The 144,179-nt window shown below is 37.7% G+C and overlaps 2 protein-coding genes and 1 long non-coding RNA gene across 8 annotated transcripts; 2 read left to right on the forward strand and 1 right to left on the reverse strand.

The window, feature by feature from the left end:
- The first annotated feature begins 2,477 nt into the window (after positions 1–2,477).
- On the forward strand, positions 2,478–10,591 carry RBM12B (RNA binding motif protein 12B). 4 transcript variants are annotated; one of them, XM_043977266.1, is made up of 3 exons: positions 2,478–2,563; positions 6,927–6,982; positions 7,642–10,591. In XM_043977266.1, the coding sequence occupies exon 3, from the start codon at positions 7,670–7,672 to the stop codon at positions 9,905–9,907; it is 2,238 nt and encodes a 745-aa protein (XP_043833201.1). In that variant the 5' UTR covers positions 2,478–2,563; positions 6,927–6,982; positions 7,642–7,669; the 3' UTR covers positions 9,908–10,591. The 4 variants fall into 4 exon arrangements, with proteins under 4 accessions (XP_043833201.1, XP_043833198.1, XP_043833202.1 ...); XM_043977263.1 differs by lacking the exon at positions 2,478–2,563 and adding an exon at positions 3,018–3,216; XM_043977267.1 differs by lacking the exon at positions 2,478–2,563 and adding an exon at positions 3,397–3,703.
- A 1,312-nt stretch (positions 10,592–11,903) lies between these two features.
- Positions 11,904–53,268, reverse strand: CIBAR1 (CBY1 interacting BAR domain containing 1). Of its 3 annotated transcripts, none has more exons than XM_043976797.1 (9): positions 52,563–53,266; positions 51,899–52,133; positions 49,071–49,139; positions 47,970–48,071; positions 40,008–40,013; positions 33,326–33,430; positions 22,834–22,947; positions 20,333–20,452; positions 11,905–14,462 (listed from the first exon to the last, which is right to left on the reverse strand). In XM_043976797.1, exons 1-9 carry the CDS (start codon positions 52,586–52,588, stop codon positions 14,376–14,378), a joined length of 864 nt encoding a protein of 287 aa, XP_043832732.1. In that variant the 5' UTR covers positions 52,589–53,266; the 3' UTR covers positions 11,905–14,375. The 3 variants fall into 3 exon arrangements, with proteins under 3 accessions (XP_043832733.1, XP_043832732.1, XP_043832731.1); XM_043976796.1 differs by having other exon boundaries at positions 11,908–14,465; positions 52,563–52,816; XM_043976798.1 differs by lacking the exons at positions 40,008–40,013; positions 47,970–48,071 and having other exon boundaries at positions 11,904–14,465; positions 52,563–53,268.
- On the forward strand, positions 52,384–63,718 carry LOC122735342. The gene is made up of 3 exons (XR_006354124.1): positions 52,384–52,541; positions 58,072–58,216; positions 63,149–63,718. It is a non-coding gene; the product is annotated as an uncharacterized LOC122735342 (long non-coding RNA).
- Positions 63,719–144,179: the final 80,461 nt, after the last annotated feature.

Here is a 144,179-nt window from a genome sequence, read left to right on the forward strand (position 1 = left end):
AGAGAAATGCCTGGAGTAGAGAGAGATGGAATGTTTTGTTTGTGGCAAGGAGGTCAGTGTCACTAGATCAGAATACATGGTTGGGTAGTAATATGTAAGAAGACTGGAAAGTTAGAGAGGTTTAAGTTATGAAGGGCTTTGAAAGTCAAATAGAACATTTTTATTTAATCCTGGAGGCCACAGGGAACCACTGCAATTGTTGCAGGTGGGAGAGGGTGACGTGGTCAGACTTGAGCTATTGCAATGTTCCAGGCATGTGATGATGAGGGTCTGTGCCACAGTGGTGGCAAGGTTAGAGGAGAGAAGAAGGTGGATTTGAGAGATGTTTCAAAGGGGAAATTGACAGGTCTTAGCAATAGATTGGATAATGGGAGAGTAAGAGATAATGAGAAACTGAGGATGGCACTTAGGTGATGGGCCTGAGGGACTGAGAGGATGTTGTTACACTTTATAGCAATGGGGAATGTAGGAGGTGGGAAGGATTTAGGGAGAAAGATTATTATTGTTCATTATGGGTGAATTGGATTGAAGTGAGGAAGAGTCACACAAAGCAGTCAGCCTCACTCTTTCCTCCTGAATCAGGGAAGTACAGTGGGAGGACAAAATTCAAGATGACTGGCCATGGCCAGGATGCAGTGAATGACCCTGGCTTCTTTGATGTCTGACCAATCCCTAAGCACTCCACAGAGCCTGCTTCAGCTACTTCCTTGCCACTGGAACAAATTGTTCTCATTTGATAATTCTGACAGGGAAAGTCTTTACATACAGGGGGTAGACATGCCCATAACCTACCAATAGGTTTGAGGCCTGTTGGTTACCTTCAACTTGGTTTAGTCCTTCTGCTGAGATGGTTTGAACAGTGTGGTTGCTGCTCAAGCTGCAGATTCTTGGAGCTACAGGTGAGAATTGGGTGAACCAGGTAGATACCAAAGGTGGATGAGTAGCCCTGAGGTGCTAGTCCTCCTTGAACACTCCATATACCTCAGGGGAAAAGATAATGTTGAGTTTAAGATTTCTTCTGGACATCCAGTTTGAGATGTCTGAAAGGCAGTTGGAGATATAAGATTGGAGGTCACCAGAGGTCACCTGTCCCAACAGGATAGGTAGATTTGAGAATTAATTTGCATAGAGATGTTCATTTAATCCATGGGAGCTAATGAGATCACCAATTGACAGAGTACAGAAGGAGGGTTGGTCAGAGGATGTAGTCTGGATAAGGATCCAGCATAAGATTCTTGTTAAGTATGGGTAGCCAAGGAACAAGAGGATTCACAGGAATATTGATTTGATCAGATCATCCAAATGACAAAACTTTCCAGGAATAATGGTAGTATAGGAGTATTAATATTTGATCAAGGTTCCCAGAGCAAGGAATTCCATAAAATATCTCATCAGAAAAGGGCAACCAGGCACTTTAAGATAGTAAAGAGAGCTAAGGCATGGACTGCTCCATCTTGGAGTGGAATGTCTAAAGACAGACTTTAGTTCTAGAGCAAGATTTCTCGCTCACTGGTCCCTTTTAGAGAATTTACAGAAAGCCAAGCTACTAGAGTCACATTGGATACAACTCTGTGCACTGGTTTGATCTGTACCAATTCAAGAAGTGACCAGAAAGTTAACAGCCCAACTCCATTTAAGGAAGCCTGGAAGCATATCTTATTTGTTTATTCACGTTTGTATCCTGGAAATGTCTAGCACAGTGTAATGTACACAGTTGCATTTTTATAAATATTTGTTGAATGAATGAATGTGCATTGGAGATCTCCCCGATCCTTTTTTTTTTTTAAAGGGGGGTGGGGAATCCAGGAAGACACCATATCATTTCATTCCAGGCTGAGTGAGTCAATAAACATTTATGAAGTGCCTATTATGTGTTAGGCACTGGAGGATACAAAGAAAGCCACGACGGGCTCTAACCTGAGGGACCTCATGTTCTAAGGCAGGAAGAAAACACATAAAAATAAGCTGAAAGGACGGGTAGGAGGGAAAAGGACAAGCACCCAACTCTTAGGCACGGGCATGATACAGTTGGGTGTGGGGAACGATCTAAGGAGGTCTGAGTTACAAAGTTGAATTTATTTGAGCAGAATGATCAGTTTCTGGAAACATCCTGGAGATCAGTAAGAGATGAGGTGAATTCCCTGTGTGCCCTCCTTAAATGGTGGAGGATCTGGGAGGAACTCTTCACTGTCCAACCTTCACCCTCTCCAATCAGGGGGAGGAAGAGCCTCAGGTGCAGGCGGGGGTACTGAGGAGGTGTGAGTTAGAGAGTTGAATTCCTCTCACCAAACGATCAGTTTCTGGAGACACTGAGAAAGTCCAGGGGAGCTGTCAGTTGAAAAATGATTAAAGTGTCTGACTTCCCTTGGTCCTGTTAAATAGAGGATCTGGGAGGAGCTCTCAAACGTCCAACTTCCACTTCTTCCAATCAAAGGGAGGGAGGGGCCGAACTCCTATGGAGGAGGTGTGAATTACCGGGCTGAATTTATCAGTTTCTGGAGACAATGACGAAGCCCAGAGCGAAAGGGAGGAAGGGTTAAGACATAGAGAGTACGGAGGAGATGTGAGTTCTAAAGCTGATGCTGTCCTGGACTTCAGCATTCCTCTCTTCTTATACCCTCCCTCTCTTGCCTCCTCCCCCACCCTGCTTTCTAGGTGGTTTTTAGGTGTTGTCTTTCTCCCCTACTAGATTGTAAATACCTTGAAGGCACTGTCTTATGCCTTTGTATCCCCTGCGTTTAGCACAGTGCCTGGCACGTGGTTGGCATTTTGGAAATGTTTACGGATTAACTGACATCTACCCTTTTGCTCCTCACTAAATTTCCGGGAGACCAAAACGCAGACACAGACGTAGCGCCTGCGCAGGAATCACAAAGTAGAGGGAAGGGGCAGATTTCCTTGAGGAAAAAAAGACTTTAACGAGTTCGGAGACCGAATGCGCATGCGCCATGAGTTGCCTGGCGAAGAGGGGCGGGAGGAAGGGGAGAGCGCGAGCTCTGAGAAGGGAAGGCGCATGAGCGGACCAACTGCAAGTCGGTTTGTCTGGAGACCCCGGGGGGAGGGGTAGAAATCGCCGCCATTTTGTTATAGGCTTGCTCTGAGTTGGAGCTTTTTTTTTTTTGTCCCCCCTCCCCCCCTTTTTTTTCTCGGGAAGCGGTTGTGCTGCAGAAGGAGACCTCCCAGACTCGGCTGGGGGCTTGGGACTCGGGAGCCGCGGTGTGTGTTTATAACCGGGTTGTGGAAGAACTACGCTGCAGGCTCCAGGAATAGTGGGAGGGGTCCGGGCAAGTTGGGGGGGGGAGAATGGGGGGGGTAGGGGGGGAGGAAGCGAGCCGAGGCCGAGGCCGAGGCGGGGCCCCTCTGCGCCGGAGGAGGAAGCGGCGGAAACGGCGGCGGCGGCGGCGGCGGCGGCCGCGCAGGGAAGTAACCGCCGCCACTGCTGCGGGCAGCGTCCCCGACAAGAGCGCCGTGCCGTAGCTCCCGCGGCGCGGTCCTCCAGATCGCGGGCGGTCGCTGCCCGTCTCCCTCTCTCTGCATCCCTCTCTCCGCATCCCTCTCTCCGTGTTAACACCCTCCTCTGTGCTCTGGGACCAGGGCTCCGGCCCCCCGGCGCCGTGTCGGTCGGGGGAGGCCCAGGCCCACCTCGATTTCGGGGAGGGAGGAGGCGGCGGCCGCGCGCCTCCCCTCGGCTCCCCCGAGTTAGGTAGGAAGGAGGTAGCGGGCGACCTTGCCTGAGCCGCTGGGTAGGGGTGCTAGCTTCCCTGGGGGGAGCGAGTGACTTGAGTGCCCGCGGCCCTGGCCGGGGAGACGGACGGAGGCGCCTGCGAGGTCGGGCTTGAGTGACCCTGGGGGCTGGCCCCGGGCCTGGGGGACGGCGTCGGATCCCATCTGGCGACCTTGGCCTGGCGGGAACGAAGGAGCCGCTTGACTCTCTTGGGAATGTGGACGGACTCTAACGGCATTTGGCTCTAGAACCCGTGGTAATGGAGGCCCCTGGAGGACCCCCCCTTTGAGGAGGATGGAGGATGTTGAGGGGAATCCCGTGCACCCCGTGGAAACCATCGTCTCCATTATTTTCTTGTGTCTATCGGAGACTAAGGCTCTGGGCAGTCAGTGGCTTTGGCGCTCAATTGAGGGAACCGTTCCCAGACACCCAGATAGGCAGTCCACCGATGCTAGAAACTAATTGAGAATGGCAAAGGAAGAGAGAGACCCGTAGAGTTGTTGGGGGATCAGTCACGTTTGGTCCGAGTCTGAGAGCAAAATCACGGTTTTTGTCGTCATATCTGGAAGTCAACTTCAGGTGTATTAGTTAAAAGAATGTAGAGCGGATCTGATGCCAGAATTGAAGGGTGGTGCTTTGTTTTTGTGTGTGTGTCTTTTTTTGGGTCAAATTAGAGGAAGACTTTAATTTGTTGATCTTGTAGGAAGAACTGGTGAAAACAATTTTGCATTTAGTGGTTGTGTAAACTCGATGTCTTCGTTGCAGTTGAGTTCGCTTTTAAATTAACTTGTTTGTAAACTGCCTCCCTGCTTCAAGATTTCATTTAGCCTCGAAGGTTTTTGTTGTGGCTGACCATCTATGTGTAACTCAACAAAAGTAGGCAAACTTTCTCTACTTAGTTTTCAGAGTACAGTTGAATGTGTCTTGTGTTACTGTCATTTTGTCTTTTTTTTTTTTTTGGTATGAGGGTAGAAAAAAACATGGAAACAGTTTAAAGATTAAACTTGGTGGTTTGGCAAACTTTTGAAAGTTTGTATTTGGATGTGCTTGGTTAGTTTGCCAGACGAGTTTCACTGAAGAGTGAAAAACTTGCCCTTTCCCCAGTACCCTGTCAAGACCAAAATGTTTTCATGAAACACATTGGAATGTTTGGTGTAGCTATGGTGCTTCATTAGAATACCATATTGCCACCACCTTTAAAAAAATCTAGTATAATTCTGAAGTGGAATCATTAAGTGTTCACTGAACTACTTCATTAAAATGACTTACTTTTTTTAATATCAGTGTCATTAGAGATGGTTTTAAACCTCACACTTTTGGCCCTAGTACCATATCCCTCCAAAAGCCTTTAATTTAATTTTATATCTGCAAGGAATATAAATTGCTTCAGGAAACCAATTTACTTTATAGTAGGCATATTTTTACCTTACCTTAGGAGTAAAGGTGTAACTATATGTTCTATAGTTAATACTGTTTTCATCTGTTTTAACCATATATAAAAAAGTTTTCTGGACATTGTTTAGATCAGGGAATTCTGTAGTTATGCATAGACCCAGTGCTAGAGAAGTTTGCTTAGAGTGATCATAGCTACTTTCAGAGTGTTATAGATATTCCTTTATAAAAAGAAAAGATTAGGAGTATTCCTGGCAGTTTTTTCTTGGTGAGTAGTATAGTTACAGTAAATTTCATTAATTTGAAATTAATCCTAATTCAAGACAGTTAAAGATTTCTGTTTTGAAAATATTAAGGGGTCAGGATGTGTTTAATCTCCCTCAACAGTTTTCAAGTTTCTCTTTTTTAAAATATAAAATTAACTACAGAAGAAGCCTGTTTGTTTATAAATAAGGCTCCATAAGACACTTAATTGGACATGCTTTTAGTTCTGCATGGCTCAGAAAGTAGTTACTCTTTTTAAAAAATACTCCATAATATGAACTTTTGACTAATTCAGACTACCCTTCCTTTAAACTCCCTTCATTGAGAGTAAGTTTGGTGTAGTATAAAGTGTTCTGGCCTTGGAATAGAAGGCCTGGTTTCAGTTCTGGCCTTGGCACTTATTTGTGTGACTATGGGAAAGTCACTTCAACCTGCTTGAGCCTTACTTTTCTGTAACATTTCATCTCAGTCTATGATGGGATAAAAATACTTGTACAACCTTTCTTACAGAATTATTGTGAGGAATATTCTATGTAAAGTTGAAGGGATATGTAAATGAAATATTCCAAATTAATGTGATGTTACTGTTTCACTTGATTTTTCTATAGTTTATTTAGAACGTTTTGTAAATAAGTGCAATTTGGTTGCTTTGAAATGAATTAAGATCTTACTGTACAGATCTTGCTGCTTTGTCTGATTTGGTGGGTAACTGGTATGTAGTATTTTTTTAGTTAATTACATTTTTCTGTGTAACAGTAATTATCTGTAGGATTTCTAGTCTATATTATGTTGCTGTTCAGTAAAAGCTCATTTAATTTTAGCGACGATGTAGGGATTGTTGCAAGGTTTTAATGAAGACTAGTTTCTTTTTTTAAAGGAGATTGGGTACATGAAAGTTTGGTTCTGTCTGAAAGTTTGGCACTGTGTATCCAGTATCTACAAGTGTCACAGGTGACGAGACTTGGGTTGGATTGGATGTGTGGTTTACTTATGACAGAAGGCTTTCAGGCATTGTCTTTTATGGTTTCCTTTCCTTAGTACTTTGAATGGTTGGGCTGTTGCTTTATTTTGGTTAGTTTCAAAAAGGAGGAAGGAAGAGAATTATAATCATATCATGAGCTAGATTTTTGTTCCTTTCCTGGATGGAAGTAATGGAGGGTTTTCCTCCTAACAGTCTTGGAGCTCTTGAGTTTCAGCTATTCATTGTGGAACAGTTGATGATCAATTAATTTCAAGCATGTTTTCACCATTTGCTGACCTCAATTCTCATTTTATATTTTCTTTTCTACTTCTAAAATGGAATCAATCAGATTACTTAAAAAAAAATTTAAGCAAAGGCACAGTATGTGGCTTTTTGCTGAAGGAGACCTGATTTGCCCTTGGAACAAAGAAGAATATTTCAAAATGTGCCCATAATTCTGGTTCCTTACAGTGCTTCACTATTGTGTTATAGCCACTGAAATGGACATTCTACAGTAATCTGGCATTGTTTAAGACAAAATACAGATGGAACAGGCATTAATTATGTTTCATTTTCTTTCCACAGTTAAGTTGGTTTTACAGAATTATCAGGTCTTCGAGAAAAAAAAAATAAACAAACAGGTAAGCTGTCTAGAGCGTAATGCTTTTCACTGAGCCTTGTCAAAGATCATGGCTTTTCTCACAGAACTCTACCCGGAAAAATAGAATTGTACACCTGGGTACTTATGGCTTCTGCTCTTTATGTCTGATCTACAGTGCGCCATTGCTAGGTAGTTTTACATTGGTGAGCAGAAATCATCTACTGATAGAACTTGTTTGAGAACAAAATTCATCATGGTTGGTGAATAATTTTAATTCTAAAGTTTTTATTTTTGTCTTTTAATATTATATCAGTTAAGACTTTTCAGTGCAAGAGAGATTTCTAAGTCAAACCAAAAAGAGTTTGGTCTTGGTATGAAGCAGCAATTGGCAGGCTGTAGCCATGCCATGGAAGATTTGCTTTTTTTTTCTTTTTTTCTTTTTTGGCATTTGGATTGTGCAGGGCAGGTGATATGGGATGTTTCTTTGAGGAAGAAGTTGTTTTTACTTTTTTTTAAGTTAGGATAAAGTTCTTCCCATGATTTCTTTAGAATAAGATAGGATCAATATGTTTTGTGAACTTGAGTCTCGCTTTCATTCACAAATCTTGAATGAGACAGAAACTAGTAATTAAAGGTTTAGTTTGTGCTAAGATATTATAAAAGTAAGACTTGCTATTATGTGTACCTTTTTGTCTGCAGGTCATTATTGCTGTGGTTTGAGCTCAGCATGGCTGTAGTCATCCGTTTACAGGGGCTTCCTGTTATTGCGGGGCCTGTGGATATTCGTCACTTCTTCTCGGGATTGAATATTCCTGATGGAGGAGTGCATATAATTGGAGGAGAAATTGGGGAGGCTTTTATTATTTTTGCAACAGATGAAGATGCACGACGTGCCATGAGTCGGTCAGGAGGGTTTATCAAGGACTCCCCTGTAGAGCTTTTTCTTAGCAGCAAGACAGAAATGCAGAATACCATAGAAATGAAAAGAAAAAGATTTGATCGTGGAGGAAGAGAACTGATATCAGGCTCCAAAAGACCAGGATCTAGTAGTTCTGGTGCATCAGGGGTTGGCAGCCTATCTAATTTAGTTGAGGCTATTAAGAAAGGAATAAATAAACCTGGTTATGATCCTTCGGATGATCCAGAGGCTGGTTTTCATACCAATGGTACAAGACATGGTATTACGGGGCCAAGAAAAGAAACACGTACATTCAAATCAGATAACCGTTACTTATTTTTACGTGGTTTACCATACTCAGCAACTGAAGATGAAGTACGTGCTTTCTTTCCTGGATTATGTGTGGATGGAATCATTTTACTAAAACATCCAACTGGCAGAAATAATGGTGATTGCTTGGTAAAATTTGCTACATCTCATGATGCTTTAGGAGGGCTTCAACGCCATAGACATTACATGGGCTCAAGATTTGTTGAAGTTAGTCCAGCTTCAGAGCAACAATGGATTGACTGTGGTGGTAGTATAGATATAAAGGATGAAGTTCATTTCCGAAGTGAAGAGCGTTCTCCACAAAGAGGAATAAATGATGCACATTCAAAAAAAAGATCACGATCAAAATCTCCAAGAAGAGTGAAAAGACGCTCTCGTTCTCCTCACAAATATGGATTTTATGTTCACTTAAAAAATCTGTCACTAAGTGTCGAGAAGAGAGATATAAAAAATTTCTTTAGAGATACAGATCTGGCCAGTGACCAGATTAAATTTTTGTATAAGGATCAGAAAAGAACAGGATCTGCCTTTGTGATGTTCAAGACATTGAGAGACTATAATTCTGCTCTCGCTTTGCACAAATTTATATTATTTCATCGTCAAGTTCTTATTGATCCTATATCTAAAAAAACAATGCTGAAATTCATTGAATCTTATGAAAAGAAAAGATCAGGATCAGTGGGGAGAGAACGACCTGGGCATATTCCAGAAAAAAACTACCGGGAAGGACATTCTGGCCCCAAACTGTGCATATATATAAGAAATTTTCCATTTGATGTCACTAAAGTTGAGGTGCAGAAGTTCTTTGCCGGATTTTCTATTGATGAGGAGGATGTTTACTTGCTTTATGATGACAAAGGAGTTGGTTTGGGAGAGGCATTGGTGAAATTTAAATCAGAAGAACAGGCAATGAAAGCTGAAAGTTTAAACCGACGAAGGTTCTTGGGAACAGAGGTATTATTAAGGCTAATATCTGAGGAACAAATGCAGGAGTTTGGAGTGAATATTTCATCAATCCCAGGTGAGAAAATGCAAGATCATTCACAGACACGAGATAGAGATGAACATTCCCATTCAATTGATACACAAGGACCGTCTATGCATTCATTTGGCCCTCCTGGAAAATTCCGGCATCCCCCAGAGGATTTTCGTCAACAACCTGACAATTTCCGGCATCCTTCAGATGATTTCAGGCATCCCCCAGACAGACACCCACCAGATGATTTCAGGCATCCCCCAGACAGACACCCTCCAGATGATTTCAGGCACCCTCCAGACAGACACCCTCCAGATGATTTCAGGCAACCGGATAATTTTAGACCACCGCCTGATGATTTCATGTGCCCACCTGATGATTTCAGAGGTCCTCGTCCTTTCATGAATTTTGGTCCCCCAGAAAGTGAACCTTTTGGCAGGTTTGATTTTGGAAATAATAACATGGGAGGCTTTCCAGAGGGCAGATTTATGCCTGATCCAAATTTCAATTGTGGCTCAGGTAGAGTAACTCCTATTAAAATAATGAATCTTCCATTTAAAGCAAATGTCAATGAAATCTTGGACTTTTTCCATGGTTATGGAGTAATACCAGAATCAGTTTCAATACAGTATAATGAACAAGGATTACCATTAGGGGAGGCCATTGTTGCAATGGTAAACTATGATGAGGCTATGGCTGCTATTAATGACCTGAATGACAGACCAGTTGGCCCACGTAAAGTTAAACTAATTTTGCTCTAGAGGCTACTTATAAATTGAAATTTCCCCCCACAGTATTGGTGCAGCAAAATGCATTTGTATAAAAAAAAGTGTTTATTTTTAATTACCAAAAAACCCCCCAAACCTTTAATTTTGACAATTTCTGTGAACAGAGCAAGTTGTAAATAGTGGAATGTTTAGATCTTTTTTCATAAGTTTTTTTTTGTGTGTGTGCAAATTGCCATCTAACTTTTTTAAATTTTCAATTTCATTATGCTTTTATTCTTTGACTGAGGAAGACAGCACTAATCCTTTAAATGATTTATGTAAATTACATAGTTTAACTTCAAGAATTGAAAAGTAGAGTTGTAATGTATTTGGGAAATTCCTCTTTTCCATAGTCCATAGTATCTTTATATGAATGTTTAAGGAAATGTTACATGATTGTTCAGGTATGACATTTTCAGTGCTTACCTGACTGTACAAATACAATTCCCTAACCCCCCACCTTGGATAATACTGTATTTAGTCCCATGTTAAATACTCCAAAATGGACAGAATGTAAACTTGAAAATTTCTTCTGTGAAAATCTTACTAGATTTGTTAAATTGTTTCATATGTTCACAGGGATTCCTAAAGTTTCCATGTTCATTACTTTACAGAATTAAAAAAAAAAATAAAGATACAGCTGAACGGACCAACTTATTCAATGTTTACTTGTGTTTGTATAAAAATGAAGGTAAAAAACCCCAAATATACCAGATTGGTATTTTGGGGAATTTTTAATGAAAATGTTAAAACTGGGGGGTGGGGCAGCTAGGTGGCACAATGGATAAAGCACCAGCCCTGTATTCAGGAGGACCTGAGTTCAAATCCAGCCTCAGCCACTTGACACTTACTAGCTGTGTGACCTTGGGCAAGTTACTTAACCTTCATTGCCCAGCCAAAAAAAATTTTTTTAACTGTTTACAATTAGGTAGGGCTAGATACTTTTAACTTATAACACTATTATTCCTCTCAATAATATCTGACAAAGTTTGTGAGGTAGCTTGATTTATTAACTGCAGGCATTAGTCTGATATATAAAAGTAATAGGAACTTTCTAGGTTCCTTTGTGAGGAAGAATAGACAGATCCAGAGTGGTTTCAGGGCTAAACAGCAGTTTATCTAAGTTCACATTGTTAATATTTGTCATTTATAGTATACCTGGTAGGTACCTGAGAGATTATGGAATAATTTTTTATGGATGTGAAATTAATACCCAAAGAGGTAAAATAATTTGTATAAACTCATACAACTAGAAAGTGGTAGGTTCGGGACTTATTCAGGCATTCATGACCCTACTCTACTACAACATACTGCTTCTTCTCAAAGACTTAGTTTACCAAAGGTAAACACTAATATACTCTAAAATCGAATTTTATAAGTTTTTTGAATATTGTATTGCATAGTTTTGAAAGTATTTCAAGTTTCTGCCACTTTTGTGAATTGGATTGATTGCTGCATTTAATTTCAAAAGATATTTAAAATTTTGGGGAATTCTAGCATAGCAAATACATTATAGTATGTAATTCTAAAATACATATAATTTTAAGTTTACTTTTATATTAGGCCTAGCAATTTCTAAAAGACTCAGGTATCCCTTGATTTTAGTAAACAAAGAAAATGTCATAAAATTTCTGTATCAGTATTTGAGCTGGTCGCTTATAAAAAAATTTACTAGTAGGTTTCCAACCTACAAACATAATTGCTTTTCTTTTAGACTGTAATTTTTAATGGCGCCTACAAAATACTTAGAAAAAAAATTACTTAAGTTTTCGACCTTTGTTTAGATAAGATTTCCAATTTCAAATTTTTCTCCCTCCCTCCCCCCCTCCCCTAGACAGCAGGTAATCTGATATATAACATTAAACATATTTCTGCATTAGTCATGTTATACAAGAAGAATCAGAGCAAGAAGGAAAAACTTCAAAAAAGAAAAACAACAGCACCAAAAACAAAAGAAATAGTATGGTCCGATCAGCATCCATATTCCACAGTTCCTTTTTTTTTCTTTTCTGGATTTGGAGAGCCTTTTCGCAATATACTTCTACAGCTTATTTCTTTATGAAGATTGTTTTAACCATTTTAAGGTTTTCTTAAATCCCAGCTCTTTAAGTGTGATAAGTTGAGTCACTTAACCTTTCTGGGCCTCATTTTCTTATTTGGATAATAAGGGTGTTGGACTAAATTACTGTTTTCATTTTTAAAGTTCTGTAATTGAAGTTTTCCTGTGGTTTTATGTCCCTTCCCACTATACTTAATAAACAAGAAAATAAAATTCAGTTCAGCTCTTAGAAATATTGAAAATCGTTGTATTCAGACCCAGCCAACTTATATCTTGATATCGTTTCTGAGAAGCCTAATCTGTGAAGTGTACTTTGAAAAAAAAGTCTATTGCAAGTGACATACAGGTATACTAGTACACTAATGAACTAAGGAGTCATGTCCAATTTTTTTTTTCCAGCATTCTATTAAGTTTCAGAGACAATGGTATAAACTTGTGACTGAAGATTTAAAATAGGTAGTGATCAGTAGAAGGCAATATACTCCTTGAAGTGGATGTCAGGATTATTAAAAGTACAATTTACTAGGCTTTTTTTTAATCACTTGTTTTATTGGCATTTGGTCTGTATAATACAAGGGCTTGGTAAACTCATTTACACCAACTTGGCATCCTTGGGGGAAAAACTGCTTTGAAATGTTATTATTTAACTGCTTAATTTCAGTAGTTAGGTAAATAATACCAGGAATCTGAGTGTAACCATTATCTTGTTAGAAATGTTGAGTGCTGGGGGCAGCTAGGTGGCCCAGTGGATAAAGCACCAGCCCTGAATTCAAGAGGACCTGAGTTCAAATCCAGGCCTCAGACACTTGATACTTACTTGCTGTGTGACCCTGGGCAAGTCACTTAACCCCCAATGCCCCAGAAAAAAAAATGTTGAGTGCTGAAAAAGACCACCCAGAACTAATTTTTTGAGGTAACCCTTTATTCTCCAGTGAAGCAGAATAAACCAATTAGAAAAATGGATTAATCAACTGTCAACATTAGGAATTTTGAAAATAATGGGAGCAGCTTGAAAAAGCCCCAGGAATGTAAAGTAATAAGCTTGTTCAAAAAAAAGTTTTAGGTGTTTTGATATTTCTGAAATAATTTTTTTTTTAATGGAAGGTCACATGGGGCAGAGAGAACTTACTCCCCTGTTTAGATATGTAGAAAAAATGTTATTTACTAGAGTCCTAATAGTAAGAACCTTCCATATGTATAACTGGCTAACTTTAGTAATACACATCAGATTGTGGTAACTTTTTAAACATTTTTATGGTGGTATATGAAAAACATGTGAATGATTATATACTAATTGTAATATTTCAGAAGCATTACCTTTATTAAAAATCAAATCACAAAACCAACATAGTTTTTGTAAAGCCTTTATTTTATGTGTTGTGAATAGTTGGTTTTCTAGTATTCCAAAGGAAATAAATTTCACAATTAGTAAAATATGCTTGTCTGAATCAATGCAATAATATTACAAATGTTTTCCCAGAAGGAAATCCTGGAAATGAAAACGTGTCACATACCAAAATCCTATGATTCAAATGTTGCCAACCTGATATTTCTGGGTACAAGAATCAGTAATAATAAATTTTAGTATTTAGAAATCCTAATACAATTTCAGACCTTCTTTACTTTTACTAGTGGTTTGTGTCTCCCTATATGGGGAATAATAAGTTCTTTAAAGTCAGGATCACATTATAATAATTGCCTTTTGAAATTCATGAAGGCTGCCCCATATTTTTTTTCCTTTTATCAACCTACTCCCTTTATATTTTATGTAATATATAAAAAGACAACCTATTTCCTTAGACTTTAATTCTTTTGCTTTTTATTCCTTGTTGACTATTTAAGGTATTAAACTAGGTAATCTAGCCTGGAAAGTAATGAAGACTCCTCACCTTTTGTAATTGGTAACAAGTAAAACTGCATTTAAGTACTTTATGGAATGTTATTAGTTTGTCAGAATGATTCTGAAGGAATTTTAACTGGTAGGTTTTTTTTTTTTTTAAATGAATGCATGGAAACTGTTAGCTATATAGAAAACCAAGAGAAAGTGATACAGCTCTTTTGGCAATTGTCATATTTATCTGTGATATGACATCTGAAAGATAGTTTTCAAGATAATCATTTAACTTTGGGTAAAAGAATGGAACTAACAGTATGTTTTAAATTTTATTTTAGCAACTTAATTTTAGGGCCTCAGAAATTTCCTTTAATCACATTCCATTCTGAGGATAATTCCTCAAAAGCCATTAACTTTTAAAAACTTTAGGTTCTTGGAAATATTTGTTAATGGTGTGTGTATATATGTATATACATATGTGTTTAGTTTTAAAATTTTAACAATTTATCTAAATTGAACAATTTAATAGAAGCCTTGATTTTGAGGGAAACTTAAAAGCACATATAAAATTAATTTTCTTCCTCTGTAACTTCTAATTCATCATCATCCTCTTCGTCGTCATCTTGCTGATCTTTTCTTATCCGACTGGTGGGAATCTGCTAAAAATGAAATTTAACAAAAATCATTTTTTTATCTGAATACTGACCACTCTTTATTTTCAGGATCCTTTTATTTTTACTTTAACAGGGGTGCACTGGCCTACAATAAAATTATGCTTTGTGATTAAAAGGGCTATGATACTCAAACTATGAAGCATGAAAAAATAAGATGAAGTTATATGACATAGGTCTTAGCAATGATGGCCTTTGGGGCAAAATCATTAAGGTTCTGCCTTGACCAGGAGGATACATGAAACTTAAGATAATAAGGGGGCAATAAGATAACACATTCTAAAAAGATGATAATTTTAAAAAAAATCACAGCATTAAAGTTTTTAGGCTGTTAACTTAGCTTTTTTCTAATCCCATAATTAAGGACTGAAGATTTGAAAACAGCATTTTCATATGCCACCAGAAGCAAATAAAACATTAGCTATTTACATATAAAAAGCTTAGTTTTTTTTTTTTAGTGAGGCAATTGGGGTTAAGTGACTTGCCCAGGGTCACACAGCTAGTAAATGTCAAGTGTCTGAGGCCAGATTTGAACTCAGGTCCTCCTGAATCCAGGGCTGGTGCTCTATCCACTGTGCCACTTAGCTGCCCCAAAAGTTTAGTATTTTCAAAAAGAATCTCTAACTAGAATCTAACCTTTACAAAATTAATCTTATAGCATGTCATTATGTCAGCCAAAAGTTACATTGGGATGAGTATTTTTAAAAATTTAAGTGCATCAGTATACCACGATAACCTAAAAAAAGCACAGGGATTAAAATGGGTGTGAATACTGACTTTGAAATTTAATATCAAGGTAAACGGATCACGTGTAATTAATATTAAATGTTGAAGCCTTTTGTGGTATTTTTAATATAAAAATAACCATCAGCAAATATAAACCTTTAAATACATAAAGAAAAAGTCTATATAGTCATCTTTTATCAATTTTTTTTTTTACCCCAAAATACAAATTAACAAAGTTAACTGCAATATTAAACTTTATATTCTTTTACACTTAAGAGCATTTGTTTTGGGACAGGACTTGTGATTTTATCGGTATGGTTAACTCCCATGGAAACTTACACAGCTATAGTTTGGCATATGCTGCCTTCTAAAATTAAAATGCCCATCATTATATCTTATATATATATATCTTATTTACATATTGGCTCTTCTATTAGATTGGTAGCTCCTTGAGAGCAAGGAACATATTTTGCTTTTCTTTGTAGCTCTATCAATTGGCACATAGGAAGCATTTTGAAAAAAGTTTGTTGACTCTGACACCATTTTAGAGGGTTGTCTGGAGTTATTAAGAGTTTTAAGAGGCTTAGTATCCAGTGCCCATGAGGGAAGACTTTATCCTACTTTCTGTCTTTGAGGCTGTCCCTCTATCTACTATGTCCCACTGGCTCTCAAAGCAATGTTTTAAAAGAAAAATTAATATTTATTAACATGTAAGACATTCTAGAATAGAAAGCTCAGAATGGCTCCCATCTGAACAGCCAGCCGCCAACTATCTTCAGCTCTCCTCCATAGAGATCCAAATTTTAACAGACATTAATGTCTATCATGTGCTTGGGCAGTATGCTTTGCATTGGGGATGAAGACATAAATGAGAGTAATTAAACCATGAGCTTTTTTTTTATTCTACCATGTTAGCTATAAAAGAGAACTGGCAATGAAACAGGGGGACTCCAAATTCTACTTCAAATTTTGGGGATGATTAACTCATGTCATACCACTTTATTTTCCACTGTACTGAAATTATGATAGTCTTTTTTTACAACCCCTAATCTGCCCTAGACCCAGTTTTCCTTGGCCCAGGAGTTATTAATCTGTGTCTGTTTTTTTTGCATTTGGTAATTTTCAATATAATTGGTTTTCTCTGTAATCCCATGCCTTTTGTTGTATATCAAAACTACACACACGTGTATAAAAATACAAAAAACATTTATTATATATGTAGATAATTTACATACAAAATAGAATTTTATATTAAAAACGTCATTCTGAGAAGGGATCCCTAAGTTTCACCGACTTCCTAAGGAGTCCATGACACACAAAAAGGTTAAGAACCACCGTTAACAATCCATTTCACTGGAATATGTAAAACCTCTTTCCCACCTCTATTCTATGTCCCTACATCCTCAAACTTTTTAATGAACATTGTTTCTACTTCTTTAACTGAAACTTAGCCTTTTCCTGTCCTTTGAAATAGATCAAGGGTGGGAACTCTGCTCCCTAATGTAATTTCAGACCATACCTTTGGTTTTAATTTGGGAAAATATCGATGCTTTAAAAAACATCACTGCTGCTTCTCAAGTGAACCACAACCACAAAGAAGTTAAGTAAAACAAGCCAACTCTTGACAATATATTCTTACACCTACAGATTCGCCATACGTTTGAGTACTTTTTCATTGTTATTCCTCTGAAGTCAAAATTCATCTAATGTTTTCTAGTGTTTTCCTTTATGTTACTGGGTACACTGAGCAAACAATTCTCTTGGCTCTGGTTACTTAGCTTTGAATTTATTCAAGTAGTCAGTACTTCACAAACTTTTGAAGTTCTTCATGGCCATCGTTTCTTTGGAACATCAATACCGTTACATTCATATTCCAATATTTGTTCAGTGGTATCATGAACCATTGATAAATACCCACTTTTTTTTTTCCAACTACAAAAGTGCTGCTATACTCTAAATTTTTTTTTAAAAAGCATGGCCTTTTCATCTAAATCCAGTCCTTTTAAAACATATTCCTTAACTTTAAATCTTTTGATATGCAGTTTGTGTTTACTATTTTCCTCATTGCTGTGGCTGTCATTGGCTGACTTTCAGGTGACTCAACTTTTTTGCTGAATTTGGTAGATGGCTCACTGTCATCCTCTTTCCTTTCCATCATCCTTGGAGACTTTACTATTGTTCTGAATGACTTAGCTCAAAACCTCATCTCCTTTTCCATCTCACCCACAGCAAGGTTCAGGATCTCTTGGAATTGTACTGTTTTCAACAGCTTTGAAAATACATTTTGTTCACAACAACTCATTCCCTGTACTCTTCACCTCTTAATTTTTAATCTTAATAGCTTCATTTTCTATTTTCTCATCTGTTTTTCAGTCTTCCTACTTCACTTGCCTATATAGCTAGCCTGGTCTGCCATTTCAAACTTTCACCAACACAACTATGCTAAACTGCACCCAACAAGCCCAAAAAAGGGGAAGAGACCTCTTTCAAGTATTGCATATTTCTGTCCCTGGTAACCCTAATGTCATTCTCTCTGTTGAAAAACTAAAGTGACTGTCAATTGCAAATTTATGTCATATAATTTCAAAATCCGGCCCTAACTTTTTAGTTTACCCTTCATGCCTTGCTATTATCTACTAAGTGTTCTACCATCCCCACAAAACCCCCAAATCACCAAGAAGTAAAAATAGCTGCAACCACAAAGACTGGCTATCTAATGCCTTCCTATGCCTGACTGTGGTTTTCCTCAAACTAAGCATTTTCATCTCTCAACACAGAAGAGGTATGTCTTTACTACTTAGCTAAGGCAAATCACTTGATCCTATTCATTAGTATCTCTCTCCAGAACTTTCCTCTAGCAGTGATAATCTCTCATCATCTGCATTTCACTGGCCTCTTCATATATGCTTATAAACTTGTTGAGATCTCCCAATCCTAAAACAACTTTTTCATTAGATTTACATTTAGCTACTGTCCTATTTCTCTCTTTCCCATTACTGCTAAATTTGTCAAAAACACTTCCTGGGGCAGCTAGGTGACACAGTAGATAAAGCACCAGCCCTGGATTCAGGAGGACCTGAGTTCAAATCCAGCCTCAGACACTTGACACTTACTAGCTGTGTGATCCTGGGCAAGTCACTTGACCCCCACCCCACAAAAAAAACCCAAAACACACTTCCTGTGCTCAATGCTTCTACTTCCTTACTAGTCACTGTCTTCTAATAAGTCCTACTCCCATTATTCTACTGAAACTGTTCTCTCGGAGGTCAATAATCTTTTAGTTACCAAAACAGAATTATCTTTTCCCATTTCTCAACCCTTGACCTATGTTATTTTTGACTAAATTGACATGGATTTGTCAAACTTGACATGTCCAAAACAACTCATTATCTTTTCCCAAAAACCCTGCCATTTAACAGACTTATTTCTATCAATGGAACTTGGAATAATCTCATTTACTCCACCTGTTTTTTTGGTGTAAACCCCTCAAATTCCCTTTACAGATGAGAAAATGGACTTGGAGATAAAGTGGCTTGTCCACAATCATAAAAATAAATGGCAGAGCTAAGATTTGAATGCAAGTTCTGACTCCAAATCCAGCATTTTTCTATTCTATATATAGAGCTGTCTCAAGCAACACTACTTGGGTGTCAACTGTCACTTCAAACTCTTCATATGCCAAACTGAGATATTCTTTCTGCACATGTTTCTTCTTCACTATTTCTTTCTATAGTACCACTGTGTTCATCCAATCTTCCAAAGTTAAAACCTTGGCATTACCTTTTCCTATTCTATATCTAATCAATTAGCACGTCTTGTTGATTCCACCACAATATTGTTTTACATTGTTGACTTCTTTATTTCCACTATTTCTACTTTAGTATTATCCCCATCAACTTGGTCCTAGAACTATCCTTCATACTCCTGCTAGAGTATGTCTTGTCCTTTCAAAGATATGGCCATTCAGAAATTTTCAGTAGCTCTCTATCATCTCTTATGTAAAGTTCAAAGTCCTTTACTTAACACTCGAGGCTCTCCTTAATTTAGAGGACCAATCTATAATCAAATTCTTATATTACTATTCTTCATGTACTCTAAGGTTTGATCAGATTGGTTTACTCCATGCCTAAAACATCACAGGTCCTGCACCTTGTCATTGCTTTTATTATTCTGTATGCCTAGAAATTCCTCCTACTCACCTCTTTAATGGCTGAATTTCTAACTATTCTTCAAAGCCTGATTCAAATATGTCTTCTATGTAGCCACCTTTAATCACAGTAGCTATTACCAACAGGTAACAATCTTCCTCTTCCAATCTTATGTAGCACTTCTCAAGTATTACACTTGTCATTTCATGTGTATTGCAGTTATCTATATTCATATCTTGCTACCATGAGGGCAGGGACTATTATCTAACCTTTATAATAATGTTTACTGATTGCATAAACACATGTAGTATGCACAACAAGCTGAAATCTAGCTGGAGAGAGACAAAATTAATACAAAGCATTTAGAGGTGAAATAAAGAAAAGCAGGAAAAATAAACTTGTTGGGTAAGACTAATTATATAATTTTGTTTAGTTATTTTTAAATGTACCCTTTAAAGTTCTGACACTTAAATAGGTTGGAGTCTCTTCAGATTTTCTAGGTATGGTAGGAAGAGGAATGAACCCCAATGGAATAATAACAGGCCATTTTTCTATAGATTAACGTTCCTAGATTTGGTGGCTTGGTAGTCAACTTTTCCTATGTAGGGGGGAAAGGTCCAATATGGAGTAATAAATTCTAGTTGGGCACCTAATCCAATTCTATGTGTACAGTATAACTATGTGGTATGGACATAACAATATTAGCACATGCAAAAGAGGATTCACAATTCTACAAGCAACCAGACAGAATAGTGAAATACCAGCTCTCATAATGATGTTTTAATCTAGATGAAGAAATGGAGGCTCTGAGAGGTTAAATGATTTGTCCAAGGTCATGTTGGTCATTTAACAGATATACTTTAAAAAGGATTTTGAATCAAGTTTAAAATAATAATGTTAATATTTTAAGACTGGCAAAGTCCTTAAAATACCTCAATTTTAGTATCTAAAAAGTTTACTGATTTTTTGGTTTTAACTTACCTGTCCTGTTCCAGATATACACTTGGCAGAAATAGATCTCTGAAGAGGGGATTTTGAGTTTGCACGAACAATATCTAAACGAGTTGAATAGTCAGGTGGATAAAGAGAGCTCCGAAAAATCTATTATAATGACAAAAAATATTATACATGGAGGTGAAAACAAAATATCATATAATATTCTCCTTAGTTAAGGAGATTCCTTAACAAACAGTCTATTACTTTAGTTAAAGGCATGAATACTGTATATTTTTAAAGCTATCAATGCACTGGATTAAGACTTCACTTTAGAAAGATTACGGTTGAGAGGTTATGCTTGAAGATTAGAATTATAAAAGGTATAAACATTTGTAAATTCACTTAATGTTTACTGAGCACCTACTATGTGTTAGAATCAGGCCCCTTTAAGGGATACAAATTTGAGCAGCATGGAGCTTTTAGCTGGGGAAATAAGTATACAACTTACAGGACTTTTCCTACAAATAATTAAATTTCACACTTAAAAGGCATCCCTTTAAGCTTTAAGGAGCAGGAAAATAACTCATTACTCTAAAAGAGAATCACCTGGAAATAAAGCAGGTTTATTCATAATTAGCCCCCCAACAGTCAATTAAGGGAGGTTTGTGATGTCTGAAGGTACATTTTAAACAATGAATGGCCAGTGGCACAGGACAACTCTGCTTTTTAACAGTGTCACTTAGTGCAAGTGTCAGTTGGGCTGGTCTTTTGCTAATTTCATCAAATGACACTGGAAATGTAGGAACTTCACACTTTTTGGCACAAATCCTATTCTAGCTGAGTATATGAAGAAATAATTGATGGAGAGCTGTGATTCAAAATTACAAATACATTTCCACTAAAGTCTTACTGTATATACTAAGTTCTCTCATAATTAATTAAAATATTTACAGGAATTTTAACTTAAAAGCAACAGAGACTAATTTTCCCCCCCAAAACAAAAAAACCCCAAACCCCAACTTTGTAATGTAGTCATACACAAATAATCAAACGTATCTTTGTATAAGTTTCTTCTAGCCTTCTCTTGATTTTACTTTCTTGTTCAGTTAGCTGGGACCCAACACAGTGGAGGAAAGGGAAATCTTGGATAATTTATGAAAAATTTTAGTGCTATCCTTAAAGTTGTCAGGTGTTCAAAGGTGTTTATCTCTCCTTCCCCCAAACTGTACCTGTAAATTTAATAAATCTAGAACTTTTAGTGGGGATGCTCCCTCTATCAACGCAGATCAGCAAGTGCTCTGCAGTTAGTTTTAAGATGAGAGTTTACCTGGGGTACTGAGAGGTTATATAACCCTGGATAAGTCTGCCATTATATATTAGAGGTAAGAGTTAGACCCAGGTGCTGTGTCTAAAATCTATGCTCTATATATTATACCATGACTTTTAAAGCAAAAAATTTTAAGCACAAAATTTTAAGCACAAATGTAACCCAACAAAAGGTTGGGCTACAAGAGAAACATTAAAGCAGGTCTATGAGAAACTTAAAAAAAAACTAATTTATTTTATTATCCAGGATAACGGTTATATATTGAGTCTAGTTTATTTGAAACAGGCACAGTATGGCTAAAAGGACACTCATCTGTATCTTTGGAGAAAGAACTTTTTTCCTTATCTTAGTTCAGCCACTGGATTTTGGGCAAGTCACTGTACCTCTCAGTGCTTCAGTTTCCTCACCTGTAAAATGAGGGGTTTGGGCTAGAAGACCTCCAACGTCCCCTGCAGTTCGATCTGTGACAAACAATTCCACTAATGTATGGAATTACTTTCTCCTTACTTTAGTAGGATGGCAATTACCACACTGCCTGGCTGACAGCTTTTTATAATTAATCCCTTTGAAATTTACCTAGGCTGACACTGAAATGGGCATATCTATCATTAGACCTGTGAGAACTCACTTCCATGCCAAAATGGGGAACAGGAGTAGAGGATTTTCACATTTATTTTCCTATAAAATAATACTTCCTTATTTATAAGTTTTATTTAGTAATTAATAATTACTAACCTAACCACCTACAATTTGAAAAGCAAAAGTGATAAGGCATTTACCTTGCTCTTTATCCTATAAACAAGACCTATACTTAAAAAAAAAAACCAAGACCTATACGGCTAGATTCACCTGTAGAGTTCAGATCTCAGATTATGCTTTAAGTAAGTTGAACATCAATTTAACAAAATTTTCAGAGCCTGTGTTTGAGGCACGAAGCTAGGTGCTAAGGGAGATGCAGATGAACATCTGACACTAAAGAAGTTTCAATGTAGTGGGAGAAGCCATCTAAAATGAATATACTATACAAGGTGTGTGGTTCATAAGAGGTACATAATTTAATAATACAAAGGAAGAAGGGATATGGGGTAGTGATGTTATGATATGCAAATTACTATCACTGTCACCATGTTCTGGTTTAAGACACTATAATCATGAAAATTTATACAGTATTCCTTCAGTTTAATGAGAAATGGGCTTATGGATTAATAAACAGTCTTACCTCCAGATCTTCATCTTCATCAATTTTCTGTATATTTTGGTAGGCAGCAGTGTAGACTTCTAAAGCTTTGCCATGGAATAGCATTTCAATTGTTATAAATTCTGAAAATATATTCTAAAAAGAGAAATGGAATTTTATTCAGTTATGGTAATCCACAATAATTAAAAGACAAATTTTTGTTTCTCAAACCTTCTATGAAATGTTGAGATGTCTGCTTGGAACATGTTAGAGAACTGGGAGGATTTAAACGTTAACTTTTAAAGAAGTATAGTATGGGGACTTTCCACTTGCCATTCATTTTTTATTTTGGTTTTGGTCAAGAACTTCTACCCATTCCTGACAAAATATTTTCCCTTGGCAATGAGAACACAAGTCAAATAAGGTACACTACACTTATCTATATATTCTGTCCTATCCCATATTTGTAGAACAGGAATTGCTTTATTTGTTGCATTTGTATCTATCACTTAGAACAGTGACTGATATATAATAGTAGGCATTTAAAAAATGCTTGCTGACTGTGTAACCTTAGGCAATTGATATAATCTCTTATCTTTTCTAAAATGATGGGAAATAATTGTGAAGTTCAAATGAGAGTCTAAATTCCTAAATATAGCATTTAAAGCCCTTCACGATTTAAGCCTCAATCTTAACTTTCCAGGCTTTATGAACATTACTCTCCTTCATACAATTCAAACTGGTCTACCTGCTTTTCATGAAATGCAGCATTCCATCTCTTGCCTCTAACTGTCATTGTACAGACTTGTACCCCATGCCTGGATAGCACTTAGGTAGCTAGGTGGTGTAATAAATAAAGCACTGTGCTGGATTCAGGACAACCTGAGTTCAAATCCAGCCTCAAATATTTACTAACTGTGTGAACCTGGGCAAATCACTTAAAGTCTGTTTCAGTTTTCCCAACTGTAAAATGGGGATATTAGTATCTGCCCCCCAGGGTTGTTGTGCGGATCAAATGAGGTAATATCTGTAAAGCACCTGGCATGGTGCCTGGCACACAACAGGCATTTAATAATGCTTGTTCCCTTTGCTTCCCCTCCCTGAAAAGCACTCTTCTCCATCTCTGCCTCTTAAGGCTCTCTAGCTTCCTCCTTTAAGGCCCAGGTCATGTACTATCTTCCATAAGGAAGCCTTTCCTGATTCCCCTAGTTGTTAGTGCCCCCTCTCTCATACATTTACATTTTTATATGCTAGATTCCCTGGTAGAATGTAAGCTCCTTAAGTGCAGGATTTGTTTGTCTTTGTATCTCCAGAGCTTGGCTTTGTGCTTAGTAAATGCTCGTGGATTGGATCAAGGAAGCCACAAAGCTTAGATGAGATACAGTTCCAATCTCTAAGGAGCTTAAAACCTGGTAGAAGGATTTAAAACCTATATAGATAAATATGATGTAAAATAATGCATAAATACATAAATGAAATATAAAGAAAGTGTTAGATGAGGGTTTAGGAGGGGAAAGTCATTACAGACAAGGGTGATCAGGCAGATGGAATCTGAGTTGGAATTTAAAGAATATTTCTGACAGAAAATAAGTAGTCTTGTTAGCAGGAGGATAGAGCACACAAATGGGAGCAGTAAGCTGAAAAGTCAGGATGGCCAGATTATGAAGGGTCTTGAATGACTATCAATCAAGTAAAGAAGTTTGAACTTGGTAGGCAATAAAGCACCACTCAAGATTTTTGAGCAAAGGAATGATTTGACTCAATCTGTGCATGAAGGCTGTGGGTTCAGTAAAATAGGGTCCCCTGAACTTGAAAAACATTGCCTTTTCATTCCAGGACATTTTCACTTTGCATCAAGGCAGACTTTAATGAACAAGATGAGAATATAAATAGGGTAGGAGACACTACATGCCTGGGGAGAACACACAATTATGATGAGGTAGTATTCTCCAGATATGTAATCTGGAAATCCTCAAGATGTCAAAGTACTGGTTTATTGACCTACTGGAAGAGTAAGGAAGTTGGAAGGATTTTAGAAAAAGGAAACCATTTTTACTACAATGATGGGCTTTAGCTTATAAGCAGTTCATAAAGTAGCACACAGTACTCTATTTGGGGGGCTGTGTAGTTCAGATTTGATTTTTTCCTCTTTATCTCTGGTTGCTCAGTTTCAACATTGAATAATTGTCTTAAGGAAAGTCTGTTTCAAATCATTAAGAGATAATTACATCATCACCTTTAGCTACAGAGAGTGAAAAAACTAAAGAGAGAAAACCGTTGGTCTAGCCTATTTTAGCAGATAATTTAAATGCTTAACTAGAATAGGGATTATCTAATCATTTATTGATGAGGAAATTAATTCTGATTTGAAGTCTTTGGATCTACAATGTGTATTAAAATGTTTAACATAAATATTTCATTAATTAAAAATCTCCCAGTTTGTTAAAGTTTGTTGTGTCATTTGTAAAAATGTCAGGCAGTCCTTCAGATAAATATTGGATACTGTTTTATATTATGATTTAACTTTTTATGCTTAAAATGTAAGGTGTGGTTTAATACAGCTTACCTATTGCTTATATTTTGATACTTTAACACATTAGAAAAACTGCTAATTGTAAATAATTACAAGAGCTAAGAATACTATGGGGTGCAGTTGTATGACAGTATCATGATAAATATGCTCTCTTGATAACATCATACACTGGTGGTAGTCATATATTACCATGAATACTGACTGTAGTGATCTAAAATTCTGCTCTTATCAGCAAGCACTGGATGGTCAGCAAAAATCCAAGACAACTGCCCTACTATAGTATTTTACCTAATATGAGCCAATTAATGACTTCAGACAGTGCATATGTTTTCACTGAAAAATCCCACAAATGAGTACTTGTAGCTAGGAGTTTCAGTTGTATGCCATTTAAACTAGCTTCATTTTAAAGATGTGTCTTGTCAAGATTAAATACTGATGCCATTTTTCTGCAATCTACCATTATCAACAGTGATGAATGTAAAGGGTATGAAGCTGCTTAACTGGCTCTAACACTTCAATGCCTAAGTTTGAAATCTATTATAGCAGTCTCCCCTACCACACTAACCTATCTTTCTCCATTCAATATCACCTAGTAAGTCAAATGGCAATCAGAAACAAAACCTGGGAGTCCTATTATCGAATCAAAGAATCCCACCTTTCCAGTATTCATATATTTTGACCCCTTCATGCACTAAATAATCCAGTGACACTGACCTCCTTGCTGTTCCTCACATATGACATAACATGCCTGAGTTCTCTTCCTCTTTGCTTCCTGGATTCCCTTCCCACCTTCAAGTCTCAGCTAAAAGTTCACCTGCTAGTGGCTTCCCTTTGTAATTACCTTCAGTTTTCCTGTATATACCTTGTTTGTACATAGTTGTTTGAATGTATTCTCCATTAGATTGAATTCCTTTAAGGCAGGGACTATCTTGCCTTTCTTTGTATCCCTATTGCTTAATATGATGTGATGTCTGGAACTTAGGAGGCATTTGATAAATGTTTGTTGACTTGACTTGGAAGGGCTTTAGAGATCATCTAGTTCCAACTCTATCCATTCACTGCTTCAAAACTCCCTTAAAACATAACTGCCAAATGGTTGGCCTGCCTTTACTTGAATATGTGTAGGAACGAGGACTCATTAATATTAAAAAAAAACAAAACCCTATTCCATGATGGTTTAAAAATTTGTCCTTATAATGAGCTGAAATCTGCCTCCCTGTTAGCTTTTATCCCTTGGTCCTAGTTTTGCCCTCCTGCTCAACAGAATGTTTATCCCATCTTCCATAAGGTGACTCCTCATATATTTGAAGAAAGCTATTACATATCTCTTTCTTCTCTCTCTTCCCCATCCACAAGAAATTCTCTCCAGGCTAAGTAGGTCCTTTAATCAATCTTCAAATAACATGATTTTGAACCCCCTCACTATCCTGATTGTCTTCTTTTGGATGCACTCTAGCTTACTGTCAATGTTCCTTACCAAGTATGGCCTCCAAAACCAAACACGACAATCTAGACGGAGCCCAGCTAACAGAGAGTATGATTCTCCTAGTTCTGAACACTAAATTTCTATTAACACATCCAAAGACTGGAACATATTAGGTCAGAGTAGCTTACCTCACAAGTTGCCTCTTCCTCAAACTGTTTTCTGTGGCCCCAGTGAGAAGCTTATTTTCCCATGCTCACCTCAAGGGCACAGACAGAACTCCTAAGGACCAGGGTGAAGATGTCAGATAGAGAGGAAATAACTAACATTTCAGAACACTTTTTGCCTTAGGAAGCCACCAAGCCCCACCCAGCTGAGTCTTTGCCCTCACACCCTTCCTTTAATGCCTCAAACACCTGCTCCTACCAACATAGCTGTTCTTTCTTCTACCTCACTAAATAAGTATCTCCTGTTACTCCCTCAAACATGACATATTACTTACCCCTTCTTATCCCAAATTTATGTGACTCTAATACTCAGTTTCTGTAATACTTATACTTGGGCAGTTTCTTGGAGCACTTACCATCTCCCCATGTGTAGCGTGGGGAGATCCATAGGAAGTATCTATATAGTTAGTCTTGGAGATTACTCAAAAGGTCTCAAATGACAGGCTGGAGACCCCAGACCTTGGATACTGTCACTGTTTAAAGTTTAAATAATTTTAACATTATATTTTACAGTTAATATTTGAAATTGTATACACTTGTATACACCTAAATTTTATATACACTTCTGTCTTTCTATGTATAGGTGACATAGGCCCCGAAATGAAAACATTTTACTATTGCATAAAATAACTCATCTGACTTAGAGGCAGAGGAGGATGATCTATTTTCTTTAATCTCTAAGATAGAATAAAAAGTAAGCAACTATTCTATTAAATGATAAAGTCCTCAACAACACTGCACACCTTTAAGACATAAAAAAAGACTTATATGAAGCAAGATGTACAACCAAGTAGGGCAAAAACATTTTCTAAAATATACTACCACTTAGTTTTATTCTTGGAAATGCCTCCCTTTTCCCTGTGATGTCACTTGTGTTTACAACTAAAATTTAGAAGTAAGATAGTTTTAGGTGAAGATTTATTTAAAAAGTGTCAAGGAACATTGTAGGTTTATATTTCTGGCTCTATATTTTGAGTAGGTGTAGAAATAAAAGTAATTATTTAATCGAACATTTCGGTATATTTTAACACAGAAGGTACATAATTTGAGTTATATATGAGTTATTTTAACAAAGAAAAACTAGTCTCATTTTTATGGTCATACTCATATATACTTTGACACTGCTGAATCAATGGATAATGTAAAATGTAATCTGTAGTTATAAACATCACCTAGAGGTCTGCTTAATTATACTTCAGTTGTTAAATGTTGGAAGTGACCTACATTGCCAAAAAAAAACCCCATACAAAGTCAAGCCATTTTATTCAGCATGAGGTACAAAGTTTTGGCTTGTACCGTCTGCATAGTAGGCAACTCATTATATTTCTATAATCACTAATTAAAACACTACATTAAAACTTTAATTCATTTGTTTAAAACATCATAGAATCAATGAGTCTGAGTCTGATAATCTTTTCATAGAGGGCACAGACAGAAATGTCTTCTTATTAATTTATTCTTATTCTCAAGGGGATAAACAGTGGCTACATTACTAGTTATGTAAGAGTGGCCAGTAGGACAACTCTCCCCCATGAGTAACATGTTTTCTAAATATGGGCTGCATCTCTTTATAAAATGAGATCTCTTTGAAAGTTTTAAAAAATGTATACTGAAAAACTGCATAGTTACAATATTAAAATGTTTACTTAAACAAGTCATCAAATAAAGATATTTAGTTTGTTTTTATTACTACTGTTATCTTAATCTTTGTCATTTTGATTACTGTCTCTTTGTTTCCAATTCTTCCTAAAATGACAACCATGTAAAAGGTAGTAAAGGGAACAATGATAGGTTACACTTAGGTTGTGTACAACCCAGATTTTAAGGAAAAAAAATACAATCCTATATTCAGACTGGTACATAACAATAACAATTTTTCCTCTTTGTAAGGAGAGTCTTGCAAAAAAAAAAAAAAAGCCCAAAACACAAGGATATGATTAATTTGCCTTAGAAAATCCAAGGTAAGGACATTCCTGTACCTTGGCTGTTCTTATTTTAAGCTATGAATGAGATTCTGCATAGATAACAGAGCCATCTGGAGCAACAATGTGAAGAAGTAAAGGAAATAATTTACCTAGAAGGGAAATTCAAGATGTTGCCTACTATAGTCTCTAGTGTAATTAAGATTACACTACTCGGGGGTAGCTAGGTGGCGTAGTGGATAAAGCACTGGCCCTGGATTCAGGAGTTCATGAGTTCAAATCTGGCCTCAGACACTTGACACTTACTAGCTGTGTGACCCTGGGCAAGTCACTTAACCCCCATTGCCCCGCCCCCCCCCAAATTAAACTACTCAAGAGAACTGATCGTTCAACTCTTAAATATGTCTAGAGATGGAGATCTTAAGCCTTCCTTGATAGCCAATCTCTTTCTAAATTATTTTACAAGTTGGTAATCTTATCTTACCTAAATTTCAAGTTAGAATTTAAGCCTATTTCTTCTTCTTAGAGAGGGAAAAACTCTCCTTATGTTAGCTTTTCAAATATTTTAAAACCATTATTAAAATTTTACTTCAGCATTTTTTTACCCAATTCTCTCTAATCACTTGATTATCCATCTTTATAGGAGACATTCTGTTTTTTTCTATTTCCCAAGCAAGTCCTTGGAAAAAATGCAGATCTATCATTGCTATAATCTTATAATCTAGCAGAAAATGTTTTTGTTCAGTTTTTAAATAAAATATACCTTCATACAATGGAAGATCTTTGATTTCATCTAGGTATCCTTTCAAAGACAGCTCCCAGCTTCTCTATATTTCACAAGTTGCAATGGTTGAAAAGACTCCTTACCTTGTGGTCATCTTTCTGGTGATAGCCTCTCAGAATTTTGCTAGGTCAGTCCTTGAAAGTTAGTCCCCATTTGACCTGTACTTAGGACTATAGGACCACAGATTTAGAGATGGAAGGGACCCTAAAGAGCATTCCAGTCTACTATATGACTTGCCAGAGGGTCTGTAAAGGCTATGCAGGCACATAGGCTTTTCAAATCCAGAGCTATTTATATGCCAGTTACGAATTGGACTAAGTCTGTGGAAGCTACAGAAAGCTAAATTTATTAAATCTAGATTACAGCAGAGTGAAAAAAAACAATAGTATTCCCCTACCCCCAATATCACCAAGAATGTGTAAATCAACTTTAACATAATGTAGACAAGTGGAAGATTGTCGAGGTTTTATACTAATAGTGATTCCCCAAATTTCACTTGCCTGAAGCCTTGAGAACATTTTGGTTATGTTCTGAATCCTCAGTGGAACAAGATAGGAGCTCTTTCCTACCCCTCAACTGGGAATCCTTGCACATCTTAGGCGGGTGCCCTTATAGCAGCAACCATTGTAAAAGATCCGCTAGGCTAGGCCAAAGCCAATCAGTTGATAGGTTCCTAATTCACTGACTAGGGAACTCTAATTTAAGGAGTAACAAAATAAGAATCATGCAAGTTCTAATCTCTTTTAAAGGAAGGGAAGTTATTTTTTGTGTTTTCTAACCATCTGATCGTTCACAAATATAGAGTGTCCTGAAAGCCTTAGTGCAGTTTTAAGCTTCAATAACTTAAGAAGTGTAAATGCTATAAACTTACAAAAACCATCTAGAAGGTTATATTTGAAAAATATTGATTTTTAAAATTAAAATTCAACATAATCATCCTTTGGTTACCACTCTTGTTGATCTTTGAACTTTATAAAAACTTTTATTAGCTACTGCTTCTCAGTAACTGAAAGGACTGCATTTGTAATCCTAACTTTGAAATTATCCAAGAATGAAGTTTTGATGCATATGTAAAAATTCTAATATAACTCCACAAAAAGAAGTCTAATGGAAATAGATGAGATAACTGAGTGGCCAAGCAGGAGATCCTCATCTACCAATCTATCTATCAGTCTGAAAAAATGGCATCCAAAAGCTTTTCCACATGGCAAGGCATAATGATAGGGTGCTCTATCTTGTCAAAATTATAACTAAACATTTAGTATTTAAAATTTTAAGAAGTTAAATAAGTTTAAAATAAAACAAAATTAACTTTCAACATATTTTTGTAATTTTGTAGCATTTATGTCTCTGAAGCTATTAAAGCTTAAAAGTGCCAAGATTAAAAAAAAGTGCACTAAGACTTGTTAAGTTTGAAAACTTTGTCATGTTCAACTGACATTTAATTATTTCTACTAATGGAGGTAGGGAAGAGAAAGGAATTATGCACATGGAGTTGAAAGAAAAAATAGTGTTGCAATTAAAGGTACAATTGGTTTTTTACAACGTTGGAAGTCATACAAAGGAGCAAATTTGCTAAAAGTGTATAACTATATTCAACTCAGACATAAAATAATGGGGATATTCCTAGGCCCTTTACTGGAGGAGTAAGCAAACTTTAATATTTGTACTTAAAGCTCCTCTGCACCACCTATTAATTAGTACTCCTTACAACAATGAAAAACCTTATGAATGGTTGGTTAGCAGCTGAAGGGAGGAAGCTTCTAAACTTAGTTCATGTTATGCAATTACTAGACTCCCACTTCTTAACTTAGGTGTCTGTTCCCAGTTCTTCCTTCAAGTAAAAGATAATAATTTTAGGATTAATCTTCCATGTTCTCTGCTCCTGGTCTAATAGCAGAAGCCAGCCCCTACAAAATTATTCTGCCTTGCCTTTCTTGTGGGTTTTACCACTGTTGAGAGCTAACCTTAGATAGCTACATAGGAGTTGGGCTGGCTTTATAGTGGTTTCTAAATAATTTCGCAAAACTGATTATCCAATAACAGATAAAGAGGTTCCATTCAAATTGTTAATTTATGGTACTTAAAGCAGTTAGGCAAGCAGGACACATCAACTTGTTTTAGTCTACTTTATGGGACAGACTCTCTTTGTGTCTCAGGACCTTATATCTCTACCTCTCCTGCCTATTCCAACAAGAGAGGGGAGGAGGAAGACAAAGATAGGGTATATAAAGGAAATATAATGGGGGGAGCGATAGGGGAGAGGAGAGAAGGGAAAAGAGGGAGAGAAAGAGAAGAGCAGGAGAAAAGAGACTAAGACAGAGGAAAGAAGAAGTATTTGGGTATAAAGTAATAAGACTGATTTTCCTGTGTGCTATCAGTTCCAAAATAGAATTGCCAAAATATTTGGAGCAAAAGAATTTTCATTTGAATTAAGCATATGGCCATCCAAAGGGGCTGCTGTAAAAGGACAACCATCATACCTAATGCATATATTTTTATTAGCCTCATTACTTCATACATCTTTTTCGATTCTTAAAGATGATAAAAAGGGGGAGGGGGATGGTGTACTAGACACCATGGTAATCTGCCTTTATAAGAGAAAACATAGGACTTGTAGATGAAATGGAAAGGCTCTTAGCCATAAATCTTCTGTCTGACAAGGTAAGCTACATCATAATGGGAGATTAAAATGTTTAAATTTCAGTGCAAAATTAAGAGTTGCTTCATTCATTTTGAAGGCAGATAAACTTTAGATAATGTCAGATTTGGTTAAACATTAATGCTAATCAATCAACAAGCAACTCAAGAAAGAAAATGACTGTGCTTGTTCCAAAGAAACAATGAGAAAATGAAGCAAGAAAAGTCATTCCTGGATCAGTTTCTCAAAAGACCATATATGAAAAAAAAAGACCATATGTGCCTGTATGACTCCTTCCAAATTATCTCAAACCTCCCTGTAAAAATCTCTCCTAAGAGGCCCTTCTAAATTCTATGCTTTTGATTTGTTATATGGTATATCAGATATACTATATATAGTAATTATGAAGGCTTACTAGAGCTAAGTATAGTATCATATCATAATACATGCAATTTTATATGTATGGCTATTGTGTCCAGTTTAATTGATTTAGCCATACTTGAAAAAGATTTGTTATATAAGGACAATTTAGAGTTGATTTGTGGTTATTTCTATAAAAAACTGGCCATCAGGATCTTTGTCAGTAACATAATACTTTATTATAATTTCTATGGAAAAGCAGATTACACATACTGGTTTGACTCACAATTCCTTTTCCAGGAATAAATCTTATAAGCATAAAGACTGCATATATTTTAAATTAATACCATTATAACTTCATAGCCTAAGATCCCAAGAAAGTAGAAATAAGACTTCTGAAAAGTCAAATCTTAAGATCACCAGGTCACAGGAAGGGTTAGAAGAGACCTTAAATCCTCTAGTCCAACTCCTCATTTTACAAATGATTAAACTAAGGCACAAAGACATGAAGTAACTTACAAAGGTAGCAATTAGCACCAAGATAATAAGGGGTAAAACCAGGATTAGAACCCAAGATAGCTGACTACAAACTTGCATCCTTTCCACTACACAGTGGTGCCTCATCAGCATGATTTTTTTTTTACCTTTATGTCCTTTATTTTTTGCTTTTCAAAATTGTCAATAGTTTCTTCTAGATGCCGACTCGTTCTGGTGGCATCCATTGTAGCTCTCTGTAGTTCGGTTTCTGCCTATAAAAATATAAAAAAAAAGACATAAAACAAAAGAATGTCAGAATTAATTTTCTAAGCCTACTAGGAAGGATATATTGGGATAGTAATATACTGCCACTGCAGAATTTATTTTTAATTATTGAACTGTAGGTAAAACAAATCCCAATATTAAGGCTGATCAAGTCAATAGCATGAGTACCACTCATCTCCTCTCCTCACCTGGGAAAGTGAATATGCATCCTATGGGGTTCAGTATAGATGAAATCATGAGTGAAAAATGGCTGGCAAAAAGAAAAGAAAGAAAGAAAAAGAAATAATCCCAGAGCTGGAGGGGACTAGAACTCCTACAAGATTTCCAACAAGAATGTCAGCTAGCCTTGGCTTGATGGCCTTGATAGGGGTATCTACTGCTTCCCAAAGCAGCTCAAAAAGAATTTCAGGATATTCTTTGTCAAGTTCTAAATGTTTTGTAAAAAAGTCTTTCTTTCTATCAAGGCTAAATCTGACTTTTTTGCAACTTCTACCAATTGCTTTTAATTCTTTCCTTGGGGTCTGAGCAGAACTAATCTAATCTTCTACTTGAGTGTCTTTTAAATAGCCGAAGACACCTCGCATGTCCCCCTTGTCTTCTCCAAGCTGTGTTTCCAATTACAGCATGACCTTGAAGCACTTTACCATCCCAACTATTCCCTTTTAAATGCTCTGCAACTTGTCAATGCTTCTTAAAATATGGGGCCCAGAATTGAATAAAATATCCAAATGAATACTGAGCAGAGAATCACACAGTGGTGGCATCTTCCTAGTCCTGAGGCAGTCTGCTTTTCTTAATGCACCTTGAGACGTCATTAACTTTTTTTTTTTTGGGGGGGGGGGCAATGCAGGTTAAATGAATTGCCCAGGGTCACACAGCTAGTAAGTGCCAAGTGTCTGAGGCCGGATTTGAATTCAGGTCTTCTTGAATCCAGGGCCAATGCTTTATCCACTGCACCACCTAGCTGCCCCCTCCTATGGCTTTTATTTGTGAAATCTGATTTTTTAAAATAAAATTTTAAGACTTTATATTTATCCCTATGAAGTTTTGTCTTACTAGACTCATCTCAATGTTTTGATCTGGCATGACAAGATCTTTTGGGATCCTGACTGTTATTTAACAGCTATCTTTCCTATCTTTGATACTTCATTATTTGATAATCATATTAAGTCATTAATAAAACTATTAAATAGAATAGGGCCAAGCAAAGACCCCTGAAAACTATTTTCAAGATAATACTGAACCATCAATTTCTACTTGTTTAGTGTCAGCATTGTTCTGATTCTACCTAACCAAAATAATATAATCCGTATCTTTCTACCTTTTCCCACAATAGCATGAGATTTTACCAACTATTTTTCTAAAATCCAAGAAAACAGAATTACATCATACCTTTCTCGAACAGTCTAGTAATGTAAATAAAATTAAAAAGGCAAGGTTTAGAGAAACATGTCTTGCTATTTCTGATCACTGCTTTCTTTTAATGCTCACTAATCAAAGTTTAGAATTTTTAAGAGTTCCTTTTTGTTGTTTTTCCTAGAATCAAAGTCAAGGTCACTGAATTAGAGGCTCCATACTTCTGTTTTTGAAAACTGGAATAGCATTTCCCTTTTTTGAGTCCTGCAGCACCTCTATTCTCCAGTGATAGCAACTCTGATCACAACTGCCAGTTCTTTCTTTCGTTTGTTTTGTTTTATTTTTACTGAGGCAATTGGGGTTAAGTGACTTGCCCAGGGTCACATAGCTAGTAAGTGTTAAGTGTCTGAGGCCACATTTGAACTCAGGTACTCCTGACTCCAGGGCCCGTGCTCTATCCACTTCACCATCTAGTTTCCCCCAGTTCTTTCAATACAATGGGATGCAGTTCATCTGACCTGGTGACTCAAACTCATAGAGCACAATGAAGTGCTTTCACTATCCCCCCCCCCCAACTTATCCTGTTGAGTATGTAGTTCTAGAGCAATTTCTTTTAATTTTTGGACAGTATAGCAATCATTCTTCTTGGTTGAGGGGAAAGAAACAAGAATTTAACAACTTTTTATCATCCATTAATATTGTCCCATCTACCTCAGCAATAGCCCCATCCCAGCTTTGATCTTCCACTTTTCTGTAGTGTAGCTTAAAAAACAAATCAAAGACCTTTTGTCTTTGCCAGTCTCAGCTCAGGATTCTGACATACTATTTTATCCATCTTAGGTTGACTGTCCTTGCTTTCATATTCCATGTCAAATTCCATGTCATTTAAAAATTATTCTGAATTTAACACCAAAAGGGAGACCATTTCTTTTGACAAAAATAGAACAAAAAGATATAAAAACAGACAAAATAGAAAAAGATATATAAGCGATCTTCTATTATGTATAGCTTGATTTGCACACACATAAAATAAATTCAATGTTACTTTCAAAGTTGTCCTACCTGTCCGAGTTTCTTGCCGAACTTCCTTCTGTTCCCTTATGTGCATTTTAAAGTATACTTCGATGATGCTCTTTTATTTTTTGGGCAGCTTTATCAACAGCTTCCCCCTTTTTTCACCTCTTCACCCCCGTAAAGAGGAAAAACACAATGCTTATAGCAAATGAGAAGTCAAGCAAAAACAAATCCACACATTTGCCAACAATATGGCTCATTTTGCACCTTGGCTCCATCATCCATCAGGAAGTTGGGTAGCACTCTTCATCACTGGTCCTACGGAATCATGGTTGACTTTTGCATTAATTAGAGTTCTCATGTCTTTCAAAGTTGTTTTTTAAAAAAGACATTGGGGCAGCTAGGTGGCGCAGTGGATAGGGCACCGGCCTTGGAGTCAGGAGTACCTGAGTTCAAATCCAGCCTCAGACACTTAACACTTACTAGCTGTGTGACCTTGGGCAAGTCACTTAACCCCAACTGCCTCACTAAAATAAACAAACAAACAAACAAATAAATAAATAAATGAGACATTATAGACCTGGTAGAAATTGTTTTCAAGGTTCTATTTACTTTACTCTTCATGAGTTCACATTGCCCAGGACTCCTAAAATGTGGAGGAACTAGTGAGCAGAACTGTTATTTTGTACCCAATTCTCACCAGCAAGAAAAAAACTAGTTGGAAGTGAAAATGGGGCTTTTGAGAGGTTATTGGTCGAAGTGGAAATGTCTCTCTTATAAAGATCTTTTATAAGAATTTTTGTACATAGAGATCCTTTCCTTCTTTCTTTGATCTCTTTGGGGTATATCTGGGTCAAAGTTAAAGTACAGTGACTTTTGGGGCATAGTTCAAAAAACTGCTTTTCAGAATGACTGGACCAATTCCTAATTCTACCAATGGGGTACCTGTGTGCCTATGTTCTCTCACACTTTCCAGCAATGGTTAATTTGGTGTTTTTTGGGTCATCTTTAGCAATCTGATAAGTGTGAAGCAGAACTTTTAGTTGGTACTTCTCTAATAGTGATTTGGAGCTTTTTTTTTTATTATTATCATTGATCACTTGGATTTCTTTTGAAAACTGCTTGTTCACATCCTTTAACCTGCATAGCTTTTTAAAATCCAAGGTTCATCAATAAGTTTCCTGTATACTCACGTAGGTCTCTTTTTAGTCACCAGCATTTTCCCCCTTTATGTCTTTAGAATTTGATTTTGAGAACTTCCCATATTTCTGGGGTTGGCTTCCCCTATGGGATTTTAGTCTATGGTCCCAACCATTCTCTAACTTTTCCAAAATGCTTTCTAAAAAACTAAGAATGCAAGTCTTAGAGTGATCATCTTTTGCTCTTCCTCCCCATGAGCCCCATTAGTTCCACTCCAGCAACTAGTTTTTCCTTGTTGGTGAGAAATGAATTACGGTAACAGTTTCCCCCTTAGTTTCTCCCCATTTTGAAGTATGAAATAAATTTCCCTTAAGGTTAGTTGATCAATTATTACCTGCTTTGCTTTTGGCATAGAGAGCACTCAAGCAGATAACTGGACAAATGAAAAATCTTTCAGCATTGCTCTATTACGTCTCCAAGCTGCAAGGCTTATTCATCCTGAATTTATCATCCACTTCCCTTTTCTGCCCAGTTATATTCTGCTGACAATAATGCTTCTATTTCTATGGTAATCTTCATCCGGTTCTCCACACCTACTGTCCACCTCAGGGAACACATGGGGTTCCTGATTAGTGTATATTCTTTATGTGACATAACCTTTCTGAGTAAGTTACTTGTATTTCCAGTAAGTTTCAAAGACATCTATGATGTCAAGTAAAGTTCCTTGTATTTGGCTCTTTAGTTCACTCCATGCCTTGTGCATTTTTGTACAGACAGCTGAGGCCATAGATTCTCATTACTGACTTCTTCCTCAGCTTTTGGCTTTCCGTATAATTCTAGGCATCTCTATTACTACTCTTCTTAGTATATATTCTTTATATATGACATAACCTTCTTGAGTCACTGAGGGAAAAGCCAGGCATCATAATATGAGTTGAGTTCCAGATTTCGGAAAACATATTTCAGAGATTTTAGAAAGAGTATTAGTAGTATAATTAATACAGTAGAGACAGAATTCAAAAAAATAGGCTAGAACATTGGGCCAAATATACAAAGATGAAGTTTCACACCTATAAAATGTAGAGTTAGGTTAAAAAAACCCCAAACTTTATGCAAGATGGAAGAGCATTGCAATGCTAGATAGCAGTTTGTTTGGAAAAGAGTGGTGTTTTAATGAGATTGAAAATTGAATAGAAGTGTTATATGGCAGGCAAGAAAGCTAATGAAATCTCAGGAAGGGTTAAGAAAGGTAGAGGAACAAGGAAGTCGTGATAGGAATAGCCCACTTGGTCCCTAACATGGAGACCAACCTAGTTATTTTTTAAAAGGCAAGGAAACCAAGAGTAAACCTTGACTGGCCTCAACGGGTGGTCCCTAAGAGCATAAAATGGACCAACTTTAAAAGAGGCAGTGTCTTGGGGGCAGCTAGGTGGCGCAGTGGATAAAGTACCAGCTCTGGATTCAGGAGGACCTGAGTTCAAATCCAGCCTCAGACACTTGACACTTACTAGCTGTGTGACCCTGGGCAAGTTACTTAACCCTCATTGCCCTATAAGAAACAAACAAACAAAAAAAGGGGCAGTGTCCTTTATATCTGGAAGATGTACCATAACCATGTGAGTCACCCTGTTCACCAGATAGGTTGTTGTATGGAGGGAAGCTGTACCTACCATTGAGCCAATGCTGTATTCTTGCAGATTATTTTTTTCATGCTCTACTTAAGATCTCCTTTTGTCAACTCTTAAATGGCCCACAGATGTCTAAATTCAGTAGCCCCACTGCATTCTGCCCCATTCAGACATTTTCTGTGGTACCACATTCAGTTCTGGGTGCTACATTTTAGAAAACACATTTACAAATTAGAGAACATCAAGAGCCAAAACAGTATAGTGAAGGACCTCGTTACCATGAGGACGGATTTAAGAAAATAGAAATGTTTCGTGTGGAGAAAAGAAGACTTAGGAGAGACATATCTTATGGGCCTTTAAGTAGAAGAGATATTAGATCTGTTTTGTTTAGCCTAAAAATAGAGAGTCAGGAACTATGGGTAGAAGGATTATCATGTGGAACTGCCATTTCATTTTTTCTGACTGGTACTAGAATAAGGAATTAGAAGGAATAGGTGGAAGTGTTGAGGCAAATTAAAACATGAAATTTTTAAGAAATTAGATAATTAGATTTGTACAAAAATTGATTGGGCTCCCTTTAATGGTAGTGGTAAGGTCTTCAGGATAAGGTTGAATACTACCACTTATCAGGGATACTGTAGAGGAGACAGATACCTGTTCAGGTCGGGTTGGAGTAGATGTCTCTGAGTTCCCATCCGACTCAGATTTTGTGATAATGCTGAGGACAGAGACTGGACCAGTGATTTCATTAGTATAGGAAATTCCTATTATTAATGCTGGTTGGTATCTTCTCTATAACTCAGTTTAAGAGAGATGCCTAAAGAATCGATAATTTAAGTGACTTGACAATGTTCACTAAGTCAGTTTGTGTCAAAGGTAGGACTTGGAGACTGACTATCTGTTACATCACAATAACTTTTTTGGGGGGGGGCAGAGCAATGGGGGTTAAGTGACTTGCCCAGGGTCATACAGCTAGTAAGTGTCACGTGTCTGAGGCTGGATTTGAACTCAGGTAGTCCTGAATCCAGGGCCGGTGCTTTATCCACTGCGCCACCTAGCCGTCCCCCCTCACAATAACTTTTATAAAGCACTTTAAAATTTGCAAACAACTACAAATATATCATTTCATTTGATCCTCCTAACAACAATGTGAAGCAAATGCTATTGGCAGCATCATCTTATAGATGAGGAAACTGAGGCTGGGAGGAGTTAAGTTATTTGCCCAGAGTCACAGTGTTAGTAAATGACTGAGGTACGATTTGAACTGACTTTTTTGACTCCAAGTCCAGCAGGCTATCTATCCACTATTCCACTTCTGCCTCAGATAGTGATTTCTATAGTGATTTTAGAAATAAATGTTTGTGATAAAACTCAAAAAGGATTTACTCTAATGATCCATCTTGAGAAACACCATGTAATTACCCACCTGTGACTGAAATTGTCTATAAAGGAAAAAAAAAGATTCTCAAAGGGAACATCATAATATTTTCAATTTTCAAATTAAAGTTATATAAGCTTAATGATGGATAGTTCAGAAACATTGTGACAATTTAGAAATAGTGATCATTTAAAAATTAGGTGACATATATACTAGCCCCTTCCCCTATAAAAACATATTTTTATTAGAATCAATTAATAAAAACATTATAAAAGACTGAGTTCCTTCTAAATATAATCCCCATGCAGAGAACATTCCAAACACAAGGCAGCAAATTTGATGTCATGAGTGTCACTGAGACTTGAGGGGAAATGAAAACATAGGTAGGAGATGATAAGGTGAAATAGTAGCTTCTACTAAGTATAAACACTTGTGATAAAAATCTAGCTACTAGAGTAGAAAGCATAATGTAGAGTATTTGTGTAAAGATGAACAGAAGCAACATTACTGTAAGAGGATACTATGGACAATTTGGACAGGACGTAGAAACAGAAATTCCAATATGGAAACATGATGGGAAATTTTAATTACTCAGTTAACTACTAAAAGCTCTCACTGCCCAAAACAGAAGAAATAATACATTTTTGTACTACTTTAAAAATGTTTAATTTTTAAAAACTAGAAGAATCAAAGAGAGGTACTTCTTTTTAGGTCCTGATTCTCAACAAATACAGAGCAGTTAGTTACTGGGTTGAAAAAAAATGGGAATGTTGGCATGGGGGAAATAATCATACCACCTTTGAATTTGTTAGAGACAAGAGAGAATCCAGGTATATCTGATATTTACCCCAGATTCAAAAATAGAAGATTTGTAAAGGATTCACTGAGAAAGGATAGATAGGATCCTGTGGCTTAAAAGTCTATAGGCGGGGCAGCTAGGATGGCGCAGTGGATAAAGCACCGGCCCTGGATTCAGGAGGACCTGAGTTCAAATCCAGCCTTAGACACTTGACACTTACCAGCTGGGTGACCCTGGGCAAGTCACTTAAGCCCCATTGCCCTGCAAAAACAAAACAAACAAACAAAAGTCTATAGGGAAAGAATAGGAATTTAAAAAAAAACAACCCAACCAATTATTAAACAGAAAAAATTCCAATGAGAAAGAAAAGGAAGAACTGTCCAAAGAAACCAATGTGTATATACAGGGAACTTAATGAGAAATTTAAGATTAAAATAGAAATCTAAAATATAGAAGCCACAACAGGTAATGAAGGATGAAACAGAAACCTGGTACAGCCTTGTACCTCCTGGTAAAAATGGTGCTAGAAGTGCTAAAGTTCAGAAAGAGGTAAGGCTGGTGAAGAATGCTAAGGAATATTTTTTTCCCTGCTCTTTTCGGGGGAAAAAAAGGAGTATCTATGAAGGGATGAATCTAGGGGTGTTTTGGGGCCAGCATGAACCCACTTGTTAAACAATTACTAAATTTTCAGTGCATGCAGTCATACCTTGGAAACTGGTAAGCACTACAAGTCAGGTCTTGATTTATTGTTTTGTTGTTTAAATTCAAATAATGGAAAAAATAATAATAATGTACATTAAACTTATGAGTGTGTTGTGTACTTTTTTTTCTGGAGAGCTAGTTGTTCAACATTTACCAACTTACCATGAGCTCCCTCTTCTTCATCTCCTCTCCCTTTGATGCCTTCTGCCATGTTCTCCTCCTTTACTCTATCTCACATGATCAAGTGGCCTTGCTTCTTTTGAAGAATAACCCTTCAACTTGTTCAAGAGATCCCATCCTATTCTGTTTCCTCCAACAGATTGCCCCCTCTGTCAATTCCCACTCTACTGCTTATTTTTTACCCTCCCTCTTTACTGGCTCATTTCTTACTGCTTACAAACATGTCCATGTCTCCCTCATCTTGAAAAAATCCTCACTCGATCCTTCCATCCCCAATAACTATTGTCCTGTATCTCTTTTGTCCTTTATGGCTAAACTCCTCTGAAAGGCTGTCTGTAACATGGCTTCTTAAACTTTTTCCACTCGAGACCCCTTTATTTAGTTATGTGGCCCCATATGGGGTGGAGACCCACAGTTTAAGAAGCTCTGGTACCTCTATCACTTCCTCTTCTCTTACTTTCTTGTTAACCCTTTATAATCTAGCTTCTGACATCATTACACTAAATTGCTTTCTCCAAAGTTACCAATCATCTCTGAGTTGCCAAATCTAAGGGGATTTTCTCAGTCCTTATTCTTCTTGACCACTCTGCAGCTTCTCACACTCCATTACCCTCTCCTCCCTGATACTCTCTTCTAGGTTTTTGGGAGACCCTATGCTTTTGGTTCTTCTCCTACTTATTCACACACTCTCTTCACTAGGTCCTCATCCAAGTTATATCCTGTAATAGGAGGTGTCCTTCAAGGTTCTGTCCTCAAAACCTTTCTCTTCTCCCTCAGCATTATTTCACTTGGTGATGTCATCACTCCCATGGATGGAATTACCATCTTTGTGCTGATGACTTTCAAATCTACCTATCTAACCCCCAACTCCCTCTCTGTTGACCTCCCATCTCCTATTTCCAACTGTCTTTTTTTTTTTTTTTTTTTTGGTGAGGCAATTGGGGTTAAGTGACTTGCCCAGGGTCACACAGCTAGTTAAGTGTTAAGTGTCTGAGGCTGGCTTTGAACTCAGGTCCTCCTGAATCCAGGGCCAGTGCTCTATCCACTGCGCCACCTAGCTGCCCCTCCAACTGTCTTTTATACATCTTGAGCTGGATGTCCAGTAGACTCTTAAACTCGACAAATTCAAAACAAAACTTTCATCTCTTTAAAATCTTTTCTGCCTCACCATTCTCTCAAGCTCACAACCTAGGTGTTATCCTTTACTCTTTAATATCTCCCTCCCCATAGCCATTCAATCTTTTGCCAAGGCCTGTCAATTTCACATTTTGCATCTCTTGAATATGCCATCTTCTCTCCTCTGACACTGCCATTACTGTGGTACTGGCCCCTATCATTTCACCCCTGGTCTACTGCAATAAGCAGCTGGTGGGTCAGCCTGCCTCAAGTCTCTTTCCACTTCATCCTCCATTTAGCTATTAAACTAATAAACATAGCCCCAGCATGATACCCACCTACTCAGTAACTCCAGTGGCTCCCTATCACTTTCAGGATCAAATGACATTCTTTGACATTCAAAGCCCTCTTCTACCTTTCTAATCTTCTTCTACCTTACTCCCTGCCACATACTCTTCAATCCATGGCACTAATCTCCTTGCTGTTCTTTGAATAAGACATGCCATCTCTCAGTTCTGGGCATTTTCTCTGGTTGTTCCCTATGCCTGAGATACTTTTTTTTTTTTTAAACTAATCTGTGCCTCCTGGGTTCCCTGGATTCTTTTAAATCCCAACTAAAATCCTACCTTCTAAAGGAAGTCTTCTCCAACCTCTCTTAATTCTAGTGCCTTCCCCCTCTTAATTATTCCTTATATATTCTTTTTTTTTTTTTTTTGGCAGGGCAATGGGGGTTAAGTGACTTGCTCAGGGTCACACAGCTAGTAATAAGTGTCAAGTGTCTGAGGCTGGATTTGAACTCAGGTACTCCTGAATCCAGGGCCAGTGCTTTATCCACTGCGCCACCTAGCCGCCCCCCCCCCTTATATATTCTTTATATAGCTTGTTTACATATATTTGTTTGCTTGTTGTCTCTCCCCCATTAGATCATGAACTTCTTAAGGGCGGGGACTACCTTCTACCTCTTGTTTGTATCCACAATGGTTAGCATAATACCTGGCACATAGTAGGCACTTAATTCAGTACTGACACCCCTGGATTAGATCCCTGGATTGCCAAAGGCAGGAAATGATAAAGTGAGGGTGAAGCAACTCGAATCTTATTTTGCTTTCATTTTCTCTGCCAAAGAAAAGGATCTTTTTACTGGAAAGCACACAATGCAAACGATACCATTCAGTGCAGGCAGGGAGACTATAAGAACACATGCAGGTGCTTTTGATAAAGTTACTAGGACTAGATGAACCACATCTCAATATGCTAAACTAGCAGATATGACTGATAAACCCATCCTCAATAATTTTCAAAAACTGTGAAAAAAACAGGAGAGATAGTCCTGATTTAAAAAAAAAGAAAGAGAATATAGATTCTAAATCATATAGAGTGGATTCTTAATATAAGTTGGACTTAACTTCTGAGTTATTTTCTGACTGAAATTCTGTGAATTCGTTTTGGATATGTTGAGTTTGAGCAGCTGGCAGAACATTTAGGTGGAGGTATCAAAAAGGGAATTGGAAATTTATGATTGGAATTTAGGGGAGAAATCTATATAGAAAATATAGATATAGGGATCACCTAAAGAGAGAAATTGAAAAGTATAGTCCACAAATTATAAACCAATGGGCTTGATTTAGATGCCTACCACAATTCTAGAATGTATTACACTACATGACTGATTAAGTGAATAATTAGAAAAGGAAGCAACGATTACAGCAGACCTTCATGAATAGTTCATACCACACAAAATTAATGTCCTTTTCTGATAGATTGCTTTTTACTTCATTTGTACCATCATCACCACCACCAGCATTTATATAATGCTTTAAAATTTGCAAAGCACTGCTTAAATTTTACCCTTACAACCACCTTCGGAAGTAAGTGTTATTATTATCCCCATTTTATAGATGAGGAAACTGAAGCAGACAGAACTTAAGTGACCAGGGTCACAAAGCTAGTAAGTATCTGAGGCTAAATTTGAATTCAGGTCTTTCAGTTTGTGTATACAGATATACATACTGACACATCAGTTCCACAGATTTTCCTTCAAACTGCATACTATAATCTGGGTAACAAGTAACTAGGCAGCACAGTGGATAAAGCACCAGACCTGGACTTATACCCAACTTCAAATCCAGTCTCAGACACTTAGAAGTTTCTTCATCTGTTAAATGAGGACATACTAATACCTATTCCTATGATTGTTGTGAGGATCAAATGAGAATTGCAGAGTGCTTAGCACAATGCCTGGCATATAGTAAGTGCTACCTAAATGTTAGCTATTATTATTATATGTATTCTTCTTTCACTTGCTTTTTTCCCTATGTGGATGATTAGGCCGTATGTTTGGTGGTTACAAATCTCTTCCAGGAAATTCTGCAATGTTCTGTGGCTTGATTCAACAAGCTTATAACATCTGCAAACTGGAGTCTTTGGAGGACCTTACCACCTATACATAATCTCATTTCATCTTGGATTCTGCTCATTATAGTAGCAAATGCCTTGGTGAATTTAAATCTTGTTTTATCCTCCACCAGATTTTTGTAATCAGAGTGGGTCAATGAACAAGGCTGTCTCTGTTGCATAATTTTGATATGTGGACAGGAGTGTTTCCTATTGGAAGACAGACTTTAAGGTATCATTTTAAAAAAATATAAAATCACATGCTTTTTATAATGAAAAGCAATAAGCACATTGGGATCTTGTATTTGCTACATCTTTTAGTCGATTGTGTGAGAGAGGTACTATGAAATATTGCTTGTGAAAGCCTCTTAATGTCCTATTGATACCTTCATTGAAGATTTCATTGATGCAGAATCAGACCATATCAATATTGCATTCATTCTACAGATGATTTTTTGGGAAGACTGTAGGTATCCTAGAAAATATCCAGGGCAGTGTAACCAAGATGGTGAAAGGCTTTAAGAACATGTCATTTAAGGATTAGTTAAATGTACTAAAGATATTTAGTCTGAAGACTTAAGAGGGAAAATGAAAGGTGTTTTAAATATCTGAATTGCTGTCTGATGGAAGAAGAATTAGGCTTGTCCTAATAAACTCCAGTGGTTAGAACTTAGAAAAGACAGAGGTTTATGTTTCAAGTCAGGAAAAACTTCCAAAAAATCTGAATGATCACAAAATAGAACCTGCTCCTTCAGGAGGTAATGAGCTTCTCCACACTAGAGGTGTCAAGTAAATGGTGGATAATAATTTTTGTTGTATACAGAAGTTTTATTCAGTTTATATGTTGGATTAGAGGACTCTTATTCAGGTATAAGTTTAATCAGAAGACCTCTGACGTCCCTTCCAACTGTGATTTTGCAAGATTATATGTGAGGTAATATAAAAACAGATAAGAGTATGAAGATAAATAGAGTCTTAGATGCCATGTGTACATTTAAGGGTGAGGAGAAAAAAAAGAGGAACCAATGAAAGACACAGGAAGGTATGATCAAAGAGATATAAGAATAAGGAAGAAGTGGTATCAGTATACTTTTTGTAGAAGGTTGTCAGTGAAGGAAGGAGACTGTACTTTAACTTGATGGGTAGCATGCTTGTGGGAAGCTTTTTTTTTCCTATAAGAGAAAACTAAAAACATACTATGTATATGGAGGAATAACCAGTACAGGAGAAATTTAAGATGAAAAGTGAAAATAGGATTGATGAGTAGAGTATGGTCAAAGCAATAGAAGATGGCAAGATTGGGATAAAGGTTGTAGATGACAGTATTAACTTGAGGAAGAATGGATGAAGGCATAGTGGGATTTGGAGTATTTGAGGAGGATAGGTGGACCCAATATTTTTAGTAAAGTAGTAGATGAGATAATGGGGTGGAGAGGTAAAAGAAGGACTGAATGCTTAAAGAATATGATAGAGATATGACAAAGATCATATGTGAAGAACTGTTGCTAAGTGAAATAAGAAGAATTAGGAAAGCATATGATAATTACTGTCATGTAAACAGAACAACAAAATCAATCCAAACAGAATGCTTTAAAATTATAATGACTAAATCAGGCCCCAAAAAGGAGAAATTAGAAGATACCTTTCCCTATTCTTTGCAGAGATAGGGAATTATGGATGTGAAAAAATGCACATAATGTTAAGATTTTTAAAAATGTGTTTTTTAGCTTTTCTGAACTGTTTTTCCTCCTCTTTATTATTTGTTATAAGGGATGACTATGGGAGGGGAAGGATAGAGTGTCATAGTGAGAAATATAGGTGATGTAAAAAAAGTATAAAAATTTTTAAAAAACTTTTTAAAAAGGAGATAAAAACTACAAGGGGAAAGAAGACAGGTACAGTGTTGATAACTATGGTGCTATTTTTTTTCTTCTCTACAGGTAAGCAGAAAGTAGCCAGAGGCTATTTATTTTCTGTTCAATGTAAAATCATCAATAATAAAGCACATTCAAGAGGAAGGCACGTAAATGGGAAAACTTTCAGTTTTATTCTAGAATTCCCATCTTGAACATTTTATTTTTCACTATGGGAGTCTTTATTCTTTCTTTCTTTCTTTTTTTTTGCGGGGCAATTGGGGTTAAGTGACTTGCGCAGGGTCACACAGCTAGTAAGTATTAAGTGTCTGAGGTCGCATTTGAACTCAGATCCTCCTGAATCCAGGGCTGGTGCTCTATCTGCTGTGCCACCTAGCTGCCCCAGGGAATCTTTATTCTTAAATTTCTCAAGGAACCTGTTAGTCGCAGAACAGATGATTGTTTTGAAGCTAATTATTTTAAAAAGTATGTATGGGACTGAGGGTTATGTTAGGAAAACTTTTATTTTTTCCCCCAAAAATAAGCATAAGGAAAAATTATGAGAAAGGTTGTAAAAGTAAGATAATGTGCTTTAATTGATTTTAGCCAATTCATATAAAATTAAGAATTCTACAAGCCAATTTTATATTTCTGGACATCAAATTTCCTTGGGTTATGGAAATCCTGTTGTTTTTTAAACTGTCACCATACAAAAAAGATACACAATAGCAGATTTTCTAGAAATGCTGTAGAGAATTGTTATGGGGAATCAATTAAAGTGTTCTTTTAACAATTAATAATTTCTAAAGTAGGAAAACAAAACCTAAAATCCTTTAAAAGTAGGAACTCTAAATTCTCTAACCAAACTAGAAATGTAAAAACTAAAATGTCAATTTTAAAGATGATTACTATTTTTATCAAGTAGATTACAAAATAATTTTTTTTTCTTCAAAATAGAAAGGATACTATAACATGCCGATCTGATGGATTCCGCTGACGTGTCCTTTCTAGTTGAGTTAGCTGCTTAGCTTCTCGATTCTTTGCTGTTAGGGTTGCTTTGAGATCCTCCTGTAGACATATTTACTTTCTGGTAAGTTACTGCTTTATTTACCCATTAACTCGGAGCTACAATAATAGGAAAAAGTCCCTTGCTTAATATGAATACTTTTACTAAAAGAATTCAGACTTGCATACTTTGCACATGTACAGATGTATAAGGCTCTTCTTAATTTTACAAAACTAATGCTATTTCTGTAATATTTTAAGAATCTTGCTATCATCCACTCAGAAAGATCTTGCTTCTAAAGATTTAGATGACAACTCTGTCCTGCCTTAGAAGATGGCTTAATGAGTTGCTTCAAAGGTGATTATGACCTGGATACGAATTCTCTGGTGGTGACCCTTTTCATCCTTAGCTCTGCTTCTGCAATGAAGTTAGAATTCTGGGTTTGCCATTTATGTGACCTTGGAAGTCACTCAACACTTCCTGGGTTTCAGTCACCTCACTGATAAAATATGAAGATTTATCCTGAAGATCTCAGACAAAAGATACAAAGTCCACTGCTGAGGCCAAACAAAGACTTTTCAGGTTGGTAGGACCTATCAGAACCTATGATCCATTGGGATTGTTTTCAAGAACGTGGAGTCATTTCAGCATAGCAGGTAGGGCTTTAGTGGAGGGAGATGAAATTATATAGTTAAAAATAACTTCATTCCCTATATTTTTATGACTAACTTGTACATAAAAGGTGTTCCCAAAATGTGGTTTTACTAGCTTAAATTGCTTAAAACTGTACTAAGACTTTTGGAATACCCTTCATAGAATATAAGTAAAATTCGAATGTCTTACATTTGTATAGTTTTGTAAATTTGAAAAATTTTTCAAAAACAATCCTTTCATCTAATTCCATTTTGTTACAGGCAATCATCTTCCAAAATCTATAAAAAAATATAACCTGACCCCTCACTCCACTCCATGTACTCTTTATAAAATGATCATTGGTATATGTTTATGATTAATCTTTGCCAGACTAGTTAGTAACAGAGGGTGGAAATCCACGTACTTACCCGTTTCATTTTCACAATAGTTCCATAAGTTTTCAAAGGTTCAACTACTTTGGCTTCAAGTCTTTCAACCTATCGGCAAAGATTATAAAGTATAACTGAAACAAGATATAGGAATAAAACACTTTAAAGTAAACATTAAATCTAGTGCTAATTTTATTTCAGCATAATCACTAGATAAGTCAGTTTTTAAGAAAAGAATCATGCCTGCTTGTTTAACATATGTTTTTCTAGACAAATCCCAAGACCAATCACCAGAAATACTTTTAAGTCTTTTATGTTATATGTACAATTCAAATAAATTCAGTGGTCTTCGAGATACTCCATCCCCTGGGTTTCAAGCATTTTCACTGGCTCTCTGTTCTCTATACATGGAATGCTGTTTCTTCACATTTGTTTCCTAGCTTCCCTAGCCTCCTTCAAATATCAGCTAAAATCCACCTTCATAAGAAGCATTTGTGGTCTCTCTTGATAATAGTGCCTTTCCTCTGTTGATTATTACCAATTTTTCCTGTATAAAGCTTATTTGTATATATTTATTTACAAGTTGTCCCCCTCATTAGATTGTAAGCTTTTTAAGGGCTAGGACTATCTTCTACTTTTCTCTTTATCCCCAGAACTTAGCACAGTGCCTAACACATAGTAGGTGCTTAAAAAAAGTTAACTGACATCCCAAATAAGATAATTCATCAATCAATAAACCTTTATTTAGTTCTTACTATGTGCTAGGCCCTGTGATTAGTGAGACAAGAAAAAGCAAAAAAAAAAAAAAAGGTTCCTGCTCTTAAGAAATTAGAGGAGACAACCTATATAAACCAGGTAACCTTACTTGCCACTTGTTCAGTTATGTCAGCCTCTTTATGATCCCATTTGGGGTTTTCTTGGCAAAGATACTAGAGTGGTTTGCCATTTCCTTTTCCAGCTCATTTTACAGGTGAAGAAACTGAGGCAAACATGGTTAAGTGACTTGCCCACACAGCTAGTGTCTGAAGCCACATTTGAACTCAGATCTTCTTGACTCCAGGCTGAGCACTCTATCCACTGAGCTATCCTACCTGCCCTTAGGTGTTACTCAAACTGAGTCTTAAAGGATACCAGGAATGCTATGAATTGGGAGTTTGGGGGAAAAAGGCTGCAGGCACAGGGACCAGGCAATACAAAGGCACAGAGATGGGATTTGAGGAGCAGTGTGCAGGCCAGTATGTCTGGATCTTAAGATATGTGATAGACAGTAGAATGTAATATGGTTGGAAACGGATGATGATACCAGGTTGTGAGGTGCTTTAAATGTGAAACAAGAGACTCTATTACTTAATCATGGAGGTAACAGGGAATTATTGGAGGTTAGTGATTAGAGAGGTGATATAATCAGACCTATGATTTAAGAAAATCAATTTGGCACCTGTGCTAAAGGTGGTATACTAGGGTGAGAAAAGCCTTGAAGACAAACTAAAAGGCTACTGCTATTGTTCGAGCAAGAGTTGATTAGTGCCTAAATTAGGGTGGTGGTTTTGTGAGCTGAAAGTAAGGGACTATGTGCGAGTTGCTAAACAAGAAATTACAAGATTTTGGATATAAATGGATAAGTAAGCAAAAGAGAGGAGTAGAAGAGACTTTGAGGTTGTGAAGCTTGAAAACAAAGGATAGAGGAGCAGCCTATGCAAAGGTAAGTAATATGTTGTGTGTGGGGAATGAAAGAAGGGCAATTTTGCTGCAATACAATGTGCAAAAAGGACTCGTATAGGAATCTGTATAAGAAGACAGTAATTTGTATAAGTACCATAACATGTCACCTAAATACAAAGTCTGAGAAATCATGGGAAGTACTGTACAGTACTGCACAGTGCTCTGCACAGTGTGGGTACTTAAATGTTTGAATTGTAATAGATTAAGAAAAGAAGGCATCTATCTACAAATGAAAAATGTATTCTAGTGAAGACAAAACCATCCGGGAAACACAATTCTGAATGACCAATTTACCTGTCCATCCTCTAAATACCTTTAGCAATAGTAGGAATATAAATAAAATAATTCAAGTAAAAGCTCTTTGCCCTGGTATAAAAAAATAATATAAAATCATCAATAGATTATTACACAGTCAGCAGGTACTCATGACATAAATCAAGAAATCTCAACCTTTTTCTGATTGGTACACATCTATAAATTTGCTGGGGCAAGCCAAGGGGTAGAAGAGACAGCAAAAGACTGGCCTCTCTTACCCTGCACTCAGTCATATAAACCCTCATTCCCAAACAAAGTTTGTACACTTAGACATAGGCTCTCTTTTACAGTCACAACCAAAAATTTGTGAAAGGAAGTGGGGCAATGCTACAGCCCAGGAACCAAGGATTTACAACTGGCAGGGTTACACACAGGACAATCTCCTGAGCCTCAGGTTACTTAAAAAAACACCACGAGCAACCTGAGGCTCAGAAAGAAGCAGACATTTGCGAAAGGTACCAGACCCAGCTCACTCTACTTTGCCCCCTGATTTCTAAGGGACAAGAGACCCCTCTCAGGACAAGGTTATCCCTCCTCTTCTCATCACCGCATTGCTAACTCAAGCCTAGCTTCCCGCCTCTCCCCTCTGATCAGAGGGCTGTAGGGTGGGGTACTCCCACATAGTAGGCGCTTAATGAACGTGTCACGAACTTAACTGCTTGGAATGCCAGGCCCTTTCCCTGCGGCCGCCTGTCTGCTTTCCCAGGGCGGTTACCTAGGGTCGCCCAGCGTCGCCAGCCTGAATATTTTCTGCCATCGTCAATGTCACAAAGAGAAGCCGGCGCGCTCGGGCGCAGGCCCCGCCGCCGGGCGCCCCGCTCCCCTCCTACCTCCGCCTGCCGGTAGTCCTGAAGTTTGGCGAACTCGTCGGCGAAGTTCTTGAGGCCGTGCTTGAGGTTGGGCGTCTCGGTGGCGGCGTAGGCGTTGATCTCGCTCACCAGGAGGTCGGCTTTGTCCCGCAGCCGGGCCGTTTTGCGCACGTACGCCGCGAAGATCTGGCACAGCTCCCCGAAGTGCTTTTCCACGTTGGAGACCGCATCCTGCAGCTGTCTGGTCTGGGCGTCCCTGGAGAGGGCGGCGGCGGCACGCGGGCACACGCGGGCACACACGCACAAACACACGCACGAGGCCTCGCGGGCGCCCCTCCTTCTTCCCTCCCCCCCACCTCGAAAGGGGACTCTCCCTTCCCTCCCGGCTGGAGACCGCCCTTAGGCCTCAGGACCCCCGCGGGGCCTGGACGAGACCCGCCGACCGGGGCCTGGTGGGCCTTCGGTCCTGCAGGGACGTCCTGAAGATCCCTTCCGGGGAAGGAAAGGCGGAAAAAGGGGAAGGGAAGAAGGAAAAGGAAGGAAAGAAGGGAGGCAAGGACGGAGGGAGAGAGAAGCAGAGGGAAGGAGGAAGAAGGGTCTATTGGGCCTCCCAGTATTGGACCCAGGCAGGGTCTCCTCCCCGCCCCCTCCCCTCGGGTCCTGGGTGAGTGTGTGTAGTTGTTACCGGCTTTCCAGACTCCGCCTCAGCATGTCGCCTCGCGAGCGGCCCGGGACCCCGGGAAGGAGCCCGCAACGGGCCCTGCGGTGGAGCCGCCGCGGCACGCGCCGGGACCGGAGCCCGGGTGCCCGCCCGCGGGAGGGAAGGAAGGAGAGAGAAGGCTGGAACGAGCCCGACCCCCTTCCTGCGCGCGCGCGCGTGTCCTCACCGAGCGCGTACCTTCGACCCCGCTGTTTCTATGGAGACCGATCCAAAATGCCTGGAGGTGGGGGGGGGGATAGGAAGGCGGCGGAAGCGCGGGCTCGGGAAGGGACTGGGGGAGAACCGGGAGGATGGAGTGCCACCTCGGCTCCTCAGCCTGACTGAGCCGCGGGGTGGTGGAGGCGAGTGGAATAGGTGGGAAGAGTGGGAAGAAGAGGAAGGGGTGAGGACTGAAGGAGAGGCGTTAAAGATCATCGTAGGTTTAACCTCTCCAGTGACAAATGGGGAAACTGAGGCCTAATTAAATTGATTTGCCCAAGGAGTTAAGTAGAAGACAAGCCCATCTGGGTCAATGTGAAATTGTAAACACAGGCGCTTTAAAGTTGAATCTGCCTCATTAACATTTTCTCCATCACTTTCTTAGGTCTAGATAATTAACAAAACAATAAATCAAGCCCTGGTGTAAGGGGTTGGCTGCATTTGTGGAGGGGGGGGTGTCTAAAGAAGTTCAGGTAGTTCCCCCCCACCATGCTTTTCCAGGTGCACAGCTCCCCAAGTTTAGCTAGTCCAGATACTTTTCAAGACTTTCCAGCCTGATAGGAACTGCCAAATTTGTACATCATTAACAGTCTTAGAGCAGTGGTATCAAACTCAGGCGTTTGCAAAGACCCAGAACCAGATTAAAATGTAATTGGGAAGTGTTTAATAAAATAAAGATGCAATATAACATAGATAATGTAATTTGTGGTTTTCTAAGAGCTTTTTAAAAAAAATTAAAAAAAAAATTCTTAACCTAACAAATAATATGGGCATCTCCAAGAATATGGTAGAACAGGAAAAAGGTTATACCTGAGAATGTCACTCTTGTCTAGTTTGCAAGGTTGTTTTTCTTTTTAAATATCTAATACATTGAACTGGCACTTCCTTCTCCCTACTCCACACATGAAGCTGATGTTGTCTCTGCGTGAGAATCACCCTCACCTAATACAGTGGTTCCCTCACAGGAATGGGCGGCTTCAGGGACTGGGGCAGGATGTCCCCTTTCCTTCCATGCCTGATGTTAAGGTAAAGGGTGGCTTGGATGGCCTGAGATCCTCTGTGACTCAGGGAGTCTCTGGTCCATGCTATCTGTCTCCCCTCCAAGACAGAACCCACTGAGGGCAGGAGGGTAAGGGACCTTGTCATTGCCAGTCTTTACACTCTTAGCACAGGGCCTGACATAGTCATATAGTAGGTGTCTAATCAATGCCACTTGACAATGCTGACAGAGCCCCTGGGACCCTAAGAGCAGCCTCAGGGACAGTGTTCCACTTTTTGGGTGCCCTTGATCTTGGAGCCCCTGCTAGCTGGTTGGTGAAGTGGAGAGAGCACTGAACCTGGAGTCAGGAAGACCAGAGTCCACATTTGGTCTCAGACACTTAATGGCTGTGTAACCCTGGCCAAGGCACTTCACCTTTGTCTGCCTCAGTTTACTCATCTGTAAAATTGGGATAATAAGAGCACCTCCCTCGAAGGGTTAAGGTGAGGATCACAAGCAGTTTGTAAAGGTGTTTAGCCCAGAGCCTCACACATAGTAGGTGCTGTATCCCCTCTTATGTTCAGTCATGAGTAAAGGCTCCAGGGGGCAGAGGGCAGGGACTTCTGAATTCTTTGAGGGAGGATAGCCCAGCCCCAGCCCACTTACTCCAACCAGACTGGCTTCTGGTACCTGGGATACTCCTGGGGATCTGCTCTTTCAAGGAGTGCCAAGGTCTTGTCTTGGAGTCTCATTTGCCACTGAGTGTTCCTCAGCTGCTAGGCTCATCCTCATAGGCAACAGATACACCTTGTCTCCCAGCTACTGAGGGGCTTCTTAAACTTTTTCCACTGACAACCCCTTTTTGCCCAAGAAATTTTTACCCAACCCTGGGTATATAGGTATATAAAATAGGTATGCATAACCTTTTACTGTTGCCAAATTTTTTGAGACTCCCATATGCAGTTATTTAACCCCTTATGGGGTCCAACACACAGTTAAAAAAACTTTATTCTAAGTCACTGTGAGACCTGCAGGGATCTCTTTCTATGTGAGTTACACCATGGTCTTAGAGAACCTGCAGTTACCTCCTGGGACCGCATTGAAATAACACTAGTGCAGATTTTATAGGTTTTATATCTGAACATACTTTGAGTGTCAGAAAACTCTTTTTTCATAGTATAGATGTATTTATTTTGTGAAAGGTCTAATATCATGTGTCCTCAGTTGGACACTAAAACTCGGAATGCAATTTTCAAATCTTTTTTGGGGCACATAAATTACCATGTTACTGCCTGATTAGTACTCACTGCTTCTAAGTTTATTAAATATGACAAAAAAGCAGACAGTCTTTATTATTTCTGAGTGCTACAGTCTAGCCTTGTGACCTTGAATCTAGATCTTCACTTCTTTCTCTAGCATTATGAACTTAAAACCGCATAAGACAATTTATACAGTGCTTATTAAGTAATAGAATTGGGTTTTCAATACTGATGTGTGGTTCTCATGCTTATGAGATAGGTTAGTTAGCAGGCAAATAGAAGGATGCTGGAAAAGGCTTCTGTTACAAGGACAAGTACCCATGACTCCTTTGGTTTTGATTCAAATTATGCCACAGCACACTTAAGATCCAGTAAGTAGCCTGAGTGGATTCTTTTTTTTTTTTTTTTTTTTGGTGAGGCAATTGGGGTTAAGTGACTTGCCCAGGGTCACACAGCTAGTAAGTGTTAAGTGTCTGAGACTGGATTTGAACTCAGGTCCTCCTGAATTCAGGACCAGTGCTCTATCCGCTGCACCACCTAGCTGCCCCCTGAGTGGATTCTGAATGCTGGACTTTACGTTGTTTTATCTATAGGAGAACATAATGAACTCGAGCTCTTTAGGAATGAACAAAACTATACCAAGCCACCTTTGAATACACCACTCATGATTAAACTTGTTAAGCATGCACATTGAGGTTGGTTAAAAAAAAAATTGGTACTCAGTGTTTCACTTAGGGATCGATTCATCATTCATTTTAATTAATTTTTCTACATGTCTGCCATACCCCTTGGAGAGCTGGGACCTAGTCTCACCAGAATGTTTTTTTGATTCATATTGTACAAGTACAAGGTAGGGAAAATGTGACTAAATAACAGTATGGGTTAAAAGCATCTGGGCATTGTAATGGACTGCAAGCTTAATATTAATTATAGCAGCAAAAATGTTAATTCATTTTTCTTAAACTCCAGAGCTAGTGTAGGGAACTCCTGGTAAAGAAACCATCTCCACTAATGCCAATGGGCAAATTATAATCTTAGAGAATTGGGGGCATTAGGAGGTTAAGTGACTTGCTCAGGGTTACCTAGTGAGAATTTGTTACAGATGGTGCTCTCGTCAGCAAGACGGACAACCCTTTGCTTTGCTTGGACAGAAGTCTCTACCTTTTGACAACCATAATAATAACAACATTTATATAGTACTTACTATGTGCCAAAAAATGAGACAAGACCTTTAGAAGGTCTTGGGGAAATGGAACACATATAAGGGAGTAGTGGTCTTTTAATCAAGGCAATCTCAGGGACAGTGAATGAAATTATAAGAGTATCAGATTGTTGTGTCCTTTTTCATAATAATGGTCATTTTGATTTGCATATTATTCCCAGATCAAGAGCAAGAAGTAGAGAAAGTTTAAGGGGGGGTCAGGGCAATAGAGGGATTCCACTTTTAGCCGCAGGACAGCTGGCAAAATGTCCATGCTGAGTAGGCTATAGTGTCCTCGCAGATGGCTGAAAGGGTGTGAAGCATAGTTTGGAGCCAGCTCAATACAATGGGTAAAGTAACTTGCTATTACTTTCTACTCACTCACTCACTCACCCGTACTCACCCACTCACCCACCCAATGGAATACTTCTGGCTCAGAAGGGATTCCAAAGCCCAGTGGATTGGAGATGGAGAGGTAGAGAGCAGGGTGCCAAGGGGCCCAAATCTCTAGATCTTTGTTTGGTAATGTAATGTAATAAACCTGCTACTCACATAGATTTCTAGATAGTATTAGTAATATGGGGCAGCTAGATGATACAGTGGTAAAGCACCGGCCCTGGATTCAGGAGTACCTGAGTTCAAATCCAGCCTCAGACACTTGACACTTAACTAGCTGTGTGACCCTGGGCAAGTCACTTAACCCTCATTGCCCTGCAAAAAAAAAAAAAAAAAGAAAGTAATATAATCAGTCAGTCAATAATTAAGCACCTACTGTGTTCCAGGCACTGTGATATTTACTGAATACTGTATAATAGTGTTCCCTGTTGAGACTTAGCAAATCTGAGGTCACTGAAAAGGAATCCACACACAGAACTATAAATAGGAACAATTTTCATATGTAAGGAATATTAGAAATGGACAGATAACTTGAATAGCTAATATACATTTGAATAGGCCAGTGAGACAAAAACTACTTCAATACCATTGTTCACAGACACTCATTTGAATAAAACCCAAATAGGAATCTGGGAAGTGTAACTGGCTGGTCACCATAAGTAAGGAAAGAATGACTACCTCACTAAGACAGTCTACTTTGGACAAGGAAGATTTATCAAACGGGAGTTTAGACTGCTTTCATTTCTTTCCTGAAGATGAACCTCAGCTCTGGGCAGCTAGGTGATGTAGTGCATAGAACAATAGACCTGGCGTTAAGAAGACTTTCAAATATTGCCAAACACACACACACACACACACACACACACACACACACACAATACACACAAAACCCTACAAAAGAAGACCTTCAAATATAGCCCTAGATACTTATAGCTGTGTGAACCTGGGCAAGTTACTTAACCCCAATTGCCTCAAACATCCAGGGCCATCTCCAGTTGTCCTGATGAATATTTTGCCACTGGACTGGGGTGGCTCTGGAGGAGAGAGTAAGACTGGTGACTTTGCACAGCCCTCCCTCCCTAAAATCCAATTCACTGCAAGTCATGACATCACTGTCATGGTCCTCTTCAAGAAGGAAGATCAAACAACTGATTACTTACACCTTAGGTATAGTAAGAACAGGTGGTACAAAAATATTTTCCCCAAAGTTTGAGAGATACTTTCCCGCAAGTACACATAGAGTCTACAGAGATTGGGCTCAAACTTAGAGTTCATGATGCAGAAAAGGTGATCATCATAGCCCCTGGAAGTCCTTTTGCTAGAATTCCTTTTCTTCCCTTCATGCAACTCTCACAGTTTCCCTTAGGTCTGATATGTCGTTTTCTGCCCGACTCTTTATAGAGTCAGTATGTATAGTTTGTCTTTTGTCTTTTGATGCAGACACTGCCATCAGATGTTCAGGGGATGCTGCTAGGATCCTGATGCGGAGCCCAAATCCTCTGACCCTTCAAAGAAAGGCTGAAAGAGTTTAAATCCACATTCATGGAGAAAATACTTGCAACATGAGATCACAGATATGCTTAAGGTATTGAAATACTTTCGTTGAGCATCCCATCCTGACTTCATCTTCCTAATTGTGATTTCTATTTTCTCATGTAGAATGTTGGGTATTAAGGTTTTAGAGTCAAAATAGAGTAGTTCTGTGTCACAAATGATGAGAATATATCACCATAGAAATGTTAGCAAATCTTTTCCATTTTCCATCTATTTAGTTTTCTTTTAGTTATGCCAATAATGCTCTCAAGATGATCTGATTTAATCGAGTCTCATGCCATTCCTCCTGTTTACTCTTTCATTCTACTGGCTTTATTGCTGTTTTGTGAGGCAAACTTCCTTTAGTCTCCTCTGAAGTCATCCTCCTGATGTTTTGCAAATGAATTTCTTTTTATCAGGACAGCTAGGTTGTACAGTGAATGGAGTGCCAGGCCTGAAGTCAGAAAGACTCATCTTCCTGAGTTCGAATCTGGCCTCAGATGCTTACTAGCTGTGGGACCCGGGGCAAGTCATTTAACCCTGTTTGTCTCAGTTCTTTATCTGTAAAATGAGCTGGAGAAGGATATGGCAAACTACTCTAGTATCCTTGTCAAGGAAAACTCCAAATGGGGTCACAAAGAATCAGATGAGACTGAACAACAATCATATCTGTGTAATTCATTAGGGTTTGTGAAGCCATTGAAAAGACTTTGAGTATGACTCTAGGGATGGTTTATTATTTTGTCTGTTGTGATAGGACCAGGTTAACAGCTAAATTTATAGAAACATAAGCATATTAGTCACTATATTATTAATTTTTTTCATTCACAGCATAAGGACTACATAAAGCATGCAAGGTTTTTAATCTCAATTAGTAGAGGGAGTGTCCATACTGATGAAACACAGGTCCTTAAAATATTGAAGTATATTTGAAAAAATTATAATAGTTTATAGTCATATCCTATATGTTGCTAAGATCTCAACCTATGAATGTTTTTGCCAATCATCTTCAGTATAAGGAAATAATATTCATGAACATATCAAAACGATCTGTGCTGAGGATAAAGTCACATACACATCAAAGAAAGGATAAACTTTAGCAGATTTGCCTGTATTTTATTTTGCATTCATTCAAAACCAGTGCAAATTGACAATACTTGGAGAGAATCCATTTCTTTAGCCAAGGGGTTTGATTGGTTGTCTCAATATTGAATCCTTGGGCTCCCTCTGGTGGTAAAATCCAGTACTTAAAATTCTTCTCCCAAACTCACAGCTAGGTAATTAAAGTGAATCTAGTCCTGCTGTGTTAGGTCCTAGGAAAATGACTAATTTTCAAGTGGAAAGATCTATAATTTACTTTATCCTTGTCACGACTTTCAATATTCCTTATTGGTGATAATTTTTTTTTAATTGGTAGAACTACTTTTGGCTTTGGGTGACAGAACCAATCACTTTGTACCCTATAAGTATCCTAGAAATATTAAGCATTTGAAAATTTTAATTTTTATTGTTATATTTAGAGGACCATTATTTGCCCTGTAATACTGTTTCTCTTCACCTGTGAGAGAAGATTTGGCTCTGATACAGATGTCAGATTCAACTTTTAGGCTTTTTCAGCAATAACTGCATCTTAAAATTATTAGTAGTAATAATACTATAGGCAGTGTCTGCATAGAGAGCTAGCCTTAAAGCCCAAAAGTACTGTGTTTAGGCCCCACCTGTGACACATACTGTCTGTGCTACTTAATTTCCCAGTATTCCTGGCAACTCTTAAGACATCAAGTTGCACAGAAGGTACCAGCCTGCATTGGTCAAGGGAAATCCCTTACCCGGGAGTTACCAAAGTAGCCACGGTTGCAGGTCCTACTCCTATTCTATTATCATTAAATGGGATGCCAACTTGCCAAAAATGTGACATCAGAGTAATGCATTCTAACTTTTTTTCTTGTATTCTTTATTATAATTAAAATCCACTAAATTAGCAGCAGTACAACTAGGGCAGGGGGTTGGGGTTGGTGAGGAACAGTAGCTTCATCCACTCAGAAAAAAATTCATTTGTGGCAGACTGGATAAGGGAGAGACAGGAGGTTGGGAGGTTGGTTAGAAGCGTCTTACAAGTCTGAGTGAATGGTAGTGTGGGTCTGAAATGGGGTGGTATGTGGACAGAAGGATATGTATGTATGTATGTATGTATGTATGCACATATGAATACATGAGCTGATATGCAGGTAGAGTCCACAGAACTTGTCAAATGATTGAACATTGGAGTGAGGGAGAAGGAAGGTTATATGATGATTTTAAGGTTTCATATCTGGATAACTAGAAAGATTGTCCTCAACAGCAAGAGGGAAGTTTGGAAAAGTTTTTATTTCATGAAATAAAATGTTTTATATACACTGAGGTTTGGAATGCCAAGGGATATTTCACTTGGAGATGTCCAATAGGCAGTTGGGCATGTGGGACTGGAATTTGAGATAGAAATTGGTGCTGGATGTAAAAATTGAGGACCAAAAATTTGGTTAAAAACATTGTTAACTCAGAGACAAGTTACTTGACCCCAATTGCCTACCCCTGCCCTGAAATCTTAAACAACTAGTAACAATAAAGCTAAACATTTTCAGATAGTAGATGTTTGTCTATATTTCTGATGCAAACTTGACTGTTGTATAATGAATCTCTCTCATCTAGAGAGATGACATGATTTGTGTAGTTATAACATGAATTTTGGTTTAAAGAATAAACATTTCTACATAGTACAACATATAGCATCTCAATATATAAAGTGAATTTTTTCTGAAATGGTTGAATATTTAAAAAAATAGTTTTTCAGATTACTCTTTTAGTTACTGAGTTAGATGGGGATCATTTCCAGGTATATGGTGAATAAGAACACTTTAGATGTCCTACATCCTTAAACTTCCTCATGTTCACATACTTCCTAGACTGTGCTAAAGCACAGCCTCATTTTTATGCATACTCTCCCAATGTACTATAAAAGGGGTTTACAAGGAATAGAGAGATTAGCTTCACTTTCCAAGTGTGGTTATAATTATCTTCATATGTTTTCATGTTCAATTAAGAAAAAAGTAGGATATAGAAATAACACAGGAAGGTTTTCTTTTCTTTCATATCCTGGAAGATAGAGCCCAAAGGGAAAGTTAGGAAGATAATAATTTTCCCCCCACTTGAAGATATTGAGCTTAGGTAAAATATAGGTAACATTTACCTATTTTTACTTTTTTAGGAGAGGAATGGGAGGGATAGATGTGTTACCCTTTTTTTTTTAAATCTTTTTTTGGTGGGGCAATGAAGGTTAAGTGACTTGCCCAGGGTCACACAGCTAGTAAATGTCAAATGTCTGAGGTTGGACTTGAACTCAGGTCCTCCCGAATCCAGGGCTGGTGCTTTATCCACTATGCTACCTAGCTGCCCCAGAAGTGTTACCTCGATCCAACAATTTATAACTAATTGAATAGATAATTTCTCACAATCATGATAATGAGGGACAGGTAAAACATGCACAAAGGAAATACACAGAAAACCTCTGACATTCTCATTTGTATCAATGTCTTCTCTCATAAGACCTTTTATTACAGTTGCTAATAAGTATCTATGTGAAATGGTTTCAGGTTTATTTCCCCTTTGCCTCGTCCCATCTTCTGCCTCTGACAGGACCAAAACCATGGAATGAACTAATGAATATACTGAGAAAATTAAATTAATCAATCAATAAGAATTTATTAAAGGTGCCAGGCATTAAGGATCCAAAGACAAAAAAAATGAAGCAGTCTCGTCTATCAAGAACCTTACATTCTATTACAAGAAACTACATGTGGTTTAAAGTAAAGTTTTAAGTAAATACAAAATAACTTGGATAGTGAGTAGCAGCTGAGGGAATCAGAGGAGAGGATTAAAAATGTTTCTTTTAGTTTTGAGTTGGTTGTAGTCTGGAAGCTCCCAAGGGGTTTGGTTTGGTTCCCCAGTGAAGTTGGCTCCTCTTTAGGGCAGTAACTGAGTTTACCTAACCTGAAACTGGTTTGTGTTGCTCACTTTAAGGTTATTCAAGCCACCTTTATTTTTAGAACATAGCAGAAGTGCTTTGGGGGATTGTCAGGACAGATTTGGTTTGGTGCTTTTCTCTGGGACTTTTTCTTCCTTTTCGGCATCCTACTCACAAGGTACTAAATATTTTCATGCTACCCTGGTCTCCCAGTAGAAGATGCATTAGTTATTTCATACTAAGTTGTCAAGGGCCGCGTGATACAACAGAAAAACATTGGGGAAAAATAGGAAAAACATCCCAACTCTGACATTTACTGGCTCTGTGATCTTGACCAAGTTTGGCTCTTTGAACCTGTTCTCTCATGTGCAAAATGAGGACCTTGAACCAAATGACCTTTCATAGCTGTTTATTGTATGGCTTATCTCCCTTAGAAATACTTGAATTTGAAAAAGAAGACCATGCTTAATACAGAAGAATGAATTACTACTGAAAAGATTTGCTGGAACTTTTTGTTGATAAAAGAAAAGTATCCAATATGATCTTTTTTTGGGGGGGTGGTGGAAGCAGTTGGGGTTAAGTGACTTGCCTAGGGTCACACAGCTAATAAGTGTCAAGTGTCTGAGGCTGGATTTGAACTCAGGTATTCCTGACTCTAGGGCCAGTGCTCTAACCACTGTGCCACCTAGCTGCCCCGCAATATGATCTTAACAACTTGTTGTTTGTCCTTAGTACTCGAAGAGGAACATGACATTGGAGTGATGTTATGACTTGCACTGAATTGGATTTAAGTGAGGGAGGGCTGTGCAAGGTCCCCAACCTCACTCACCTCCAGAGCCATCTGGGTCCAGTAGCAAAATATATATCAGGATGACTGGAGATGGCTTGGGTTGTTTAAGGCAATTGGGTTAAAGTGACTTGCCCAGGACCACACAGGTAGTAAATGTCTGAGGTAGATTTAAACTCATGTCTTCTTGATTCCAGGGCCAGTGCTCTATGCACTGCACCATCTAGCTGCCCCTCTCAGATGATAGAGGAAACAATGAAAGAAATTTCCACCTTGGATTTAATTTTAACCAACAAAGAAGAGCCACATGGTAAAGTGGAACTGATGAAAGCCTTAATCACCAGGCACCATGCAAAACACTTTGAAAATGGGATGTCGTTTAGGGGAAGCAACATCTAAAGAAACTAACATGGCTACCTATAGAGCTTTCCAATAAATTTGAATTTTCAAAGGACATCTGCAAAAGACAAAAGAAGGATGATTATGAAAGCTTAGCGTGAATTGTAACATAAATGTCTTCAACCTGGGTTCAAAAAATCAACTTCACAAATATAGGATTGAAATGGTATGGCTTAACAGTAGTTTGAAAAAGATATGAGGGTTTCAGTGGACTGCAAGCTCAGTGGAAGTTAGTAGTGTGATGTGACATCTAACAAAGTGTAACAATTGGAATGATGCCACCTGCTGGAGACTTACTGTAGTAGGGCTCCACCATGAGGAGAAGGCCTCTGAGGGCAAGACCATGCGACTTTTCTTTGGCATCAGGAAGTGATGTTTGCTTGTGGGAGAAAGAGGAGGTGAGGCGGACACTCTGGCTCTCTTTCCTCAGGACTCAGGTGGAGAAGGGAGCTAGAAATGTGCTCTCCCTTTAATAGATGAATCTAGACCTTTCTCTTTCTCTTCACCAAATTCTTATTCTCCTTAATAAATGCTTAAAAGTCTAACTCTTGCTAAAGCTTATAATTTATTGGTGACCACTCATTAGATATTTTAGACAGACTAGCTAGAATTTTAGCCCCTTAGAGATCGCTGACCACGAAGAGGAAAGCTGAAACCTCCATCTTCTGATCTTCTCATTGGGTAAGAAATCTCCCCTACCCTGTCACTTTAAATCTGAAGTACAGCTAAGTATCGGCTGTTTTCTATTTAAATTTTCAAATGGATCTTTTAAACTCCCTAAGTACCCTGTTCCTGATTTTAGTCTGTTTAACCAGACAAATGGTGGATAAGATTGTGTTAATGCTTTGTTTTTGTGGATTTTCTATTTTTCTTTTTATTTTTGTTAGAAGAGCAAGCAAGGTGCTCACACAAGAGAATGTAAATATTTCCCCCTCTCTCAACCATGCTTTTTCAGAGAAACCTCTGACTCCTGCATTTTTTTCAAATTCTAATGCTAAGAGATTCTCTAATTTTGCATGCCTGGTGGCCATGACCCAACCTCTAGAAGCCTTTAATCACCTAGCAGTGGGGGAAGGGGAAACCAGTCCTGAGTTCAAAACCAAGTCTGATTCAAATCACCATAGTCCCCGCCCTCCTTTCTGGACCCCACCTTTTCCCCCTCCTCTGATACCACCTCTTACCACTCCCTTAGCCAAGCCCCTTAATCCTCCAGCCAGGGAGGTCCAGAATTCTAATGTGCATGTGCAGCTTTCTCTACTTCCATTTGTAGCTTCTACCCAGTTACCAGCCTCAACCCTTCCCCAGCCTGGCTGTGATTCTGACTTGACCTGCTATGGTTCCCTGAAACCAATCTTGGAAAACCCTTTAAATCCCAGATACGCTCTTTTTGTTCATAATTTTGCTAATCTGCTTTTGTCTTTAATTAGTAACCTTATAAAGCATTTGTATTATGAAAGCACCGACAGACAATATAGAGGGGTTAAAGACGACAAACATTTACAGAAATGTAGAAGTAAGCAGCAAGGTATTAATATGAGTATTGGGGATTTTAGATACCGGAATCAAAAGTGTTCTAAATTCACTCAGAGAAATAGTGTCAGTTCAGAGGTTACATAGGATTTCTATGCTATTACATCTACATTTTGAAATCAATGGTATGGGTTTATTTTTGTAGAAATTTTCATGCTTTTGAGACTGTGTTCTATACTTGGTTTTTTTTTAAAAAGGAGAATATTTGCAAAAGCTTTTTATAGTCATGTGATCAAGTTTATATATTGTAATACTCTTATTAATGTGAAGTTTATATTCATTTAGATTTCCATAGTTTGAATTTCATTGTCTTTTATTCTTCCACGTGTATTTTCTTCTATGCATTCATCTATCTAATTTTGAAGCAATGCAAGATGGTTTTGATTTCATAATACAATGTTAATTCTGGGAGTATTGTGCTCCCATATTCTGAGTTGTTTGTTTTTGTTATTTTTTTCTCTTAACTGATTATTTGATTGAACTCTATAAAGCATTTACCTGGCAAATTGGTTGTCATGGCAAGTGTAATTCTAGAAGTATTATTTTTGATAAGCATATATATAAAAAAAGAGGGGAACATTTGTAAAAGTTTTCTTTTTTCAAAAAAAAGTTTTCTTTGAGATTGTGTTGTGCTTTAACTTGTATTTAAATATGTTCTGATTTTTCACAAAAGTAATTGTATACTTAGTAAAAAAAAGGTATTATTTGAAATTATTGCATAATTGTATATTATATTCTGGGTCAAGGTACATTCACATTTTTTGCGATCATTTATTATCCTCAGTTTTTAAATCCATACGAGACTTGGATTATGGGAACTTATCATTTAAGACATTAATTGCCTTCATTCTGAGTTATCAGATGCCAGTTGGACAAGATGCCATCCAAACACAAGAGGAATACATGCAAGAACAGACATTGAACTGTCACATGAGGGGAGACATGTATGAAGTCAAGGTACGGCAGAGGGAACGGCTTTTGACAAATGTTGAGGTGGTTTCTCTTGGTTTAATTTTTTTCCCCCACAATATTGTACAGATGGCTGAAAGTTTTCATCCCATACATCTCATTCTACACCTGGCTTCTATGCCCCCTCCTGTATGCCTGACGCCATGGACATCTCAATCCCATGCATCTGATTAAGTCTGACTCAGTTTCTTCCAATGTGTTTGGTGGCATGGACATATATTCTATCCACCTATTTTAAGCCTGGCATACTGCATGGGCAGTATATATTTCTCAAGTGTGGGAATGCTCATATCCCATCATTTCTCTGTTCTTTTATGGTAACCCCCATAATTATCTCAGGTGTCATGATAAATACAATGTAGGATTTAGCCTTGACATCTGTTACCAATTATATTAGTTTTTAAAATTTCTCATAATGGCATGAAGATAATTAGGCAGATGATGCAAAATGTGATGAAACAAAGATAAAAATTAATATCGCAGCAATTATCTTCTCAATTTACCCTCCACAAGGGGGGACTATAGTAATATTAAGTTTTAAAGAATGTTTCAATTTTTGTTTTATTATATGTTTCATGTTTAACAACTAAGATTCTGAATTCCCTTAGACATGTTTTTAAGAACTTTCATTGTTTGATTTGATTATTGACAAAACTATTTTAAAGTTGTGTTAAGTTCAATTTTGTAGGAAATTTTTCTGGCTGATTACCAGCATCCACACATCAACCCCTGAAAAGACTTCCATTCTATGACTACACCCAGAGGACATCTGAGAAAAGACTTTCAGAGACCTTAAATGAACAGTTTTGTTTTGTTGTTTTTTTTTCTTCTGTTATTATATACACCATCTGTAACATGTACTCTCTGCAGAGGCCCTCCCTTTGCAAGACCATTGTCAAAGCACTGGTTCATGAGGGACTGTCTCTCTGGACAAAACTTTGTTCTCTCCCTTTTCTATATTGTTATTAACATATTGTTAGCATAGGGTATTATATTTTGTTATTTTTGACTGTTTAATCAAGGACACACCCCGTTTCTTGAAGAAACAAAGGGGGGACTGTAACAATTGAAATGATGCCACCTGCTGGAGACTTACTGTAGTAGGGCTCCACCATGAGGAGAAGGCCTCTGAGGGCAAGGCCATGCAGCTTTTCTTTGGCGTCAGGAAGTGATGTTTGCTTGTGGGAGGAAGAGGGGGTGAGGCAGACACTCTGGCTCTCTTTCCTCAGGACTCAGGTGGAGAAGGGAGCTAGGAATGCTCTCTCCCTTTAATAGATAGATGAATCTAGACCTTTCTCTTTCTCTTCACCAAATTCTTATTCTCCTTAATAAATGCTTAAAAGTCTAACTCTTGCTAAAGCTTTTAATTTATTGGTGACCACTCATTAGATATTTTAGACAGACTAGCTAGAATTTTAACCCCTTACAAAAGCATAAGAGATACATAACTTCCAGCAATAAAGAGGTGATTGTTCCTCTGAACTCTGACTTGGTTGAACTATAGTTGGAACCCTGAGGTTACTTTTGGGTGTCACAATTTAAGAAGAACATTGATAAGCTAGAGAGTGTGTTGGAATGCAGGAGACCATGGCATGAGGCAGGTGGACATTTATTTAGGCAGGTTCAGGCAGGAGGGAAATAAGCATTTATTAAACACATTATGTACCAGCTGATTGGTTAAGGGTTTAGGGATGGCAGATCCAAAGTCTGCCTCATATAGAAGTTGTTCTCCCTGGATATTGGCTACTCACTTGAGCCATCATTGTTTCTACCTTCTCAAGGGGTACAGATATTGTCAGTGCTCTCTAAATTTTGACAGCCTGGATCAAAGCTCCCTATTTGTTGCTCCTGCCAGGTGATAGTGAATATCTTGGTGTCTAAATGAATGCAAGTTTCTTGAACTAAGGAAAAATTGATATACCAAATGTGATCATTAATCCCCTGTTGAAAAGCTTTGAGAAACTGGAGAAAATCAGAGAGGTGTCAGAAGACTAGAGAGTGTTAAATGTTCTTATATTCAAGAACAGGAAAAGGCTATGCAGTTATTTCTTCCACATTGTAGAAGTTAGGGGCATGTCACCTCCATGATTTAGAAAATCCACGAAAAATTTTTGGACCCCCCCCCCCCCCTTCATAGGGAAGATGTGAATTTTTTCATTTTCTTTTATGGTATGTTTATAGTACCTTTTTGTAAAATTTGGGTTAAGTATTTGGTGAGATGGTCTGTGTGGTCAGCAGCTTCTGTAAAACGCCACCCAAATTCCTCTTTAATTTCTTATGATGAACTGTAATGTATCAGAACCAGAATGTGGTATGGAAGGGATAACTTCAGTTGAAAACTTTGGCTCTGTGAGCTTGCTTACACAGAGAACAATCAGAGTGCCTAAGGTCCATGGCTGCCCTATTTTCGGAGAGTTGACTGTAGAAACTAGGCTTGGGTTTCTCATCCTTCCTGACTCAACAATGGCCTGAGGATGGTGACAGAGATGGTTTTTGGTTTGCAAACCGCATCACATGAGGAACTGCTGAAGAAGGTTCAGGAACAATTTGATAACTTATCCTCAAATTTGTGCAGGATTATCATGTAAACACTTTGGTTGACATTCCAGCTCTGCCACTTTTAACCTTGGGTATGATCTTGGTGAAATCACTTAACTTTTATGGGCCTTGGTTTCTTTGTCTTTAAGATGAGGGGGTTGATCTAACTGACCTCTGAGCCCTATTTCGGCTCTAAATCTGTAATCCTATATTGCAATTCCAGTTTGAATCCCAGTCCTGCCTCTTGTAGTCTGTATGAGTGACCTTGGGTAAGTCTTTTAATCTTTCTAGGGCTCAGTTTCTTCATCTGTAAAATGAGGAGGTTGGACTAAGTGGCCTTTGAGTTTTCTTTCAGCTCTGAATTTGTGATCTCTGACTGCATGACCTCTAAAGTTATAATTCCACCTATTATCCTAAGTTTCTATGAGTTGAGTTATTCTGTGGGATTCCACAGAGGATGACTAAGACTGATGGAATTATTCACAAAAGGGCCAATTTTGTTTTATTACAAGGAAGACCTTTCCAACAAGTAGAGCTTTCAAAAAGTAAGTGAGTTACTTTTTGAAGTGATGTTTCCTTTCACTAGAAGTATTCAAGCAGACTAGATGAAAGTAATAGGTGTCATTTATATACTTTGAGATTTGCAAAGCCCTTTATGGATATTCTGCCATTTTATCCTCACAGCAGCCCTGAAAGGTAGGTACTATTATTATTATTTTTAAAAATTATTTTTCTTTCTTTCTTTAATTTTTATTTATTTATTTATTGCAGGGCAATAAGGGTTGAGTGACTTGCCCAAGGTCACACAGCTAGTACGTGTCAGGTGTCTGAAGCTGGATTTGAACTCAGTTCCTCCTGAATTCAGGGCTGGTGTTTTATCCACTGTGCCATATAGCTGCCCCCTATTTTTAAAAATAAACATTTTTATTTAAGATTTTGAGTTCCTAATTCTATTTCTCCCTCCTTCTTTTCCTCCCCCCTCCCTGAGATGTTAAGTAATCAGATATAGGTTATATATGTGTAATTATGTAAAACATTACCATATTAGTCATTTTGTATAAGAAAACTCAAAAGAAAAATAATGAAAAAAAGAAAGTAAAAAATAGCGTGCTTCAGTTTGTGTTTGATCAATATCAATTCTTTCTTTGGAGGTGGATAGGATGCTTTATCATGCGTCTTTTGGAATTGTCTTGGATCACTGTATTGCTGAGAGGAGCTAAGTCTATCAAAGTTGATCATCGAATAATGCTGTTTACAGTGTACAATGTTCTCCTTTTTCTGCTCACTTCACTCAGCACCAATCCACTTAATTCTTTCCATGTTTTTCTGAAATCTTCCTGCACATCATTTCTTACAGCACAATAATATTCCATTGCAATCATATATTGCAGCTTGTTTAGCCATTTCCCCAGTTGATGGGCATTCCTTGATTTCCAATTCCTAGCCACCACAAAAAGAGCTGCTATAAATATTTTTGTACAAATAGGCCTTTTTCTTTTTTGGGGGATATCTTTGGGATACCTCAGAGTTGTTTTTATTTGCCTTTCTCTCATCAATAGCATTTTTCCATATGACTATAGGTAGCTTTGATTTCTTTGTCTGAAAACTGCCTGTTCATATCCTTTGACAATTTATCAATTGGGGAATGACTTGTATTTTTATAAATTTGATTCAATTCTCTATATATTTGAGAAATAAAGTCTTTATCAGAGATACTTGTTGCAAAAATCCTTTCTCAATGTTCTGTTTTCCTTATAATTTTGTTTGCATTGGTTTTGTTTGTGCAAAAGCTTTTTATTTAAAAAAATCAAAATTAGCTCACATTTTGTAATGCTCTCTATGTATTCTTTGGTCCTAAATTCTTCCCTTGTCTATAAATCTGACAGATAAACCATTCCCTGCTTTCTTAATTTGCTTATGGTATCACCCTTTATGTGTAAATCATGTACCCATTTTCACCTTATTTTAGTATACAGCATGAGATTTTGGTCTATACCTCGTTTTTAACATACCGTTTTCCAGGAGTTTTTGTCAAATAATGAGTTTTCGTTCAAAAGCTTGGATCTTTGGGTTTATCATATGCTAGATTACTATAGTAATTTACTATAATGTAATTCATACATATTCTATTCCACTGATGCACTACTCTATTTCTTATACAGTACCAGATTCTTTTGATAATTACTGCTTTATAATATAGCTTGAGATCTGGTACTTCTAGACCAACTTCTTTCACATTTTTTTCATTGATTCCTGTGATATCCCTGAGCTTTTGTTCTTTCAGATGACTTTTGTTATTAATTTTTCTAGCCCTATAAAATAGTTTTGGGATAGTTTGTTTGGTATGGCACTAAATAAATAGATTAATTTAGGCAGGATTATAATTTTTATTATATTGACTTGGCCTACCCATGAATAATTAGTATTTTTTCAATTATTTAGATCTCACTTAATTTGTGTGAAAAGTGTTTTATAGTTGTATTCATATAGTTCCTGGGTTTGTCTTGGCAGGTAGACTCCCAAGGATTTTATGTTGTCTGAAGTTATTTTAAATTGAATTTCTCTTTCTATCTGTTGCTAATGGACTTTATTGGTAATATATAGAAATGCCAATGATTTATGTGGTTTTATTTTGTATCCTGCAACTTTGCTAAAATTGTTAATAATTTCAAGTAGTTTTTAGTTGATTGTCTAGGACTTTCCAAGTGTAACATCATGTCATCTTCAAAGAGTTATAGTTTTATTTCCTTATTGCCTATTCTAATTCCTTTAATTTCTTTGTTTTCTCTTATTGCTTTAGCTAACAATTCTAGTACAATATTAAATAACAGAGGTGATAATGGGAATCCTTGCTTCACCCTGATTGTATTGGGAAGACTTCTACTTTATCCCCATTATAGATGCGTGCTGATGGTTTTAGATAAATATTACTTAGCATTTTAAGGTAAACTCCATTTATTACTATACTCTTTAGTGTTTTTTATAGAAAGGTATGTACTATTATTATTCCCATTTTGCAGATGGGGAAACTGAGATAGAGGTCAAAGGCCTTGCCCAGGATCACACAGGAAGTGTCTGAGGCTGGATTTGAACTCAGGTCTTCCTGACTCTAGGTTCACCATTCTTTCCACTGTGCCACTTAGCTGGGGGCATAACTTATCAAATACTTTGGTAGGGGAGATATTTTTGGGAAGGGGCAGAGGTACTTTGCATCTAGCCCCTACTACTTCAAATTAATTACTTATTTTGCCTTTCCACAATACCTGCTGTGTTCTCTAGAGTCACCCTTGTCCAAACCCAAGTCTTCAGTGGCTTCAGAGTGGGAAGGGAATAAGGGGTCAGTAACACTGAATTTGGTTTGGGGAGAGTAATTTTGTCAGTGACTTCAGTGGGGAGCGGCTATGAGGCTTATAAAATCTATATGAGCTTTGAATAATGGTTTCATATTAGATAAACAGATCACTTCTACTAAACTAATGAGTAAAATGTTTTGTGAGAACTTATTTTTGTCATGAATATCTTAGAAATTTAATCCTGATTTTCTTCCATTCCAAAGTCCTTTTTGATAAAATAAAGTCAACTCTCCCTGGTCCTGGTCAGCTATAAACTTTTAGGAATCTTGATAAAATGACCTTTCTAAATTCTTGTTAGGACAATAAAAATTTGGTCTGGGGTAAATATTAATAGTTAACCCTAGGTTGGGAAGTGGTCTGCAATCAGTCTGTTTTAATATAGCCTACCTCCAAATTAAGTTGACCAGTCAGAAGTGATTAGGCATCCCTAAGGAACACATCCTCTTTAAAGGGCATGTAATCTGTGACCTCACTGCCATTAAGGATCTTTGGTCTGAGAGAGACAGCCACAGACCTCATTTTATCTATAACCTCCTGGCCATATTAATAAAATGATTAAATCACCCAGATACTATGTCTCTCATATTTTTAATCATTACAGCTTTTTCAGTCAGCTTACTTTTTTGTCACCCTCTTTCTGACTTACATATAAAGGAAATTGGTAAAAATCTCCTGTTTTGAGCAGTTATATTTAAACTGTGAAAATGAGTTTTCTGAGGAGTTAATGGAAAAAAATCTGCAATAAGGAGTTAAAAGCTAAATGAAGATCAGGAAAGGTCATAAAGTTCTTTGATGGCTGTATCATCAACAAGCATTCTCCCAATATAATATTGATTTGGCTGTTTTTCATGTTTAAATCAGATTTTTGGAATTATAAATATGTATGTTGTTCATGAAATTATCAATCAATCAATAAGCACTTACAGCTAGTTTGAATAATGAATTCCCTAAAGTGTCAAATGAATTTAAATTTTTATTATTTAATTCTGTAAAATATAGTAATTGCTTCCAGAAACTAGTATGTTTTAAGCACTTTACTAGGTGGTAGGGATACAAAGACAAAAATTCAAAAGTCTGTACTTTTAAGGGGCTTACATTTCATTAAGGGAAAGGATGTTCATATATAAGTAAATTCAAAATCTATACAAAGTTAATATGGGTAGGCGGGTTTTTTTGTTTTTGTTTGTTTTTGGTGGGAGAAGAGAGACTAGTATCAGGGGTGGGGAAATCAGGAAAGGCCTGTTATAGGAAGCAGCATTTACTTTGAGCTTTGAAGCATGCCCCTGGGAATTAAGATAGGAAAGGGAGGAGAGTGTAGCTAGTGTGTGGGTGATGGCCTAGAAAAGAATTGAGGGTTGTGGTTGGAGGGATCTGACATCAAGATGAGGACAAATAACAGTGTTTTGGGTTGCAAGGCAGAGGGAGCAGTGTAATGACAACAAATTATAATCAGATAAAGGGAATTAAGAGTTCATGAACATGGAAGTGGAGAGTTGAAACAAATGGTAAGATTAAGGATATGAACATCTTTGGCGGTATAGAGCAATAGGAAGTGGGAAATGAAGTGGAAAGAATAGTCAGAGAGATGACTGAACTTTAGAACCTGAGTGTTAAAGAAGGTAGTAGTACCATCAACAACTATAGGAAAGTGTATAGGAGAAGAGTGGGCTTCTGGGGGCGAATGAATTCACAGAATCACAGAAGAGACCTCAGAGGCCATTTGCACCAACCTATGCTTGGAAAAGTATCTCTGCTACAACATTCCCAACAAGTAGTTATCTGTAATTTGCATGAGAACCTCCAGCAAAAGACCCCCCTGCCTCATGAGTTAGTCCAAATTACTTTTGAATAGTTCTGATTATTAGCAAGTTTCCCTCCTAATATCAAGCCTGCACTTGCCTCTTTGCAATTTCCATGTAGCCCATAGTCAAACAATTAATAAATAGTGGAGACAGGGTTCACGTCAGGTTCAAAGTTTCTCCTTACTCTATGTAGGGAAATCTTTCCACTATAATATCACGCTTGCTCTGAGAACCTTTCCAATGCCTAGATTCTGAGATATATTTATTGCCTTACATTGTTAGTTATCTTTTCTATGTATATGTGTTCTTTTATCATTCTATAGTTTAAAATGTGTAAGGTCAGGAATGGTACCTGCTATTTCTTTGGTTCCTCTCATGGGTCCGGGGACAATGCTTTGCACCTCCTCAAATACTAAAATGTCTGTGATCTCATCAATATGGGTGCTTCCTCCCATGATGCAGATTATAAACCATCTGTGCTTGTCTATCCTTTGCTTCTTTTGTCTGTTTCTTCTTATACTTCCACCATACAGGGGTCTGCCCAATATTCTAGACCATGGCAGGTACTTAATAAATATTTGCTGATGGATTGTTGTGAGTATCTTTACTGAAAATGCCCGTGCAGTGTCTCTGGATTAATTAGTAGCTCTCAGAACCTCCATTTTAAGGAAGATGTCCAGGTCTGCTACGTCTTCATTCCTCTCCAGGCTGCAATCCTAACTCCTTCAGACTTTCTCTATGCTCCTTTGCCTCAGCCTTCCTCTTTCCGGCTCCCTTTTATGTGTTGTCTTTCCCTATTAGACTGTTAGCTCCTTGAAGGCAAGGATTGCTTTTATTTCTACCTATACTTGTATTTCCAGGGTTTAGCACAGTGCCTGGCAGATGAGAAAAGCTTAATAAATACTTGTTGACCTTGACTTGACATTGTGGCTGGTTGGAGGAGTATTAGTTTGACAGGAAGTTAGATTTGGAACCATTTTTCAATTATTCTATTGTCTATACACAACCTAAGCATTCTAAGGATGATGACTAAGTTAATAAAATTGCTTGTTAAGCTTTAGAAAAGTAGTCATGTGCTGATCATAAACCATTAATAGGTCAATTAAATTAAGAAGGAAATAGGAAAGTGATAATAAATTGTCAAGTTTCTATCTAACAGTAAAAAAATTATCAAAAAGATGAAGCACTCTCTCTAGCTTTTATGGGTGCCACTAGCATGCTGAGTAAATGGAAGCATTTTCTCTTTAGATTTTTATTAGTTCTTCTTCATCCTCTACAGAAATGTTGTTTAGCTCTTTTAAGCTATTCTGAGTGAATTATAATAAATACTTCAGTGCTACCCTACAGTAACAGTCATGGAAAGTGTTTATCTTTTTTTTTTATCAGTAGAACAACACTGCCAAAAAGTCAGATTAAAACAGAGTCCCAAATGGTCCTCTTTTCTTAACACATTGACCTGAAATTAGTAAATACTAAATTAGTCAGTATGAGATAATAAATTTTACTTGTACTGTAGAAATTGTTTATGTAATTTAACACACTTGAGGTTGGTCTCATGGGAGCTAGTGTGGTATTGGCTCACATCCTTGGCTTTGGGAAGTTTCTTATTTTTGTATTTAACTGACTCTGAAAAAAGGGTAGTATTTAATTTTTTTCTTTTGAACTTTAGACCATCAACAAACAGGAATACTTCAATATGTAAAGAATAGAAAAGAGAACTGTATATAAAATCATGAACTTCTGTTACATGTAATTTTTTAGAGGTATATTGAATCTAATTTCATAGCTTCATAGTAGCAAAACTGCCCCTAATTGTGTCTCCTTCTGTACTTCCTTATGGTCTTTTTTTTTTTTTTGCAGGGCAATGGGGGTTAAGTGACTTGCCCAGGGTCACACAGCTAGTAAGTGTTAAGTGTCGGAGGCCGGATTTGAACTCAGGTACTCCTGAATCCAGGGCTGGTGCTTTATCCACTGTGCCACCTAGCCACACCCCTTATGGTCTTTTAAAATCTTTTTTTTTTGCCCATTTGTATCGCTACCTACTGCTGCCCTGTCAATAAAAGATTTCCTTTGTGTTAAATAAACATATCATGCAAAACAGATAAACATATTGACCATATCTGGAAAATGACTTTCTCATTTCATACATCTAGTTTATTACCTCTCAGCCAAGATGGAGGAGGCTTCTTCATCTATTATCTGAAGTCATGATTGGTCATTACAATGACCAGAATAGCAAAGTCTTTCAAAGTTGTTTTCCTTTATACCACCATTGCCCCTGTATAAGTTGTTCTAATTCTTCTCACTCACTCCGTATCAGTTGATACAGGTCTTCCTAGGTTTCTCTGAATCCGTCATATTCATCTTTTCTTTCAGCACAATAATATTCCATTTACATACTGCCATGTATTTGTTCAGTCCCCAACTGATGTCCTCCTTTGTTTCTCTTTGCTATTCCAAAAAAGTCTATTATAAATATTTTTGTATATATGGGTCTTTTTCCTTTGCCTTTAACCTCTGTAGAGTATATTTCTAAGAATGGTATTTCTGGGTCATAGTTTAGTGAATTTATGGATATAGTTTCAAATTGCTTTCCATAGTGGTTGAACTAATTCATAGCTTTATAAGCAATATGCTGTTAGTGTGACTGTCCTCCCACTGCCCCTTCAATACCTGCTATTTTCTTATTTTGTCATCTTTGCCAATATAATCAATCAAGCAACAAGCATTTATTAAGCACCAACTATGTGCCAGGGCATTCAAGTATAAATAATGAAACAACCTTCATTCAAAAGGAGCTTCTCCTCTAGTGGGGCAGACTACGTGTCCCCCCCCCCCCCCCCCCGACTAAAACTCCTTAATCTGACATCTGAGACCTTTCACAATCTGGCTTCATCTTGAATTTCTAGCCTTATGTTATACTAGTACTTCCATATACTCTAATCAAATATGCCCACCTCTGTGCCTTGATTCTTACTGTTCTAGGTGTCTCCTATATCTTCTGCTTTCCTTTCTGTTTGCTGAATTCCTATATGTTCTTTAAATCATAACCCAGATATCACTTTTTCTATTTTAAAGCCTTTCCTGTCTACCCCAGCCTATGAGCTTTCCTTGCTATTTCTTGGACTTGACATTCCATCTTCTACACAATACTCCATCTTTGAACTCTGGGCTTTTCTCCTGGCTGTTCCCCATACCTAGAACTTTTTATCTTCTCACTACTGCCTGCTGGTTTCCTTCAGATCTACATCTAATCTTCAACAGGAAGCCTTTCCCAGTTTTCTTTCATTTTAAAGACTTCACTCTGAGATTAGCTGTATGACCCTGGGCAAGTCACTTAACCCTAATTTCCTTTTCCCCTCCTCCCCACCAAAAGCTAAGCATTCACTATGGCATGAGAACCCTGGTCTCTTGCCTTCTAGCTCTCTTTTTTTTCTGTATCTTAGGGACTTCATGAAGCCTTGTGAGGAGAGGTCCTATTTCTAATTTCTGTGTTTGGTGAAGAGTCATCTAATCTGTTGAGTATCTGACTGAAGTGATAAATTGTATTACTATGAAGCATCTGTGGAGAAAGCTGGAATGATCTATCTTCTTGCCTGTTTTAATCTTTTAAGTACTTATAGGCGTGAGGCAAATCCCTAGAAAATAATAGCTCTTTTGACACTTATGGGTTTAGTCTCAGTCTAAGGAAATGGGCCTGCACTTGATTTTGAAATTCCAAATCAGCAATTTTTACAAGCTTGAGTAGTTGCATTTAGGACTCTATGTTCTGAATAGAGGTGTTTCTTTTATTTTCCATTAGATTTCAAGGTGTGCAGTATCATTAACCAGTTGTGATACTTTCAAAAAGTTGTTAGCAAATAAATTATTTGGCTTAGTTGAATTTTAGAATATTTCCAATTTACTACTTTTCTTTTCACAATATATTAATAAAAACACCTGTTTCTGGTTTGAGCTGAAGTAGCAGAGACTATTGTTTTGATTGAAATGACATTTAAGCTGTGCTCATAGGATTATAGATTTAGAACTAGAAAGGATCTTAAGATCATCTAGTCCCACCCCATCACTTTACAGATGAAGTAATTGAGGCCCAAGGAGTGAAGTGACTTATCCAAAGTCACACAGGTAAGGTAGTTGCAGAGCTAGGATTGGAAACTATATTTATCTGTTCCTCATCTAGTGCTCTGGTAGTCTAGGAAGGTAATGATTTTACTTTTTTCAGTTACTATTTATGGGGGATAATTAAAAACAGAATCCTATATCATTCAAGAGAAATCCTCAATAATTTTAACCTCTCTTCTCCTTATATCTCCCTCAGCCTTTCTTCTTTGTCAGCTGAAGACCTGACCTTTAATGAAAAAAAAAAGTATTCACTGCAAGCTCCCTGTTCTCTCCTCTTCTCCTTCTTCATCTCATAGTCCCCTTCCATTAGTTTCTACTAGTTCCTAGTTTACTTGATTCTCTGATGAAATAGCCCTTCTCTTTACCAAGCTCAGCATCTCTACTTGTATCATATCCCCTCCTCTTTTCCATCAGATTGCTCCCATTATTATCTCCCCTCCTTGTTTTCTTTCTAATGTTCAATTTCTACTAACCCTTACCTTGCAGCCTACAAGCATGCACATGTGTGACCCATCTTTAAAAAATCCTCACTATATTCTACTTTCCCCAACAGCTACAACCCTATTATTCTCCTACTCTTCTTAGATAACTCCTTAAACAAGCTATCTCTGTTCAATGCTTCCTTTTCTCATCTTTTTTATAAAGCCTGTGCACCATAGTAAACATTTAATAAATGACTGTTGACTGACTGACCTCATCATTCAACTGAAACTATGTTCTCCAGAGTTATCAATGAACTCTATTTTTTTTTTTTGCAGGGCAATGGGGGTTAAGTGACTTGCCCAGGTTCACACAGCTATTAAGTGTCTGAGGCTGGGTTTGAACTCAGGTCTTTATCCACCGCTCCACCTAGCTGCCCCCTCAATGAACTCTTAATTGCTAAAACCAATTGCTAAAGCCTTTTTTGGTAGTCTTTATTCTTGACATCTTCACAAAGTTTGTCACTGTTTTTTACCTTCTCCTTATAAACACACTCTCTATGTTTTTATGACACTATTTTCTCTTGGTTCTCTTGCCTATTTGACTGTTACTTCCCAGTGTATCTTTACCCTTGTCTTGGCTACCAACTGTGGGTGTCCTTCAAGGCTTTATCTTGGGATCTCTTCTATTTTCCTCTATACTTTCTTACTTGGTAATCTTATCAGCTCCTATGGATTCAATTATCCTCTATATGAAGATGATCCCCAAGATCTACCTATCAAGCCCTAGGTTCTCTCCTGAGTCCAATTCTTGTGTTCCCAACTGCTCATTGGGTACTTTGAATGGAATATCTTGTAGGCATCTCAAACTCAATAGGTCCAAAATAGAACTCATAATCTTTTCTGAAAAAAAAAAACCACCTAGAATGTATTTTAAAGGATCATCTATAAAATTTATTTTTAAAAATTAAATCTTATTTTTAATGATTAAAAATCTATTTTCCATTTTTCCATTGAAAAAAGAAGAAAAAACACCCTTGTGGCATATATGAATAGTTAAGCAAAACGTATTCCCACAGTGGCTAAATTTAAAAAAAATGTCTTTATCTGCATCTTAAGTCCATCACTTCTGTGTCAGAAGGTGAGCAGCATGTTTCTAATGATTCCTCTGGAGTTGTGATTGCTCATTGTGTTGCTCAGAGTTCTTAAAACTTGCAAATTTGTGTTTACAATGGTGTTGTTGTTGTATAAATTATCCTCCTGTTTCTCCTTACTTTACTCTGTATCAGTTCATATAAATCTAAAGTTTCCTGGAAATGTTCTCCTTCATTTCTTAAAACATAATCATGTTCATATACCATACTTTGTTGAGCCATTTCTTGGTTGTTGTGTTATTTCCTTAGTTTTCACTTTCTTTGTCATTACTAAAAGGTGTGTTTACAAACATGTATGTATATATATATATATATGTATATGTGTATACACACACACACACACACACACACACACACACACATATATATATATTTATCGGGGCACTTTTTTCCTCATTCTTTACTCTTTTGGGGTCATTGTGGACATTTATATAGGGAAGTAATGATCACAGAAATAACATTTAACCTGTCAAGAAGAGACTCTGTCAGGCTAATCTCATTCTCTTTTTTATTAGCATTACTAGCCTGATAGATAAGGTGAATAATAGAGATACTTTGATTTCAGCAAAGCATCAGACAATATCACTCTTTTTATCTTTGTGGGAAAGATGAAGACATGAAACTATAGTTGGGTTGAGAATTTGACCAGACCCAAAAAAGATCATAGATCTAGAGCTGGAAAGAAATTTAGAGGTCATCTAGTCCAACCGCTTCATTTTACAACTGAGGAAACTGAGAGTAGGATGGAACTTGCCCAAGGTCATCTAAGGAGTAAATGCTTGAGGTAGAATCTGTACTGAGATTTTCTGACTGTACGGCTAGTTCAATTTCCACTGTATCATACTCTTCCTGAGGAATTTTATTGTTGGCTCTAGGTTATTCTACAGTATTATAAATGACTCAGATGAAGACATAGCAGGCATGATTATCAAGACTTCCAGAAAATCCAAAGTGAAGGAGAATCATCATGTTCGACTATAGATTCCACATCCTTAAAGATCTTAATGATTTATCACAATGGGCTGAATTTAATCAAATGAAATTTGATAGAGCTGATGTTTATTCAGTTTGTGAAAACTTTTTTTTTCCATAAAATGAGAGATTTTTTCATTGTCCTCTTTTGAGAAATTTACACTAAAAAGAACAGTGGAAAATTGAAGTAATTATGCAAATTTAGGCAAAAAGAACGCCATGATTTATTGAGATATTTTTAGCAACCTCTTTTAGTTTTAATTATTTTTATTTTACAGAAGTGAAATTATTTGACTAATTAGATAAATTCTCTATTTCGTATTTCTACTTCAGAATGACAAAAGTGTATTGGATCAATACAACATTCTATTGCTAGAGGGCAGCAAATGATTGCTTTTCTGCTATAGACAGGCAAAATGCAAGATGCGAAAAATGTGCTCAACAATCCTTATCTTTTTACAGTTGGATTTTAGTGAATAAATATGATAATGGGCTTCCTTTTCAATGGTATTTTCTTTATTGTTTTAGAATGAAATGGATTATAATATTGATAAAGTTACCAGTTTACTATCACTTTTAATGGAGCATATACAATAAATGACAAAAATGCTTTGATTAAAATATCAATGGATTCCACAACTATTTTTTCTGATTTTTATTTTTAAAGATATCTTAAGACCCCAGAATCTTCTCTTTAAACAACTGCTTTCACAAAAAGAGGATACAATGACCTGTGTGTATTTCTATGCGTACATTCTATATTGCAAACAAAAGCTGAGAAATTCACTCATATATAAAATATATTTTCCAAAGAAAGAAAATGAAGAAGGTATGGACTGGAAAGCTAATTACTTACTAGACATCAAATTCTATTTTCTAAATTGTTAAATAGTAAATTAAATAAAATTTCAACAATTCTATACTTCTTTTCAAAGTTAATTTAAAAATTGAATTTAACAATCATTAACAAATACAAATATTTCATTATACAAAGAAATTATACCTGAAATTTGATAGAACTAAATATTTGGAGTGGTTGGATTAGTAAAGAGCAACTGATTTGTCCTCACGTTTGCCAAGGGGAATGAAACATCTTTCCTAAAAGGAAGAAAAGGAAACAGAATTGGGAACATAGAGTTTTCTCATTTCTATTCCATTCCATTTGACTTCATTAGACATGGTTTTATTATTTGCCTACTATGTGCAGGGCACTGTGAGAATCAGCATGCCACCCCCCCTGCTGTGAACGACATTGTGGGAACCAGGGCATCGCCACCCTGAGGAGAAAGTATGTGACTAGCGTCCGGAAGTTACATCTATTCATAGAACCACCTGTAAATCATGTCAATCAGTGCTACCAGCCAATTAGCTTGGAGCTGTGTGTAGGGACTGTGCCTGGGCAGTCCCGCAGGGAGCGTCCACTCAAGGGGAACGGGATCCTTCTTTTGGTTGTAGGTCGCAGTAGGAGCAGCAGGTGCAGGGAACTAGGCTCTTTCCTTTTGAACTCCATGTGTTCTCTATACTAACCCCTAATATACTTTAATAAATACTTAATGCTCAAAGATTGGTGCTATACACTTCTAATTTAAGATGACTACACATTAGGTTTTTAGACATCACAATTAGATTTTAAACTTCACAGCACTGTCCTAAGAACTGGAGGTATCAAGATGAAATAAGACAGTCCCTTCCCTCAAGTAGATTATATTTTAAATTGGACATGAATTTCAAGGCAGAGGACCATTATGATTATTTATCAACAGATATTCATTCACTCCTTGGAAGTGAGTAGTGTTAATTGTACTGTATCAGAGTAGAATACACATTCTTTTAGCTGGACAAAGAAAATTCATTGCTGACAGTGGAAAGAAAACATATTAGAGAAATTATATTCTGCATAATCACCTGGAGATGACAAAGACGACCAAGAAATGTGATTGCTTGTTCTTCAATATTTAGGATCTTTATTTTACATTTCTAAGCATAGTTAGCCTTCTATTAGGGGGTAGTCTAATTGGTGTGATACTTCTCTCTTCCTCTCTCTTTTTCTTTTCCTATGATTTAAGCTACTGTATGCATTGGTACATGTGTATTTACATAATGTGGCATATGGAAGTGGTCAGTTCTGGCCACAGAAATGCTCGGAGGCTTTGCAATAGCATCATGTGCCCATTGTGGTTGTTTGTCATTGAAAATATGACATTTCTTTTTTCAGTATACCACCAAACTTGTTCACAGGGCTTTCTGAGAAAGATATTGAGCCTTTTTGAACCTATTGCAAAAGAAATAATAGCAAAGAACAGTCTGGATTTTAAAACAAATATTGTCCACTCAATAAAGGTAGTTTGGAGTTTGTCAATGAGGTTTTAGGGTGAATTATCTTTAAATTTGTGGTACTTAAGAACTTCAGGTGGAACTTGGAAGTTTAGCAGAATTAAAAAAAAGATTCCTTGGCAGAGAACAAAGTATTTTCCAGAAGTATTTTTCATACCTGAAATCTCTTTTTATTTCCTTTTTTGACTAGGGGAAAGAATAGACATTTCTGATTGTAAAATGCTTATTTTGCTTGACGTTCCATTAGTTTAATTTCAAGCCCCGAAGCAGAAGGATATTGGTCTTAATTTTATTTAGAGTATTTCCTTCAGCCTTAGACTCTTTCATGAATATGGAGAATGAATTTTGCAAAGTTCTCTGAACTTGTTTTGTATTCTGTTTGACAAAAATTTTAGTGAGGTCGGTTACCTCTGATAAATAAACAAAGGTTAGTATTCATCAACTTGGATGGGCTAGAAGTTTATAGGAGGAATAGATCAATAGGATAGGATGTACTCTTTCTCATGGAGCCCGAGGCAACTCTTGAGGGCTAGAAAGAAGACTTAGATTGCTGCTTGGCAGTCTCAAGCCCTGGTATGCTTTGAGGCTTTCCTTTGGTCTTGGTACCCAAATAAAGGTCCTTGGGGAAAGGTGCCATCTAATTTCATTTTGTTAGGATGGATGTTTGGTATAGAGGGGCAGTTAGGGTCCTGGAGTCAGGAAGACCTGAGTTCCAATTTATCTTTGGGCACTTAGCAGCTGTTAGACCCTGGGCAAGTCACTTAACCTCAGTTTCCTCATGCGTAAAGTGGGGACAATAATAATAATAATAGTACTTACCTCGAAGGGTTGTTGTGCATGAGTCAAATGAGCTTATATATCTCAAATAAGAGAATGTTTGTAAAATGCAGCATAGCGGCTGGCATATAGTAAGAACTATAGAAATCTTAGCTATTATGATGATGATGATGGTGGTGGTGAAGAGGAGGAAGAGGAAGAGGAGGAGGAGGAGCAGTCAGATGGATACAGAGGAAGATTGGATATAGAGAAATGAGCTGGATGGGGACTGGATTAGTCCAACTTCTAGTGAATCAGCAGTGGAAAAAGAGAGTGAACAGATTTCCCAAGGAAAAGGAGGTAAGTGATTCAGGAAACACATTCCTTCACCAACCCTTGAGTACACTTTGACTAAACTTGGTCCCTTAGGTAGACAAGCCAAATTCAAGCGTTCCCAAGGAGTGAACTCTAGGTGGGGGCTGAATTGTTACTGAGTTATTATTGAAGATCATATAGATCAAATCCAGTCCCTGTGAGCATGAAATGGAGAGCTAGAGCCACAGAATACAAAAACAATTGTGTTTTGTAGCTTTGTGTGTGCAGAGAAAGGGAGATCCACAGAATACAAAAACAATTTGGCTTGTAGCTTTGTGTGTGCAGAGAAAAAGGAATGCATACTTCATGATTTTCCTGGCTTATGTGATACTGACTTACAGAAGTATCTGGTGCTTAGAAATATTAAATGACAATGATTAGATATAAGACAAATTTAACGGCAACTTTTGTCTATTGAATTTTTGAAACAATTATCTCAAATTCATATTTAATGTTATCACCTTAAGATTTATATTGATTAAATATGCCTCCTTTGATGGGTATTTTATACTGCAAATGAAACAAACAGTTCCATGCTTCTTTTTCCCCTTCCTCCCTCCCTCAGCAATTGTAGGATATTACATTTCATAATAAGTAGCATTGATGTGGGGATAATGTTACAAGTTATAAAGTTAATGGTTACAAAAAGATATACTAGAAATAAGAATAAAAAGCAAGGCAATTCTGGTATATGTAAGTACTCTTATGTTGATGTGTGATGTAAGACATGCTGGGAGGAATTGGTTTTCAACTCTTATATTGTTGGAAAATTTGAGAGAGAGAATTCAAAGCAAATCCATTCTTTCCAAACAAAATAGAACATGTTGTACACTTTAGAGTTCAATCACTTTGTATATAGCTCGAATTTATTTAATTGCATGCAAATTGTAATCATGTCTTCTAGAAGTAAACAACTTTGAAGACCAGGCTATTTCATTCTGGCCTTTGTAACCCTAGCACCATACACAGGGCCTGGAACAGAAATGAATTATATTAACTCTAGGGGGAAGGGGTCATCTTATTTTGTTTTTGCTCTTCATCTTTATTTTCAGTGTGTTCTTTCCTTCCAACAGAGAAGGAGATTTAGAGGAAAAATTGTCACCATAAAGATATGAGGAAAACATGTTGTGTCATTTACCTCAGAAGAGCTTCAAGAAGGGGAATTATTTTTGTCTTCTTAACCAAGAAATTGTCTGTCTAATGGATCCCCCAGATGCCTTTTCTAGTTTGTGGAAATAGCTTCAAAACTTTTTTCATGTAGGCAAAAGTTGTGTGGGAGTGAGACTGGGGCGTGAGGGAGCAGGAAGAATGATGGAATCATAAAATCTCAGAATTGGAAGGAATCTTTGAGGCCTTCTGATCCAACTTGGACCTACCTCTACAAAAATATTTTCTATAACTTTTGAGAAGGCCGCTGGAAAGTGGGGGGGGGACCTATTAACTTCTTCAGCAACCCATTCCATTTTTGGATAATGCCATGAAGAAAATTTTCCTTCCATTGAGTTGAGACCTACCTCTTTGCATCTTGTCTCAATTGCTCCTAATTCTGCTCTCTGGGGACAAAAAGTACAAGTCAGACCCCTCTTTCACATGACAGCTTAAAGGAGCAATTATGTCTCTTAAGATTTGGGAAAAAAGTTTCTAAGAGTAATTTAATTTGAAAAGAACTAAGTTGGTCTTGTGAATAGAGCACTGGGCTTGGAATCAGGAAGACTCATTTTCTTGAGTTCAAATCCAGTGGGCACTTACTATCTGTGTAAACCTGGGTAAGTCACTTAACCCTGTTTGCCTCAGTTTTCTTATTTGTAAAATGGCTGGAGAAGGGAATGGTGAACCATTCCAGCATCTTTGTCAAGAAAACTCCACATAGGGTCATAACTGAAAAATAATAGCATTTCTTTATGTCTTATCTCAGTGCCACATCTCTTGAGATTCAGTTCCTTAGCTGAATCCTTCTCTTTCTACATCTTATTTTTACATAGAGTCTCTTGTCTCTACATAGGACTGACATTTCTTTACCAACGCATAGGCGACACTTCAAATGTTCAATAACTAAAGTATATTTTAGTGAGAAAATGGTGCAATGGAAAGAAGGCTAGATTTGAATTCAGAAGATCTGGATTGGTGTTCCAGCTTCAGCACTGAATTGCTTTGTGATGGTAGGCTCAAACTCTGAGTCTGTTTCTTCATTTGTAAAATGGGGAGACTTTTACTACTAATATTACAAGATTGGTGGGAAGACAATACTATATAAATTGATTGGCTGATTAAAAATTGAGTCATCATCATCATTATTACAAATGAAAGCTTGATATATGATGAGTATAGGCTCTTAACAATTATGTAAAAATATAAGATATATAATATAGTTTCCTGCTGCAATTTCTACCTATAGACAGCAGATGTTGCTGGTTTACTATTAAAATAAGCTCCTCTAGTATGGATGTTTTTATTAGAGATTTCTGAGCTGATTCACCTTAAAGTTGAAGAATTTGACATTTTAAGTTGTGCATAAATACTTTTTAAAAGGTATACATTTCCTCAAATATATATGTTATGTGTTAAATGTTTCCCTGTTTTGGTCATCTGGAGAGGTGTTTTTCTTTTCTTGTGGTACTGGTGGTAAAATATTAGATTACTAAATTACAGAAATTTCATAAATTATACATGGAAGTAATCAATCATAAATCATATGCAGAAAATGTCAGATTTTGAGATCTTAAAAATGGGATTTTATCTGTGTAACAGATAGCATGATCTCATTAAAGCTTTCAGGGTTCTATTATGACTTTGAAAAAATACAAGATCTTTATTATTTCTTATTAAGCATTTGAATTTTAATAGCTTTGCATTTTCCCCTGTCCTTTCTTAGTCACTTTATTCTACCTGCCTATGATATACCAGACATTGGAGATGCTGCATTCTAGAAATAGATTGTCCTTTCCTCTGCTTGTCTGGATTTTATTATTTCATATTATAATGGTTTTCTATACAGTCACAGTAGAGGTACATTATCATAAAGGGAGCAGAGAGTAGATAAAACATGATTATACTCAAGAAATGTAAATTCTGTATGGACACTGTCATTTGAACTTCAGGTTTCAAAGATCACTAAATCAAATGGTGTGTTAGATGAATCAACAAATCAACAAGTATTTATAAAGTGCCTTCTGTATGCTAAATGCTGAAGATGCAAAAACAAAAAAATAAAAGTCTTTTGTACTCAAGAAGCTTATATTCCCCTGGAGGAATTAACATGTACACAGGAATAGAGACTGGACCTGTTTTCATTGTTATAAAGAATGCTCTTTGCCTGTGGAGGTTGGCACCCTGTCTTCCACTTATAGTCTTAGAAGAGTTCTTGGAGCACTGAGAGGGTAAGTGACTTTTCTAATATCACATAGTCAATCTGTATCAAAGGTGGGATTAGAATTTAGGTATTCTTAATTTTGAATCTTTCTCTTTTTGTGTTTCTCAAACACATAACACAGATATGCAAATGAAAAATAAATGAAAAAGTAGTTGGCATAGGCTAGGATACTACTGATGTATAAGAAAAGTAATTTTATCAATAGTAAAATTTTATATTTCTACATAATGCTCAGTATCTTAAATAGAAAATATTATTTATTTGCTCTGTATATTAAAAAGTATTTTCCTGGTGGCTTTTGTTTGTACCTGTTATACCCTTTAATTGATTCTGTTGTATAGAACCCAAACAAGCACATGAAAATCCATTTCATAAACTTCAGGATAAATAGGATTTAATTTCCACTAGAAATTTCTGATCAATTTCTATAAAACCCCTACTCTGTCCACCCACATCTGCTTTTCTGCCCACAAAGGGTTGTTTGAAGAAAGTGCTTTGTAAACCTTAAAGTAGTACAGAAATATGAGATTTATTATTGTAAGGGGCTAAAATTCTAGCTAGTCTGTCTAAAATATTTAATGAGTGGTTGCTAATAAATTATGAGCTTTAGCAACAGTTAGACTTTTAAGCATTTATTAAGGAGAATAAGAATTTGGTGAAGAGAAAGAGAAAGGCCTAGATTCATCTATCTATTAAAGGGAGAGTGCATTTCTAGCTCCCTTCTCCACCCAAGTCTTGAGGAAAGAGAGCGAGAGAGCCAGCCTCACCCTCTCTTCCTCCCACAAGCAAAAGTCACTTCCTGATGCCAAAGAAAAGCTGCATGGCCTTGCCCTCAGAGGCCTTCTCCTCATGGTGGAGCTTTCCTACAGTAAGTCTCCAGCAGGTGGCGTCATTCTAATCGTTACATTATTATTATTATTATTATTATTATTATTATTATTATTATTATATCCTATCCAGGCTACCGTAGTGCATGCCATGCAGATTTTGTAGAAAAAAAGCTGTCTCATCAAAAGCAAACTATTTCTCTATACCTTGCATTCTCCTACATGTGTCTATAATTCTGATATTACACAAGGTTGCTTTTTCCCCCTTCTTGATTAAAGTTAAAAATTCAAAGTGACAATTGCAGTTTCTTAACCCTGCAAGTTTACAGTCTGACAGCAGTCACAGCAAATCCACCATTTAGAATTCAAACTTAGTAAGTGAGAAATCATCTCTAAGAGTCAGAATACACAGAGCAGCAGTTGCAACAATATCTTCCTACAACACTTCAGAAAGAACGTCACACATTGCCAAAAGGATTAATTCTTCTAGAAGAAAAACACATGAAGAAAATGTTCATGGAGTGTTAATACATTGTATCTTATGGGAATTGCTTCCCTCAGTGACAGAGAGTTGGTTAATTTCACCATTAATGCATCTGACTAATCATGAGAGGTTTAACTGTTTGGAAGATGAGATGATCTTAAAGGTAATGACTATTTTGCTTAAAACCAAAAATTCTGAAGTTAAAGTGAATGTCTTCTGTTCTTCTCCCTTCACTACTCTCTGTCAGATCCCCAGGAATTGTTCTCAGAAGCTTGCCTCAGATTCTGGGACTTAGTTCCAGAAAATCGAGTGATTAAAAAATATAGTTTTCTGTCCTCACTGCAGATAACTTCCCAAACACAAATTGATCATCTTCCTAATGTTTCTCTTCCTTGCAATGGTTTTATTCCCTCCCCTAGAAAACTTGACTATATTGTTTCTTTCTCATCTGTTCCCTATAACCAAGGAGTCACCAAATTTTTCCTCTAATATCGCTTCTTCTAGATCATAATACAACCTTTCACCTTCTCCCCACTTCAATTTAACCCATTTAACAGTTCCAGATCAATCTTTCAAAATACTGCTCCTGTCCAAGAACCTGTAAGAATTTCGTATAGTTCAAGAATCAAATTCAGATTCCTTAACTAGGTATTCAAGCCTTTTTTTTTTTATCCTGAAGTCTCATCTTACCCATTTGACATTGTCTTCCATGACTCCCCAACATAAAACTTCTGTTCCAATAAGATCAGGCTCCTTATTGTTCAGCACTTATGCTATATGCATTCCTGCTTTCTAAATCTTTGTTAATCCTATTCCCTTCATCTAAAGTGCCTTTTCCCGCCTCTCCACATTCCCAAATTTTACCCAGTTTTCAAAAACCAACTCAATTTCCATGTCCTCCACAAAGCTTTCTTAGAATTATCCCGCCCACACTGATTTCTCCATTCTCTGGACTTCTCTTGTGTGAACCACCCAATTTAGCACTTTTTATTTTATTTTGCCTCCCATTGTTCTGTAATTCTTTCAAGCATTATAGCAATTTCTTTCAATAAAAACTCACATTTGTATAGTTGCATTAATCTGGTTCTGGATCTCAAGAAACAGAAACATAGTCTCACCCATCTCCAAGCTAAGTACAGGGGTTAATAAATATCATTCAAGCCAGTTGTGGTATACATACTCCCAAGAATATGAAGACACATGTACTTAATCCTCATCACCATCATGGGGCCCAGTCTTTTTCTATTATGGGAAAGAAATGGCCTATGTAACCTTTGTGTAGCAAATCAGCCTCTGCTAGAAGTGAGACATGGGATTCACTCTGTATCATTCATACACATTTAGAGGCAGCATGATCTGGTAGATAGCTTTCAGGATGTGCATTATGGAAGGCCTGGATTCAAATCCTGCCTCAAGTATTTCATATCTATGAGAACTTGGGAAAATCAGTTAACCCCTTTGTGATTTAGTTTTCTTATTGGTTAAAATGAAGAGGTTGGACTCACTGACTTCTAAAATCCTTTCTACCTCTGAATCTATGATCCTGTACTGTCTTCCCATGTTTCTCTGATTTCTTCGTATGCATCATCTGTTACAGTACAATAATTTTCCATTTTATTCACATACAATAATTTTTTTAGTCATTGCCTAATTTATGTGAAGCAGCTAGAGGCTCAGTGAATAGAGCACTGGGCTTGGAGTCAAGAAGATCCCTGTTCAAATCCAACCTCAGTCTTTAACCTGGGCAAGTCACAGCTTTTATTTGCCTCAGTTCCTCAACTGTAAACTGGGAATAGTAATAGTACTTACCTTATAGGGTTGTCATAGGGATCAAATGATATAATATCTGTAAAAAGTGCTTATCACAGTGACTGGCACAGAATGGGCACCATATAAATGCTTATTTTCCCCCTTCTGTTAATGGCACCCACTTTATTTCTAGTTCTTTGCCACCACCAAAAGTGTTGCTACATTTCAGTACACATAGGGCCTCTCTTTCTGACTTTGACCAGCTTGGAGCAATTGCCTAAGCAGTGAGATCTCTGGGTCAAAAGGTATGGACAATTTGAGCATTTTCTTGCATAATTCTGGATCATTTTCCAAAATGTTTGGGTTAATTTAGAGCTCAAACAGCAGTGTATTCATGTATCTATCTTTTCAAGGCTCCTCCAACATTAACTATTTTTCCTTTTGCCATTTTTGCCAATTTTCTGGGTGTGAAGTAAAAGCTCAGAGTTGTTCTAATTTGCATTTTTCTTAAGAATGATGCAGCTTTTATATGATAAAGCAGAACATCTTTAACACTGGACAATAGTAGTTATCTAATGTAGTCAAAAGGAAGGCAAAGTCTGCAATAGATTTAACTTTAGTTAAAGAATTAACAAAGAAAAAAGTGTTTGTTTTTTTTAGATAGGCAATTGGGGTTAAGTGACTTGCCCAGCGTCACACAGCTAGTAAGTGTTAAGTGTCTGAGGCCAGATTTGAACTCAGGTACTCCTGACTCCAGGGCCAGTGCTCTATCCACTGTGCCACCTAGCTGCCCCAAAAAGTTTTTAACCATATACAAAAGACACCATTTATAATGGATGCTGATAAAATGTAAAATATCAATAGCTCATGGTTAGTGTTTCACAATGGTTTGGTGGGTTAGGTAATGCTAGCACAATTATAAATAGAATATACATTCTTTTTAGGGCAAAGGATGCCTCACTTTTCCACATTTATCCCTAGCTCTTAGAACACTGTCTGGTACCTAGTAAGTACCTAACAAACAGAAGTCATGATCTTTCCCACCAATCTCTTTTCTATGATAATATCTAGCATTTATATTATCTCATTTTATCCTCACAACAACTCTGGGAGATGGGTGCTATCATCATCTTCATTCATCATTTTACAAATGATGAAACTGATACAGGGAAAGGTTAAGTGACATCTAGTAAAAGGTTGAGGGCAGATTTGAACTCAGGTCCAGCATTCTATCTGCTGTGTCACCTAGCTGCCTTGGTTATATTTAATATGAGCATGTCTGGTATTCATTAATGCCCATGACAATTCATGGCTTGCCTATATTATATCATAATATTTATAATAATTTTTATCATTGATTTCATTTTTAATAAATTATATAATATATACTACATAATCAAAAATTCAAAATATTAAACCATAAGAAAGCTTATGGTGTCTAACATGGTATTATGAGCACAGGTATTTTGTCAACCCTATTAGAGACTGAGAATTATGGGAGCATCTCCCCTCAAAAGCAGACAAAGTAGATGGTTGGCCAAACAATAAGCAGGAGGACATCCAGTTCCAGTTAGGAGGTTGACCCATTCCAGTAATCCTCATCAAAAGACGCCATAGTGCAATGGAAAGACTATTGGATTTGAAATCAAAGGATCTGGGTTCATGGCCTAATTTTGCCACTTACCACCTGTGTAGCCCTGGGTAAGTTACTTAACCTCTATGGACCCATTTTATCATATGTATCATGAGTTAATTAAACTCCATGACTGTTAAGGTCTCTCATAATTCTAAATATATATCCTAAATTCATGATCTCTTGATAGTGAAGGGCCCTGTGGGCATATGATATAAAGATCAGCTGAAGAAACTGGGAATGCTTAACCTGAAAAAAAAAAAAAAGAAGATTTAGGGAGGATATGGTATCTGTTTTTCAGGTATCTCAAGGGCATGTAAGATGCATTTAAGTGGAGATTAGCCCTGAGAGAGAACCAGGAAAAACCAGATAGAAGTTGAATAGAAGCAAATTTAGGCTTGATGTGGGAAAATATTACTAAAAATTTGATCTATCCAAATATGAATGAATTGCTTCCTTTTCATGATTGTTGTACTTTACTCTTTCATGTAATCCATCTTCTAGCAAAACTGACCTATATGCTACTTCCTGTACATGACATTTGCCAGTCTGCATGCCTGTAATACATTCTTTCTTGCCTTCACCTTGTAGGATTCCTGTCTTTCTTCAAGACTCACATTATGCCATCTTTTATATAAGGCTTATCCTGATTCTTCTCAGTCAGCTGGTGCCTTCACTATAGGAAATTACTCTGTGTGTGTGTGTGTGTCCAAAAAGCTGTAGCATGTGCAGCAGCCAGACCCCAGTAAAACTGTCTGGGTAGGCAGGCAGGTTGGGGGTGACTGACTGGCCTCAAACCTGTTGGGAATCTAGGGGAGGTTTTCCCCCAAGTATGTGAAGAATCTCTCCCAGCAGAATGGGTAGATGAGAAAAGTTTGTCCCGATGGTCATGAAGGAAGCTGAAACAGGTAGTCTGGAGCATTTAGAGTTTGGTCGGACATCGAAGACACCAAGGTCATCCACTGCGTCCAGGGCCATCACCAGTTGTCTTAACTTTTGTCTTGCAACTAGACTTCAAGGACTCTGATAGAGAGAGTGAAATTGATGACTTTGCCCAACTTTGCCTCACTTAAATCCAATTCAGGTGCAAGTCAAGATATCACCCAGGATGTCAGTGGTCCTCTTTGAAAAGGAAGGATGAACAGCAATATACATTCACATACACACACATACGTACAGACATATGTATATGAAACATTCTTTACTTATCTATGTTCATGCTGTTTGCTTTAGTTCCTTCATGTTAGAGAATTTTTTGTTTTTGTCTTTTTTATACCTTAACACAGCGACTAGCACAGCAGTTACTTTTTTGTTTGTTTGTTTTGGTGAGGCAATTGGGGTTAAGTGACTTGCCCAGGGTCACACAGCTACTAAGTGTCAAGTGTCTGAGGGCAGATTTGAACTCAGGTTCTCCTGACTCCAGGGCCAGTGCTCTATCTGCTGTGCCACCTAGCTGCCCCCCCCAAATAGTTACTTAATAGATGTTTGTTAGATTAATAAATAGGGGCAGTTAGTTGGCACAATGAATAGAGTGCTGGGCCTGGAGTCTGGAAGACTAATTTTCCCGAGTTCAAATCTGTCCAGTGTCACACAGCTAGTAAATCTGGCCTCAGACACTTATTAGCTGTGTGACACTGGGCAAGTCACTTAACTCTGTTTGCCTCAGTTTCTCCATCTGTGAAATGAGCCGGGGAAGGAAATGGTAAAACACTCCAGTGTCTTTATCAAGAAAACCCTAAATGGGGTCATGAAGAATCAGATCTGACTAAAAGATGAGTGAATTCATTGGAAGGAAGTGGCTTCTCCCTTGGCATGGATCTCAGTGGCCATTGCTGAGTGTTTTGTACAGAAGATTCTCATTCATGAAGTGTTAGACTAGTTGACCTCTGATGTCCCTTACAATTCTGAGACTCCGTGATTCTGTATACTTTGAGGGTACAGGGAAGAGCTCCCTGCCTCCAAAATATTCCCCCGACTAGCTATCATTGATACTAAAATTCAATCACCAAGTCAAGATGACAAACACTTATTAAGCACCTCTTATGTATCAGGCACTATGCTAACTTCTGGGGATACAGAAAAGGGCAAAAAATGTTTCTGGCCTCAAGAAGCTCACAATCAAGGGGGGGGCCACAACATGTAAGGAACTATGCATGAACAATATGTGTATAGGATAAATTAAGATCTAGAAAGAAGACACTAATATATATATATATTTTTTTTTTGATGGGGCAATGGGGGTTAAGTGACTTGCCCAGGGTCACACAACTAGTAAGTGTCAAGTGTCTGAGGCCAGATTTGAACTCAGGTACTCCAGAATCCAGGGCCAGTGCTTTATCCACTGCGCCACCTAGCTGCCCCAAGAAGACACTAATATTAAAGAGAAAATTCCTTTGCTTTAAGGAATATTAATACTGAAATACTCTTGATCCTTGGTCATTTTTCCCATTCTGAATTCTCTTTCTAGTTAGTAATCATGAAGGCACCAAAATTTGATAGACAGTGGCTGAAACCTCATGAAAATAGAATTCTTGGACATGAGCCAAAATTTCCTATTCATTCCAGATACTTCTACCACCCAACAAAGTCTTTCAGGGAGGAGCAAACAGTAGAAATGTAAAAACTGAAGTGAAAGGGGAAAAATATGGTCAGTAGATAAAAATTTAGTATAGGATGAAAAAATGTGTTAGAACAATGCCAAAAGCATTGAGATTGACAACTTCATGCTAGGGTCTACTGATAATGGATCTTATTGGATGAATTGCTCCATTCCAAATTAATTTTAAGACTGTGCTAATAAGGGGAATTTTGGCATAGTAGTCAGTGGACCTGCCTTGGCATGAGGAAGACATGGGTTTAAATCCTACATCTGATACTCTTATATCATCATGTTCAAGTAACTTAACCTAAAAACTTCAAGGCAACTCTGTTAAGACTGTCAGTCAGTCAGTCAATAAACATAATTAAAGATTTATCATGGACCAGGTACTTTGCTAAGTGTTGGGGATACAAAGAAAGTAAAAAAATTGTCACTGACCTGAAGGAACTCACACTCTAATGGGGAATACAAATGCAAATAATTAGATACACATAGGATACAGAAACAGTAGAAGGGAGATAATCTTAGGGGGAAAGAGGTAGTATGAGATGTTAGAGCTTAGTTACTCTTCTTCAGGGTAGAGTTTGGGAAAGAAATTCCCACAGAAGATATTTTCTATAAAAATCCATTTGACTTGATTTATAATGAGTTAATCATCTATTTGCACTAAAGAGATACTTCTGGATCTTTAGTACTTGGAGGTCAGGCATTCTCAAAATTGAGTCCAATCCTGGGGTAGAAATGAACAGTATTGACATTGGGAACTGAGATGTGATACCAACTGATTTGTTACCATTATGAGTCAGTACATGGAGGTGTCAGGATGTTCTGTAGCACCATTTGTTAACTCTGGGCTTGGATAATTGAGCTTTTAAAATTAATGTCTTGTGAAACTTGACACAACTAGTTAAATCACTTCATTCTTAAATCTGCACCATAAATCCATTCCTAGTATCTGTTGGAGGCAGGTGAGTGGCACGGTAGATAGAGTGCTGGGCTTGGAGTAAACAAGATCTGAGTTCAAAGGCCATTTTAGATATTCAATAGTGGTGTGACTGAGAAAATAATTTAATCTGTCTGATTTAGTTTCCCTATCTGTAAAATGGGGATAATAATAGCATCTACCTCCCAGAGTTGTTGTGAGGATCAAATGAGATAGTATTTGTAAAGCACCTGGCACATTTTAGGTACCCAAAACCGCTTTCTCTCTTTCCCCTTCTCTTCTTGCTTCTCTGTTAAAGTGTGAACTTCTTGCTACTAAACATTTGCTTGATTCAGTGCATAATTAGGGTAGTACATAGGTGTGCATTAATTGATTTTTAGTATTAAAAATTAACTTTAATAATACTTAACCTAGTGCTTTGCAGTTTTTAAAGTCCTTTATATCCATTATCAAATGTTAACCCCACTGATACATGTCAGATAGAGGACATTGACATCATTACATTAAATAAGGCAGGATCTTTCTAAAGTGAAATAGCGATTTAATTTCTAAATTAGACAATGCTTTTGAAATAAAAAGTCTAATTTTACATTAAACGGTAATTATATGTTCTTAATTTAGCAAAATAAGAAAAATTAGTCAGAAGAAAAATTAAGCAATAGGGAAAATAAACTTCCTTTGACCTAGGATAAGTAAAAAAAGTGATTTCAACCAAAAATAATGTTTCTTCCTCAAGTATAAGAAGGCAATATACAGAGATACTTTTGTAGCATCCAAATGTGTGATTTTAGCATTTTACCAGATGTTATATGTGCTCCAGGAGACGTCATAGAATGGGTTAAGAAGCCACGGGTCACACTGTGTATGCCATATTAAGGCCAGCAACAAAGGGATGCTGCATAAATCAAATACAGTAGAAGCCTAGACAAGAAAGGAGTCGAGCATCCCTTATGAGGCAGCATAGTGTAGTGGATAAGGCACTGGACTTAGAATCAAGTTGACTTGCATTCAAATCCTCTCTCAGACATCTACTTTGTGATCTTGGCTACCTTTCCATGCCTCAGTTTTCTTATCTGTAAAATGAGGGAGTTGCATATGACATCTAAGGTCCCTCTAGCTCTCAAACCATTTTTCTATGATTCCTATCAATGTCCCTAGAGAAACTGACTCCTCTGTAGCAGGAGTCAAGAACACTGAGGGTGGGGAAAACTAAAGCATATGAGCATTCTAGTTTTTTCATCTCTTTTGGCAGAGAATAAAGGCAATGCAAGGAAAGGAATAAAGCTAGGTAGGTTTCAATTCAATTTAAATGTCAGGCTATTAGCTATGATTTCATGAACTTCAGCAGCATTCAGATAGTAAGGCATCTAACGGTATCATAGTAGCCTGCAGTCAGTCCACAAGCATTTTTAAGCACTTGTTAGGTATCAAACACTATTCTAATCACTGGGGATGCAAATAAAGACAAAAACAATTTCTGCCCTCAAGAAGCTCACCTTCTAATAGAGGAGACAACTTGCACATAAATTATATACGTGTAAGATAATAAAGAGTAGATGGAAAGAAATCTCAGAGGGAAAGCACCAGAAGTTGGGGCAAATGGGGGGAAGGGGGAAGACCTCTTGAAGAAGTGGGATTTGAGCTGAGTCTAAAAAGAAGCTGGGTAGTGAAGTGGATAGAGTACTGGGCCTGGAGTCAGGAAGACTCCTCTTCATGAATTCAAATCTGGCCTCAGACACTTATTAGTATTAGTCATGTGACCCTGGGCAAGTGAACCCCCTTTGCCTTAGTTTCCTCATTTGTAAAATGAGCTGAAGAAGGCAATGGCAAACCACTTCAGTATATTTGCTAAGAAAACCCCAAACGGAGTCACTAAGAGTTAGAAGTGACTGAAAATGGCTGAAAAACAAAAAAGGAAGCCAGGGAAAACAAGTGGGCAGAACTGAGGAGGGCAGATAGTCCTAGTCCTGGGATGGGGGACAGCCAGTGAAAAGACACAATTGGGAGATGGATTGTCTTGTGGGATTATGCAGGATGATCACAGGGAAGCAAAGTCCAAGGAGGCTCAAAAGGTAGTAAAGGACCAAATTGTAAAAATCTTTAGATGCCTGGAGTCAGGAAGACTCATCTTCCTGAGATCAAATCTGGCTTCAGACAGTTTCTAGCTGTGTGACGCCAGGCAAGTCACTCAACTCTGCTTTCCTCAGTTTCCTCATCTATAAAATGAGCTGGAGAAGGAAATGGTAAATCATTCCAATATCTTTGTCAGGAAAACCCCAAATGGGGTCACAAAGAGCTGGATATGACTGAAACAAATGAATAACAACAAATTGCCATACATACCATAAATGCACACTTTGAAAAACTTATATAAAAAAAATTGAGACAAAAAGATGATGCAGTGGCCTTTGAAGTGTCAACCAAAAATGTAAAACTACCTCTTTTCCAGCAGCTGGTTATATGTGTCTGAGTTGAAAATGCATCCCAAGAAGTCCTTAATGGCATCCTAAATATACCAACTCTCTGAAACGTTCTTTGTATCTTTAGTACATAGCACAGTCCCTGAATTATAGCAGGTACTTTGTAAATACTCATTGATTAGTTGATTTTGACTCTACACATGCCAAGGAGATATATAAGTTCAAAAGTGAATGCCAGGGGCAGCTAGATGGCACAGTGGATAAAGCACTGGCCCTGGAGTCAGGAGGACCTGAGTTCAATTCCGGCCTCAGACACTTAACACTTACTGGCTGTGTGACCCTGGGCAAGTCACGTAGCCCCAATTGCCTCACCAAAAAAACAAAAACAAAAACAAACAAACAAACCAAAAAAAAAAGTGAATGCCAGTCATTGTTTGGAACAATTTTTTGGTACAATGTCCCCCAAAAGTTTGATTTTTCTTTCTAGTGATATTACTAGTTGTTCGACCAGATTTATTAAGTTAAGGGAATATTTTCAGGAGGCCATGTGGCATGGGAGAGGGAGCACTGCATCTGTAGTCTGGAAGACCTAACTTCAAATTCAGTTTCAGACATTCACTAGCTCTCTGTTTTTGGGTATACCCCTTAATTTCTCTGAGCCTTAGTTTTCTTGTCTGTCAAATGAAGATAGTAGCTCCTACCTTCCAGGGTTGTTATAAGGATCAAATGAGTTTTTAAAAATAAATATGTATAGGTATGAGTATAGGTATAAAACCCTCACTTGGGGTTTTCCTGGCAAAGATACCGGAATGGTTTGCCTTTTCCTTTTCAGTCTCATTTTGTTTTTGTTTTTGTTTTTTTGCTGGGCAATTGGAGTTAAGTGACTTGCCCAGGGTCACACAGCTAGTAAGTGTCTGAGGCCAGATTTGAACTCATGTCCACCTGACACCAGGCTCAGCACTCTATCCACTGTGCTACCTAGCCACCCAAACACTTTTAGAATTTTCTTATAATTTACCTTTTGCTAAAGGCACATGATAGGAGAAATTATTTCTAAATCTGGAATAAAAGTTCATTGTAATGCTGATTTAAGGACAAAATTTAAAGGATAAAATGAAAACTTCCACAGATAGTGAAGAATGGAAATAATGGATTAAATGAACATTGGTAGTTTAATGCCAGGAAAGCAAGGAGCTCGTCAAACTCAATCTCATTAAAACCAAACCAAACCTTAGCTGTTCTCTGTTGTTCTGGATAGACGGATGGTTTTTCTGGTTTGTTCCTATAGTGTGTGTATTTTCCTTCCTCTTCAACTTCTGCAGGTTGTGCCTCTATATTTAATTCTGCAACTGTCTTTTAAGGATGACACCGCCCTTCTGGAAAACAGGGCTTGATTATCTTAATTGTCTCTTAGTGGGGCTTCCAGCAGAACTTTTCTGTCACTTGCCGCTTCTGCAGGGGACAGTAGCACATCTGCTCCCTGATTTGAAAATGGGTAATCATATTACCCCATCCTGTATAATTTGATATGTGTGGGTCACCGAGGACCCAGGGAATGTATCTTTTTTCTTTTTTGAAATTGAAAATCACATTTCTCCTCATCTATGCATATCTATTTTATCTATCATTTATCTTCTCTAAGGGAAATAAGTGACTTAGTTCTTGTTCAAGGATAGGTGTCATCATTGGCTAACTAAATTGATGTTCTTTCTTTAAACTGTCTATGCAAAATACTGAGTAGGAGGAAAAAAAACCCTATGAATTGAGGTTATGCTGTGAGAATCCCCCCAAACTGTTTGAATGGTTGTATTCTCTGTTTCAATGGTCTTTGTGATGGAGTGGAGAGTCACTACATTTGGAGCCAGGAGCACATGAAGTTGTGTGATCTCTCTGAGGTTCAGTTTTATCACTTTTAAAATGAGGATGGTAAAGGCACTGCCTTCCACACAGGATTATTGTGAAGAAAGCCCTTTGTCACTTTTTAATTTTAATTTTTTTTGGCAGGGCAACGAAGGCTAACTGACTTTCCTGGGGTCACACAGCTAGTGTCAAGTGTCTGAGGCCGAATTTGAACTCAGGTCCTCCTGAATCCAGGGCCCATGCTTTATTCACTGCGACACCTAGCTGCCCCACCCCCTTGTCACTTTTTAAAAGAGCTATGGAAAATGTGTGTTAGGGGTTTTATGGCCTCAGTTTGGAAAGTGGGTTGAAGCAGGCAAACCTGCTTCTTAGGTCCTACCCCAGGTAGTTCAGGAAGTAGAAGGAAAGAGGCAATAGGTTACTTTTCCTATAGCTGCCTCTCTTGGGAAGATGGCCTAAGAAATTATCTAGAAATGCTACATGACTATAAGCAGGTGTCTACCCAGGTCATTCAAGATAATTAGCCTTTCGTTCACTTCTTAAAAATTTCTTGGAAAGGGGGTTCAACAGCTCCACACCATGGTCTAACTTGACATTGAACAACACTTGATCCTTTTGACTGCACTTCATTTTTCCTTTTTAAATTTAAGTTCATCAATTTCAGGACCAAGGCAGAAATTTAAGGTGTATTGTAGGGAAAAATATGAAAAATAAAATTTGCATGTTTATACTAGGAGATGAGAGATGCAATAATAACAATAACATCTTACATTTAGGGCTTTGAGGTTTACAAAGCCATTCCTCAGAACAACCTTTTATGGTAGATAGTAGAGATATTAGTCCCATTTTACAGATGAGGAAACTGAGTCTCTAAGTGATTTGTCTAGGGTTACAAAGCTAGTGTCAAAATTGGAAGATTTCATAGGATTTCAAGGCTTTGGGTTTCTATCACACAACACCACCTATTCAAAGTATTAGCCAGATATAGTCTAGAAAAACTTTTCTATATCTAGCTCACATCACTTATCCCCAGTGAAGTCCTTCCTGACCACCCCAGACCACAGTTATCTCATTTTTGAACTAATTATCTGAACTATTCATTGTATATGGCACTTATTATATATACTTTTAATTTTGCATATGGCTCATCTCCCCAGTTAGATTACATGCTCCCTGAGAACAGGCACCATTCTATTTACTTCTTTATATGTTCTAGAGCAGGGCTTCTTAAACTTTTTCCACTCCAAACCCCTTTCTACCCAAGAAATCTCTACATAACCCTGGGTATATAAGTATATAAAATAGGTATACATAACCTTTTACTATTGCCAAACTTTTCACAACCCCTGCATTTAATTATGTGACCCCATATGGTATTGTGACCCACAGTTTAAAAAGCTTTGTCCTACAGTACACGTACTGGACACAGTATTTTGTTGATAGCTGCTTTGTGTAACAGGTATATTTGACTCTATTTCCTATAATGTCTGTGCCCATGTTGCTTGTTGAGAGAAGTTCCTAGGACTCCATTTCCTACAAAACTGTGTACCTGTGATACATCATGATTATGTCATAGAGCACAGACTCTGATTAGGACAGATTCTTCTAGGGAGGAGAGAAAAAGCTGACATATGGGGATTGGAGTATTGGACATCTTGGTAGTGTTCAGGAATGTAGGTTTCCTGGTATGTCTTTGGGGGTCCTTGGGCAAAGAGAAATAGATAGCTAGAAAAATAGGTAAAGTAGATAGATTAAAACATTTATTAGGCATTTAGAAGACCTCTAATCCCTAAGGAATGATGGGGCTGTCTGGAATAATCTTCAAGCAGCAATGTCTTCAAGAGTCTTCAAAGAGTTTCTTTTTAGCTACTGAGAGCAGAGAAGTGACCAATAGAAGCTACCTAGAAGCTGTTTGAGCCTATGCCTTTCCTCACACCAAGAGGACACATTTGCAGAACATCATAGTAGCTTAGGGATAAGCAAGGGATTAGGTTTTCTATTGCTTTTCCTTACAAATCTTTCATGATTCACAGTTCAATGTATAGTTCCATTAGGAGAGTAGCCAACCAGATATCTAGAACTGAGCTTGACTTCAGAAGTTCCAGTTTCAAACTTGGATGAAAGCTCCATCTATATGAGATAATTATAATCATCTAAAATACATTTACATTGAACTAAGTCCATGAGAAATCCACATCTGTGTTGCATGTGCTATTCCTACCCTACTACATACATGAAGCCTTATCATGTTGATGGTAATCATTCTTGTCTTTCCTTCTATGATAGTCATTTTTATTTAGGATGGTTTGAAGTAGCCAACAACAATAAAAACACATTTCTATAGCACTTTAAATGGATGAATTGACATTTCTTAATAAGCATGATGCTCTGTCTTGGGTAAAGTTCCTAGGCTTCCAGAATTTAATTCAATTTAACAGAGATTTTTGAGTACCTAATATGAGCAAGGTATCTGTATCAGCTACTTTATAAACTGTTTTGCTAATGGAGAATTTGGAAAATATTGCTATACGAGTATTCCCTCCCTCATTCTTACCATCAAGGTATATCCCTGGGCATCTTAGCTCCAGGAGGAAAACACCATAAAAGAGTTTTTCTCCTATATGTACATTCAAAGGACTAGGGTAGACTACTTAATTGGTCCAAATATAGATCACATATTTTCCTTAAATTCAACTTGTATAAAACTTAAATGTCCGTTATAATTAGGGGATCTTTATTCTTAGCCTAGATTTAGAAATTTTTTTCCTTTCAAAGACACTTTCTTTTAGGTGTGGGGTCTTTAGTTGGAAGCAGTCTATATTAAGCACAATAAATATGTTGTCTGTTGAAGGATTTTGAGCACAAGAGTGACATGATCAGATACATAGAAAAAGTCCATGAGGATGATAAATGAGGAAACAATATAATGAATGGATTGGTTGGAAAATAAATTAGGAAGATCTTGGTAATCTCAGTGGGTCATAAGGAGTGCTAATGCTAGGGCCACAGCAGTGGATGAGGATAGTGGTTTGAAAAGTAATTTGGAGGTAAAATTGACAGGATGTATACTTGTTTGTAAAAGAAGGACCATGTCCAATACAGCACCATGCACATTTTAGAGGCTTAATAAAATGTGTTGGTTGAGTGATTTGTTTATTGAAATAGCAGAAAATAGTTTTCCTCAACTTGTGAACATTTCTCCTCCTGTCTACTCTAACAGATTACCCCTACCACCTTCTTATCCCTCTCTTTGATCTCTGCCTATCTATTAGCTTCTTCCCTCCTCCTAACAGGTCCATATCTCCTTCATCTTTTATAAATCCTTGTTAGATCCTACCATCTGCACTAGATATTGTCTAATCTCTCTCTTCAGCTAAACTAGAAAAAGCTGTCCATATTCAGTGTCTCAACCTTCCTCTCCTATCAGTCTCTTCTAAACTCTTTGTAACCTGACTATTGACCTCATGATTCAACTGGAATGGCTTTCTACAAAGGTATCAATGATTTCTTTCTTTTTTGGGGGGGGCGGGGCAATGAGGGTCAAATGACTTTCCCAGTGTCACACAGCTAATAGTGTCTGAGGCTGGATTTGAACTCAGGTCCTTCTGAATCCAAGACTGGTGCTTTATCCACTGGACCACCTAGCTGCCCCCTCAGTGATTTTTTAGTTACCAAATCTAATGACCTTTACTCGTCCTTTGTGATGTCCCTATAGCATTTGACATTGTTGATCACCTTCTCCTTTTAGATACTCTCTTCTTTTTGAATTTCCAAGAGAATTTGCTCTACTACTATTCCTCTTACCTGTCTGAGCATTACTTCTCAGTTTTTTTGTTTTTGTTTTTTGCTGGACCCTCACCCATGTCATGTCTACTAACTGTGGTTATACCTCAAGGCTCTGTCCTGGCCCTATTCTCTTTTATTTCTATACTTTCTCACTTGGTGATCTTATTAGTCACCATGAGTTTAATTATCATTTCTATACTGACAGTTCCTAGTCCTATATATCCAGCTCTAGTCTCTTTCCTAAGCTGCATCCAGTTTCACATCCCCAAATACATAATGGATAGTTTTAATTGGATATCCTGTAGGTACCTCAAGTTCAGCATAAAATGAAATTCATTACTTCCCCTCCTAAATCTATCCCTCTTCAAATTTCCCTGTTACTGTCAAGGGAACCACTATCCTCCCAATTACCCACAGTCATTCTCAACTCCTCATTCTCACTCATCCCATATATCCAGTCAGTCACTAAATATTGTCATTTCTATCTCCATATAATCTCTTACCTATATCCCTTTATATACACCTCCTTCTATATGTTGCTCAGGGGAAGGGAACAAGGATTTATTAAGGACCTAGTATGTGCTAGGCACTTTAGAAAAGAGCTGAGGATACATAGAAAAAGTCCAATGCTTTCTCTACCACACTTTGATATTGAATTATATGTTTCTGTATTCTGCTTGTAATGAATATGACTTTCCTTCCTTTACAAAATTTGGAAGATTCCTCAGCTGAATAATGTGAAAAACCTGGCAGTTTTTAAAATAGGTATACCTGTACTGAACTTTTAAAAAATGTAAACACACAACACATCTAGATTAAACAAATTCATTTACTTATTTTCAATACTTTAAATTCATTCACTTATTTATTCATTCATTCTTCATGATTTCAGTAAAATACTTTGGATAATGTGACTCACAAATTAGGTACTTAAACAATGCATGTTAAATGAATGAATGTCTTTTTTCTTCTTTTTATGTGGGAGCGATGAACATTTGGTAATACTTGTACTTTTTTTAGTCCCCCAAAATTATTTTACAGACTATGATAAGCATCGGATGGAACAGCCCATCATATTAGCCTATCCACACATCTACCTCAGACAGATGTTGCAGTAGGACAGATCAATAGGAAAAAATCACATTCAAGTGGTCTATCAATCCATCAATCAATAAACATTTATTAAGCCCTTATCATGTGCTCTAAACATTGTGCTAAGTGCCAGGGATAAAAAAAGAGGTAAAAGATAGTCCTTGTCCTCAAGGAGATTACATTCTAATGGAAGAGATGATATGCAAACAAATATATGCAAAGCTAGTTATATACAGGATAAATAAGTAATTAGCAGAAGTAAGGGACCAGAATTAAGAGGGGTTGGGGAAGACTTCCAGCAAAAGAAGAAATCTGAACTGGTACTTAAGGAAGGTAGGGAGGTCAGAGCACAGAAGGGATCCTTGGGGACAGCCAGAGAAAATGCTTGGAGCTGAGAGATAAAGTGTCTTATTCATGGAATGATTAGGAGGCCAGTGTCACTGGCCAAAAGAGTACATAGTAGGGAGTAAGATGTGAGAAGACTGGAAAGGTAGGAAAAAGTTGGGTTATGAAGGACTCTGAATGCTAAACAGAGCATTTTGTATTTGATCCTGGAATAGGTCTAGGGAATTTACTCAGTGCTTTCAATGACCCCAAATTATTAATTTACTATAAAAGCTTTTAGTATTGCTATTCTTACAGAAATGCTACAAGGCTGATATGATCTTTGAATTCATAAGATGACAAATCCTTGTGAGGGAAATCAAAAGATGTATGGGGTGTGCAAGTTGGCTATGGCATGTTAGCAAATATGAGTTGCAAGAAGTATAAGACAACATTTTGGAGTGTGCAACTACAAAAGCAGATGGGCCAGTAAGAATGAGAGCATGCATTGTATCCAGCATGGCCAGGAGTCTAAAAGAACAAGAGGGTTAGTGTTTTTAGTAGATGCAGGATGACAAGCTAAGGGAGGAATTTTGATTTGTCTAGGTCCGTGCCAAGGAATAGCCACACTCACAAAATCACAGATTTGCCAGATTGTCAGAGAAACTTTCATGTTCCTCATTTAACACACCTCTTTCTTAAAATTAGGGGATGTTGGACTAGAAAATGATATTTGTTTTTATGCCAGGTGCATTTTTTTAGTTATACAATGCTATAGTCATACATTTTATCTTCCTCTTTTTTTTTTAATACAATGAGACTCTGCTTGAGAAAAAAAAACACCTCAAGACAATCAAGTGAGGACATCTTTCAAAACACCTTCTTACATAATTATCTTCTATGACTTCTTGAGAAGAGGCTCTTTTGTTACTTTGCATATCACAGAGGCTCTCTGAAGCTGGATAAAGCATTTCTTTTTTTATTTTTAAAGCATTTCTAAATCTAGGGACATTTCCTGATTTTTGAAGTGTTTTCCCCAGTTGTGACTCTCATGGGAATATTTCTGGTTTAAAGGACTACTTCTGCAATTTCATCTAGTAGAAGAAATCATTGAAGAGAAAATAAGATAAATTAGACTATCACAACCAAAAACGATCATAGAGAGCTAGAATTAAACTCAAAGAACATATCATTCAAAATTCTCATATTACAGATAAGGAAACTGAGGAGCAGAGAAGTTAAGTGACTTGCATAAGGCCACATAGCTAGGAAGTAGCAGAGCAAGGTTTTGAATAAATGTCCTTTGATTTTAAATATAGGAGCCTTGCTTCTAATGAGTGGAAATTAGTCTGTGGTGAATCTGCCACTTAATAGTGTGGTAAAAAATAGAAGTTTTTTACCGAATCATTTGAGAGTTGAACACATACTACTGAAGTGGCTTTTGAAGGACTGCCCTTTTGGGGAGGAGACTGTGATGAACAGCCCTGCACCTGCTGCTGCCTAGGAGAGTGTGGCCAAGCACGCCGTACTTCTGGGACGCCAACTTAAAATGGAGGGTAGAGGGTTGGCTCTCAGTCTCGCACACTCTGGCTTGACGGTGCGTGCTTTGGTGATGGGCTCTGGTTCTCGGCCTGGCAGGCAGTTTTGGGATTTGGTGAGTTTTATAAAAGAATATAGACTAAGCATAGACATATGACTATTCATTTGTAGTTCTACTTTACTATTTCCCTAATCAGTATCACCTGTTTGTTGTCTAAACAATAAAAACGAATCCCTCACTGATTAAAGCTCAGAGGCTTCTTTTCTTACTGGTCTGGAAGATATATGAGGGAAAAGTTCAAAGGGGGAGTTTAATGCTCTTATATCCAATTTTAAATCTCACAATAGCAATATAATTTTGGGAAAGCTATTTAATATTTTTTCAGCTTTATTTTCATGATTTTTCACGATAGGGTTGCTATGCAGATTCCATTAAATAATATATCATTTAAAACCTTATAAACTGTGAAGTAATATAAATTGTTGTTGTTTAGTCATTTTAAAGTTGTGTCTGACTGTGATCCCATTTGGGGTTTTCTTGGCAAAGATCTAGTGTGGTTTTCCATTTCCTTCTCTAGTTCATTTTGCTGATAAGGAGACTGAAGCAAGCAGAGTTAAGTGACTTGCCAGGGTCACACAGCTAGTAGGTGTCTGGGGCCAGATTTGAATCAAGAAGATGAGTCTACCTGATTCCAAGACCAGTGCTCTATTCACTGTGCCACCTTGCTACTAAATGAGAGGCCAAAAGAGTTGTAAGAAATGTGAGCAATAGCAATGAGTTCCTGAGTGGTCCTATTGCTTAACTATTAGATTTCTCTGGCTCCTTTTATAAATGTTTAGTTAGATCCATTGTTTTAGTTTCTAGTTAATGTTAAGTGTGCATGTTTAAATGGACCAATTTAGTACCATATAATATAGAATGTGCTATTTGATTACATAATTGAAGAGACACTTAAAAATAAGTCCAAGTTGCTACTGGTACAGGGTATGTACCATTGAGGATAAGAAATTTTGTGATCATTTAGGAGATAGCTTTTCTCTACTCAATAGTACTTATGTGCTCAGATGTGAGAATGCAAGATCAGAATAATGATAGCAAATAATAACTTACACAGTATAGTAAAATCCAATTTTATGTAATATCATTTTGGCAGAAATGCAATTTTGAGTAACAAAAGTGACTGCTAGGAAAATGAGTGATGCTTGCATTTTATGTATTTTTGTTGAGTTTTTGTGTATGCTGGCATGTTTTATTTCCCATCATTATTCATGAAGAAGGTTGGGATGGGACTGAGACAATGGGAACTTATGAGGAATAAAAGTTTTAGTTTGTTTCCAAAGTTTATCAAAGTATTATTTTTATTTATTTATTTATATCAAATATTTAATAAGAACATCAATACAAAGAAATAAATTTGTTTCAAATGATATCAAATGAAATATTTGAATAGTATATAATCTGCATGCTTATAAGGAAGTTTCTATCAGGGACATAAATTAATCAATCAACTAACATTTATTAAGCACTTACCATGTTCTGGGCACTGTTCTAGGCACTGGAGATACAAAGAAAGAAATTTTATGGTCCTTGCTCTCAATAAGCTTGGGAGGAACTGAACCTGGTTGAGTGATAGCTAGGACAAAGGGACAAGATGAAGGGAAAGAGGACAAATGAACCAGTGTGGTAAAAGAGGCAAGAATTTGAGTAACTTCCTACCATGGGAGATTTCTAAGCTTATAATTAGGAGAATATGCTAATAGATAATTATGCAGGGAGGTGAGGGGGGAGGGAGAAAAATTTGAAACTAGAAATCTTATAAAAATAAATGTTGAATTGTATGTTGATCAACTGTGATAGACTTGACTCTTCTCAGAAATACAATGGTCCAAGATAGTTCCACTCATGATGTTTCCATCATACTCTCCAAATCCAGAAAAAAAGAACTGTGGAATCTAGTTGCAGATTGAACCATACTATTTCTACTTTTTTGCTTTTGTTTTTTGGGGTTTTCCCCTTTTGTTCTGATTCTTCTTTCATAGCATGACTAACGCAGAAATATGTTTAATATGGTTGTACATGAATAACCCATATCAGATTGCTTGTTGTCTTGGGGAGGGGGGAAGGAGGGGAAGGAGGGAGAAAAATTTGGAACTAGAAATCTTATAAAAACAAATTTTGAAAACTATCTCTACATGTAACTGGAAAATAATAAAATAATTTTATGATTAAAAATAGATAATTATGCAGATATAAGAAGGGAAAAGGTTTGGGGGTTTGGAGGTGGGTGAGAGACACAATGAGATGATATCAGCCTGTGCTTGTGGGTAGTGTTTAATGCTGGTGTAAAGGGGAGTTTGGTTTATTTGATGACTCCCCCCTCCCATCAATTTGATGAAATTATGGGTCTGACCTTTGTCTGAAGGCCACCTTCCACGGAGGTAGATTTGTACTTTTGGACCTTGTTGAGAAGATACTGGGAACTCTTCTGATTGATTCTCAGTGACTGCAGCAGCCATCAAGATTAGTATCAACTGAAAAACAGGGAGGAGATGGACTACTGTTAGAAGAACCCTCCTTTTCTTGTGAACTATAAAAGTGAGTTGTGAAATAACTCTTCCCTTTCTTTATGGGTGCTTTACAAATAGAGAGAGGGGATTTCTACAGCTTCTCCCTCTCTCTAGCATTATGTATGGAAGAAGTGCCTAAAGAATGATTGGTGCTTAACCAGTAAAATATGAAAAGGTAGTTTCTGACCTCCAGGTCTTAACTACATTTTCCTTTATTTCCCTTTCTAAGCACAGGATAGAGACTAGAGTTTCCGAGAATAAATTTTTTCATGTAAATGTTAGAGGTCCCAAGAGATCAAGAATTCCAACCCCATAGAGGGAGAAGAGGACCTTATCAGAGGACCACCCTGTCAATGAAGGATGAAAGGTGCATCATGAAAAGGCAAGAGATCTGAACTTTGCCAACTCCACAGAAGAAAAGAAAAAAGAGCTTTGACTAAAGACAAAGTTAGTTTATTTTCTATGGTTGTATTTAGGTTCATCACATTTAAAAAATCTATCTATCTGTCTATCTATTTATATCTATCTATCCATCCATCCATCTATCCATTCATTTATTTATTTTAATCTCTATTTATTTTTTAAAATTTATTTATTTATTTATTTATTTATTTATTTATTTATTTATTTATTTATTTATTTTTGTGGGGCAATGGGGGTTGTGACTTGCCCAGGGTCACACAGCTAGTAAGTGTCAAGTGTCTGAGGCTGGATTTGAACTTAGGAACTCCTGAATCCAGGGCTGGTGCTTTATCCACTGCGCCACCTAGCTGCCCATCTCTATTTATTTTTAACATTCATTTAAAACATTTTCAGTTCCAAATTCTCTTCCTCCTTCCAACCCTCAAGAAGGCAAGCAGTGTGATACCCATTATACATGGGAAATAATGCAAGGTAAGTTTCCATATTAGCCATGTTGCAAAACAAAACAAAACAACCCAAGAAAAATAAAGTGAAAAAGAAATGCACCCAGAGTTGATTAGTTCTTTTTTTTTATCATGAGTCCCTTGGAATTGTTGTGAGATCATAACTTCTTAATAAAGAATACTTAAAGCTGTACATTTCTCAAATACTCCTTAACAGTTCTGATGCAATGTTCTAACTTGTCCCAGATACTTTTATTTTTTCCAATTGTGCACCTTTTTTTTTTTCAGGGCAATGGGGGTTAAGTGACTTGCCCAGGGTCACACAGCTAGTAAGTGTCAAGGGTCTGAGGTCAGATTTGAACTCAGGTCCTCCTGAATCCAGGGAGGGTGCCTTATCCACTGCGCCACCTAGCTGCCCCTATACAATTATGCATCTTAACAATAAGAGCTCACTGCTGAGGCCTTTTCCTTCTACATTTGCTCTTCCTCCAAATATTTCAAAGATTAGCATAGCGCCTGGCATATAATAGGTGCTTAATAACTTGTTGATTGACTTTTAAGTCTTTATTTCCAACTGTATAAGCAATTTAAAATCCTTTATTGTTTATGCTATGAGCTCTGCAGAGAGTGCAGGTTCCATGTGAAGGAGAATGGTTTGTTCAGTAGATTCTCAACGTATGTTTGCTTTCAGGGTGGGGTGGGAAATCTAGGGGACTTAACAGCTATTAGAATATTTTATGTTTTTGTGGTTCAGTGGGAAGAGTGTTGGATTTGTACTTGAAGAATTTGGATTAAAATCCTCAATTCCACTTGTTGGGCAAGTCACTTTGTCTCTTTGAGACTCAATAAAATGAGTGGTTTGGACTAGATAACACCTAAGGTCCCTTCCAACTCTAAATCTAGGGTATTCTGTTCATGGGCTCTGGTGAGTTCTTTATCTCTTATACATTCTGATTGTTCCCATTCCTGATATGTGAATATATATTATATACATATAAATGTACACACATGTATACATTCTCTCTCTATCTCTTCATCTCTGTCTCTGTCTCTCTGCCTTTGTCTCTGTCTCTCTCATACACTTCGTGGGTAATGTGGGATTTGGGGATTCATTATCCATATTTAGAGAAAGTTAGACATGAGCCATACCTAAGTTTTATTCAGGAAATTTCTTTGAAGTAAAGCTCTAGGGTGGGGACAGTATCCATAGAGAGAAACAGAGACTGGTTGGAGTCAGCCCCCTTGATCAAAATTGGTCCATGTAAATACTGTGTCCTTTGTCGGTTCTAGGCCATGGGATCAAATGAGATACTATTTGTAAAACACCCTTAGCACAGTGCCTGGAACTTAGTAGGCACTATATAAATGCTTATTCTGTTCCTTTCTTTTCCCTTTCCCCTTCCCTTTTCCCATAGGTCACATTATAAAGTCTCATTTTGAGAACCAATGGAGTCAAATTGGGTTTGAAGAGAATTCTGGGAAGCTCCCTCAGAAAACCACATTGATTAGTGAATAAAAGTTGTATCAAATAGTTAACAACATCAATTATCTAAATCATTCTGTATTTTTAGGTTCGGGTTGGAGGTGGAGTAATGAAAAAGAAGGTTGAATTACTGGAATAAGATCAAGTTAATAGAATCATAATTTTTATCCCAGTAAAGTTACTAATTTCTACTTTCTCTGGATTTATTGTACAGTTACTTGTATTCTAATCCAGTACACAAAACAGGCTTTTCCAGCACAACAAAATTAATATTGGAGTAGCAATACTTATAAAACAGCAGTAATGTTAAGTACATCATTTTGATAGTCCATGTTCTACCTATGAGCAAGAATAATAATGATGGTGCAATGGATAAAATTCTGGACCTGGAATCAGGAAGACCAATCTTTCTGACTTCAAATCTAGCCTCAGATAGAACCTGGGTGAGTCACTTAACCCTGTTTGCCTCAGTTTCCTCATCTGCAAAATGTGCTGGAGAAGGAGTTGGCAAACCACTCTAGTATCTTTGCTAAGAAAACCCCAAATGGGGTCACAAAATTGGACTTGACTGAAACGACTGAACAACGACAAATAATAATCTTCATTAATCAAAAATCATGTATACTACTACTCATCTTTAAAATTTTTATAAACATCACAACCTTAAAATCTTCTTGAAAGTAGGTTATAGTTTTTCCCAATTTGCAGTTAGATCTTCAGTAAATCCCTTACCTGAAAAAAAAACAAACAAACCCTACCAACAACCAAACACACAAAGCCTTGTGGAGCATTTGTGCAGACAAATCTTAGTTGAATCTCTAAGATAAACCTTCCTCTGCCCTTCCTTGTGATGCCCTTCCTTTCAATGGTCTAATCTTTTCAGATAAGGTGTGAAAGGAAGTTTAGTCAATATTCAAGTAATAAAAATAATAATAACAACTGGAATTTACATAATGTTTTAAAGTTTTCACAGTCCTTAACACATGATTTCAGTTTTGATCCTCAGAAATTCAGTGAAGCAAATGTTACAGATATTATTATCCCCATTTCATAGATGGGAAGACTGAGTTAGATTCATAGGTTCATAGATTTAGAGTTGTAAAGGACCTCAGATGTCATCAAGTCTTAGCCATTTATTTTTTTTTCTGGGTGAGGAAATTGGGGTTAAGTGACTTGCCCAGGGTCACATAGCTAGTAAGTGTCAAGTGTCTGAGGCTGGATTTGAACTCAGGTCCTCCTGAATCCAGGGCCGGTGCTCTATCCACTACACCACCTAGCTGCCCCTATCCATTCATTTTAACAGATGAAGAAACTAAGTAATACTCAGAGAGATTAAAGGGTGTGCTTAAGGTGGAAAGTGGCAGACGCAGGATTCAGCTCAGGTTCTTTTGATTCCAAGTTTATAGCTGTTTCCACTGTACCACACTGCTTGGCCAAATTTATAGGGCTAGTAAATGTCTGAGTCAGGATTTGAACCCATAATGAGAAATTAGCATTTTGTAAATGAGCAACATTGGTTGAAAATTAACATTAGCTTTGCATGTTGCTCCTTTAAATTCTCTGGGCTTTCATAGTTTTTAGTGAAGGAATGGACAGGAAAGAACAACTTGTATGTGCAGATGCCTTCTTAGGGGATGGAAGAGTGTGGAGTGTGCTCTCTCTCTCTCCCTCTCTCCCCTATTCTCTCTCTCCTCTCTCTTTCTCTTTCTCCCCATTCTCTCTTTCTTTTCCCTCCCTTTCTCCCTTTCTCTCTCTCCCACTCTCTCTATTTCTCCCTCTCCTCCCTTTCTCTCTCTCCCCTTTGTCTCTCCCATTCTTTCTCTTCCTCCTTTCTCCTCTTCCTTTCTCCCCCCTTTTCTCTCTCTCTCTCTGTGTCTGTCTTTCTCTGTGTCTCTGTGTCTCTCTCTCCTCTCTCTTTCTCTTCCTTTCTCTTTCTCCCCATTCTCTCTTTCCTCTCCCCCCTTTCTCCCTTTCTCTCTCTCCCATTCTGTTTCTCCCTCTCCTTCTCCCTTTCTCTCTCTCCCCTTTGTCTCTCTCATTCTTTCTCTTCCTCCTTTCTCCTCTTCCTTTCCCTTTATCCCCCCATTTCTCTCTCTCTTCCTCTTTCTTCTCTATTTTCCCCCTTTCCTCCATCCTTTTCTCCCTCTTTTCCTCTCTCTCTTTCTCTCTGCCTCTCTTTCTCTTCCTAATTCTCCTGCTTTCCCTCTACCCTCTCCTTTTCCTTTTCCCTCTCCCCCCTTTCTCCTGAAGCAGCTGGGAGCAATGAGTTAGAACCTTTGCAACCCTGCTGGGACTGCCATCTTTTAGAAAGCATTTTACAATTAGAATGGTATGAATAACATAAATAAACTGATGGTGATTTACCTTGCTTTTTAATTTTGTTTCCTGGAGTTTTATGGCATGAGCATGTGCAAATCTCTATCACTAGTCTGTGGGTAGTCCACCCATATAAAATTATCCTGTACATTTTCTTGTTTGTTAATTTTCCTCAAGGAAAGTCCAGCAATGATATAGTGCATATTTAATTTTTTAAACATTGCTGTTTATTTGTCAGAATCTTGTGGCAATTTGTACCCTTTCATCCCTTTAAAGAAGAGGTTCATAACTTTTTTTATGCCTGGTGAAACCTATGGATTCCTTCTCTGAATAATGTCTTTAAATGCATGAAATAAAATACATAGTATTGCAAAGAAGGACAATTCTATTAAAATATATATTTAAATATACAAACATATAAAACATATATATATATATATTTATTTAAATACACAAACAAAAATCCTCATAGGCCCTAGATTAGGAATCCCTCTTCTAAAGGTTCTCAATGCCATGATTGGAAGTGATTGCTTAGTCAATTGTAGTACGTATTTTTTTTTGCAGGGCAACGAGGATTCATGTGATAGTAGATAAACAGTTGGAATCAGGGTAATGTGAATTTAAACCTCACCTCTGATGATACAGTCTTTGTGACTCTGAAAAAGATACTTAACTCAGTGGCTTAGGCAACTCTTTTGAGGTAAAAGATGGTCTACTTTGCCTTCACAAAAGAATCAATACCTCAATTCTTACCTAGCCTTTACTGAATGAGTGTTGCCTCAGACAAACTGAGACTTAGGAAAGATCTTAGCTTAAAAAGGTCAGGGGCTCCCCCTGCATAGGGGTCATAGCCAGTCATCTTGACCTATTCTTTGCCACTGGACTGATGACTCTGGAGGAGAGAGTGAGGCTGGTGATTCTGCACAGCCCTGCATCACTTAAATACAATTCACTGCAAGTCAAGACATCACCCTCTTGATGTCATTGGTCTTCTTTGAGAATGAAAGAGGAACAGGCAGCTCTTTAAGACTAGAAATTGGGCACCTTTAATTAGTAGAGGAAATTCCTCATTCGGAACTCCCTGTGGAATAAAATCAAATCTCTGATTAAAAGCACCCCCTTTTCCCCCACCAAAGAAATGAACAAAAAAAGATTCTTCCAGAACCTGCACCACTCTTAGGATAGTGTTGACCTCTGAACCAAAGCTATTAGATTTACTGAAAAATGAAGGAGGGCGTGAATGAGAAGTAGGCAAGAGAGCATAATAATAATGAGTGGAGAAATGACAAGTTGAGAATAAAGAGATAGGAGTCATCAATATAATTTTTAAAAGAAATTAGTGTTTATAGTTTCTAAGTTGTTGTTTAGAATATTTAAATATATTATAACACATGAACTGTAGTGTTCAATACGTGGTACTTCTAGCAAAAATAAAATAACATTTTGAAAAAGCCTTTGATGATTCACAGGAGTCACATTGCTCTCATAAATTATTAAAATTTACTAATGAGACTAGAAGCAGCCAATAACTCCCACCAGAGTCATTGCTGCTGTTGCTACTGAGAGGTTTTTCATGTGTTAGGGCTGGGAGTGGGGAGCTTTGGGTTATGAAGGGATTGGAGAGAGGGAGCCAAAACTGTCAGGGACAGCTAGAGGGAGGATAGATGGGTAGGGTAGGAGCAAGGTGGGAGTGAATCAAGGAGTGGGATCTATCCATTCTATAAGAGATAAATAACATGTAACTTTTCACTCCTAGGGCTAGCTTTCCTTCTGGGAATCAGATTGCTGCACAAGTCATTTGAGTTTCATTTTTTTATGGTTTATGAAGCTTGTGGGAATTGTATCTTCATTCTTTATGACCTCCTGCTTCATACAGTCTTTCAAATACTTTGTATGCTCTATGTGACAGTAATGCATCCAAGCTGGGAGACAAGGGTTGGGTGGATAATCCAGTGATTGGCCTTGGCATTATTTATTGATGACTGTGAACTGGAAAGCCTGTGCACACAAAGGAATGAGTGGTTTAGGGTGAAGAGCATTTAACTGGGAATGGGAAGCCAGAATTCAAACCTTTCAACTCCATGCACCAGGTAGATTGTTCTACCCTCAGAAAATTCAACCTCTGAAATGCAGTAAGCATTTTTTTAAGCTTGACCTCTGCAGTGCTGCCAATTAGATAAGCAATTAAAAGTTAAATTAGATTTTGAATCACTTTGAATCAATTTCTTTCCTGAGCTTTTTCAAGAATGCAGTGCACATAAAAGTTACTATTGATTTTAGAGAGTCTGCTTTTCACCGAGAAGCAAGCAACTAGTGTTGACACTCTATGGGGTGGGGGTGGGGAAGTGTTGTGCTAGGAGTGTGTAAGGAGACCTTGGATATATTTTTTACCCTACTATGTTGTGGGGAGGAGAGAATGGGAGGCGGGAAGGGATCATATTCCACACACCCCTCCCAAATCAATTTTAGAATCAATAGTTATGGGGACATCAAAACTAGTTTTGCAACATTCATTTTAAAAAAATTTTGAGTTCCAGATTCACTCCCTTCCTCCAGCACCTCCTCCATTCACTGAGAAAGCAAGCAATATTACATGTATTATATATATGAAGTCCTAAAACATATTTATATTTAGGCATGTTGTAAAAAAAGGCAAAAAATGCTTTGATCTGCACTCAGAATTTATCAGTTCTCTCACTGGACAGCATTTTTCATCATGATTCTTTTGGAGTTGTTGTGGATCATTGTATTGGTCAGAGTAGCTAAGTCTTTCACAGTTGATTATCACTGCCATATTGCTGTTACTGTGTGCAATGTTCTCCTGGTTCTACTCACTACACTTTGTATCATATAAGTTCATATATGTCTTCTCAAGGGTTTTCCGAAATCATCTCCTTTGTATTTTCTTATAGCTCAATAATATTCCATCACAATTATATGCCACAATTTGTTCAGTCATTTTCCAATCAATGGACTTCCCTTCCATTTGTATTTTTTTGTCATAGTGGTATATTTAAAAATTATTTTTATAGCAGCTCAAGCTATATGTCCCTCTTGCTATGAGTACCTTGATATTCTCCCCTCTAGTTAGCTGTAAACCTGTGGAAAGTAAAAAGGTAAAGTGAGAAGCAATAAATAAATTAATAATAAGCATTTATTTATTTATTTTTTAGAATTTTATTTGCCAAATTACATGTAAAAGCAAATTTTTATATCATTTTTTTTAAACTTTGTGTTCCAACTTCTCCTCCTAGCTCCCTTCCCACCACCCACCCCAAGAACTCAAGCAATTCAATATAAATTATACCTGAGTAGTAGCTAGGTTATGAGAGAAAACAGATTAAAAACAGAACTTCAGATTAAGGAATTATCAAAAATTGTGTTTCAGTCTGTTTTCAGATAGCATCAGTTCTTTCTCTGTAGATGGATTGCAATTTTAATACATTCTTCAGAGTTATATTGGATCATTTCCTTGCTGAAAACAACCACATGTAACAAGCATTTATTAAGCATCTACTATGTGTCAGTCTCTGTGGTAGGTACTCAGGATACAAAGAAAAATTGAAATAATTCCTGCTTTCAAGGAGTTTACATTCTATTGGGTAAAAACATATATAATATAAGTAGATACAAAATATATAGAAAATAAACATAAAGTATTTTAAGAGGCATGTGGAGCCCAGGAATTGGAGGCACAAGGTTCAGGAAAGACTCCTGTAGAATGTGGAATTTGAGCAAAGATATGGAGGAAAGGAGGGATTTTGAGAAATGGAGGTGAGGAGATAATACATTCTAGGCATGGGGAATAGCTTCTGTACAAATGCCTGGAGTCAGGAGATGAAATGTGTGTGAAAGACAAATAGGCCAATTTGACTAGAGTAATGTGAATTCTAAATCAGATTCTACCGATCAGACCTCAATTAACTATGTTATTTTGCTTTAAAATAATATGAGGATAAATTAGTTAAGTTAGTTAAATTCTGGAGAAATAGGAGTATGTATGTGATCCTCTTCAGGCTAGCAAGGAATTGGCTAATTGCTAAATTCCCCATAATCTGAGTGATAAACAAGTCCAAGAAATGGGATTAAGAAAGTGACCGTAGAATGTTCTGTATATTTCTCAAGGCTGAGATTTCCTGTCCTTGAATATCCTCTAGTAAGTGTCTTAATAATGATCCATTAGTCATTGGTTTATTATGTCACATGAAATTGGGAACACCCCCACCCCCCAAGGCAAATCATACAAATCAACTGATTTCTTTATTCCTCTCATACTTCCTTATTCCTGTAAACTGTGAATATGCATTAATATCATGAGTATGTACTAATCTAATGAATGTAATTTATTGAGTATAAAATGCTCTGTAAACCCCTTGGTTTGCCTTTGGCTTCTGAGGAGCCATTGGCCCTATTTATTGATAATTGTGCCATGTTAATAAATTGATTGTCTTAGTTTACCTTTTTAATCATGACAGTAGAAAGTACATGAGGTAGACTAATATTTAATAAGCCTAGAATGATAGTCTGTGCAGGGCTTTAAATGCTATTCTGAGTCCAATCCTAGAGGTTATAGGGAGCAATTAGAAGTTATTGTGCAGAGGAGTGACATGATTTGAGCTTTAGCAATGTCACTTCGGCAGTATGCGAAGAATAGATTGGAAAGTAAAGAGAAAGAATGGATTGGAAGGTGAAGAGATCTAGTCAGGGGGATTTTGCAATAGTCTAGGTGAAATGTGATGAAGGAGGATGAGGAATTGAGGAAGAATCTGAGGTTGAGAAGCTGGGTGCCTGGAAAGATGGTAGTTCCCTCAAAAGATATAGTGAAGTTAAGAAGAGGAGTGGGTTTGGGAGTGGTGGCAAAAAATAATGAATTCTACTTTGGGTATGTTGACTTTGAAATGTCTCTGATCCTGTTAGAAATGTTCAATAGACAATTGGTAATGTGAGATTGGGTCAGCTAGGTGGTAGAGTGCCAGGCATGGAGTCAGGAATCTGAGTTCAAATCTTCAGACATTTACTAGCTTTGTGGCCCTGGGCAAGTCACTATTTGCCTCAGTTTCCTCATATGTAAAGTGAACTGGAAAAGGAAATAGTAAACCACTCCAGTCTTTTTGACAAGAAAACCCTCAGTGGGGTCATGAAGAGTCAGACACAAGTGAAACAACTGAACAACATCAAAGTTAACATATAGCTCACAAGGATCCTTATTTATGGGTTAGTGGCCCCTCTTTCTATTTGAGTTTGATACCACTAGGCTAGAGCCAGATGGTGAAGGACTTTAAATGCTTATATAGTTGAGGTCAGGGATCAGTCTGAATATCACAATACTTTGGACACCATTAATTTGTATTCTTGCCTCATTTCCACTAAATTGGAGAAGTTGCGTTGTTTTGTTCTTCTCAACCGACTTTTCCTTCTGATGCTGCCATCTCATCTTTTCTATTTTCACATATTCTTTTATTCTTTATCCAATTTTTCTCTCTTTTTTTCTGGCATTACTCTTTAAGTCCTCATGAGTTTTTCTACAAGTTTCTTATTTTTTGAGGGTTTCCCTGAAGCCTGTCACACTGCAGGGAAAAGCCCTTTGATTTTCATTTTAAAATTATATCCTTTTAAGCAGTAGCACATCAGGTAGCAAGCCATTTGATATCCTAAATCTCACTTTTTTCCCTTTCTTTTGGTTCCTGAACAGGTCTCTCCAGGGGGACATAAGTTCAGAGATTCTTGAATTTCTGCCAGAAATGTGGCACATTTCCAGCGGGTCTTTATAATGCTTTAATTTGTAAACTGCAGCTGGATAATATTAGGTTTACACATACCCAGAGTGTAATGCATATATCTGCTCCAAAACTGATCCTCTCTTTTGCCATTACTCTTATTTGAGCATATGTTATAAAAACCACCAGGTGCCAACAGTCTAGCAACTATACCCCAGTTAAGTCTTCTCTGGATGAAGGTGCACCTGCCTAAAGCATCGTTCAGATCCACTAATCATTTCTGTGGCAAATTCAAATAACTCTTCTTACTGGTTAAATTATTCCTCTAAGTCTTGTAAGATGCATAGAGGGAATCAGGTCAGGGTACCTAGCAAACATGGCATTCATTTTTCATGGTTGTCTGAAAGATATTTTCATTCTTGTTATACTTATTTATTCCCTTACATATCTACTTCTTGAGGAATATGCATTTCTTTCCCATCATCTTCTACTAGTGATATGAACTACAGATAAACAGTGCTCAGTGCCTTGCATGTAGTTAAGGGAAGGGAACAAGCATTTCTTAGGTGACTATTGTGTGTTAGGCACCATGCTAAGGGCTTAAAAATATTTCCTTTGATCCTTTTGATGGTGTTTAATAGAGTTTTATTGAATTGATTTGAATGTTTGTTGACTAGATCATTTGTAACCATATTCTCTGCATCATATAATCTTTGGTGATGGGGGCACATATCATTTTTTGGCGGGGCGGCAGGACAATGAGGGTTAAGTCACTTGTCCAGGGTCACACAGCTAGTAAATGTCAAGTGTCTCATGCTGGATTTGAACTCAAGTCCTCCTGAATCCAGGGCCAGGGCTTTATCCACTGCACCGCCTAGCTGTCCCCATGGGGGGCACATATCATGTTACAATATCCCTCTCATTTTGCATCCCATTTCCTTCTGTGTGGGGATGCAGGATTTTGGCTACCTGGTAAAGCCTGAGAAAGTAAGAAATGATGAGATGCATCAAGCAAAGGAGTGGTACCAAGGGCAAGATTAAGTGTTTAAAAGGGCAAAGAAGATATGGCATACCTTTTGGCCACTTCAATAAATGTGCTCCAGGAAGAGATGAAAGGATGTAATGGTGGCAGCAGACTTCCCTTTTGGATACTTTATAGCATCTCCTAAATTGTTCATCCATTTACAAAGGAGAAGGGAACAATCATTTATTAATTTCCTAGTCTATGCCAGTCACCTGCTGGGGGGTCTCCCTGCCTCAAGTCTCTCTGTACTATAATCTATCCTCCATTCAGCTTCCAAAGTGATTTTTCTACAGTGTAGGTTCAACCATGTCAATCCATTACTCAATAAACTCCAGTAGCTTTCTATCATCTCCAGAATCAAATACAAAAACCCTTTATTTGATATTCAAAGGCCTTCATAACATAACCCTTTCCTATCTTTCTAGTCTCTTCTACCTCATTCCTCATTATGTACTCTTCAGTCCAGTGACACTGGCCTATTGCTCTTCCATGAACAAGACACTCCATCTCTTGGCTCTTGGCTGTTTCCTATACCTGGACTGCTCTCCCTCCTCATCTCCATCTACTGACTTCCTTCACTTCCTTTTAGTACCAACTAAAATTCCATCTTCTACAGGGAGCCTTCCCTAGACCCTCCTAATTCAAGTGCCTTTGCTCTCTTATTTAAGTGTTGGCTCCCTTATTAGATTGTAAGCTACTTGTGGGTAGGGACTGTCTTTTGACCTTTTTTGTATCCCCAGCACTTAGCATAGTGCTTAACATGCAGTAAGGACTTAATAAATGTTTATTGACTAAGTGCTTTACTAATATTTTCTCATTTGATTCTAAGAATAACACTGTGAGGTAGGTGTTATCATTATCCCCATTTTACAGTTGAGCAAACTGAGGCACAGATTAACTAATCAATGATCAATAAATATTTATTAAGTACCTACTATGTGCCAGTCACTGTGCTAAGCAGGGGACATACAAAAAGAGACAAGAGACGGCCCCTGCCTTTAAGGAGCTTACAACTGAATGGGAGGGGGTGACAACATGCAAACAAATATATACAAAGGAAGCTATATATACAGGATAAATAGGAGATAATTAACAGAGGGAAGGCACTGGAATTAAGAGGGGGTTGGAGAACACTTCCTGCGGAAATTCACAGGCCTTGGCCACATCTGGGATATGGGTGATAAGAGATGGTGAAGAATCCAGGATGACTCCTAGGTTGTGAGCCTGAGAGAGTGGAAAGATGTTTTTGCCTTCTACAGTAAAAGGGAGATGAAGTGAATTGCCCAGGGTCACACCATTAATAAGAGGCTAGACTTGAACTCTGGTCTTCCTGATTTCAGGCCCAGTATTCTATCCACTCTGCCATCTAACTCACAAGAAGCATGGCGGTGGGGAACAAAACAAGTCCCATTGTATCTTCCCTGCACCTCCTAGATTTGGGATAACCTGTATACTGTCTGGAGACTGCTTGGGTCTGGAAGAAGCTAAAGGTATAGAACTATGTGATTGAGGTTTTAGTATGTGTTGTGCTATTGTTTCTATACAAAGAGCAAAGCATTGTATAGAGTGCACAAACATATCTGTCTGTTTCTGTGGGGAACTGATTCCATTATGCCAAATTCAAGGGACTAAGGCTTGTCAAAATGCAAGTCCAGGACAGGGGCAGGGTTTTGCCAGTGGGTTGGAGTTAATTCTGACTAGGTAAATCCATACTGCTCACATCCCTTAGACTAGCAAGTTGAGAACACAATTTACATAGTAGAGTTGGGAGAGAGATCACCTACTCTCTGAAAACCAGAGAGTCTGACATTTTCCTAGCATCTCCACTTAGTGCTGGTGCAGTGGATAGTGGTATAGGACATAACCACCAAGGTGAGTGTTTGACCTCCTATGTATTTTTTTTCTTTTTCTTTTTTTTTGCAGGGCTATGAGGATTAAGTGACTTGCCCAGGGTCACACAGCTAGTAAGTGTCAAGTGTCTGAGGTTGGATTTGAACCCATGTCCTCCTGAATCCAGGACTGGTGCTTTTATATACTTTGCCACCTAGCTTCTGCCTTCACCTCCTATTTCTGTGTCTTTCCTGTTGAACAGGAGCAGGAGAATAACCAACCACACCACTTAGTGGATAAGCATTAATGCTTTAAAAGATGGATGATTTCATTGGTGTGGATACTTCTTTTGCCAACAGAGATTGCATGAGTAGATAATTTCATTAGTTGATTAATTGATGTAGAAAAAACAAATCATTATGTGGTGGACAACCCTCTGGAAATGGACTTACTTGATTTTAATTAGACTTGTTTTTGCTTTATTGTGTCCATGATTATAGCTTTCCATTCAGTAGGATTGGCCAGAGCTTGACATCTTCTGGGATTGCTTTTAGAAATCTCAGGTCATTTCTATAAAATGATAAAGCATTGGAATAAACTTTAGCAAGTGATAGGAAATCTACCTTGTTCAAGAAACAGATCATTTTGAATCAGTGCTATAGAATATTTCTTATATCAGGGAGGATTGATATCCATATAGAAATCTGCAAACTTGAGGGTAAGACATTTGTATTAGAGTAAAAGGAAGGAAAAATAGAGGTGACATCATTGTATGTCTACTACATACTTTAGACCTTCTATCCAGATAAAGAGGAGAGATCATATAGGGGATTGGAAAGAAAATAAGTATTTACATACCACCTACTATATACTAGACAATGGGCTAAGCTCTTTACAAATATTATCTCATTTATTAGTCCCATTTTTCAGTTGAGGAAACTAAAAAAGGCAGACATTTAAATGATTTACCACAGTTCACACAGCTAGGAAGTGTCTGAGGTTGGATTTGAACTCTGGTCTTCCTGACTGTAAGCTAAGAACTCTATTCATTGAGCAACCTAGCTGTCTCTAGATCACAAAACTGGCACAGAAGCAATATGCAATTATGATGGGGAATTAAATTATTCTGGATCTCTCTCTCTCTTTTGAAACCAGAGCATTTCATAGAGATAAAACCTTGCTCAGGAGCCCTTGATGACTTGAATTCCAGACATGATTAAGAAGTGTGACACACCATTACAGCTAAATGTTAACTAAAAGAGCTAGCAACAAGAATGATAGAAAACTGAGGACCACAGCCATACAAATATGCCAAGCAAAAGGAATTTTATAGTAATTTGTAGAGACAGGGCTGATATTTCTTCAGGTATTGAATGGTAGCTACGTGTGCATAAATTACAAGTTCATTTCCCAATTAGAGAAGAAAGGAAAGGATTGAAAGAATAGCTCTGAATGTTGTCAGGGAAAATGAAGTGTTCATAGAATAAATGGAAAATGTGTAAGAAAGGGAAAACAAAGATGGCTAAGAATTGGAAACAGCAGATTGGATTCCTAACCTGTGACAGGTGATTGGAGGGTAGAAGGATGGGATATAGAGGAGGAAAGGAAGACTGAGCTAAACTTTGAGATCTGTTTAATAGATATGAATCTCTTCATCACAATCTGGACTCTTTGAGAGGGAAATACCTTGTAATCCAAAGAAGACTGATGTGAACCAACAGGTATCATGAGGAGAGAGGCCATACAATACTGGTGACAGAAAAGAAAGAGAAAGTAGGGGTGATTATGACTCTCTATTTTCTTCTTAAAAATCATAGCAAACACCAAGTAAAATGGGCATATCCATAAACAAAATATAATGGAAGATATGAAATAACATACTATTATATACAGTATGTTTTTCTTTTAAATAAATAACAAACTTAACATCTTACATTCAAGGCTGTCATATTTATTGTTACTATTACTTCTGGCTTTCTTTGTGTTCTTTTTTCAATTATCAAACTTGTTTTTCCTCCCTTTTACTGAAAAGAAAGAAAAGAGAGAGGAAAAAAGGAAAGAAAGAAAGGAGAAGGAAAGAAAGGAAGAAAGGGATAAAAGGAAAAAAGAAACAGAATCCATAAGTAGTGTCAAACAAAACAAATTCCCACATTGGCCATGTCCAAAAAGACATTGCTTATTCTGCACAATATCCATCATAGTTGGTCAATAAACATTTATTAGCACCTACTATGAGCCAAGCACTGTGATAATCACTGGGGATACAAAAACGGTAAAAAACAGTCTATTCTCTAAAGGATGTCATAGTCTAGAGGAAGAGATGAGGTAGGCAGCATTCTTCATCAGTCATTCTATTTACAAAGAGGATGTTCATGTTGTGATGAGTTGACTCTGGAAACTTTTTAGACCTTAACATCATCAGGCATATCTAGCTATTTATGTAGGGACAAATGATCATAATCAGAAAGAAGACAGGAATAATTGGTATGGATTATGAAGCTTTATTTTGGCAGTAGCTAGGAGGTACCATGGATAGTGTTCTGGATCTGGATTCCAGATAGATGTTAGTTTAGATCTGACCTCAGACACTTATTAGCTGTGTGGCTACCCAGTTTCCTCATCTTCAAAATGGGGATAACAGTAGCATTTGACTCCCAAGGTTTTTGCGAAGATAAAATGAAGTAATATTTATAAAGTACTTTGCAAACCTTAAAGCACTATATAAATACTTTCTTCTTCTTCTTCTTCTTCTTCTTCTTCTTCTTCTTCTTCTTCTTCTTTTTCTTCTTCTTCTTCTTCTTCTTCTTCTTCTTCTTCTTCTTCTTCTTCTTCTTCTGCTGCTGCTGCTGCTGCTGCTGCTGCTATTCCTCTTTTTCCTCCTCCTCCTCTTCCTCCTTCTAGAAAATGAAGATTTTGAGGGCACAAGTGGTGTCTTAATCATTGCTGATGATTGATAGAGCTTCAGAAAGAAAAGGTAGCTTTGGGCAGTGAATATCTGCCTATGAAAATAGTGTCTGGGAGCAGGGTTTGGATTTCTGTATTGTAGTCTAAAGTACAAAATTTATGGATTCCTGAGCATAGGTGGAATGTACCTAATGAGGATGAGAAAGAGTATACTTGCAAATCTGTTTAAAAGGGGTTTAAATTTAAAATAGTGGTGTGTGTTGAAATTGCCCATATATATCTGCTAAGCCAAATGTGACGGGGAGTAGAAGGCATATGTCAGGAAGAAGAATAGCAGTAGAGAGAATCAGTAATTCACAGGATACAATATCAAAGAAGAGGGGAATTAGTAAAATATATGGTTTCAGATGTTTACTTACAGAAGAACAAAGTCTGGGTAATAAACTAGGTAAGAGTCCTTAATTCAGGGAGATAAATTCAACCTCACAGGTACCACTGAAATGTTGTGGGATACAGTTATGCTGATAATTAGGGTATGACTCTGGGAGGGCACACATTATCAAAAGGAAAAGGAGAGATCAAAAGGGCATTAAGACAATTATGTTGTTGTTCATTCTTTCTTATTGAAAAGGACCAATGGGCAGCTAGGTGGCACAGTGGATAGAGCACCGGCCCTGGAGTCAGGAGTACCTGAGTTCAAATCCAGCCTCAGACACTTAACACTTACTAGCTATGTGACCCTGGGCAAGTCACAACCCCAATTGCCTCACTCAAAAAAAAAAAAAAAGAAAAGAAAAGGACCAATGTCATCATCAAGGTGCTGTCTTTACTTGTGTGTGAATTGGATTTAAGTGAGAAAGAGTTGCACAAATTCTTCAGCCCTACTCTTTCTTGTGGTCATCGGAATCCAGATGATTTAAGGAACAGATCACAATATCACACATGCAGTCATGCTATAATAGTGATGTAGGGCCTCAATCAACCTAATATCTTCTAGACTTCTCTAAGTCAAAAGCAAACTAGCAGATAAAGTCTTGATTTACTTTATTGATAATGTAATTCTTTGAAAGATGGAGGATATTGCAAAGGGAACTGCCATTCTGGGCCCAATTCTGACTAATAAGGAGAAATTATTTTACTTAAGTATAAATACTTGGGATGCAGAGGTAGGTATCTGTATTTTTTTCTTCTTAAATATTTGGTGTTCTTCCTACCTGACCATCAATTCCTAATGAACTTTTCCTACCCCAACTGAACCTTTCCTTGTAGCAAATAAATACAGCCAAGCAAAAACAAACAATATGTTGGCTATGTCAAAGATGAATGCCTCAAACCCCACCTGTAGACCTCTCTGCCGAGGATCAGGAGGAGGGACATACTATACCATTAGATCCTTTAAGTTAAGATAGGATACACTGTTAGAGTTCTGAACTCTTCCAAATGTGGTTTTCCTTTACATTATTGGGGGCACTGTGTACATTATTCTCTTGGTTTATTTCTCTCTTCATCATTTCATAGATGTCTTTCCAACTTTTCCTGAATTCTTCATATTTATCATCTCTTATGGCAAAATAAATATCCCATTACATTCCAATACCACAATATGTTCAATCATTTCCCAATGGAAGAACAATATCTAACACTGATGGAACCATTTTTCCCTTCAAGGGGTAATGAAGACTGTGGGTAGTTTGGGGGAGCAAATAAATGAACCTCAGACACCATCCATGTGGTGGCACATGAACCAGCTTCCTCTTTCCCACTCAAAAGATATTGTTCTCTTCACAATAGCAGTTTCCCATCTCCTAGATTCCATCATGGGATCCCAATCTATTTTTCAGGAATGGTAGGCAGAAACATTGTTTTTTCCCCAGGCAAGTATGAGTTGGTTTCTAAGATGTTTCCTTGTAATTTAACAACTGATTAGATGCAGATAACATATGTCATGAAGAGACTAGGGGAGAATCATCTTTGATTGGATGGTACCATTAATGGAAGAGGTTTATTGTGAAGAATGTCAAAAATTTCCTTAAGAATGGTGTATTCCTGGTTATTGTTGGCTACATGTAGAACAAGAAGGACTTTTGAGACCGATTCTGAGATAAAAACAGAGGAATAGGCCCTTAATTTAACACAGGAATTAATTTTGGAGCTTTTAGCTATGTTAGGCTTGAAGGAGCCAGTGTTGATTGAGACTTTCCAGAAAGGTTTGTACAGTGATCTCAAGGACTTAGGGCACATGGAATATGAATTAGCAGGGCTGAACATCCTGATTATGTGTTTTAGTTGTAGATTTGAAGCATGGAGGAGATGTAGGATGCCTTACTCATCTGGGCAACAAGAGAAGGCACCAACTTTGTTTTAGAAGTGGGGAACTGAGTCTCAAATTTTTTGTGACAGGCACAAGGAACAAAAACAGGGGATGGGGAAAAGAAATGGAGCTAGGGAAGAAGTGGAGATATTTTCTTGGGGAGCCCAAGGAACTTACTTGCCATGTGACCCTCACAATGAAAATACTTTTGGATACTGGGCAGGGTCAAGATGGAAAGAGCAAGTTTCTGTTAAATTTTGGGACACCAGAGAATTTATGAACCTGGGTGAGAAAAAGGGGAGGTGGTGCTCCTATGCCAAAAGACACCATTAGAGTAGTGGGCATACCTTTGAGGGGAAGGGTTAGCTTGTCCTGAAGCTATTCCACTTACTTGGCAAACAGATGGTGGTAGTGGATAAATGGCTCTGGGACTAATTTAAAAATTTTTTAAATTATAAACAAAATAACAATTAGTGAAAGAAAATAAGCAAGCAAATAAACAAGGAATAACTATAGCCCAAAAAGTCAGAAGCACATTATATTTTAAACAAAGTAGACTCAAGCCAATTAACAATAAGCAACAAACAAAAATACATTTAATGTATCTCCTTTTAAATTTATCTGGAGCTCTGTTACCCTTGGCTTTATTTTCATTTGTTTTATATATTGGTAGTGCATATGTATGTCATTCTGGTTCTGTTACCTTTATTTTGAGGACATGTCTTTTCATATTGCCTTATAGTCTCATGTTTATTTTTTTGTGGGATCATAAAATTATATTATGTTAATAATTCATTCAACTACTCTTTAACTGTTGGATACATAGGATGCTTCTACTTTTTTTGCTATTACAAATAATGCAACTTTGAATATTTTTTACATGTATATCTTTTACAAGTATATTTTTCTTTTTTGTTAGATCAAAGGGTTTTGTGACCTGTTATGTATTGCATCAACCAGGGTATTTCTCTGCTGTATCATTTTGGGCTACAGGTGACTCTTGACTCTACAAGGGAGTACCAGTGAAGATGAAAGCTTTGACTGGTTCCACCAAGTTGGAAAAGGTTATTAGGGGCCTAATATGGACTTTCAGTTGTCAAAGGACTAAGCTATCTAAGCTTAGAGAGACTTATCTCTAGGTTCAGCAATTCACCTTATTAAGCACCTACTAATGTAGAATTGAGGATACATATTGGCACTGAGGAGACATAGAAACTGCTTTCACAGAACTTTCATTATAATAATGGGATACAACATGCTCACAGAAAAATGAATACATACAAAGCTTTGTAGTGTGAATTATTTTTTATGTTTCAAATTTTTATTTATAAAATGAATTTTTTAATAACAAAAAAACTAGTTTCTCTCCTATTTAACCCCATTTCCATTGGAAAAACAACAACAAGAATTAACAAGCAAAAAACCTTTGTAACAAATATAGATAATCAAGCAAAACAAATTCCACATTGGTCATGTCCAAAAAAGATAGTCTGGCTCTCACCTACTGTTCTAATCTTATTTCATATTATTTCCCTTCATACATTTTCCATTGTAGTCAAACCAGCTTACTTTATGCTCTATTTATACAATACAGTATTCTGATGTTTAAAATCTAATGTTTGGGGGGCAGCTAGGTGGCGCAGTGGATAGAGCACTGGCCCTGGATTCAGGAGGACCTGAGTTCAAATCTGACCTCAGACCCTTGACACTTACTAGCTGTGTGACCCTGGGCAAGTCACTTAATCCCCATTGCCTCACCAAAAAAAAAAAAATCTAATGTTTGTCTTTACCTGCTCCCCTCCCCCAATTTTTTTGGAAACTAGCTAAGATTTACTGATAAATTCAGCAACAGTTTAGGCTTTTAAATATTTGTTAAAGTGTATTAGAAGTTAGTGAAGAGAGAGAGGGTTAGAATAGATCTCTTATAGAATAGAAAACCCTAACTTAGATCTATGTGAGTTAGATAGAGAGAAAACCTCGCCTTTACCCAGCAGCTCACACTTCCAAAGAGAACACGTGAAGTTCTGCCAGCACAAGCTGGTTCCAAACAAAAAGGGGTCAGCCTCACCTTCCTACTTCCTCTCTCTCTCCCTGAAAGGGGAGATCCTTTAAGCTGACTGGTTGAGGGTGGTCTCCTGTTGATGTTGTAGTCCACAGCCTCTGAGAACAACACCCCACTCAGGGCCAGCCAGGTGTGGTCTCAATTTAATCAACTTTAAGTAGGTTCAGCCTCTGAGAACAACACCCCACTCAGGGCCAGCCAGGTGTGGTCTCCATTTAATCATCCTTAAGTAGGTTCTCAGTCAATCTCTCAGTCTCACCCAATTCAATCAATTCCAAATCAATCTTCAGGTGTGGGCCCCTGGGTGTCTTCCAAATCCCATTATTTTATCACAGTATATTCAATCTCCTGCATATATAACTTGTAGAAATATAGCTCAGGTGTTACCTCCTATAAGAGGTCTTTTCTAATTCCTCCGACAATCAGTGCTTTTGCCCTCTTTAAATGATACTATACAAAGGATATGAACAAGCAGTTTTAAAGGAAAAAAAATCCAATATAGCAAAAATCTTAAGGAAAAATATTCTAAATTACTCATAATCGGAGTGATGAAAATCAAATCCCCCATTGTAGGAGCAAAACTGAAAAAAAAAACCCTACAATTTTTTAGTACTAATATTGCCTTAACTTCCATTCTGTCCAAGTTGGGAAGAAAGGTTAAGGCCTTTGGCAATTTAATTGCCCTTGTAAAATACTTTACACAAATTATCTCATTTGATGATGCAAATGCATTCTATAAAATAGGTTTTTGCAAATTATCAGATGAGGAAATAGAGGTTAAGTGACTGGCCTAAGATAAAATAGCTAGTCTCTGGGCAGGGCTGGAACTCAGATGCAGGTTTTCTAATTCTTAGGGGAGGGCTCTTTGCACAGAGTTACAGCTGCTTCCCCAAATCTCACTGATTAGTCAACACGGTATTTAAGGAAGAAAGCCAGATAAGTCCATGCTGCTTGTAGGTTGACTGTTGCAGCTGCAAACATTCTGATGAGTGGAGAACAAGGATACTGATCAGCTTGGGGAGTACACTGGGTCAGAGCAGCTGCAAATTTGCTGCAAATTCCCCACCCCTTCCCCGCCCCTTCTCTTTCCTCCCTTTTGTTGTTGTTGCTCAGTCATTTTCAGTTGTGCCCGACTCTTCGTGACCCTTTGTTGGGTTTTCTTGGCAAAGATACTGCATTGGTTTGCCATTTCCTTCTTAAGCTCATTTTACAGATGAGGTACTGAGGAAAAGAGGATTAAGTGACTTGCCCAGGGTCACACAGCTAGTAAATGTCTGAGCTCGGATTTGAATTAAGCTCCTCCTGAATCCAGGGTCAGTGCTTTATCCACTGTACCACCTAGCTGCCCTCTGAGGTCATATTTGAACTCAGGAAGGTGAGTTTTTCTGATTCTACGCTCAATACTGTATCCATGATGCGACCTAATTGCCCATCTCTTTCCTTCCTAGGCATTTCAAACTTGTCAGAGAAGGCTTCACTCAATTCCCTCTTACCTCCACCATATACTCAGCCAGAGACTGAGCCCTATTTTAAAGCCTGGTGTGCTTGCTCTTTCATGAGTGAGTCCATGGAAAGGACACTGGATTTGTAGATGAATGCTTGGGTTCAAATTTCAACTTTGATATTTATTATTCTTGTTACTTTGGGCAAGTAATTTTACTTTATTTGGGCCTCATTTTCCTCATCTGCAAAATAAAAGGGTTGGACTTAATCTCTAAGGTCCAGTCTAGTTCTAGATTCTGTGATCTGTCCTTTTGATTGATTGATTTTATGAATAGAATCTGTGATTTCATTGATGTAAGGAACCTTTGACTGAGACTCCCTCTCTCTTTTCTTTCTTTTTTTCAATGGAGGAGAAATGGGAGAGAGAAAATAATACTAGTTAATGGAAAAACATTTTAAAAAACAAAGTTTCTTTTACTGATGCAGGTTAGAACCTGTTTTGCAATTCTTGATGTTAAAAATATATTGAGGCCAGCAATGATTTCATTTTGTCTTTTGCCTATAGTACCTTGTTGAGTTGAATTGAATGCTGAGACAAATCTGCCAACAAGAGCAGTTGAATATAAGAATTTTTTAAAGAAAAGGTATTGAAAAATAATTTACTGATTTCTATCCGTATTATACTTGAAAAAGCTATTTTTTCCTAGAAAAAGTATTGTTACATATTTTTGGTATGGAGAAAAGTTAATCAAGGGAGAAGTGATAACACTAGTGATAATTCTCATTTGCTTAGTAAAACAAACAAAAAATAGCTAACCATACTATATAAGTAGGTCAGTATGAGTGGAAACGTTTCAAAGGAAAGTTGATGGTTTCTTTCCTTTTATTTTCCTGTCACTTTATGGATGACATTTGTGACTTTAGCGTGGTAATTTTTATCAGTGGGATCATGAAGCAAATGACACATAGCAAAAGAGGTTAACTTTCTTTGGATGGTTGATATTGTTTGTTGGAAGACTTCTTTGCAGTATAGGAGCTATCCTACCAGTTGCTTATATTCAAAATAATTAAATATAAATTTAAAGAGGAAGAATGAATGCAAGGAAGAATAAATGCAAGAAACATTCTTAATAATAAAAGTTAAGTAAAAGAATGGAGTAAAGGAGTAGATAATGAAAAAAAGAGTGAAGGAAATGGAGGAGAAATTTCAATGTGATTAGTTAAAAGCCAGATTTTAGCACACCTTTTCTCAGGTCCAAACTGTGGTAAAATTTGAGTATTGCCATGAGTGATAGACACTAACAAATAGAGATTCTATGCAACCATTTCTTCCTTTTTGCATTTCTCTATCCTGATTTTAAAGTTAATGGGAATCCTAAATGTAGGAGACATACATGGGTGAAGAGAGGAATGAGAATTGAGTTGAATCATTCTCACATCACATACCAATAAGTCCTTTTAATCAGTGTCCATTTGTGGAGAAATTTAACTAAAATGAAAGAAACCTCATGTTCAGCTTTTTTATTGAAGAAGCAAATTTCACAATAAATTAAGTTTGATTTTCACCACACTTGATTTGAATACACATGTTTGAGGGAACAGTTTCTCTTTTAAACCACTGTGCCTCTTGAATTCAACTTAGTTTCTTGTTTCTATGACACTTAGGGAAAATAATCTGCACCAATGTACCATGGAAATTTATAGGTGGAAAAGACTTTAGAGGCTATTCCTTTATATCCTTTCATTTTACAGATATGCAAACTGAGGCCTCAAGAGGTCAAGTGATTTGTTCAAACCTACACAACCCTGGCAGAAGCAGATCTAGAATCCGGTTCTCCTGATTACCATTCCAATGCATTTTAAAAAAAGGTCAAAATCAATTCAATTCAATTCAATTCCTTTTAGCTCTATGTGTATTTTTTTTTTCGGGGCAATTGGGGTTATGTGACTTGCCCAGGGTCACACAGCTAGTAAGTGTTAAGTGTCTGAGGGCAGATTTGAACTCAGGTCCTCCTGACTCCAGGGTCAGTGCTCTATCCACTGTGCCACCTAGCTGCCCTAGCTCTATGTGTAATAACCTATGCTCCTATAAGATAGAATGCAATTCAGCATACATTTATTGATTGCCTACTGTTCACAAGGTACTATGCTACTTATTGGTAATACAAGATTAAAAACGAAACAGTTCCTAGGAAAAGTAAAGAATACCTACGAGGTTGTGAACTAGAGTGATTGGAGAGACTATGTTCCTATTAACAGAAAAGGAGAAGTTTGGAGCAGGGGTGTTTTTTTAAGGTAGGGAATATAATATACTTTATATTGGCCATGTGTTAGAGATGCCAACAAGTCAACCAGGTACATATGTTAGAACTGAGAATAGAGATTTAGGAGTCTTCTGCATTATAGTGATAATTGAATTTAAGACAGCTAATGAGCTCACCAAGGGAGAGGCCAGAGAGAAAATAGAAAGGCCAGTACAGAACCTTAAGGAATTCCTACATTTAGTGGTCAAGAGAAAAATGATGGACTATCAAAGGAGACTGATAAGGAGTAAGACGGGTAGGAAGAGAACCAAGAGTGGCATGTGTCAAAGGATGATAGATTGTCCAGGAAGAGAAGTGGTTGATAGTTTTAAAATTTTCAAAAATGTCCAGAAGAATTAGTATTGTGAAAAGTACATTGGATTGAGCAATAAACTTGAATGGACCAGTTTTAGTTGAGTGCTGAAGTTGGAAGAATGATTGCAAGGTATTGAGAAGGCAGTAGAAAGTGAAGAAATGGAAGCAATGCACATCAATGATCCTTGTGAAGTTTTGTTTTGTTTTTTAAGGGAGAAAGACATAGTCATATTTGCATGCAGTGGGAAAGGAGTCAGTGACTAAGGGGAGATTAAAGATGAGAAGAGAGGGAATGATTGAGGTGGAAAAGCTTTTGGGATGATTGAAAGAGGATGACATCAAGAGTTCAAGGACAACCTTAGTCTTTCAAAAATTATTTCATTTTTAATTTATGAAATAAGTATTTCCATAACATTGTAGAATAAAAATATTATTGCAATGCAATGGCAAATTAGTATTGGTAAAGAGAAGGACCTCTTTTTCAGAGATTAGAGCAAGGGAGAGAATAGATGAAGGTAAGGAGGGATTTTGAGGTATGAAGTAGGAGAGAAGTGGAACCTGCTAATAGATGGTATCTCTTCTCAAGAGACAAGATCTTCTGCTAAGAGGAATGTGGAAAGAAATGATGTGGGAGGTCTAAGAACTGTGAATGTTTGTGAATAGTTACTTTGTAGAATATAATAGAGAATAGAAAAAAATAAAAAGGATTTCTGTACAGAAGTCAGTGTCTAGTTGACAATAGATACATATTTGTAATGAATCCACTTTGCAGAGTTGTATGACTTTCTCCAGTAGTATTCAGCAGGAAGTGAGTAAGAGTGAAGAAAGTATATTGTAGGGGGTTACTTGTGGCTAAGACATGGCAAAGGATGACTGTCCTTGGGACAAGAGGCAAGGGATTCAAGGGTGACTGATAGTGTAAGGTTGAACTATCAGCTTAATTATAGGGTGGATTGTGAAGGGATGGAAGAGAGACCAGAACAGGTGTGATGAGCTTTGAGAACAGGGTGTAGAGGGACTGAAGGTCACAATGATGAGAATGGAGTAAGTTTTTCAGGAAATGGGGCAAAAAGAGAGAGTGAAAGATATAGCATTTGTGATTGGAGAGAGATATTTCAGAGGTGTGGATCATGGAAATAGAAGAACTGTGGTTGATAGTCATATCATGGGTGTAGCCATCCTTCTGTGTTGCTAAGCTAGACTGGAGACAGGTAATTCTATATTTAGAGACTGATGAACTGGGAGGGCAGCATTTTTTTTTTTTTTTAGTGAGGCAATTGGGGTTAAGTGACTTGCCCAGGGTCACACAGCTAGTGAGTGTTAAGTGTCTGAGGCCGGATTTGAACTCAGGTACTCCTGACTCCAGGGCTGGTGCTCTATCCACTGCGCCACCTAGCTGCCCCAGGGCAGCATTTTTTAAATAGAATTTTATTTTCCAAAATATATGTAAAAACAAATCTTAACATCAATTAAAAAAAAATTGTTCCAACTTCTCTTCCTCCTCTATTCCCACCCCCCACCCACTAGAACTCAAGCATTTCAAAATAAATTATACATGAGTAGTCATGGAAAACATTCCCACATTAGCTAGGTTGTGAGAAAAAAACAGTCAAAAAACTCCCAAAACTTCAGACTGAGGAATTGTCAAAGAGATAGTTAAAAAATGTGTTTCCAGGGGCAGCTAGGTGGCGCAGCGGACAGAGCACTGGCCCTGGAACCAGGAGCACCAGAGCCCAAATCAGGCCCCAGACACCCAACACCCACCAGCCGCATGACCCCGGGCAAGCCACCCAACCCCAATTGCCTCACCAAAAAAGAAAAAAAAAAGAAAAGAAAAAAAATGTGTTTCCATCTATTTTCAGATACTATCACTTCTTTCTCTGTAGATGGGTTGCCATTTTCATAAGTCCTTCAGGGTTATATTGGACCATTGCCTTGCTGAAAATAACCACATGCTTCCCAGCAGATCATTTTACACTATTGCTGTTATTTTGTATACAGTGCATTTCACTCTGCTTCAGTTCATGTAGGTCTTTCCAGGTTTTTCTAATAGTATCCTGTTCATCATAACCTAAATAATGTACCTTAAACTTGACAAAGAATTTTCTTCATATTAGCCCAGCAAAGTCATCATAACTATTTCCCTCCATCCTATTCCCTTCCCATGATATTTACTCTATTTTCTATCTTCTTTTAAACTATTCCTCCTCAAAAGTATTTTACTTCTGACTGTCCCCTCCCCTACTCTGCACTCCCTTTTTTTTTCACCCTTCCTTCCTTATCCTCTTCCCCTCATACTTTCCTATAAGGTTAAATAGATTACTCCTCCCAACTGGGTGTGAATGTTATTCCCTCCATGAGCCAACTCTGATGAGTTTAAGGTCTTTGAGCTAATTCTATGTTCCAAATTTTCTTCCTCCCTCTCTCCTCAACCCTCCCTATGAAATCAAGCAATTCAATATTTCATACTTGTGCTGTTATGCAGAACATCTTCACCTTCCTTGAAAGTATTTTGCTTTTTACTACTCTCTCCCAGAATCTGCCCTTCCCTCCTTCCTCTCTTCCCCCACCCCCTTATCTCCCTCCCCTCCCTCAGGGCAAAATGTATTACTATACCCACTTGAGTATGTATGTTAGTCCTTCTTTGAGTCAATTCTGATGATATTAAGGTTCAATCACTCCCCAATTCCTTCCCCCTCTTCCCCTCCCCTCCATAAGCTTTTTTCTTGTTTCCTTCATGTGAACAACCTCTCCCCAGACCATCTCTCCCCTTCCCCCTCCCCCAGTCTATTTCTCCTACACCTCAACCCTATTTTAAGGATGTCATTATGGGTTAGTTAGGTGGCACAGTGGACAATGCACCAGCCCTGGACCCAGGAGGCCCCAAGCCCAAATCCGGCCCCATACATAAGACACCCCACAAAGAACAAAACATAACATCCCTTCATATTCAGTTCAGACCTGTGTCCTCTGTATTATCTTCCCATATAGGAATGTTAACAGTTTGATCCTTTAATATCCCTCATGAAGTCTTTTTCCTGTTTATCTTTTTATGTTTCTCCAGGGTCTTGTATTGGAAAGTCAAATTTTCTATTCAGTTCAGGTCTTTTCATAACAAATGCCTGAAAGTCTTCTTTCTCCTTGAAGTTCCATGTTTGCCTCTGAAAGATGATGCTTAGTTTTGCTGGGTATGTGATTTTTGGCTGTAGTCCCAGTTCCTTTGCCCTCTGGAATATCCTATTCCATGCCCTCCGGTCCTTTAATGTAGAAGCTGCTAGATCTTGCTTTATCCTTATTGGAGCTCCACAGTATTTAAATTCCTTTTTTCTAGCTGCTTGCAATATTTTCTCCTTGACCTGGGAGTTCTGGAATTTGGCTATAATATTGCTGGAGGTTTTCCTTTTGGGATCTCTTTCAGGAGGTGATCGGTGGATTCTTTCAATTTCTATTTTAGCTTCTGCTTCTAGAATATCCGGGCAATTTTCCCTCACAATCTCTTGGAGGATGGTGTCTAAGCTCTTGTTTTGGTCATGGTTTTCAGGTAGTCCAATGATTTTCAAATTATCTCTCCTAGATTTATTTTCTAGGTCAGCTGTTTTTCCAAGGAGATATTTCACATTGCCCTCTATTTTTTCATTCAATTGGATTTGCTTTACTGTGTCTTGATTTCTCATAAGGTCACTAGCTTCCATTTGTTCAATCCTAATTCTTAGGCAATTATTTTCAGCAGACAGTTTTTTAATCTCCTTTTCCATTTGGCTCTCAAACTGTTGACTTTTTTCTCATGACTCTCCTGCATTGCTCTCATTTCTCTTTCCATTCCTTCCTCTCTTTCTCTACATCTTCGTTCTATCTCTCCTACTTTCTCTTCAAAGTCCCTTTTGAGCGCTTCCATGGCCTGAGACCAGTTCATATTTTTCTTGGAAGCTTTGGATGTTGGAGCTTTGACCCTATTATCTTCTTCTTCTGACGATGTATTGTGGTCTACCTTTCCCCCCAAAGAAGTTTTTGATGGTCTTCTGCTTTCTCTGCCTACTCATGCTGGCTTACTGTTTCTTGGCTTTTTACTCCTAAAAGTGTAGCGCTGCTTCCCGGACACACCATTCGTGCTACAGCGTGGCCCAGGGGGTGATTGGGCTTCTTCTCAGCCTGCCTGGCCTGTGAGTAATCACAGCCGCTTTCTCTTTGACCCGGAAACAGAAGTCTGATTGAGCTCTGATTCTCTATGGTTGGAAGCTTGGCATGCTTTTACCCTTCCTCCACTGGGCCACCACCACTCGATTCAGCCCACTGGTTCAGACCCAGGGCGCTTTGCCCCAACTCCAGTAGATACTGCCTCCACTTCACCCCGGCTTACTTCCGAACCCCCTCACCAGTCTGTGATCGGAGCCTCAGAAGCTGCTGGTGCAGAAGACTCTGACATGCGTTGGAAGCAGTGTCCTTGGCTGGGTCCGGACCGCCCGCTGAGCTGTTCAGCCTGATCAGTAGGTGATCAGAATTGCCCTCTTTTGCGGAGAAACAGTCTCACTCTGTTCTTATGTGCATTAGGCTGTTTTGGGTTTTGATTTTTACCGCATTATTTGGGCGTGAATGGACGGGTTTATCTGGAGCTTGTGGGAGTCACAGCCTCTCCTCTGCCATCTTTGCTCTGCCCCCAGGGCAGTATTTTTTGATGGAATTTCAACACATGTTGAAATCCCAAAGTATGAGGGGAAGGGGTTGGGATGAAGAGGAGGAAGGAAAGTCAAGTCCTGAAATCTTTTCCTATGTTGGGTCAGTAATTTTTGCCATCTTGATATCTGAAGTTAGGATGACTTCCTTAGCCTCTTAGAGCTAGAGTAGCTAGAGTAGATCCCTAATTCAATTGTATTAGAAAATACTCTCATGGAAGAAGGGGAAGAAAAAATTAAAACTGAAAAAAAGGAAAAAGAAAGAGAAGGGATTTTGAAGGTGTTCTGGGCTATTTTAGAATTCTGAAGAAGGCTAGAATTAAATCTTGGGGAAGGGAAATTTGGGAGTATTTATCTGAGAAGTTGAAGGGAGAAGAGATGCTAGCTGAAAAAGGAATCAGATTTGAAGGGGGAAGACTAGAGATGAAGGAGGAACACAGAAGCAAAACAACTAAAGAGAAGCCTAGAGAGATCAATGAGATTGCATAGGGATCACATTAACAACTTAGATTTTTAAAAAGATCAGTACAGGAGATGGAAGCGAGGGGAGCTAACAGAGGGCAAATAGAAAAGCATCACACGCATAGCATGCTCCTTTGAGTATAGGGTCAAGGGGCCAAAAACTCAGAAAGGATGGAGTGTGGTGAGGAAAGCTAAGGACAGCAGAAAGAGTTATTTAAAGCTATATTAGGCAAAAAAGGAAGGGAAGAAATGGTGGTAAAGTGCAGAATTCAAATGGCCAGAATAACTGTGGTTGTGTGTACAGCTTTTAGAACCATGGATTTATAGAATGGTAGAACCTGAGGTGCAGAGATGTGAAGGGACTTGCTTAGGGCAGCTTGGTGGCTCCACAGTACACAGAGTACTGGGCCTGGAGTCAGGAAGACCTGAGCTCAAATACAGCCTCAGACACTTACTAACTGTATGACTCTAGGCAAGTCATTTTAACCTCCGTTTGTCTCAGTTTCCTTATCTGTCAATGGGGCTAATAATAGTACCTACCTTCCAGGGTTGTTATGAAGATTGCAAGATAATATTTGTAAAGCACTTAGCACAATGCCTGGCACATGGTATTATATGAATGTTGTTATTACCATTATCATTATTGTAATCACCACCACCACCATCATCAGGGTACCATACTATAATAGCAGAGAAAAAGTTGACTAATTCATCAAAAAGGATTTATTAAGCACCTACCTTGTGCCTAGCATTGTTAAAAGCAATAGTGATAAAAAGAAAGGTAAAAGATAGTCTCTGTTCTCAAGGACCTCATAGTATAACGATAATAATGTAGCAAGCAAACAGTTACATACAAACCATCTATATACAGAATAAATTTGAAATAATGAAGGCACTAGAATTAAAGAGGATCAGTTTTAATTTTAAAAGTAAGCTGGATCTTAAACATCAATCATATAGCAGGTACTGTACTAATTGCTGAGGATACAAAGAAAGGCAAAAACCAGTCCCTGCCCTCAAGGAAATCACAGTTTAATGGGGGAGACAACATGCAAACATCAATGTACAAACAAACTATATACAGGATAAATGGGAGATAATCAACAGAGGGAGGGCACTAACATGGCGGGGGTGGGGTGGGGAGGGTTGGGAAATGCTTCCTGTAGAAGGTGAAATTTTTCCCTGATACTTGAAGGAGAGCAGGGAAACCAGGAGGCAGAAATGAAGAGGGAGCGAGTTTAAATAATGAGGGACAGCCAGTGAAAAAACTCAGAATGGGGGAGAATGGATCCTTATGTGCTTGGAATAGCAAGTTGGAGGCAGAGTTGCACAAAGTTGTCAGTTTCACTCTCACTTCCAGTCATAGAAGTCCAGTGGCAGGACTAAGGAGAGGATGACTGGCAATGGCCCAGAATGCAGTGGATGATCTTGGCATCTTTCCATGTCTAACCAAGCTCCAAGTGGTCTACAGCACCTGCTTCAGCTGCCTTCATGGCCATTGGAACAAATTGTTTTCATCTGCCCCTTCTGCCAGGGAAAGTCTTCACTAACACAGTGTGGCTACTGCACAGGCTACAGTTTCTTGGAGCCACAGGTGAGAACTGGGCATTAGGTGGACACCAAAGTTGGGTGAGCAGCCCTGAAAAGGACTCAGCAGGCCCTCGCACCAGAGATGCGAATCCTCTTGGAACACCTTGCAACATGGATGATCACACAGCAAAGGAGACAGAGAAAGTATTGGTCTGGTGGGTAGGAGGAGAAACAGGAAAGAACAGTGTCAACCTGGAGAGATGAGAATATCAAGGAGAAGAGGGTGATTGACCATGTCAAAGGCTGCAGAGAGGACAAGAAGGACGAGGACTGAAATGCGTGCTGACATTGGGAGACCAGTGCTTTCTTTTAAGCCTCTAATCCAAACTCTGCTGAGGGTGACAGAGGCAGGATACAGCTGTGTTGGTCTGAATAGAAGGAAGGAAGCTGTCCTTCCTCTGGCTTTTCAATTCTCCTGTATAGTGACAAGGAACTTAAATATCATTGGGCTTCAAGAAGCCTGGTGTGTAGTAAATTCTCAATTCTCTGGAAGGACTTGCAAATCCCCAAGGCCATGCTGATCCATGCAGGAAGAGGCTGTTGGAGACACAAATTCTTTTCTTTTCTTTTTTTTTTTTCTTTTTGGAGAATAGCAGAACCTTATTCAGAGCTAGTATTCTCCAAGGGATATCTTGTTAGGGATATCTTGTTAGGCCTACCAAGTTGGCCTTGAGATTTGTCACAGTTTTATTTCTCTTTCTATTTTAGCCCTATCACTCCCCATTGGTTTTGCCATTTGTGGCTTATAATGGAAATGAAGATGGCTTGCGCAGATGGAGGAGCTCTTGTATGTCTCGCCACATCTCCTCACTCCCAGGGATCAGCAGAATTGGCATCTGCCTCCTTAATCCCTCTGTGGGCTTCCAGCAAGCTGTGGCTTATGTTCAGTTTGGAAGGTGGGCTAAGGACTTGCTTACCAATGACTCTCTAGGTTTATGATAGGTTAAGGAACTGGGTGTGGGGAGAGGATGGTTTGTGTAGGAGCATGAAAGTAGATGGATGAAAACCCCAAGTCCAAAAAAGGGGGGCTTAAACAAAGAAGTATCATCACCATTTGTATGGTTCTTAATCTATTTATTTATCAGGGTTATTCCATGAATTTTGGATTGCAAAATGAGTAATTCAGAATTATAGATTGGACAGCTTCTGAGGAAAAGGAATTGGAAAAATGTAGGGATATGCTGATACAATCTCTTCAAAAAGGAAGTTTGTTATTGAATGGATATATTGCATTCATAGACTTTCTGGAACATAGATTTAAAGCTGAATGGGATTCTTGTAGAGAGGAATGTGAGGTCCTTTCTCTCCTGTTAGAATATAAATCCAAATTCACTTTCAAGTCAAGACATCAACCCTCCTGGCCATCACCAGTTGTCCTGACCTGTGTTTTGCCACTGGACTCCTGATGCCTCTGGAGGAGAGAGTGAGGCTAATGACTTCGCACAGCTTTGCCTCACTTAAATCCAATTCACTTGCAAGTCAAGATATCACCCTCTTGATATCATTGGTTCTCTTCAAGAATGAAGGATGAAGAACAACAATACCTAGCCTTTAATTATGAATGGATGTTGCCTCAGACAAACTGAGACATGGGAAAGACCTTAACTTAAAATGTCCAAGGTCTTCTACTGCATCTGGAGTCATGTCCAGAATATAACTCCTTGATAGCATGAATCAAAGAAGTAATGAATGGATGAAAAAGCATTTGAATATTTACTATGTGCAAAGCCCTTAGGAGAGCAAGACTATGCCTACTCTTAAGAAGCTCACATTCTAATTGAGGAGATCACATATATTGAAGGCTTCAGGGCTAAATCAGATGGAAGGTCCTATGGTCCTTGAAGCACAGCTGAGAATGTCAAGGACTTTGGTGGTGTGAGCTTTCTTTTGGGGGCCTATGGAGAAGGCAGAGACTGCAGTATTTACCTGAGCCCATCTCTGTTTGAATTACTTCTCAGAGTGATGGTTGTGGGGATAATCTAGGGAGTGGTGACACATCAGGCCTCCAGGGCTTCACTTCCTCCAATAGGGGCAGTTGGTCAGTGGTTAGTATTGGTGGTAGAAAAGGAAAGTACTTCTTCATAGTCATTCCCCGCCCCCCCCCCCCCCCCCCCCCGATGGCTGAGGAGCTTGGGCTTGCAGTATTAGTGGTACTGCTATTCCTAAGGCTTATGGATTCAGGGTCCTGGGCTTTCTCCATTGGGATCTGAGGGGAGGTGGTGGTCGAGAGAAGGGTAGGGGCTTGGCTTGCCAGGTATGGCTCCTTCTTGTCTGTCTCTTCCTCAAGGGTTCATTGCTGCTTGCCTGCTGAATGGCATGGTTCCATTTTAGTATTTGTATCCTCAGGCCCTTGCCCACAATGGTCATGCAATAAGTTCTTGTTGATTGATTGATCTGATGAATCTGTAAAATGGAGCATTATTCTTCCTTGGTGTCCCCAGAACCAGGCTGGGGGACAAAGGCAATGTCTGGTACATAGTAGGCACTTAATATATTCTTGTTGAATGAGTGAATTCTACATTTAGAACATGATGCTGACTCCAGAATAATAACATTGTTTAGCTTGAATAAAACAAAAAGATGCATATCTCTCTATATAAATACACATAGACACATATCCAATCTCTCTCTCTCTCTCTCTCTCTCTCTCTCTCTCTCTCTCTCTCTCTCTCTCTCTCTCTTTCTCTCTCTCTCTCACAACGCTTTACTTTTTTGGGAAGCCAGACATGAAACACATTCTACTTTCTTTAACACAATTCCAAAAAGACAAACTTCAGCTTTAGAGAGTTGAAAGAAAGTTCTACCCCACCCTTACTGAGATAGCCAGTCCTAGGACTTGACTCTGACACAAAAACACTTATCCTTCTCTAACACTCTCCCCACTCCACCTCCTCCTACTGCTATTCAAACTCTTTACCTCTTTCCTCCTGTGGTCCCTCTGAGCTGTTCTACAGCATTTGTACAGGTAGCATTGGAAATATTCCACTCATACCTCATGTTGTCCAGATCTCGGTATGACTACAGCCGTTTTTCCTTGGAGGATGGGCTCTGCCCTCTGGGGCAGAGACTAGGAAGAACTCAACCTTTTTTCTTTTCATAGGATCATTGGCTCATATATCACCTTTCTTCCTAAACCTACTCATCTTCTAAATTTTCCTGCTACTGTTGAGGGCACCACCATTTTCCAAGGCACTCGGGTTCCCAGTCCCTTTGTGATGCTAGACTCTTTTCTCTTGCTTACCCTATATACCCACTCATTTGCCAAATCTTGCAATTTCTTTCTGCACAATGTCTGTTATGTACAATTCATTCACATAACTACCTTTCTAGTACTTACTCACTTTGGCTCATTCCTAGACCACTGGAATAGCCTCCTAAATAGTCTGTCTGCTGCATGCCTCCCCAATCCATCTTCTACAAAGTTGCAAAGTGTTTTCCTAATGTGTTGGTCTGACTATTGAACTCAATAAACTCCAGTGGCTCCTTTGATTTAATCTTTATCTTATTCTTTAAAAAATGTCTATTTTCCATAGGTGTTATGATTTACATACTTGTTAGCACAGTAATGCATGTATACAAATTTATAGATAAGTAGACATACACATTGGAGGTTTTTGCTAAAAAATTGTGTTCTAATAGTTATTCATGGTAAAAAAAAAATCGATCCTTCTCCTCCTCCTCCTCCTCCTCCAGTGCTTTAAGGTATGCAAGCAATTCACAAATATTATATCATTTAATCATTGCAACAACCCTGGGAGGTGGGTACTATTATCACCATTTTATAGGTGAGAAAACTCAAATAAATTGAGGTTAAATGACTTGCCTAGGATCACGTGGCTAGTAAGTATCTGAGGCATAATTCAAATTCAGGTCTTCCTGACTCATAGGATCAGCACTATATATCCATAGCACCACCTAACTACTTTAGGTTTATTTAGGTACAGCAGGAAAAAAAAAAATCTCTGAACACCTGAAATGGGTGTCAGAAAATCACTATAATTTATAAAGCCATATC

The sequence above is a fragment of the Dromiciops gliroides genome, chromosome 1 (assembly GCF_019393635.1).
Source record: "Dromiciops gliroides isolate mDroGli1 chromosome 1, mDroGli1.pri, whole genome shotgun sequence".
In the NCBI taxonomy this organism is placed as follows: Eukaryota; Metazoa; Chordata; class Mammalia; order Microbiotheria; family Microbiotheriidae; genus Dromiciops; species Dromiciops gliroides.

Bases quoted from the DNA above. Each gene is read 5' to 3' on its own strand.
- CIBAR1 (XM_043976796.1), bottom strand. From the start codon at position 52,588: ATGCTGAGGCGGAGTCTGGAAAGCCG. The intron at 49,140-51,898 runs GTAGGAGGGGAG...CTTTGCCGATAG, and splicing joins AGGACTACCGGCAGGCGGAG to GTTGAAAGACTTGAAGCCAA. The intron at 22,948-33,325 runs GTAAAAAAAAAA...TTCTCTTTTTAG, and splicing joins AAAAAATAAAGGACATAAAG to AATATATTTTCAGAATTTAT.
- RBM12B (XM_043977266.1), top strand. From the start codon at position 7,670: ATGGCTGTAGTCATCCGTTTACAGGGGCTTCCTGTTATTGCGGGGCCT.